The 131,401-nt window shown below is 42.6% G+C and overlaps 1 protein-coding gene across 2 annotated transcripts; it reads right to left on the minus strand.

Annotated features, from left to right (window-relative positions):
• Positions 1–24,340: 24,340 nt before the first annotated feature.
• Positions 24,341–95,714, minus strand: esrrgb (estrogen-related receptor gamma b). 2 transcript variants are annotated; one of them, XM_020056059.3, is made up of 8 exons: positions 95,257–95,714; positions 56,196–56,617; positions 53,718–53,750; positions 50,444–50,560; positions 40,431–40,544; positions 39,945–40,106; positions 31,997–32,266; positions 24,341–24,886 (listed from the first exon to the last, which is right to left on the minus strand). In XM_020056059.3, the coding sequence occupies exons 1-8, from the start codon at positions 95,304–95,306 to the stop codon at positions 24,642–24,644; spliced, it is 1,413 nt and encodes a 470-aa protein (XP_019911618.2). In that variant the 5' UTR covers positions 95,307–95,714; the 3' UTR covers positions 24,341–24,641. The 2 variants fall into 2 exon arrangements, with proteins under 2 accessions (XP_019911618.2, XP_010901827.3); XM_010903525.4 differs by lacking the exon at positions 53,718–53,750.
• Positions 95,715–131,401: the final 35,687 nt, after the last annotated feature.

Raw genomic sequence — 131,401 nt, forward strand, 5'->3', positions numbered from 1 at the left:
TCCGTGAAGCTAACCTGCTCGTTAGCTGCTTTTATTCAACTAACCCGGAGTTTGTCCTCCTCTTTAACTGAAACTTGCCATCTCAATGTGTCAGACATAGCGTGTCCCAGTTCATATTGAAGCACAACTACTCCGCAGAAATCTGTTTTGGGAGAGGGCGATCAGACCCCACTTCGATGTTTTCTCATTCCCTAATAATTATAGTTTTTAGAGTTACCGTTTTTCTGCACAATCGATCATTTATCTCAGGACCAGCTCCAGGGTGAAATGAGTGAGGGGCATTTTTTAATAAAACCAGAGTTTTCTTTCCTAATTCATATACCATTTGCAGTCGGTTTTTCAAACACTATCTGGGTGGAGTGGGGGCAATGCCCGGCTTTGCCCCCCGTGGATCCGGGACTGAATTTTATCTGAAAAATATTTTCAGCTCTCATATCATTCCTGTTAAACAAGAGGCTTATGAATGGATGAATGGCTTATGAATTGTTCTCTTTATGGTAGACTTGGATAATGATATGCCTACCTCCTGGAGAGTGTTCTTCACTTGGCTTGATGTTGTGAAGGGTTTTCTTTATTATGGAAAGGATCCTACTATCATCCACCACTGTTGTCTTCCATGGACATCCAGGCCTTTTTCTGTTGCAGAGCTCACCAGTGCTTTCTTTTCTTTCTTAGAATGTACCAAACTGTTGATTTAGCCACTCCTAATGTTCCTTCTATCTCTCTGATGATTCTTTTTTTGCAGCCTAAGGATGGCCTGTTTTACTTGCATTGAGAGCTCCTTTGACAGAATGTTGCGGGTTTACTTCAACAGCTTCCAAATGCGAATGCCACACCAGGAATCAACTACAGACCTTTTACCTGCTTAATTGATGAAGAAATAATGAAGGAATAGTCCACACCTGTCCATGAAACAGCTTTTGAGTTAATTGTCCAATATCTTTTGGTCCCTTGAAAATAAGCTGTAATTCTTTAACCTTTTCTACAATTTGGATGTGACTACCCTCAAATTAAAGCTGAGAGACTGCACTTAAAGCCCATATTAATTATTCAACTGTAACCTGAATATATTTTGGTAATCAGCCAACCCTAACCCTAACCCTTCCTGGGAAGGTGTTCCGGTCCCGTCCCACCGGGAGGAGACCCCGGGGAAGACCTAGGACTCGCTGGAGGGACTATGTCTCCCGGCTGGCCTGGGAACGCCTCGGTGTCCCCCCGGAAGAGCTAGAGGAAGTGTCTGGGGAGAGGGAAGTCTGGGCATCCCTGCTTAGACTGCTGCCCCCGCGACCCGGCCCCGGATAAGCGGAAGAAGATGACATGACATGACAGCCAAAATAACAAAACTTGTATTAGGGTCCCTTATTTCTAGACCTAACTGTAGATACATATTTGAGTTGCTGATTGTAAAAATCTGTCAAGAAAAATCTCTCTTGCTGCCTACTATAGACAACCCTCTTCTCCTGTCTATCAGTTATAGACCATCCTGTGCTTCTGTCTGTCTGCTGTATATTTCCCTCTGATCCTACCTGTCTGATATAGACCTTCCTTTGATCCAGTGATCCTGTCTATGCTTTCACAACTTAAAGTGAAGTTATTGCTCCTGAGCACTCACTTTAGGTGATCCAAATATGAAGCCAATTCCTACCCTTCAAAACAAGAATCCAGAGGACTAGACTTTTAAAATAATTCTGTATTCCACATGAGGGCACCATTTCCGTATGAATAACACGTTTCGGTTAACAGATTTCTGTCATCCAACACCCTATGATGAAAAGGGGTTTTGGAACCAAAAAGAGATTCTTGTGTAAAACAGTCAACTATTTGGTCAGTAATCTTCAATTACTTGGTATAATTGATTTTTCTTTAAAGACAGATAGGACTCGAAGGACTCCCCATGTGGGCAGCACATTTAAATAAGTCTAAACCACAAGCAAACTGTATGTTGGATCTCTAGGACATTTTGGGAATTATTTCGATTTTTCTCTTGAGCATTACAATTTCAGTCACATGGGAGAGAACAAGTTACAAGAGAAGACAAGACAGTCATCAAAGGCCAGTGACTTTATAATGCCCTTCAAGGTCTCTTGGTACCCTACTCTTGCAGGCTGTTACTGTTTTGTCTTCTCTGACTAAGACCACCAGGAAATTTGTATTAATTTAACCAGAACCACTTAAAGAAAACCGCTAAAGTGGATTAATCCACCCCCACCCCATTTAATGTCTCCTGTTAATTAGTTTGTCAGCAGTGTTATAATATCTCCTAATGACCTCATATTTCACTATGTCATTAAAGGGGTGTTAAAACAGAGGAAATGACCCATTCAGGATCCAGACCTCCCAATGGAGTTACTTCCTCCAGTGCCTTTTGGGGACCTACTTCTTCCAGAGCCTGGTGGGGACCTACTTTTCCCAGAGCCCTGTGGGGACCTACTTCCTCCAGAGCCTTGTGGGGACGTATGTCCTCCAGAGCTTGGGGGGGACCTACTTCCTCCAGAGCCTTGTGAGCACCTACGTCCTCCAGTGCCTTTTGGGGACCTACTTCCTCCAGAGCTTTGTGTGGACTTATTTTTTCCAGAGCCTTCTGAGCACCTACTTCCTCCAGTGCCTTGTGGGGACCTATCCACTTGGGGGTCATTTGGGGAGTCTCAGATGTTGGCAGAAGACAAGTTGGCACAATGAGCTGGTCTTCAGATACATTATGACAGGATGGGCTGTGGGTTTGGTTCTGTAATCCCTGTAGAGGGAACAAAGTCTGAGCATGATGGCATCATGACCTACAGTTCTGTGTAATGCTCTGCATAGGAAACAGCACTGGCAGTCCAAAAGCAGGTAAGCTATAGTACCTGATGGTGGCTGTATGCTGGTAGTACACTGATACTAATACAGGTGGATGAAATGGAAACAAACTACACACATATTATTTCTTACAAAATGACAGATATGTTTGTAGTCATAATGACAGAAACTGTAGAAATCAAACTTTTCCAACATATCAAACAGAATATCATATTCAAATTTTGTATTTAACTTGTTTAACTTGATGAAAGATCAGCAGTGCTCTGGTGGTTGAAGCATCAGATCAGTAACCAAAGGTTGCTAGATCAAATTCCCAAGTTGGCAAACAAAAAAAATATTTTGTTCTGTTCCCTGCGATAATTGCGCCTAGCCAGTTGCTAAAAGTGTTCCCTAGTTAAAAAACTAAATAATAATATTAATACATTTGCCAATTGAACAATATTGAGAACAGGAAATGTTCTCTTGTGATGACAATCCTGTGTTAAACAAAATGCTCATTGTAGTCTAATGGACCCAAAGCAAAGCCATGCATCCATGGTGATTCTCTGTTTAGGTGCTTCAAAATCGCTTTGCTTAGTTTGACAAATCAATTTTCCCATAACCCTACGAGGGGAAGAGTGATGCCGATTGATCTGCCTTTGGCTTTGTTTTCTAGAATAATGTTTGATGGCTGGATAGATTAATTGGTGTGACATTTGAAAGCCCCCTCCTCTTTCAACTGTCAGCAGCATCCCAAGTTCTGTTATCCTTTCCCCCTCCTCTCTCTCTATTTTCTTGTCATGTTATCCTCGTCCTCTCCTCTCCTGCTTCTTTCCTGTCATGTTAACTTCTTCCTCTCCTCTCCCACTTCCCTCCTGTCTCTCTCCTTTCCAGACATGTTATCCTCTTCCTCTCCTCTCACCTTTCCCATTCTGTTCATCTCCCACTCTTTTCCTCTCATGTTCCTCCCTTTCCTCTCCTGTTAATCTCCCTCTCCTCCCCCTCCTGAGACATTGCATTGTTTCTTGAAAAATATATGCCCCTTTTAAACAACACATTTCATAAAAGTTGGGAAAGAGGCAACAAAAGACTAGAAAAGTCTAAACCTGGTGGAATTTCACAAAAGTAATTAGGTCAATTGGCAACAGGTAACTGACATGATTGGGTATCAAAAGAACATTCCAGAGAGTATGGTTCTGTCAGATGTGAGGATGGGGAGGGGTTCACCACACTGTGAAAGAATGCATGGGCAAACGGTGTAAAAGTTTAAGAATAACATTTCTGAATGCAAATTTGATACAAATTTGGGATCTCATCATCTATGGTACATAATATCATTAAGAGATTCAGAGAATCTGGACAAATCTCTGTATACAAGGGACAAGGCAGAAAACCTGCCATCCAGTCTTTTTCAGGGAAGGCCTTGTTTATTTCAGCAAGACAATGCCAAACCACATTGTGCATATATTACAACAGCATAGCTCCGTAGTAAAATAGTCAGTGTGCTAAATTGGCCTGCCTGCAGTCCAGACCTGTCACCGATTGAAAACATTTGGTGCATTATGGAACCAAAAATATGACAAAGGAGACACTGAAATGTGGAGCAATTAAGATCCTATATCACCACTCATATCATCACTATGTCTTCACCTGTCCTCCTGTCCTCTGTTAATCCACCCTTCACCTGTCCTCCTGTCCTCTGTTAATCCTCCCTTCACCTGTCCTCCCGTCCTCTGTTAATCCTCCCTTCACCTGTCCTCTTGTCCTCTGTTAATCCTCCCTTCACCTGTCCTCTTGTTCTCTGTTAATCCTCCCTTCACCTGTCCTCTTGTCCTCTGTTAATCCTCTTTACACCTGTTCTCCTTTCCTCTATTAATCATATCTTCACCTCTCCTGTCATCTGTTAATCATATCTTCACCTCTCCTTTCTTCTGTTAATCCTGTTTTCACCTCTCGTGTCTTCTGTTAATCCTCTTTTTACCTGTTCTCCTGTCTTCTGTTAATCCTGTCTTCATCTCTCCTGTCCTCTGTTAATCCTCTTTTTACCTGTTCTCCTGTCTTCTGTTAATCCTGTCTTCATTTCTCCTGTCCTCTGTTAATCCTCTCTTTATCTGTTCTCCTGTCCTCTGTTAATCCTTTCTTCATCTCTCCTGTCCTCTGTTAATCCTTTCTTCATCTCTCCTGTCCTCTGTTAATCCTCTCTTCACCCCACTGTATCGCAGTCTCCCTATCACCGCAACACACCCACTTGCCTTTGAAAATCCATAATCTAATGAGTTCATGTCGTCAATTTGATTAATTGTATTAATTTGTACATGTTAGGGGCTGCTTGAAAGTGATGACAATGAGTTGAATGAAATTTGTAAATTTCTTCCTCCCTTATACACTCTCCGCCCATCCCACCAGCTTTGAGAGGAAGAAAAGAGAGAGTCTGTTATTATGACAAAATTGGCAATCAAGATTTGGTTGCTAATTGAATGTCTGCTTTTATTAATGATTACATTTTTTAAAAGTCCTTGAATATTAATTAATTAATCAGTGCTCTACAAATTAAAGGGGGACTGCACAGGTTTATATTCTGCTTATTGGTTTCCAGTCACTCTGGTTTCCTTAATCATATACAAACAGCAAAACCAATGTAAAGTTTGCTGAATACTGTCAAGAATCTGTCACACCCTGATGTGTTTCACCTTGTCCCCGCCCATCACCAGGTGTTCCCGGTTCCCTATTAGCCCCGTGTACTTAAACCCTGTTCTCTGTTTGGCAGTTGCCAGATCGTCTTGTCCCGTACAGTCGTTTCCAGCGTTCTATGTGTTCATCAGCCAGTCTACCTGTCCTTCTATTCCCCGGTTACGACCCTTGCCTGTTTTCCGGATTACGAGCCTGCCTGCCCTCTCCTGTACCTTCGACCATCCGACCGCCCGACAACGAACACTGCCTGTCCCCCACCACGAGCCTGCCTGCCCTCTCCTGTACCTTCGACCATCCGACCGCCCGACAACGAACACTGCCTGTCCCCCACCACGAGCCTGCCTGCCCTCTCCTGTACCTTCGACCATCCGACCGCCCGACAACGAACACTGCCTGTCCCCCACCACGAGCCTCCCTGCCCTCTCCTGTACCTTCGACCATCCGACCGCCCGACAACGAACACTGCCTGTCCCCCACCACGAGCCTGCCTGCCCTCTCCTGTACCTTCGACCATCTGACCGCCCGACAACAAACACTGCCTGTCCCCCACCACGAGCCTGCCTGCCCTCTCCTGTACCTTCGACCATCCGACCGCCCGACAACGAACACTGCCTGTCCCCCACCACGAGCCTGCCTGCCCTCTCCTGTACCTTCGACCATCCGACCGCCCGACAACGAACACTGCCTGTCCCCCACCACGAGCCTCCCTGCCCTCTCCTGTACCTTCGACCATCCGACCGCCCGACAACGAACACTGCCTGTCCCCCACCACGAGCCTGCCTGCCCTCTCCTGTACCTTCGACCATCTGACCGCCCGACAACAAACACTGCCTGTCCCCCACCACGAGCCTGCCTGCCCTCTCCTGTACCTTCGACCATCTGATCGTCCGATAACGAACACTGCCTGTCCACCACTACGAGCCTGCCCACTGCCTGGTTGTTCAATAAATACTTTGGACCGCCCTCCTCTGCCTCTGTGTCCGCATTTGGGTCCCCACCCGTGCACCGTTGTGTCAGAATCGCAGTAATAACTTTACTTATATCTCCCTCTCCCTTATTTCCATAATAATAAATTTCCCTTATTATAACCAAAATATATTGGATTGGTTTCACAGACACATATTAAGCCTTAGTCTAGGACAAAAAAATCGAAATCTAAGTTCAATAGAAAAAAGTTTCATTAGAAAACTCCATTGAGCTTGTTTTTTTAGTCCTAGACTAGGCTTAATCTGTGTCTGTGAAACCGGTCCCTGAATGTAAACTGAATGTAAAATAAGTGCAATGGGACCATGGGAAATAATGACAGCCCCAGCTCCAGGATGATTTCACTGAGGGGGCAATTCTTATAAATGAGGGGGCAAATCTAATTAATATTCCATCTGCAGTGCTTATGGGGAAACAAAACTGGGGGGGCAGATTCTATCTGGGGGCAATGCCTGGCTTTGGGTTAGGCTATATCAGGAATACAGGGTGTCACAGGTAAATGTTAGGTCAGCAGTGTTAGTGGCCCTGGTCCCTAGCACATACAGGCTACATCAGGAAGTCAGTGTGTCACAGGTAAAAGTTTGGTCAGCAGTGTTAGTGGCCCTGCTCCCTAGCACATACAGGCTACATCAGGAAGTCAGTGTGTCACAGGTAAAAGTTTGGTCAGCAGTGTTAGTGGCCCTGGTCCCTAGCACATACAGGCTACATCAGGAAGTCAGTGTGTCACAGGTAAAAGTTTGGCCAGTAATGTTAGTGACCCTGGTCCCTAGCACATACAGGCTACATCAGGAAGTCAGTGTGTCACAGGTAAAAGTTTGGCCAGTAATGTTAGTGGCCCTGGTCCCTAGCACATACAGGCTACATCAGGAATTCAGTGTGTCACAGGTAAAAGTTTGGTCAGCAGTGTTAGTGGCCCTGGTCCCTAGCACATACAGGCTACATCAGGAAGTCAGTGTGTCACAGGTAAAAGTTTGGCCAGTAATGTTAGTGACCCTGGTCCCTAGCACATACAGGCTACATCAGGAAGTCAGTGTGTCACAGGTAAAAGTTTGGCCAGTAATGTTAGTGACCCTGGTCCCTAGCACATACAGGCTACATCAGGAAGTCAGTGTGTCACAGGTAAAAGTTTGGCCAGTAATGTTAGTGGCCCTGGTCCCTAGCACATACAGGCTACATCAGGAATTCAGTGTGTCCTCCGGCCCAGAACCATAAAACCCTGGAAGGAATACAGGTCATTTACTGACATGCATTTTGTATTTATATTTTTAAAAAAATCTTGAATTTATATGAACAGGCACTCTGCAGTTCTAGTTTAAATCTAAATTAAATGCACACTGAGTAGGAGGGGAGGAGTGACAAGAAGGAGAGGGGACAGTGAGAATCAAATGTGAAATGGATTATGCAGATTGAAGGGGTAGAAGCTGAGAGGGTCATGACCACTTGGGTAGAGGGTGAGAGGGTCATGACCACTTGGGTAGAGGGTGAGAGGGTCATGACCACATGGGTAGAGGGTGAGAGGGTCATGACCACTTGGGTAGAGGCTGAGAGGGTCATGACCACTTGGGTAGAGGGTGAGAGGGTCATGACCACCTGGGTAGAGGCTGAGAGGGTGTATGACCATCTGAGTAGAGATTGAGAGCATCTGGGTAGGGGGTATGAGCTTTGGTACAGTCTGAGTAGAAGCTGAGAGGGGCATGACCACCTGATAAGAGGGTATAAGGGTAATGACCACCTGGGTTGAGGCTGAGTGGGTCTGGACCAACTGCGTAGAAGCTGTGAGGGTCATAACCACCTGGGTAGAGGCTGAGTGGGTCAGGACTACCTGAGTAGAGGGATAAGATTAACTCAGTCTTGTTGATAGCAGAATGACAGTTACATATTCTGTTCTACATGTGGTGGACAGTAAAGAAATTGTCTGCAATCCTAACAATGGAAAGACATCTGCACGCCACCAAAAACTATTTTTGCAAATATAGATCTCTCCCTGCAGGAAAAGATCCCTCTAAACTTCAAATAGTGCTGCACACGGCTGCTAGAATCCTAACTAGAACTAGAACAAAAATGTGAACACATTACTCCAGTACTAGCGTCCTTACACTGGCTGCCTGTTAGGGTTAGGGCTGATTTTAAGGTTTTATTGTTAACCTATAAATCAATACATGGACTTGCTCCTACTTACCTTGCTGAAATGATCCAGCCATACATACCTACACGTAACCTACGATCGCAAGATGCAGGCCTTTTAAATGTACCTAGAATTTCTAAACAAACAGCTGGAGGCAGGGCCTTTTCTCATAGAGCTCCATTACTGTGGAATGATCTGCCAATTAAGGTTCGAAATGCAAACTCAGTGCAAACTTTCAACTGTCTACTAAAAACTAATCTTTACAACACGGTTTATGATTAGGTGTAGCCCTAACCCTTGCTGTCTTGCCAGGTGGGCTCTCGTCGTCACTGGGATGCCCTCCCTCCAATGCCTTTCGGGGGAAGAGTCACTGGCTTGTTGTTGACTCTCTGCGCTTGTGGAATTGGGCTGTACTCTGCTGGCAATACTCAGCCCTCATTCAGGGTGGTTGCGGTTGGTGGGTGTCCATTTGATTGATGCTTGGCAATGTGGGTGGATTGATTTCCTGCCTGTTGGGCCCTGTCCAGGGCCTCCCCCGGGTAGGGCCACAGTGTTGCCGGAGTACCTGGTTTGGGGGGCCTGTTGCTGTCCCTGTCCAAAGTCCTCCTGGTTGTGTTGCAGATCAAGACGACACCTGACGATTTCAGCTGCCACTGTGCTGACACCTCCCCCTCCCCATTTTGTCCCTGTCCTTGTCCATCTAGTTATGCTTCTGGCCTAGTCTAAATTTAAATAGACTCTGGATTTAGCCCACATGCATTTATTAATTATTCCAATTGGACTCTTAATATATCACTCGGCACAGCCAGAAGAGGACTGGTCACCCCTCTGAGCCTGGGTCCACTCTAGGTTTCTTCCTAAAATTCAGCCCACTTTGTGACAACTGCTTTTGTAAAAAGGGCTTTATAAATGCATTTGATTGATTGACTCTATGCAGATGTAGACCCCTCTATGCAGGTATAGACCCCTCTACGCAGATATAGAACCCTCTATGCAGATATATAGATCCCTCTATGCAGATATATAACACTCTATGCAGATATAAAACCCTCTATGCAGGTATAGACCCCTCTACGCAGATATAGATTCCTCTATGCAGGTATAGATCCCTCAATAGTGTGCCCAAGAAAAGCAAACCCGTAAGTGAAGGCTGCCAAACAAGTCAGTTTAGAAAAACATTTATCCAGCAACAATTGCCATCCCTCTCCCCCCTCTCACACCCCATCCCTCTCCCCCCTCTCACACCCCATCCCTCTCCCCCCTCTCACACCCCATCCCTCTCCCCCTCTCACACCCCATCCCTCTCCCCCTCTCACACCCCATCCCTCTCCCCCTCTCACATCCCATCCCTCTCCCCCCTCACACCCCATGCCTATCACCCCTCTCACACCCCATGCCTATCACCCCTCTCACACCCCCAGTCCTCTCATCCCTCTCAAACATCTCACACCCCATCCCTCTCACCCCTGTCACACCTCCATCCCTCTCACCCCTCTCAAACCTCTCACCCCCCCATCCCTCTCACCCCTCTCAAACCTCTCACCCCCCCCATCCCTCTCACCCCTCTCAAACCTCTCACCCCCCCATCCCTCTCACCCCTGTCACACCTCCATCCCTCTCACCCCTCTCAAACCTTTCACACCCCCCATCCCTCTTATGCTTGTCACACCTCTGAATTGGGGCAGAGCTGAGCTTTCACTCCCATGGGTGCATGGCATAGCTTAGTATTGCTACCTGATTTTCCACATTATTTAATCTACCTGTATATCCTCCACAATTCTATTCCACTATCGTTCTATCCTCCACATCACCCCTCTATTCCTGTATCTTCCACCACTATATCCTATACCACTTTATCCTATACCACTCTATCTTATACCACTCTATCCTATACCACTTTATCCTATACCACTTTATCCTATACCACTCTATCTTATACCACTCTATCCTATACCACTCTATCTTATACCACTCTATCCTATACCACTCTATCTTATACCACTCTATCCTATACCACTCTATCCATCCCCACCAAACCCCCATTGGCCCCTCTGAATTGTGAGATCAATTTTAAACCTCAGTGGACAAAACTACTGTAGTCCCTCCCCAGTGTATTCATTTAAGCAGTCTAGGCCTAGCTTCTCTCCTCTCTGCTGTTTTGAATAATTGCATATCTCCTTTCAAGATAACCAGTGACAGAGACTCCAGAGTATCACATACTGTCCAGACACAAACACACAGACACACACACAGATACACACACACACACACACATGCACACACAGACCCATTTGTAATGAGTGATGGTGCTGCCGTTGCTGACATTTTAGAGACCTAGTATAGCAGGTTTACAGTCTTATCTCTAAGACCTCTTATGCTTATTAAGCAGAGAGTTGAATTCCACTTCCTGTGGCCTGCAAAACTCACCTTTCCCCTGGTAAAGAATCAGTCACTGCTTGAGGAAATATTCATTATTCTTGTATATTTAATTTGTCTGATTCTGTCTGACTATGAATAGCCTGTTTTGTCATGATTCTTATAGACTAAACAACATACCTTTTAAAAGTAAGTAGATCTAACATTGGTGCTGTTTCTCTCTCCTGTTTCAACAATCTATCCAAAACAGCCTTCTTCGGGTTGGACTGTAAAAACCACAGTAATCAAAAGATTGATAATCAGTTAGTAAATTAGATCTACATAAATTTTCACAAGTTTAATCTTAATCCGTTTTACTTGATTAAAGATAAAGGTTTAAACTTTTACTACTGGTCAACTTTAGTTGTGCAACGTGATGACTCAACAAAGCTGTTTTTATTATCCTGATGTCAGAAGCCTCTGGCTCACCCATTCCAATTGATCATAGGCCTGGGATCAGTGGAAAGACAAGAGGCATGTACCAGGAAGATTTTCCTCTCTAACTTTGCTGGGAAGAATGTTTGAGATATCCAGTGTTAAGTCTAAGGCTTGCGTAAAGCCCCTGCGTGAACGTAATTCTACTACTGTGGGCCATGTGGGATCAATGGGAATCATCTATTGGTAACGGGGTCGTTACCAATAGATTTCAATTGTTGAAAATGTTGACACCTTCTGGAAACAAAAGACTTTTATAGACAAGGTGGCATTCACCCAAATTACCTGGGAGCACGGATTCTGTCCCAACACTTCAAAGAGACGTAAGAGATTTAGATGATCTCAAAATTGCTACTCTGGGTGGTTCTGTTAAAGATTGTGTTCCCTTCTAAAAATACCAATAATATAGTAAGATGACAAGCTGGCATATAAAAACACATTTCAGACCTGGATAACAAGTTATTGTAACAATACCAGACAGAGGCAGGTGTTGATGGTTTCAACAGTGTAGGTTTATTTAAACAGCAAAAGGAGCAGGCAAGAAATTGTGGTCATTGGACCACAATTGACTAGGTTGTTGGCTAGGGTAAAAAATACAGGAGACCCTAAACACAAGTGAAAGTACAGAGGAGTAGACACAGTTTATATCAGAGACAGGCTGAATGGTCATACACAAAAATAACTAAGTCTAGGACTGGTATATTCATTTTAAAAATGCAAATGTAAAGAACGGCTTAGTAGTATGAAAAAACAACTGGTGCTAAGTAATCAGGTGATGAGGTGGGAAGAGTGCAGCGTTCAGGTGGATTGGAAGGTTGGGATTTAGGGAGTGAGTAGGATCTGGATGACAGGTGGAGTGGAATGGGATGCAAACTGGGCACAGACCTCACAGTTAAGGGTTAGAATGGGTTTATTTTATAGAAACAAGTAATGTCTGTCATATCAGCATAGACATTTAGTTGTGCAAGAAAATAGCATTTTGATCAGATATCAATCTGATTTTAGATCAGGGCTTAGTACTATTACTGTAACTGCATTAATATTTAATGACCTTAACATATCCTTGGACTAGAAATCACATTGTGTTGCTTCACTTATGGACCTGTCAAAGGCTTTTGATACCGCAGATCCTACCATCTTGCTACTTGATACGAAACTGACCTTATCAAGCCTGGCCACTTGCTTGTGATTTCAAAATTATCTTAGCAAAGGTTGCACTATTATTACAGATGGTAAAATCAGGATTTATTATTGTAACGTTTCACAGAGATGGAGGCAAATGCAGGGTCGAAGATGGAGCTTTTAATATGAACAAAAGGGAAAACAAAACTGAGTGCAGTGCGCTATAGATACAAAATAGACTAAACACCGAAACATAGAATACAACAATGACCGACAAGGACTGAACTCCTGAATCTCTGAATCTAAATTCCCTTCTGGATCTTATGTTGGTGCCAATAAAGCGAATAAAAAAACATACATGCTATTCTCTAGATCTCAAAATCTAGGTTTGAATTAGATTTTAAGCTGACAGTTACAAATGGATAAGAAAATAAATGTAAGAACTGGTTTCTTTCATAGAAACAAAATAGAAACATATTTAGTGTATTCTTTTGGTAAATGTGTGTTAATGCTGTTTGTCAGCTGGTATCAATGGGATAGACCCAAACGTGTTGTTTACCTGTGAGTTATTTTGTTGTGTTACTTATTATGGCTGTTCTGGGTTCTGTTTACCAGTGAGATCTCGTGTTGTGTTACTTATTATGGCTGCTGTAGGTGCTATTTACCAGTGAGATCTCTTGTTGTGTTACTTATTATGGCTTCTCTGGGTGCCATTTCCCAGTGAGATCTCTTTTGTTACTTATCATGGCTGCTCTGGATGCTGTTTATCAGTGAAATCTCTTGTAGTGTTACTTATCATGGCTGCTCTGGATGCTGTTTATCAGTGAGATCTCTTGCTGTGTTACTTATCATGGCTGCTCTGGATGCTGTTTATCAGTGAGATCTCTTGTTGTGTTACTTATTATGGCTGCTCTGGGTGCCATTTACCAGTGAGATCTCTTGTGTAACTTCTTATGTTTGTTAGGGAGGATGTATCTACTTTTGTCATGAAGATCTGGAACATCTGATATTTTATGAACAGTATACTGTATGTTTCTTGTCAACAGACCAATAGAGTTCATCCCCGATATTCAAATTCGCAAAATTATTTTTTCACGACAAAAATGTACAATTGCTAACATCAGTAATTACTAGATTAAGTACTTGTGCTATGATGAAATGCCCTTTTATGCATAAATACAGATATAATAAGAACTTGGCTATATTCTCAGAGATCAAGTTACATCACTCAGTGGAACAGTCCTTCAGGCTGATGTACAACAATATACTCAGATAAGTTTTCCTATGGCAGTGTTCATATATGGGACACTTCCATCTGGAACAAATAACTTAAATGAGAGAAAAGAGATTCACTCTCATTGACCTGTTATCTAATGAACGCCAGTGTCACCACTGAGCTAATGAGTGTGACTTCATAATAGAAAAACCCCAATTAACACAACTTAATCTATTAACACAATTTAATAACCTTAATCAGCGGAACTAATAACATGAAATGTGTGGATTAAGGAAACTACATTGCTTTGATGCAACAGTGAGAAAAACACCAATTAAACCAAATCATCCCAGCTTACTGTAAACTGTTTCATTTCAACCAGAAAGGGCATGTATTGTTTGTAAATGCGCTAAAAGCCCTTAAACAATCTCTTGAGATACAAAAAATAATATTTCCTAAGCCAACACACTGTTTGGTGTGTTTTGTGAATGTGTGTGGAGGAGCACATCAGAATAATGTTTAAAGGCTCAAAGAGGTCATGACAGAAGCTGTCATATGCCATTCAGATGAGCACTTGCAAAAACACCAGGTTGGCAAGGGGTGGCCACCCTAAAAAATCTCTTGCCAAAATACACTCCTTGCGTAGTGCAGCTTGTGCCAGATCCTCCAGCAATGCAATATTAGCGTCACAGTGCCTCAGTGTTGCCTTTTATATTATTTAACGGGTTTAACTTAATTGCCTCCAACCTTACATTCCATTCTCTTTCTGATTTACTTCATTATTCAAATAGGGTTGAATGGTTTAATGTTTATGAATTCGATAACACCCTGAGAAAACTAATATTAGCCAATAAACTATTAATGTATTATCTTTTTTCTTTAGAGTTTATCTGGTAGATGGATGGAATTTCATTAGCACTTTGACTTTTCTATCCAAGGATGCTGTGACCATGTCAGTATAATATGACATAGAAACAGACCAGATTGTGTTTATTTTCCCTTAACTAATCCTGAGGACCTCAGAAACCTCCTTACACCATTAGCATTGGAGGAGGAGATTGATCTTGTCCTCCTCTCTGTGCCTTTATGTGCATAATATATGTGCTGTGTGTGTTCTGTATGTCCTATAGTTCATTCATTAATAAATAATCTGTCAGTAAAATATGTTTTTACAGTCACTTAAGTAAACAGTGACAGTATTATTATTATTTATAATAAACCGTGCATGTTCCTATGCATGGTCTATGATTAAGTGTAGTCTGGCCCGGGGGCATGAAGGTGACCCGTAGGCTTGATACTGTCCACCCTTGCTGTCTTGCCAGGTGGGCTCTCGTCGCCACTGGGATGCCCTCCCTCCAATGTCTTTTGGGGGTAGAGTCACTGGCTTGTTGTTGACTCTCTGTTGCGTACTTGTGCAATTGGGCTGTACTCTGCTGGCAATACTCGGCCCTCATTCAGAGTGGTTGCGGTTGGTGGGTGTCCCTTTGGTTGATGCCTGGAAATGTGGGTGGATTGATTTACTGCCTGTTGGGTCTCCCCCGGGTAGGGCCACAGTGTCACCGGACCCCCCCCCCCCATTTCAGTTCCTAGGTCTTACGCTGCTATGCTATTGTGTTGGGGGATTGGGTTAGTTCTCCTTACCCACTCATTTCTCCTTCGCCACTATAAATCGTTGTTGATATGAGGAATGCATTTTCTGAATTTTCCCAGTCTCCTCCCATTTTAAACTTTAGGAGGACATGAGGTCCTGGTCCACACCTGCGGAGTCCACACCTTTAAGAGTCCACACCTGCGGGGTACCTGGTTTGGGGGGACCATTGCTGTCCCTGTCCTTGTCCACTTGGTCATACTTTTGACCTAGTCTAAAATCAAATAGACTCTGGATTTAGCCCAGAGAAATTTATAAATGATTCCAATTGGACTCTTAATATCTCATCTGGAAGAGAAGAGGACTGGTCACCCCTCTGAGCCTGGGTCCTCTCTAGGTTTCTTCCTAAAATTCAGCCTTCTTAGGGAGTTTTTCTTAGCCACTGAAATTCAACACTATATATTTATAAATACATTTGATTGATTGATTGAATAAACAGTAACATTATTATTTTTTTAATTATTGAAGAAAATGTGACTTCAAGTTTAGCATAGCATCATCTTCCGCTTATCTGGGGCCGGGTCGCGGGGGCAGCAGTCTAAGCAGGGATGCCCAGACTTCCCTCTCCCCAGACACTTCCTCCAGCTCTTCCGGGGGGACACCGAGGTGTTCCCAGGCCAGCCGGGAGACATAGTCCCTCCAGCGTGTCCTAGGTCTTCCCCGGGGTCTCTTCCCGGTGGGACGGGACCGGAACACCTTCCCAGGAAGGCGTTCCGGAGGCATCCGAAACAGATGCCCAAGCCACCTCAGCTGACCCCTCTCGATGTGGAGGAGCAGCGGCTCTACTCTGAGCTCCTCCCGGGTGACCGAGCTTCTCACCCTATCTCTAAGGGATCGCCCAGCCACCCTGCGGAGAAAGCTCATTTCGGCCGCCTGTATCCGGGATCTTGTCCTTTCGGTCATGACCCAAAGCTCATGACCATAGGTGAGAGTAGGAACGTAGATTGACCGGTAAATCGAGAGCTTCGCCTTGCGGCTCAGCTCTTTCTTCACCACGACAGACAGATACATCGACCGCATTACTGCAGAAGCTGCACCGATCCGTCTGTCAATCTCCCGTTCCATCCTTCCCTCACTCGTGAACAGGACCCCTAGATACTTAAACTCCTCCACTTGAGGCAGGCACTCTCCACCAACCTGAAGTGGGCAAGCCACCCTTTTCCGACTGAGGACCATGGCCTCGGATTTGGAGGTACTGATTTTCATCCCCACCGCTTCACACTCGGCTGCAAACCGTCCAAGTGCATGCTGAAGGTCCTGGCTTGAAGGGGCCAACACGACAACATCATCCGCAAAGAGCAGAGACGAAATCGTGTGGTCCCCAAACCTGACACCCTCCGGCCCCTGGCTGCGCCTAGAAATTCTGTCCATAAAAATTACGAACAGAACCGGTGACAAAGGGCAGCCCTGCCGGAGTCCAACATGCACAGGGAACAAGTCTGACTTACTGCCGGCAATGCGGACCAAGCTCCTGCTTCGGTCGTACAGGGACCTGACAGCCCTTAGCAAAGGACCCAGGACCCCATATTCCCGAATCACTCTCCACAGGATGCCGCGAGGGACACAGTCGAATGCCTTCTCCAAATCCACAAAACACATGTGGACTGGTTGGGCAAACTCCCATGAACCCTCCATCACCCTGTAGAGGGTATAGAGCTGGTCCAGTGTTCCATGGCCTGGACGAAAACCACACTGTTCCTCCTGAATCCGAGGTTCTACTATCGGCCGTATTCTCCTCTCCAGAACCCTGGCATAGACTTTCCCGGGGAGGCTGAGAAGTGTGATCCCCCTATAGTTGGAACACACCCTCCGGTCCCCCTTCTTAAAAAGAGGGACCACCACCCCGGTCTGCCATCCCAGAGGTACTGTCCCCGACTGCCACGCGATGTTGCACAGGCGTGTCAACCAAGACAGCCCCACAACATCCAGAGACTTGAGGTACTCAGGGCGGATCTCATCCACCCCCGGTGCCTTGCCACCGAGGAGTTTCTTAACCACCTCGGTGACTTCAGCCCGGGTGATGGACGAGTCCACCTCTGAGCCCTCATCCTCTGCTTCCTCAATGGAAGACGTGACGGCGGGATTGAGGAGATCCTCGAAGTACTCCTTCCACCGCCCGACGACATCCCCAGTTGAGGTCAACAGCTGCCCACCTCTACTGTAAACAGCGTTGGTAGGGCACTGTTTCCCTCTCCTGAGGCGCCGGATGGTTTGCCAGAATCTCTTCGAGGCCAGCCGATAGTCCTTCTCCATGGCCTCACCGAACTCCTCCCAGGCCCGAGTTTTTGCCTCCACAACCACCCGGGCTGCAGTCCGCTTGGCCTGTCGGTACCCGTCAGCTGCCTCTGGAGTCCCACAAGCCAACCAGGCCTGATAGGACTCCTTCTTCAGCTTGACAGCATCCCTTACTTCCGGTGTCCACCACCGGGTTCGGGGATTGCCGCCTCGACAGGCACCGGAGACCTTACGGCCACAGCTCCGAGCGGCCGCTTCGACAATGGCGGTGGAGAACATGGTCCACTCGGACTCAATATCTCCAGCCTCCCTCGGGATCCAATCAAAGCTCTGCCGGAGGTGGGAGTTAAAGATCTCTCTGACAGGAGACTCGGCCAGACGTTCCCAGCAGACCCTTACAGTACGCTTGGGCCTGCCGAGTCTGTCCAGCTTCCTCCCCCACCATCGGATCCAACTCACAACCAGGTGGTGATCAGTTGACAGCTCCGCCCCTCTCTTCACCCGAGTGTCCAAGACATCTGGCCGCAGGTCAGATGAAACGACAACAAAGTCGATCATCGACCTGCGGCCTAGGGTGTCCTGGTGCCACGTGCACTGATGGACACCCTTATGCTTGAACATGGTGTTCGTAATGGACAAACTGTGACTAGCACAGAAGTCCAATAACTGAACACCGCTCGGGTTCAGATCAGGGGGGCCGTTCCTCCCAATCACGCCCCTCCAGGTGTCACTGTCGTTGCCCACGTGGAGGCAATAAATGGTCAGATGTTTGTCCTGAATTACAAATCAGATGAATAAGAGACTGCATATACACGTTAGTCAAGAACATGTTTTCCTCTTCTTATTGCATTGATAAAAAAGTACAATAACAATAAGGCACCTCAGGGGTTGTGGTTTATGTACTACACTCACCTTTATGCTTAAATTATCTATTTACTATGGTCAAGGCTTAATTATATTATATACTATGGTCAAGGCTTAATTATATTATATACTATGGTCAAGGCTTAATTATATTATATACTATGGTCAAGGCTTAATTACATTATATACTATGGTCAAGGCTTAATTATATTATATACTATGGTCAGAGCTTAAATATACGATTGACTATGATCAGGGCTTAAATATACCGTATATTACAGTCAGGGCTTAAATATACCAAATAATATGGTCAGGATTTTCTCTTGGCCCATTTCTAATGAAAAACCATGAAACAGGTTGAACAAACCAAAAGTACTTTTTCCATCTTCCATTTCAACATTAGTCTCAAAAGAGTGTCTGTAATTTGTACTTTTCTTTTATATTTCTGAAAATATCGTAACATAATGGTAAATACAAACCCACCACAAAGTGTAAAGACGTAGATCATTAAACCATTGGGTTTTAGTGTCACTGGATATATGCACTGGCAGAACTGAATCACTCAAATGAAACAAAACACATATTTACACATTAATACGGTGAGCACAACATTTCACACCATGTCCTATAATCTTTCTACAATATCAATGTAAACATGATTCTGTTTGTGAGATGAACCCATTAGCCTACTCTCTCATTAAAGTTAGAATGTGTTTGTAAGTAGAACAATGAACCTTTCTTACCTTGATACATTATACATCATATTGCTGTAAAGGGGAACCAAACCTCTAGGGTAATAAAATGTCTGTGGAGCCCATCCCACTCCGCCCCACCAGGACCCCGGAGTTGGAGGAGTTTTATGTAAATCTAATCATCTGACAAGATACCACAGCCCTCTGCAAATGGAACAACCAATAAGCAGCTTCCTTCCTTCCACGAATGCAGCCCCTTCTATTCCCTATCTACATGTTTTAATAACCAGACAGTAATTCACCACCTTCCATTCCCTATCTACATGTTTTAATAGCAGACAGTCAGTGATGTCATATTCTATCTACATGTTTTAATAGCAGACAGTCAGTGATATCATATTCTATCTACATGTTTTAATAGCAGACAGTCAGTGATGTCATATTCTATCTACATGTTTTAATAGCAGACAGTCAGTGATGTCACATTCTATCTACATGTTTTAATAGCAGACAGTCAGTGATGTCATATTCTATCTACATGTTTTAATAGCAGACAGTCAGTGATGTCATATTCTATCTACATGTTTTAATAACCAGACAGTATTGCACCCCCTTCCATTCCCTATCTACATGTTTTAATAACAGACAGTCTGTGATGTCATATTCTATCTACATGTTTTATTAACCAGACAGTAATGCAGCGCCTTCCATTCCCTATCTACATGTTTTAATAACCAGACAGTAATGCACCCCCTTCCATTCCCTATCTACATGTTTTAATAACAGACAGTCAGTGATGTCATATTCTATCTACATGTTTTAATAACAGACAGTATGTGATGTCATATTCTATCGACATGTTTTAATAACCAGACAGTAATGCACCCCCTTCCATTCCCTATCTACATGTTTTAATAACAGACAGTCAGTGATGTCATATTCTATCTACATGTTTTAATAGCAGACAGTCAGTGATGTCATATTCTATCTACATGTTTTAATAACCAGACAGTCAGTCTGTGTCACTGAGTCTCAGGGGAAAAGCATAAACCAGAGTCATTTTAAAATCTCAATGGTGGTATTGACTAAGACAGACTGCTGTGTTTATGTATTATGTCTGCATTGGAGCTGTACATGCGCTGTATGGGAAATTACAGTACAGTCTGTCTACACCTCCTGATGTCCCAGTCTGTCTACACCTCCTGATGTCCCGGTCTGTCTACACCTCCTGATGTCCCGGTCTGTCTACACCTCCTGATGTCCCAGTATGTATACACCTCCTGATGTCCCGGTCTGTCTACACCTCCTGATGTCCCGGTCTGTCTACACCTCCTGATGTCCCGGTCTGTCTACACCTCCTGATGTCCCAGTATGTATACACCTCCTGATGTCCCGGTCTGTCTACACCTCCTGATGTCCCGGTCTGTCTACACCTCCTGATGTCCCGATCTGTCGGGCCACAGATTCACATCCACATCACAACCGATATCTTCCCTTGCAACGCAGCATGGAAATAATCTCTTGCAGTGTCTTATCCAGCCTCTGTAGAAATCTGCTATGATGTCCTCACATGATGCATCCATGTCTCATCCAGCCTCTGCAGGCGTCTGCTGTGATGTCCTCACATGATGCATCCATGTCTTATCCAGCCTCTGTAGGCGTCTGCTATGATGTCCTCACATGATGCATCCATGTCAGCTAGGACGGTCATCTGACTAGTATAGAAAATATGACTGACAGATTATGACACCTGGTTCAACCATTTTGCATTTAATGACTTATGCAATGAATGCCTAGATATTTTGGGAGGGAAGACAATACAACAGAACCAATATAATATATTTTGATCAACATGACATAAGCAACTGATAATGTAGGAAAAAGCCAGAACAATTGTACATAACCAATTGCATGAATGTACCAAAGCATTGGATTTTTCAAAATAATGAGAAATTGAATTGATGATGTGCATAAGTGGCTAGATGAAGTGGAGGTTGAAGTTGTTTTGAGATTTTCAATTGGTATCTGAGAAATGTACCAAAGTGATTGAGAAAAACTGTAATACTATGTATTACTGTAAAAAGTATATTGAGACATTGTTCCAAAACACATCATGACATTATTCAAATAAATGTTTCATTTGTTTGCTAGCTAAATATTTCTTTTAGATTTAAGTTTTTCCAAAATACGTGGATAGTAATGTATTAGCTAGAAATATATTCACATTTCTTTTGTTAAGGAATCAAAACAAATAATAACACGTAATTGTGAAAACACAGGGCCAAATCCAAACATTTATTAGCTTTGCATTGAGAAAGGTTAAATAATCCTACATTCAACTATTGAGCAATTCAAACATTAATTTAAATATCATCAACAAAGTGCATCTATACTGTCATGTCTTCATTTAAACGATGTAAGAAAGTACAACCAATCATTCTAAAGTCAAGAGGGCATACAAACACTACACTTGGGAACATATTCGCTCTGCAGTCCAGTTGTGACTTTCATTATTACACTTCTATTAGACTGCTTCAACTGTTTTTACACTATTAAAAAAACTGATATGGAGCTATTCAGCCAAGCCTTTCCTTGTCAAACCTGTTAAACTGTCTATTCTGTCCCAGAGGTGATGGAGTCAATGTTGAGATTTAATTGCTCTATTTCTATTGAGAATATTCAGCTTACAAAGATAATTAAAATTAATTGGATATATACCATTTTAGCTTCATACAATAAATTAAGGATTTTTTTCTCTTTTATTTTCATACCTCAATATAAGCTAAAGGAGGAAAGTAAGGAACAATAATGATGTTAACTTGGCCTTTGAAGGGAATAATACTGAAACTCTGAAGAGAGAAAAGGGGAAAGTATAAAGAGCTTGCAATTAATTTGAATAGTTCTATATCCATGTTATAGCATATGATATATAAAGCTAATAACTTCCTATGGTGCCAACATCTGAATGAAGTGTCATCCAATGCAGGAAATTTATTTTACCCCTGATTTCTACTCAATGGTAACATCGGTAACCGAGTCTGGAGTCATCCATGACCTATAAAATTATCAAACTATGATCAATAAAAAGCAATTATGTTTCATATACATCTCAGATATACCTCTCAGAATATATATATAGTTAAAGATAGATGTTCTGAACAGTGTATGGGTTTTTACAGTAAAGATAGATATTCTGAACACTTTATGGGTTTTTATAGATACCACAGGGATCTATGAAGAGGGCTAGAGGTCTGTTCCCCACACAGATCTATAAAGAGGGCTAGAGGTCTGTTCCCCACACAGATCTATAAAGAGGGCTAGAGGTCTGTTCTCCACAGGGATCTATGAAGAGGGCTAGAGGTCTGTTCTCCACAGGGATCTATGAAGAGGGCTAGAGGTCTGTTCCTCACAGAGATCTATAAAGAGGGCTAGAGGTCTGTTCCCCACACAGATCTATAAAGAGGGCTAGAGGTCTGTTCTCCACAGGGATCTATGAAGAGAGGTAGAGGTCTGTTCCTCACAGAGATCTATGAAGAGGGCTAGAGGTCTGTTCCACACAGGGATTTATAACGAGGGCTAGAGGTCTGTTCTCCACATGGATTTATAAAGAGGGTTCGAGGTCTGTTCTCCACAGGAACCTATAAAGAGGGGTAAATGTCTGTTCCACACAAGGTGCGTTAATTTTGCTTTCTCAGGGAGATGACATCTGTTGTGGGGTCTATGTTTAAACCAATTGTTTGTCTGCTTTTCTCTTTTCACTAGCTACAACACTGTCAGCATTCTTGTGTCGTGCACAAGCTGCTTTAAAACTGTAAATGATGGCCTATTCTTTTTGGTAAATGAACTGAAATTGCAGCATATGAAATTACAACAAGAACAAAGTTTGGAGATATGCTAATAACCTAAAGAAATTAATCAGTAGATTTACATCTATTCTAACAGATTTTACTTATAGGATTATACTGGATGACATGATGTAATTTAATTAATTAGTTAATTCTTCATAGTGTTTGATATGAAATGTAGACATACACACACACTTAATTACTTTAAAAGTAGTAATCATTAACAGATACTAACTATGAAAGCCTATGAAAACAAGCTATAGTTAAACAACTACTACTACCACTACTACTACCACCATTACTACTACACTCATTATACCACAGTATTGTCCTCCCAAGAACCAGATAGTATTGTCCTCCCAAGAACCAGATAGTATTGTCCTCCCAAGAACCAGATAGTAATGTCCTCCCAAGAACCAGATATTATTGTCCTCCCAAGAACCAGATAGTAATGTCCTCCCAAAAACCAGATATTATTGTGCTCCCAAGAACCAGATAGTAATGTCCTTCAGGAACCAGATAGTAATGTCCTTCAGGAACCGATACTCAGTATTATCCCCTTAAAACCATGAGTTAACTTCTTCATGTCACCCATCTCATCATTCTTGGAAAATGCTTTTAACTGGGTTATTTGGCTCCCCTTGTATGATAATCCTTTTGGGTTCCATCTATCCTCTGTGGAAAGAGGTCTACATGGAATTTGAAAGGGTTCTGCCTGGAGCAAAAAAGCCTTTTATCTGGAACAAAAATATGTTTTACCTCCACAAAAGGGTTATTTAAAGGGTTGTTTGATTGGGACAACCAAAGAGCAGCTTTTGTAAACATCCTCCGAACAGAACAGAGGTACATATTATGTTACCTACCAACCTGTGTACAAATAAAGCCTGTTGGTCCAGGTCAAATAGAGCCTGTTGATCCATGTCAAATAGAGCCTGTTGGGCCAAGTCAAATAGAGCCTGTTGATCCATGTCAAATAGAGCCTGTTGATCCATGTCAAATAGAGCCTGCTGGGCCGGGTCTGAGTTTAACACAGGTCTGGTTACGAATACTTTTTGAAGTTTCTAAAGAATACAACACTCCTCAAATATAATATATATAGTCCTCCACATGAACAGAAGAGGTTGACATGACAACAGTAAATCTTCACAAGAGGCCATAAAGTCGTACAACTGAGATAAAAAACAGACCAAAAACAACAATTGACACAATATAAGCATTCAAATTCATCATAATTATTGGTGTTCACACTTCAATGAGAAACAAAAATCATAATTCACAGCAGTTTAATGTGATATTTAGCAACGGATCTCTGTCTACAATGAGACCCACAGAGCCAATTTCTGTACACACAATCTTTATATACAGTATCATATCCCATATCAATCTGAGCCTTTAATATTGTATTAGATTGTCTATTTTCCCAATATTACTGTTTTCCATTTTAGGTATATGCTTGGTACCGCAGAAACAGTATTCAACTTTCTTTGTTATGTGTAATAGTAATAAGTCTCCATGGCATTGCCAGGCCTATTCACAGGCTGTCCTTTATCCTTATTGAGTTATGCAGCTGTCTGTCAAGCCTCTGGCTCAATCGTCAAGCCTTGGCTTCCAGCATCTCTAGGAAGAGTTTGTGCATTGGCACTTTCCCCTGCACCTTGATGCTGAAGAAGTGTTGCAGGGTCCTGGCAGCAGTTTGCCGGAGCAGAGGGAGTGTCATCAGGAGCTTTCCTGCCCGCTGAGGGTCTTCCGTGTGCTGGGAACTTCCCAAGTCCTGTAGTGCCTCATGGAGAGAGTCCTGAAGCCTCTGAACTGCATCCACATCCTCAATATGCATGGAGTCTAGAGAGATGGAAGAAGGAAAGGAGAGAGAAACAGAAAAACAGAGACAGACAGAGAAAAGAAAAGAGAGACAGAACAACAGTCAGAGAGACACAGAAATATAACCCCATTTCCATAAATGTTGGGGCACTCCATAAAATGTAAATAAAAGCAAAATGCAATGACGTGCAAATCATTTATCTCTATATTTAATTTATTGTTTTTGGAAAAATACATGACCATTTTGAATTTGATGCCAGCAATACATTTAAAAAAAGTTTCTGGGGCATGTCCCATACCATTATGGATGCTGGCTTTTGACCTGTGTGCTGAAAACAAGCCGGATGTTTTCGACAGACCACTGTCAGACAGTATTTCATTTTGCCTCAGTCCATCTTAAATTAGCTCAGGCCTAGAGAAGGTGGCAGCATTTCTGGATCTTATTTATATATGGTTTCTTCTTTGCATGGTAGAAGAAACCATTAATGGTCTTAACTTGCATTTGTGGATGCAGCAATGCACTGTATTCACAAACAATGGTTTTCGGGAGTGTTCCTGAGCCCATGCAGTGATTTCCACTACAGAATCATGTTTGTTTTTAATGCAGTGCCACCTGAGTGCCCGAAGATCTTTATCATCTAATATTCGTTTTCAGCCTTGCCCCTTGCATACAGAGATTTCTTTGGATTCTCTGAATCTTTTAATGATTTTTTGTACCGTAGATTGAGATCCCCAAACTCTTTGCAATTTTATGTCAAGAAAATTCCTTCCTAAATTGTTGCACTATTTGCCTGTGTAGTCTTTTTTCATCTTTACTTCTGAAAGGCTCATCCTCTCTTGGATGCTCAATCATGTTGCTGACCTGTTGCCAATTGACCTAATTAGTTGTGAGATGTTCCACTGTTGCCCCTGTCACAATGTGTTGTTTGCATCAAATTCAAAGTGGGCAGATATTTTCCAAGAAACAATAACATTTCTCAGTTTCAACATTTGATATGTTGTCTTTGTACTATTTCCTATTGACTATAGGGTTTAAATGATTTGCACATCTTTGCATTCTGTTTTTATTTCCATTTTACACTGCGTCCCAGCATTTTGGAAACAGGGTTGAATTTTGAGACAGAGAAACAGAGACAAATAGATGAATAGAAAGAGGCAGAAATTTAAACAGATGGATAGAAAGAAGCAGAGATTTAAACAGATGGATAAAAAGAGGCAGAGATTTAAACAGATGAATAGAAAGTGGGAGATATTTAAACAGATTAATAGAAAGAGGCAGAGATTTAAATAGATGTATAGAAAGAGGCATAGATTTAAACAGATGGATAGAAAGAGACATAGATTTGAATAGAGAAAGAGGGAACAAATAAAAGAAAACTTTCTTTTGTTGCAAACACAAACATATGCCAAATAAAATCATCACAATGTTTCTACTAGTTAAATTGTGTTGGTTAATCACTGGACTTGGTTAATCACTGGACTTGGTTAATCACTGGACTTATGTCTGTGCGTGTTTAGAAGTCCAGGGAGAGAGAATGGCAAAGCTCTATAAATATAAATATTGTGGATAGGAGGGAACAGTCATTTATCTGCACCCTGAACTATATACTGTCATCTTCAAATTCCGATTTTTTATTCAGTATTAGCAGTGTGCATGTGTGTTTGTGTGTGTGTGTGTGTCTGTGTGTGTGTATGTTTGGGCCTGTAAGTATACATAAGGGATTGTTCAAGTGTAGGAAGGAGGCAGGTGACCCTAATTTGCAGTCCAATTAAAAACTCTAAACTAGAACCAACCAACACAGCCTGAACAGAAACACAGAGAACCAGCAACACAGCCTGAACAGAAACACAGAGAACCAACCAACACAGCCTAAACAACCTGCACTTCATACTAACCCTACTGACGCTAGGAATGTTTTAAATTGCAGATAGTGGATTTCCAGATAGAGATAATGCTTTCAGAAGTGCAAATGTTTTGCACAGGAACATGTCCTGAATGGAAGAGTTACACTTGACATGAGGTAGAAATTGTGTGGTTGTGTGAACTGTAATCTTTTAAACGCAGGACCAACTCTTGGTGAATTTCTTTCAAAAGACTTTACTGGGTGAGACATGCTGGGACTGTGACATATATAATGTTGACTAAATCCTCCAATCAACTAAACTACAGACTACAGATTAATAGAACAGTATAAATAGAGAAACGGAGACTGGAGAAAGTGACAGAATTTATAAATGAGGCAAAAAAAGGTAAAGTAGCTAATTAAACAGGTCTGTTTTACCAGAGAGCCATCTTTTGTGAAAAGTACAATTTTATCTGGGGAAATAAACTAGGTTACATAGACCACACGTGATTGTTCCACTCTGCGTTAGGACACACAGACCGGTTCCACTGTTCATTAGGGTTAGGATACACAGACCGGTTCCACTGTTCATTAAGGTTAAGATACACAGACCGGTTCCACTGTTCATTAGGGTTAGGATACACAGACCGGTTCCACTGTTCATTAAGGTTAAGATACACAGACCGGTTCCACTGTTCATTAGGGTTAGGATACACAGACCGGTTCCACTGTTCATTAGGGTTAGGATACACAGACCGGTTCCACTGTTCATTAAGGTTAAGATACACAGACCGGTTCCACTGTTCATTAGGGTTAGGATAAACAGACCGGTTCCACTGTTCATTAAGGTTAAGATACACAGACCGGTTCCACTGTTCATTAGGGTTAGGATACACAGACCGGTTCCACTGTTCATTAGGGTTGGGATACACAGACCGGTTCCACCATGCATTAGGGTTAGGATACACAGACAGGTTCCACCATGCATTAGGGTTAGTTTTAGGATATACAGACTGGTTACACTGTTCATTAGGGTTAGTTTTAGGATATACAAACCGGATTTATGTATGTAAAATGTCTACCCTGTATGTTGTATATACATTATATCCCATATATGTATGTCATTTCAAATGCATGTATATTATGTACTACTACTATGTACAACCCGGTTTCCAAAACATTTCAGACGCTGCATATAATGCAAATAAAACAGAATGCAATGAAGTGCAAAACGTTTATCCCCATATTTAATTGAAAATAGTATCAAGACAACATATCAAATATTGAAACTGAGAAATTACATTGTTTTTGGAACCAGAAAACGAACCAGGCAAGCCTAGTTCAGCTGTCGCGGAATTAAAAGTGAAAAATACTGTTGCCCTGGATTTGAACCCAGGTCACCCACATGATTGGCTGCATCTACAACCACTACACCACAGTGCCATACATTTACCCTGTGCCAGTATAGCATCTCAACATTTTGTCATGCATTAACATCACGCCAAGATTTAATATTTCGCTAGACACCATTAAGCATTGTGTTAAACTGACTAACATTTCTTATTAAGTTTCTCCACTATAACGTGTATGTATTGCTTTTGCCACTGCCCGTTTTAACAGCTTATTAGCCAGTAATATGCCTACTAGTATCTAACTTACTACTTGGAATAGACATAAGATTTGAGCAATTTCTAGCAAGACTGAATATGAATTTAACACACCTAAAGCTATTTCATGGCACAAAAACCTTCGTTTTTCTTTTGTGAAAGACATTGATACAATAGCTATCAGTATAGGTGACAAAAACTGACTTTTTCGTCAAGTGAAAAGACGATAGAATCGTGGAAACCCCAACTCTTTTACTGCCCGAGTGGTTTTTATTTAGCCTATATTACCCCAAAAATCATGCATGGATGCGTACTTTGAAAATCCACTAGAAATAGTCACAATATAACTGTGAACATTTTTATTTTAGGCTTACTATAACACAGCTACAGAAGGTTGTAGACAGTGATGTTTTTATCTATGCGGAACAAACCTAATGCACAATTTGCTTTGACTGTAATGAGATTCAAATGCAGGACCTATTGGTTGCAGGTCTGCATCTCTAACCACTACGCTATTTAAAAAGTGTCAAAAAAGGTGGGGACAGGGGAATGTTTGTCCCTGTGTTGTATCACCTATTCTCTTAACAATACTGTGTAACGCGTTTGGGAACTGAGACTAATTGCTGTAGTTTTGAAAGTGAAATATTTTCCCATTATTGCTTAAGGATTTCAGCAGCTCAACAGGTCAGGGTCTGCTTTTTTCATTTCATAATGCGCCAAATGTTTTCAATGGGTGACAGGTCTGGACTGCAGGCAGGCCAGTTTAGCACCCAGACTCTTTTACTGAGGAGCCATACTGTTGTAATACATGCTGAATGTGGTTTTGCATTGTCTTGCTGAAATGAACAAGGCTTTCCCTGAAGTATTGATTGCTGAATATTATGTAGAATGTATGGTGTATGGTATGTACTATGTATGATGTATGTAATATGTAATATGTATTCATGATTTCTAATATGTATGAACTATGCATATTATGTAGTAGGTATGATGTATGTTTGGTATATACCATGTGATGTATGTATGGCACGCACAATCTACACTTCCATTCAAAGGTTTGGAGTCATTTAGAAATGTCCCTGTTTTTGAAAGACAAGCAAATGGTTTCTCTTTAATATAACATCAGACAGATCAGAAATACAATGTAGACATTGTTAATGTTATAAATGACTGCTGTAGCTGAAAACGGTTGATTTTCAATGGAATATCTACATAGGTGTACTGAGGCCCATTATCAGCAACCATCAGTCCTTTATTCCAATGGCATGTTTTGTTTGCTAATTCAAGTTTATCATTTTAAAAGCTTAATTAGATTATTAGAAAAAACTTTTACAAAATTGTTTGCACCACTGAAAACTGTTGCGCTGACTAAAAAATAAATAAAACTTATTTTAGACTAATTGAGTATCTGGAGCATCATAAATTTTGTGTTCCATTAATGGCTCAAAATACCCAGAAACAAAGAACTTTCTTCTGAAACTTGTCAGTCTGTTTCTGGTCGCAGAAAGGAAAGCAAGTACCAAGAAATTACCAAGAAACTGAAAATTCTCTGTGTGCTACTTCCTTCACAGAACAGAACAAACTGACTCCAACCAGAATAGAAAGAGGAATGGGAAGTGCCGGTGTACAACTGAACAAGAGGACAAATGCATTAGAGTGTCTCGATTGAAAAACAAATGCCTCACAGGTCCTAAACTTGCAGCTTCATTAAGTAGTACCCTAAAAACACCAATCTCAATGTCAACAGTGAAGAGATAACTCAGAGATGCTGGCCTTCTGGGCAGAAATGCAAAGAAATCTCCCTTTTATAGCCAAGATCATTGAGAAGGTAGTCTTCAATTTACTTAGCAATTTGGTGACCTCAAACGGTCTCTTTCAGTCTGGCTTCCGACCTCACCACAGTACTGAAACAGCCCTGATTAACATTTTAAATGATATACGGCTGAATACTGATTCAGATAAAATAACAGTTCTGGTTCTATTAGATCTCAGTGCAGCATTTGACACTGTAGATAATAGAACACTTATAGATAGGCTGGGAAATTGGGTAGGACTCTTCGGGAAAGACCTTGATTGGTTCAGATCTTATCTAGACGGCCGGAGTTACTTTGTCACCATTGGTAATCTGATAGGGTGGCTATGACATGCAGAGTTCCACAGGGATCAGTTCTGGGACCACTTCTGTTCAATCTCTATATGCTACCTCCAAATTCTACAGAACAACATTCACTACCATAGCTATGCTGATGATACTCTAATATAAATGGCTTTCAAACCGTATGACAACAGCTCAATAGACTCTCTGTGTCACTGTATAGAGCACATAAATACCCGGATGAACCAAAATAGTCTACAATTATTGTGTTTGGCAACAAAAACAAAAGAACAAGTATTAGTAAAGAGCTGGATTCTCGGGCCCTTAAAACCAGGGATCAAGTGTGTAATCTTGTTGTTCTGATAGACTCACACCTCACATTTAACAGTCATATCAAATCAGTCACCAAAACAGCATTATATCATCTAAAAAATATAGCCAGAATCCAAGGCCTGATGTCCCAAAAAGACCAAGAGAATCTCATCCATGCTTTTATCTCAAGTAGGTTTGAAAACTGCAATGACCTCTTAACTGGACAAAATGACTGTAAAACAGCTGCAGCTTATTCAGAATGCTGCTGCTAAAATGTTAACCAGGACCAAAAGAAACGAGCACATCCCTCTATCCATCCCTCTATCCCTCTCTCCATCCCTCTATCTCTCTCTCCACCCCTCTATCCCTCTCTCCATCCCTCTATCCCTCTCTCCATCCCTCTATCCCTCTCTCCACTCCTCTATCCCTGTCTCAACCTTCTCGTCCATGTATCAATCCTTTTATTTGTCATCCCTCCAAACCTTAATCCCCCACTTTACCTCTCCATCTCTCTATCATTTTATCTATCTCCCTACACCCTCCATCCCTCTATCATTTTATCTATCTCCCTACACCCTCCATCCCTCTATCATTTTATCTATCTCCCTACACCCTCCATCCCTCTATCATTTTATCTATCTCCCTACACCCTCCATCCCTCCCTCTGTCCCACCCCTGTGGAGAGTTTGTCATTCTGAATAGGAAGTGCCCTGCTCAGCATTTGTCATGTCTCAGTCAGACCGTTAGGCAGACAGGAGAGTCATTGATTGGTAGGGGGACATGGTCGGCCCATGACAGCCTCTTCAAAGGGGAACAAATGAGCCCCGTCGCTCCCTGATGCTCATTCCACTCCACTTAACACATTTTATTGACAGCCCCTGTTTTCCTAATGAAATGCTAAATATATCTGCCAACTGTGGAGGGGGGGGGCACGGGGAGGGAGGGGCAGGGGGTTGCACGATGACAATCACACAGAGCGTGACAGTACTGGGGTGTGTCATTAAACAGCCTTGTTGCTGACCTTTCTGACGCCTCTTATCTCTTGTGTGGATGGGTTTGCCCTCTGAGAGGGTGACATAGAGTTTGATTTATTTCTTTGTTTGTTTTAATTACTTGTCAGGTACTTAGATTTACCATTCAGATGTACTCTACTGTCAAACTTGAGGGTGACTGTCTCCTGTGGCTGTTTCTAATAATAGGTTTTTATTGGTATGACATATTTCAGCAAATTTAATAATTATTAATCTCTGCATCTTTTTCATTCTTGCACAACCTGAATTAAGGAGGGCGATGGCCTTGAGCATGACAAACTCCTCCTTCTCAACTTGTAGCTTCTTATAGCGCTGCACCAGTGGAAGGATGGCTACATGCAGGTCCAGTAGGCCTGATAGTCTAGCATGCTCTTCATCCACCACATAGTCGTCAGCATAGACCAGCTCTCCCTCAAAGGCCAGAGAGCGGAACACGATACTTAGCACAAGGACCTCCATCCAGGCACTCTGCAGAAGACTCATCTGGTCGGTCAGGGACAGACTGGAGAAGCCTATAGCAGAACAGAGGGAAGGGGAAGATATAGGATGAGGTGAGGAAAGCTATTAACAATCTCCCATGGGCATTGTATATTCATGACAGCCAGGAAATTGTGGGATTCATGAGCTAACAAGAAACATTAGTTCAGTCATTGTCCGTATTCTTATCCCTGATTACTTGAATGTACCAGGATCAGTTGAAGACAAGTGTTTAAACAGTTTTTTTCCCAATTACTCTGGTTGGTGGATCTACTGAAAAATCCAATAAAAGTTTTAGATCCCTTTCACTTCTATATAACAGGTAGGCCTGATAGGCCAAGCTATTCAAAGAGCTAAATAGCTCAACAGCATACTCCTTTGTGTAAATCTGAGTAGTGCCAGGACAAACATTTTAATTGTTAGGAATGTAGGGCTGGGCAGTTCCCCTTCCTCATCTCCAGGTAAGCACCATAGTTTTGTCGTAGATGCAAGCTTAAACTGAAAGCCAGTGGAGTGTGAAGAGAAGCAGGGTGACATGCATGAACCTGGAAAAGTTGAACACCACGCTGACTGTTGCAAATTGGAGGTATCTGATGGCACGAGCAGGGGGTCCTGCCAACTATAGTCCTGCATTGGTCACCTGCAGCTCTTCCCAAGTGAACTGCAAATTAATCCCTGATCACGTGGAATAAAACCCTTCTCACCACATGTGTGTTGTCTTGCAGCTCAGAATGATAATTTTACAGGTCAGAAAAGTTTTATATGAAGACAAATCTATTTCTGTGAGAGGTGAGACAGATACTCAGCTACAACACAGTGAGAATGGGGAGCACGAAGTGAGGATAGCATACATTGCTAGGTAGCCTAACTAGCAACGCTACTTTTCTAGTCTACTTTTTTTTCACTCTAAAATATTTAGCTAACAGAACTTAAATGAGATAAATTAAACAAAAAATTGTCTTGACTGAATAATCATTTTTTGCACAGTTGCTGTACAAGCCTATTTTGCAGTGATTTACATGTTGTTATCCAGGGTCACATTTAGTTCTTTGCCCTCTGGAAGGGCATCAGAGTTGAAATATAATCTGTGAAATGGTTTATAATATACAAATGGTCCCTGGAGCAGCTTTTTCTTTGTCAAGATTGAAGTGGCGAGGCAACATCCAACTACAGATGTCAACCAGGTATGCAGTGATGCATGCTTCCAGGAGATTGTTAGAAGGGAGAGAATTATGAAGTATCATCCACTTAGCAATGATAGGACAGACATTGTGAGGATGTTTAAAAGTAAGAGGTGAGGACCTAGAACAGATCCCTGGGGAACACCAGTAGTGAAAGCCTGAGGGGCATACTCAGATCCATATTAGCAGTGACCTGCCAGGTAGGACACAAACCAAGAGTGTGCTTAGGCATTTCAAGATATTTAAAGATATGAGACATTGAAACAGTCTGCAGGGTTAGGGGTCAGGGATGGTCTGTAAGGTTAGGGGTCAGGAAAGGTCTGTAGGGTTAGGGGTCACGGATGGTTGGTAAGCTGCCCAATGGGTTAGGGTTAGAGAAAAAGCAAGACATCTTCACAGAAAACACAGATTGAAGAACACAGAGTAGGTGGAGAAAGACATAGAGGGGAAGAGAGATGAGCAGGAAAGTGAGAGGGAGAGTGCTGGGCATCCCATTGACCAGCAGATAGTAATCAGCTCTCTGAAGAGTATTGATCCCAGCTTCTGATTTAACACAGGCAAGGGGGGACATCTGTTACACAATGAGTGCTATCACATTCAATGGAGTGTTATCACATTCAGTGGAGTCTTATCAAATTCAGTGGAGTCTAATCACATTCAATGGAATGTTATCAACTTCAATGGAGTGTAATCACCTTCAATGGTGTGTTATCACCTTTCATGGTGTGTTTATACCTTCAGTGGTGTGTTATCACATTCAATGGTGTTTTTACCTTCAATGGAGTGTTATCACCTTCAATGGAGTGATATCAACTTCAATTAAGTTTTTTAACATTCAATGTGATATAACCTTCAGTTGAATGCTGTAACCGTCAATGGTGGCTTATCACTTCCAATAGGAAACATGTTTTCAAACAAAGAGGCCTGAAAATCTGATTAGTTTTTTCTGACTATGTAGGACAACACCATTTGGTTTTATCATACTAAATCTAACAACATAGGTCTATTAAATGTGAATCCGTAATGAGCTATTCAACAGGTAAGCTACAGTAACTTTAACACTGCTACAAACTAAGACTTTCCTCTTATTTAACAGTAGGCAATTAGTCAAAACATCTTTGGTGCTCTCATTCTTTCCATCAACGACATAGCTAGTGACCTATTTCTTGGTCAACATGTCTGTGAAAAATGTGCATTATTATTGGTTGCAAATATAGCAGAATAAACCTACTTTCTAAAATGGTGCTGCTGGGCAGAGCCTTAAGCTAATAGCTGAGCAGTCCAATACTAAACCCCTGCTGTACTCACTGATCTGAACCATTTGTTTTGAAGCTGTCTACATTTATTATCACAGTTTTTATCACCTGGTCAATCAACTTACTACAAACATACGAAACAAAGACGTTCTGCCGAGCTGTTCTATGGGGTTAGTCGAGGAAGGATAGAGAGGAAGGCAGCACTCTCCTACTTGAGTATCTTTGTTGTTAATATCTGGTTTCATAAGCTTTTCTCTCCCTTTTTGTGTTTGTGTTTGTTTTCTTGTCAATGGGAACAGCAGCTTGCAGCCCTGTTCTGTTAGCTGGGTAGGGAAGGTAGCCTCCCTAACCAGCTAACAGAACAGGGCTGCAAGCTGCAGAGTGAAACTGGAAGAAAACAAAACTTCCAGAGGACCTGTCATCCCATTAATTTGCTTCTCTCTACCTTCTCTTTGTGTTTCTGTGGCTAAAGCCAATTTCTATGGCTCTAAATTTCTACCTCTAACACCAGGAAACACTTTGCCACTTTTTCCTCTCCTAAATCCTCTTCCTCCCGCTCCTCCACATCCCTCTTCCCTATCGAAAGATGACCTTGCCAACCCTCTTTCACTCAACCTGTTCAGTCTTCTGGCCCCACTGTCACTGAACTACCTTATTCCTTGACCTCTTACTCTCCCCTCTCTTTAGACAAAGTCCTGCATCTTGTGATGTCTGGGCATCCAAATGAATCCCTATCCACTGGCTGTGTTCGCTCTGATTTGAAGTCAGCTCTGTCCATCACAGTTGACACCTCTAAGGTGGTCCACTACCAAGCGCGAAGAAACTTGGCGTGACACACGACAATAACTTGTTATTATCTGCAAACATCAAAGCAGTGACTTCCTCTTGTAGATTCAAGCTTCACAACATCTCTGAAGTAAGACCATACCTTACACAGCAAGCGGCTCAGGTTCTGATCCAGTCACTTGTCATCTCCCGTCTGGACTATTGTAACGCACTGTTGGCTGGGCTCCCCAGTAACTAATCCAGAATGTTGCAGCTCGTCTTGTGATCAACCTTCCCATATTCTCTCATGTCACCCCTCTCCTTTGCCATTTCTAATTCTTCCGGTAGAAGCTTGCATCCGTAATAAAACCATGGTGTTTGTCTTTGGAGCAGTAACAGGACCATGGTTTTTGCTTCTGGAGCAGCAAAGGGAACTGCACCTCCCTACCTGCAGGCTGTGCTTAAACCCTACAACCCTTTCTGTACACGCCGATCTGCCACTTCATGTCTTTTGGCTCCAACCCTCACAGGTTGGCAGCTCCCACTCAGCCAAGGCAAAACACTACTGTTGTTTGCTCCTTGGGGTTTAAGGCCGGGTGTCTCTGTAAAGCACGTTGTGACAACTGCTGTTGTAAAAAGGGCTTTATAAATAAATTGGATTGATTGATTGATTAATTCTAGTCTTGGCACCTCAATGGTGGAACAAACTTCACCTTGAAGCCAGGACAGCAGAGTCCCTGCCAATCTTCTGAAAATGTCTAAAAAACCAACCTCTATGATGAGTATCTTCATTAACTTGTGTATCCCCACACCCCCACCACCTGAAAAAATTTAAATGCACTTCTCTGGCACTGACTTTGCCAACTAATGGCTTTGGTGAAGTAAATATTCTATTTTTCCAAAACACCTTAAGAAGAATGCACTTATTGTAAGTCTCTCTGGATAAGAGTGTCTGCTACACAACTAAAATGTAAATGTTTGAAATCCGTCAAGATTGGAAAACTGTTGTCCTCATTCCCCTTTCAAAAGAGGGCAATGAGCTAGACCACAGTTCTAATAAGCCACATTCTGCTAGGCCTGTCTAAAGTTGTTGAATGCTTGGTCAACAAACAGCTTACTTGTCATCTAGTCCCACATGGTGCATTGTCTCTAATAAGGCTTTCTGAATTCTATAGTGAGGTACCCTTGTGGATGGAAAGAATGCTGTCTCAAATTTTTCTGGAGTGCTTTTGAATCTTACGAGTTTCACATGGCCTGATGACTACTAGATATCCCAGCTAAAAGTCCACCAGTTTTATTATTGAATAACAGTTCAAAGAATAAAATAATTGTTGCTGTCCCTGTCCAAAGTCCTTCTGGTTGTGTTTCAGATCAAGATAATACCTGACGATTCCAGCAGCCACTTCGCTGACCCCCCCAAGCCCCCCCCCCCTCCACCCGGTTATCCCTGTCCTTGTCCATCTGGTCATGCTTCTGGACCTGGATTTGGTCTTATAGACTCTGGACACAGCACAAATGCATTTATTAATTATTACAACTCTTAAAATGTTCACCAGGCACAGCCAGAAGAGAACTGGTCACCTCTCCGAACCTGGTTCCTCTCTAGGTTTCTTGCAAAATTTTGGCCCCTCTTAAGGAGTTTTTCCTAGCCACTGTGCTTCAACATTGTTGTTGCTTGCTCCTTGGGGTTTCAGGCCGGGTGTTTTGTAAAAGCACTTTGTGACAACTGCTGATGGGAAAAGGGCTTTATAAATACATTTGATTTGATTTAAAAAGCTTCACAGTTTTGGTTGTGTATCTCATTGAGTGCATGAGTGTGTATGTGTGTGTGAGATTGTTGCATCCATGTCCACCCCATATCCTCTCTTCCATTCCATTTACTTTAGTGATAGACTGACTTCCTGGTTCCTGAGGCCTGACAGACCTTCAAGCAAGGGTATTGTGTGGCTCTGGAGAGTGATTCTCACTGATCAAATATCAATATTTCACTGCATTGCAAGGATTTACTGTTTTTACACTAAACCTGACACCACATCAAGCACCCAAAACAGGAATGTCTTTGTTGTAATAGAGTAGTAGTGTTTTACAGATTTTGTGGGACAATAGGGCTTTATTTCTCGATAGGTGTCTTTGTTACTAAGACTATGTGATTACACTATATGCAGCTGCTACTCTTGATACAGATACTATTTTAAACAAAGGGTGGTAATGATATGAATTTATAATTGCTAATTTATCACTACAATCAATTATTATTACTATCAATAAGGTTTCTGAATTACACAGCATTTAACGAAACTGTGCTATAATGGCATGGACTATTAATAAGACCTCTCGTAGAAATATGAGTGTTAAGTGTATTCAGTTCTTTAAAGATCATTTAACTAAGATCATTTTAAAACTATGATAGTGCTATTTAAAGCACACATGTTTTGTTATTTTGGCTGTTTACAAAAATATATTCAAGTTGCAGTTGAATAATGAATATGGGCTTAAAGTGCAGTCTCAGCTTTAATTTGAGAGTATTCACATCCAAACTGGAGGAAGGGTTTAGGAATTACAGCTCATTAATATGTAACCCCCTTTTTTTCAAGGTACCAAAAGTAATTGGACAGTTGACACAAAATGGACAGGTGTGGGCTATTCCTTCATTATTTCTTCATCAATTAAGCAGGTAAAAGGTCTGGAGTTGATTCCAGGTGTGTCATTTGCATTTGGAAGCTGTTGCTGTGAACCCACGACATGCGATGAAACTGGCCATACTTAGGCTGCAAAAAAAAAAAATCCATCAGAGAGATAACAGGAGCATTAGGTGTGGCCAAATCAACATTTTGGTACATTCTGAGAAGAAAAGAAAGCACTGGTGAGCTCTGCAACACAATAAGGCCTGGACATCCATGGAAGACAACAGTGGTGGATGATCGTAGGATCCTTTCCATGGTAAAGAAAAATGAAACTTCACAACATCCAGGCAAGTGAAGAACACTCTCCAGGAGGTAGTCATATCATTATCCAATTCTACCATAAAGAGAAGACTTCATGAGAGCAAATACAGAGGGTTAACCACAAGGTGCAAACCATTCATAAGCCTCAAGAATAGAAAGTCCAGATTAGACTTTGTTGGCGCAGTTCTGGAACAGAATTATTCGGACAGATCAACCTGTACCAGAATGATGGGAAGAAAAAAGTGTGCTGAAGGCTTCGAACGGCTCATAATCTGAAGCATATCACATCATCTGTAAAACTTGGTGGAGGCAGTGTGATGGCATGGGCATGCATGGCTTCCAGTGGCACTGGGTCACTAGTGTTTATTGATGATGTGACAGAAGACAGAAGCAGCCGGATTAATTCTGAAGTTTCCGGGGCCTCCCCCGGGTAGGGCCACAGTGTCACCGGACCCCCCGTCTCAGTTCCAAGGTGTTACGCTGCTATATTATTGTGCTGGGGGATATGAGGAATGCACTACTAACTTTTGTTAGTCTCCTCCAGTTTTAAATTTTAAGAGGAGATGAGGTCCTGGTCCACACCTGCGGATTACCTGGTTTGGGGGGCCCGTTGCTGTCCCTGTCCTTGTCCACCTGGTCATACTTCTGACCTAGTCTAAAATCAAATAGACTCTGGATTTAGCCCAGAGAAATGTATTTATTATTCTAATTGGACTCTTAATATCTCACCCGGCACAGCCAGAAGAGGACTGGTCACCCCTCTGAGCCTGGGTCCTCTCTAGGTTTCTTCCTAAAATTCGACCTTCTTAGGGAGTTTTTCCTAGCCACTGAAATTCAACACTACTGTTGTTTGCTCCTTGGGGTTTAAGGCCGGGTGTCTCCGTAAAGCACTTTTTGACAACTGCTGTTGTAAAAAGGGCTTTATAAATACATTTGATTGATTGATTGATAGATGGATAAATTGTCGGCTCAGATTCAGACAACCTGATCGAGCATGCATTTCACTTGCTGAAGACAAAACTCAAGGCAGAGAGAACCACAAAAAAACAATAACTGAAGACAGCAGCAGTAAAGGCCTGGCAAAGCATCACAGAGGAGGAAACCCAGTGTTTGGAGATATCCATCCGTTGAAGACTTCAAGCAGTCATTACCTGCTAAGGATTCTTGACAAAGTATTCAAAAACAAATTTATAATTGTGTTATTTTTTGTGCAATTTCATTTGAGCCCTTAAAATTATTAGAATTAACGTATATGCTTAGAAAATACATTCTTCAATTTGTATTTGAACGCATTTCACCAGATAGAACATTCACAATAATATCCAGATACCATGGTAATTGAAATCTATTGTACAGTAGCCTACTCCAGTTCAAACATGTATGTTTGATTATGTCAATGCAACATCACTTACAAAAATGTACAACAGTTCCTATATCTATTCTCTACCCAAAACCATTTCCTTCCCTCTTTATCCTCAACCCCTACCCTCATCCCAACATCTGTACCATCTGGGATATGGATTTGTTTATATGGGTAATAATTATGGGTAATCATTAGCCTCCTACCGGGGATATGTTTGGCCCAACCAATGATGACCACCAGTTCCCTATCAGCCAAATCACAAAGAGTGGTCAGAGCTTTGATGTCCCCATCTGGCACTGTTGGATCAGGCATGGCATAGATCTTCTCTGGCTCCACCACCAGCAGGTGAGACACAATCTTAATCACTGACACAGGACGAGACAGAGAGAGAGAAACTAAGACATTAAGAGAGACAATACTGACATTTTGTCTTTAACATTAGGACAGAAAAAACAGGAGTGAAGAAAAAAAGAGAACTACAGAGGGATTGATATCAATGTTTTGGTAAAAGAAAGAGAAGAACACGAAATGAGTGAAGTTAAGACAGAGAGTCAGCAAGAATGAGAGAGACAGCAAGAATGAGAAACACAACAATGAAAGAGAGATATCAAGAATGAGAAACAGCAACAATGAAAGATCAGGGTTGAGAAAAACAGAGTGAGAGAGGGAGAGATCTTCTGGTGACTCACAAGGTTTTTTGTCAGGAGGAGGTAGGGTCAGGGATAGATATGTTCCATGTTCTGTGTCTCCCATTCTCCTCTTATACTTCTGCCTTCCACCTCTCACTCGATCCAGTCGAACACCTGAAAATAAGTGCAACTTGAAATATCAGTACTGTTTTATATAGAATCACATACAGCTTGAGACATTGGGTATCACTCTGCACAACATGGCATTGTTTGATTAAAATCTTCTAACACGTTTTTCAAATATGTTGACTGTGAATATTCACTTCCATGACTTTTATTATTCTCAAAACCTTTTGAATGTGTGTATCTGATGTTACAGGCCCTGTGTGACAGCTGTCCCCACTCCCCTCCCACATTGCCGCTCAGTGTCATTGGTCAACTAGCCTCAGAAAATGTAATTCATTGTTCACACTTGAACTTGTCCCATTGTAATCATGCCCATTGTGCACACCTGGTTCCCATAATCACACCTGGTTCCCATAATCACACCTGGTTCCCATAATCACACCTGGTTCCCATAATCACACCTGGTTCCCACAATCACACCTGGTTCCCACAATCGCACCTGGTTCCCCTTCCCATAATCCCTAACCCTAACCCAGAAGGTGATTTGTGGTATCTGTGACCAAGATGTTAGCAGCAGATCCTTCATGTCCTGTAAGTTGTGAGGTGGAGTTACCGGGGATCAGACTTGTTGGTCCTGCACATCCCACAGATGCTCCATTTGATTGAGATCTGAGGAATTTAGAGGCCCAAACAAGACTCATCGGACCAGGTCGACCTTCTTCCACAGCTCCAATGTCCAGTTCCGACACTCACTTGCCTATTGTGGGCGCTTTTGACAGTGAACAGGGATCATCATGGGCACTTTGGCCGGTCTGCACTGTGTTGTGACTCATTACTCCTGTAACTATCATACATGTTTTTTTGCTTGTACCACAGTAGACCTTCTGTCGGTCAGGACCAGGTGAGCCTTGAGCATCCAACACCCTGTCACCGGATTCTGGTTCATCCCACCCTGAACCACTGTCAGTAGGTCATCACCACTGCTGACCAGGAGCACCCCACAAGCCTTGTCCTTTCAGAGATGCTCTGACCCAGTTGTCTGGCCATAAAAATTGTTAAAGTCGCATCTCTTGCATCCAGCACATTGCCTATGAGAACCAGCTATCCAGAACTTGACCTGTGCCCTTGTAAGGAGATGATCAATGTTATTCACTTCACCACAGTAGATCCACTTTGCAACTTACAGGACTTGAAGGATCTGTTGCCAATGTCTTGGTGCCAGATACCACAGGATGTACAGTGGCCATGTGTTTGTGTTGTGTTGGCTTCTATAAAAAGGAATGCTGGAGATTATCTTAAATTGGGGTCAACAGTTAATGGGAGTCCTGAGCATTGCACAGTATTTTAGGTTACAGATTGTGTTATGCTGGTCTGAAGGTAGGCCTCTGAACACATCCAAAGCAGAGTTATAAAGCTCTGTCAAGTTCCTTTGATGATGGCCTGGAAAGAGCTGCTTCCATGGAGTTGCATCCGTCAATGATTGACAAGTCATGCTAATCCAATTAATCCCTGGTTGCTTGTCCCTTCATCAGCTAGATTGAACTATCACCAGTACTTACTCTCACTGTAGACAACACAAGTGTTTCATTAGTAAAACAAACTCACTGGAAACAAAATGCATTCAATGCACTTCAATTGTGGCATGGTGTAATACCGCAACTCTCAACTTAAACCTTGTATGCACAGACAGGGAGCACAAACAGCTATTAAATGGCAACATTAGTCCAATTGATTTGTTATAATTCAGTGAATTTTGTATAAATCATGTATCTCCCCTTTGGAAACAAAAGAATATGATTAAAGTTCCTTCTTTCACTTTTCTTACGATACCACAGACTGACTGTCCACTAACCTAATTAACCATGATGCCCCAGGGGCCCAACTGGTTTTTCCCAGCAAACATGGTGAGATCGTTCTGTACTGCCTGGCAGGTTGGAGCTAAATCCAGATCCCTCCCTCTGACTAACAGAGATTTCCATTTATACATCTTAAGTAATCAATAAGGATTGTAAATAGACTTGTTCTTATTCTTTGAAGACGGGATGTGCTGTTAATTAATAGGCGTGGTAATGCCCAGGCCTTTTATACAAACCATAGTGTTTTTATATATTTCATTACTTTGGCTAATTTGGGATTAAGATTAAATTTAGAAAAAAGTGTCTTGCAAGAGGCAAAATGGGGGTAAATCTTAAAATGCAGACACCACGTCCGAGGGTTGTGGGGTCAGTCCCAGTTTTAGGCATTTTCCCCCAAACATATGCTCACACATAAAGACTGGGCCCGGTCAGGGTTAGGATCATGTCAGAATGACTGGCATGCTACTAAATGACAGCGAGGGGTAGGCGACTGTAGTGAGGAAACCGTCGTGGTGGATTTCACATGGGGGTTAGGGTTAGCCACATGGGGGTAAGGGTAAGCCACATGGGGGTAAGGGTAAGCCACATGGGGGTTAGGGTTAGCCACATGGGGGTAAGAGTTAGCCACATGGGGGTTAGGGTTAGCCACATGGGGGTTAGGGTTAGCCACATGGGGGTTAGGGTTAGCCACATGGGGGTTAGGGTTAGCCACATGGGGGTAAGGGTAAGCCACATGGGGGTTAGGGTTAGCCACATGGGGGTAAGAGTTAGCCACATGGGGGTTAGGGTTAGCCACATGGGGGTTAGGGTTAGCCACATGGGGGATAGGGTTAGCCACATGGGGGTTAGGGTTAGCCACATTATTAGTCATTTAACTGTGTGTACTTTTTTTCTACCTTTTCCATTCACCACCATGTTGTGACTTTACATGAAAACAGGAAACATTCTGGAAAGTCATAGCTTTTGTTAAGCAGGTTTATGGATTAATGTTTTGGCAAAAGGTTATTTAGCTTTTGGTTAAAAGGACAATCTACCATTAGACAATATTTAGGGTTTTTCAGTCTCCTTAGATAATCATGTAGGTGTTTCAGACCTAATTACATCATTGGTTAATTGAGTCTGCTGTCTGATCTGAAAATATTTGGGACTTTGGGACAGTTTTTGTAAATACTAAAGCCTGGATAGAACCTTTTGTACTTTCTTGTCAAATTGTATTTCCAATCTCAAAGGTGGGTTTTTCAAATGGGTAGAGATTAGATTTAAAAAAGTTGTAAATCATGAAATTCATATTCTGGGAATATCAAAGCTCTGACCACTTTTTCACGAGACAGAGACAGACAAAGAGAGACAAAGAGAGAGATAGAAAGTCTGTTATTGTGCTACTTTGTCTGTATTATCTCTGTGTTACAGTCCTGTACTGACTTTTCACATTGCCCGCTGTGGTGTCTGCTCGTAGTTTGTCTGTATTATCTCTGTGATACAGTCCTATACAGATTTTGTCTAGAAACATCAAGTAAGACAGACCCTCTTAGCTAGATATATCCTCTTACTACTACTTACTACTGGTGTTCTCCAAAGCTTAGTTCTTTGGCCTCTCATCTCTCTATACACCCAGTCTCTTGGCTCTGTCATAACCTTGGTCTTTTCAATCACTAATATATTGATAACACTCAGGTTTTTTCCCCTTCTGAAACCCACATTCTTGGCTGATATCACCACATGGAATTTGGCCCACTACCTCAGGCCTAACCTTGACAAGACTGAGCTGCTCATCTTTCGTGGTATGGCCTGTCCACTCCAGGATATGTCCATCATGGTTTACCATATATGCCTGTCTGACTGTCTGCCTAATGTCTGTCTGATACCTGTTTATCTGATGTTTTGCCTGTCTGTCTGATGTCTGTCTGACTGATACCTGTTTATCTGATATATGCAAGTCTGTATGTCAGTCTTTCAGATGTATGTCTCTCTTTTATGACTTTAAGGAAATAACCTACGTCAATGAAGTGGATTTGTGTTGAATAGCAGCCACATATTATTAGTTCACATACAGTAGGTTAACCAATGTCTCTGTTTAAACCATTCCACATAAATGTAAACCCTTTATGTGTAAACGTAGTGGACATCCCCGGAAACTGCAACAGGAAAGTGTCCAGCCCCCACTTCCAACAAACACACCCTAATGATCTATTGGCCAGGTTCCCCCTTGTATTCCCAGTGGCCTATCACACTCCCAGAAAGTGAGTTGGAATGTTTGGATGTTCTAAAAAGCATTTTGAGGATCAATACGCAGATACAGCCCTGAAAGAGGGAAGAAAGAGAGAGACTGGAGAAAGAAAGATGAGAGAGGAGTCTGACAGGAAGACAAAGACAGACAAGCATGCAGAGGTGACACTGAGCCAGGGACCAGAGGAGAGGTCCCAGGGGAAAATGTTGTCCTCTTTAAGAGTAGTAATATACATCTCACCCTATGCTAGCTCTCTTAGTCTCACTTTCACTCTCTCATTCAATCATTCAAGGCATCGCATCGCATCATCTTCCGCTTAATCCATTCAAGGCATATTTTCTAAAAACAAGCGGTATAATCTAGCTTGTTAAGAAAAATATAAAATATCTTAAGGATGGTAGGGTTTTTAACCTGAAAATAAGATAAATATAGTTGATTTTTTGCAGTGTGGTGAAAGTTAAAAGTATAATATTTCTGTCAACCCACACCAATGGTTTTCTTTAGCAACACATGTAGTGACCAAAAGACAGTGGCAATATGTTGGAAATCCAGATACAGATATTGTGTTAGGAGGCAGATAAACTGGGATAGGGGAATTTCACTGTTGTGTTGATTAAACACTTGCTGGAAGTCTGCAAGACCTGAAAATATTTGGACACTGACACAATTTTCATAATATTGTCTCTGTATGCCAGCACAATGGATTTGAAATGAAACAACCGAAATGTAATTGTTATGCCGACTTTCAGCTTTAATTCAAGGGGTGGAACAAAACTATTGTTTGAAACGTTTAGGAATTGCAACTATTTTCATACACAGTCCCCTTATATCAGGGGCTCAAATGTAATTGGACGAATTAACACAATCATAAATAACTTTTGTCTTCAGCAAGTGAAATGCATGCTCGATCGGGTTGAGATCAGGTAATTGACACAGCCATTGCAGAATATTCCACTTAAAAACTCTTGGGTTGCTTTCACGGTATGTTTTGAGTCAATGTCCGTCTGTAAACTGAAGCACCGTCCAATCAACTTTGGCTCAATCTGAGCAGACAATATATCCCTATACAATTCAGAATTAATCCGGCTGCTACTGTCTACTGTCACATCACCAGTGCCATTGGAAGCCATGCATGCCCATGACATCACACTGCCTCCACCATGTTTTAAAGATGATGTGGTATGCTTTGGATCATGAGCCGTTCCAAGCCAGGTTGATATTAGTTTCATCTGTCCAAAGAATCCTGTTCCAGAACTGGCCTTTCTACTCCTGAGGCTTATGAATGGTTTGCACCTTGTGGTGAACCCTCTGTATTTAGATTTGATTAGATTCAACTTTAATGGCATCTAACCAGAGCAGGAAATTTTTAAGTATTAATTAAAGTGTATGTTACAAGTGGAATGTATAGAATGTATATGTATAAAGGCAAATACAGTGCAAAATGACAGTTTTAAATGAGCAATGAAGGCATAGTTGTGCAATGAGGCAAATGCAAGTATTAATGGCAATTATGACTGTACAATCGAGCAAGTTGGGGGTGTAAGGTTGTCGGGGGTGTAAGGAATAGCAGCAATGAGAGTTTCAGTGGATGGGAAGAAGCTGTTCCTGATCCTGCTGGTGTGGGAACGAAGAGAACTGTACTGCCTGCCTGATGGTAGAACAGACAGTTTGTGGCATGGATGTGAAGGGTCTCTGATGATGTCGCATGCCCTGCGCAGACACCGCATGCACTGAAGGTCCAAGGTGGCTGGGTTCTGGGCTGTTTTCACCAACCGTTGTAGGGCCTTCCGGTTGGCCATGGAGCATCCGCCAAACCACACATTCATCCGAATGCTTTTTGACCAGGGTTGAGATGTTGAGGTTCCAGGAAAGGTCCTCGGAGATGTGGACACCCAGGAATTTGAAGCAGGACACACTCCACCTCAGTGGAGTTCTTCGCTATGCTGGATGTTGTGAAGAGTTTTTTCTTTACCATGGAAAGGATCCTACGGTCATCCACCACTGTTGTCTTCCGTGGACATCCAGGCCTTTTTGTGTTACAGAGCTCACTAATGCATTCTTTTTTTCTCAGAATGTACCCACACTCTGATTTTCTTTGCAGCCTAAGGATGGCCTGTTTCATATGCATTGAGAACTCCTTTGACTGCATTTTGTGGGTTCACAGCAACAGCTTCCAAATGTAAATGCCACACCTGGAATAAACTCCAGACCTTTCACGTGCTTAATTGATGAAGAAATAACAAAGGAATAGCCCACACATATCCATGGAACAGCTTTTGGGTCCTTTGAAAAAGATGGGGCTACATATTAAATAGCTGTAATTCTTAAATCCTTCCTTCTATTTGGATGTGAATACCCTCTTCACTTTAAGCCCTTATTCATTATTTAACTGTAACTTGAATATATTTTGGTAAACAGACAAAATAACTAAACTTGTGTCCAATTATTTTCAGACCTAACTGTATTTCCTCTTTGATAGTGCTGTGCTAGAGACGTAGGTTGCAAGCTGAGAGGGGATAGAGTGCTCATAAGTTTGCATACCCTGACAGACATTGTGACATTTTGGCATTGATTTTGAAAATATAACTGTCACTCTCCTTGAATAAATATATTTTATTCAAGGATAGTGATAATATGAAGCCATTTATTATCACATAGTTGTTTGGCTCCTTTTAAATCATAATGATAACAGAAATCACCCAAATGGCCCTGATCAAAAGTTTACATACCCTTGCATATTTGGCTTTGTTACAGACACACAAGGTGACACACACAGGTGAAAATAGCAATTAAAGTGGCTTTTAAAATTGCAATTAGTGTCTGTGTATAAATAATCAATGAGTTTGTTAGCTCTCATGTGGATGCACTGAGCAGGCTAGATACTGAGCCATGGGGAGCAGAAAAGAACTGTCAAAAGACCTGTGTAACAAGGTAATGGAACTTTATAAAGATGGAAAAGGATATAAAAAGATATCCAAAGCCTTGCAATGCCAGTCAGTACTATTCAATCATTAAGAAGTGGAAAATTCAGGGATCTCTTGATACCAAGCCAAGGCCAAAACTGTCAAAAGAATTGTTTGGGATATAAAGAAAAACCCACAGGTAACCTCAAGAGAAATAGAAGCTGCCCTGGAAAAATACTTGGTTTTTTCAAGGAGCACTATATGACGATACTTCAACAAAAATTTGCTGCATAGTCAAGTTGCCAGAAAAAAGCCTTTACTGGGCCAATGCCACAAAAATGCCAGGTTACAATATCCCCTACAACACCTTGACACGCCTCACAGCTGTCATTTGGAGTGACAAGACAAAAAGAGAGCTTTATGGTCACAACCAAACGCTATGTTTGAAAAGGGGTCAACAAAGCTTATAGTGAACAGAATACAATCCCCACTGTGAAGCATGGTGGTGGCTCACTGATGTTTTGGGGCTGTGTGAGCTCTAAAGGCACAGGGAATCTTGTGAAAATTAATGGCAAGATGAATACAGCATGTTATCAGAAAATACTGGCAGACAATTTGCATTGTTCTGCATGAAAGCTGTGCATGGGACACTTTTGGACTTTCCAGCACGACAATGCTGGACCACAAACACAAGGCCAAGTTGACCCTCCAGTGGTTGCATCAGAAAAAGATGAAGGTTCTGGAGTGTCCATCACAGTCTCCTGATCTTAATATCACCGAGCCACTCTGGGGAGATCTCAAATATGCGGTTTATGCAAGATGACCAGACTCTGCATGACCTGGAGGCATTTTGCCAAAAATAATGGTTAGCCTCTTAAATGTAAATGAAGAAATTGAGATTTCCACCTATACAGCCATTGCCCATTATAACTGCAATTTATGTGCACATACGTTGTCAGGACATGCACAGTGAAGGTATTCTGTATAAAATACGCCTGGGAGATTATGAGGAATTCATCAGAATGTAGATTGGAAGAAGGTTTTCAGGCACAAGCTAGAACACAAACAAAATTAAAACATTTTTTTTATGGACAGGCTAAAATTCAAATATTGATATTCTCAGCTATGCACATACCTATGGTTACCCAAACATGTCAACATTATCAGAAAAAAATTGGGGATTGATTGACATAAGTGCTAGATCTGGGCAGCTATTTTAGTAAGTGGTGTCAAGAGCCATTTCCAAGTGTCCCTTTACTGCTATTTGTTTGACTCCTGTATCAGCCTTCACTGTTCAACCTCATGTCTATGACTCCAGTATCAGCCTTCCGGGTCCAACCTCATGTCTATGACTCCTGTATCAGCCTTCACTGTTCAACCTCATGTCTATGACTCCTGTATCAGCCTTCACTGTCCTACCTCATGTCTATGACTCCTGTATAAGCCTTCACTGTTCAACCTCATGTCTATGACTCCTGTATCAGCCTTCACTGTTCAACCTCATGGCTATGACTCCAGGATCAGCCTTCTGGGTCCAACCTCATGTCTATGACTCCTGTATCAGCCTTCACTGTCCTACCTCATGTCTATGACTCCTGTATCAGCCTTCACTGTTCAACCTCATGTCTATGACTCCTGTATCAGCCTTCACTGTTCAACCTCATGGCTATGACTCCTGAATCAGCCTTCACTGTCCTACCTCATGTCTATGACTCCTGTATCAGCCTTCACTGTTCAACCTCATGTCTATGACTCCTGTATCAGCCTTCACTGTTCAACCTCATGTCTATGACTCCTGTATCAGCCTTCACTGTTCAACCTCATGGCTATGACTCCTGAATCAGCCTTCACTGTCCTACCTCATGTCTATGACTCCTGTATCAGCCTTCACTGTCCTACCTCATGTCTATGACTCCTGTATCAGCCTTCACTGTTCAACCTCATTTCTATGACTCCTGTATCAGCCTTCACTGTTCAACCTCATGTCTATGACTCCTGTATCAGCCTTCACTGTTCAACCTCATGGCTATGACTCCTGAATCAGCCTTCACTGTCCTACCTCATGTCTATGACTCCTGTATCAGCCTTCACTGTTCAACCTCATGTCAATGACTCCAGTATGAGCCTCCACTGCAACAAATGTTGCTAATGAAATAAGACAATTTCAGTATTTTTGAGGAGATATTTGCTTGAAATAAGTGAAATAATCTGCCAATGGAACAAGGCAACAAGGAAAATGTACCTTAGTTTAAGGATGGTTAGAATTTTTTAACCTGAAAACAAGTTAAAAATACTTAATAAAAGTATTTTTTGCAGTGTTCCTGGTCCAACTTTAGGTCTTTGATTCCAGTATCAGCTTTCACTGTTCTACCACGTCTGTGATTCCAGTATCAGCTTGCCTGGTCCAACTTCAAGTTTATGACTCTGTAATCACACTTCACTGTTCTACCTCAGGTCAATGACCCTGTAATTATCTCATGACTCCAGTATGAGCCTTCCTGGACTCTGACACTGCCTTGCAAAGTCTGATGTGTAAGTTCTCAGTTTTTACATGTACTTGTCTATCTCAGGAACCTCACTGCTGCTTTCCCTGTATTTTAGTTGTACAGACTACATTACACCTCCAACTTGCTTGATTGCATAGCCAGTATTGCCGTTTATACTTGCATTGCACAACTTTTGATACACCAATTATCACTTGTAAATTTCCTGCCCTCTTCTATTTGTACTCCTGGTTAGATGCTAACCGCATTTAGCTGTACTGTACTTGTACTGTTCAATGACAATAACATTGAATCTAATCTAATCTAAATCAAATCTAATCAGCCTTCACTATTGTACCTCAGGTTTTTGACTTGCGTATCTGCCGTGTTAATAATTTTCTGTAATGCAATAATTCAATGCCAATACACCACCCATTGAATTGAGTGAGAGGAATACAGTTAAGGGATGTGATCTTACCCTCTTTCAGCATTCCGACTTTGAGACACTTCATGAAGCGACAGGCTTGGCAGGACTTGCGCCGCCTTTTGGTGATCTCACACTCATTTGTTGCAGGACAGCTGTACTCTATGTTCCCTGTGGAAGAGCAACGAAGAAATGTGGATCATGGATAACAGCTGTAGATTACTTTATTCCTCCTAATTTAATAACTAATCTCCAAAATGTAACTCGATACAGTATGAGCATTACACACTGAATAATGGAGTGGAAAGAACTTGTGCGATGAATGAAAACAAATAAAAATAAAGATGTATGGTACTTTGATAGAGAGGATGGTTGCTACGTAAATGCTTAGAATGGAAATGTAATAGTTGCAGTTGTTGTCTAACAAACAAGTACCAGCTTTCCATTTCTGTCAGTGTTCATTTCAAGTAATTCTTGCATTGCCAATTTTAACACCATTGGTTGAAATCTAATTTCACTCCTGCACGACCATTCTCTAAAAGTGCATGACCTAAAAGGTACTGATACACACAAACACACACACCCACTCACAGGTACACACAAACACACACGCACACACACTGATACACAAACACTGATACGCACACGTACACGTCCCAACACAACCTGAAATGCCACTCCTGAAGGAGAGGTGAGGGTAGTGGCATTTCTTCCATCCCATCACCCTCCCTCCAACATTGATTCTCATTAATGCTGTTTCCCATCCCTCATACCATCCCTCATACCATCCCTCATACCGTCCCTCATACCATCCCTCATACCATCCCTCATACCATCCCTCATACCGTCCCTCATACCGTCCCTCATACCGTCCCTCATACCGTCCCTCATACCGTCCCTCATACCGTCCCTCATACCGTCCCTCATACCATCCCTCATACCATCCCTCATACCATCCCTCATACCATCCCTCATACCATCCCTCATACCGTGGTTATTTCAGTCCAAGTTGCTCTTCTATCAGCTTGAATCAGTCGGCCCATTCTCCTCTGACCTCTAGCATCAACAAGGCATTTTTGCCCACAGGACTGCCACATACTGGATGTTTTTCCCTTTTCACACCATTCTTTGTAAACCCTAGAAATGGTTGTGCGTGAAATACTCAGACCGGCCCGCCTGGCACCAACAACCATGCCATCCTCAAAATTGCTTAAATCACCTTTCTTTCCCATTCTGACATTCTGTTTGGAGTTCAGGAGATTGTCTTGACCAGGACCACACCCCTAAATGCATTGAAGCAACTGCCATGTGATTGGTTGATTAGATAATTGCATTAATGAGAAATTGAACAGGTGTTCCTAATAATCCTTTAGGTATATGTTGTGATATAACAAAGGGATAGATTTACTTTAAATTTTATTATTTATTTGCATTACTGTTGGAATTATAAATATAATTTTTTGCAACCTTCTTCAGTGATAGTCAATGACCAAAATTGTCTTACAGTCCCAACATTTTAATCACATTTACTTGATATAATCACATTTTGTACCATTTAAACCACCAAAGCGTGTCCATCTTTTTGTGTGTGTCTGGCAGGTTTTTTGGTAACTCACAGTTGGTAGAGAAGAACATGCCAACAATCATCAATCACTGGTATCTTACTGCCAATGAGGTCAGATAGTATGGGTTAGGGTTCATTCCAATATGAACAGTATGGGTTAGGGTTCATTCCAATATGAACAGTATGGGTTTGGGTTAATGCCAGGATAAACAGTATGGGTTAGGGTTAATGCCAAGATGAATAGTATGGGTTAGGGTTAATGCCAGGATGAACAGTATGGGTTAGGGTTAATTCCAGGATAAACTATATGGATTAGGGTTAATGCCAAGATGAATAGTATGGGTTAGGGTTAATGCCAGGATGAACAGTATGGGATAGGGTTAATTCCAGGATAAACTGTATGGATTAGGGTTAATGCCAAAATGAACTGTATGGGATAGAATCACTGGTATTGTAGAACTGGAGAGGTCAGATAAACAGAATAGGATATATTTGCTATTTCTCTTCCACACTTCCTCTTTCCTTTCTACTACACACATTTTGTTTTATGTTCCCAATGAAAAGCCAGGATCCTAATTACAGTCCAACAATGCTGATTGTTATTGATTGAACCTCCTGTGTCCTCGTATGGATGAATGAAGGACAGATTAGTATAATTTTGAGATGTCTCCTACAGGATAAAAGAAGACAAGATAGAAGAAAAAAGAAGAAACTAGAACACTTGCAACTTGGTAACAGGTTGAACAAGGCACATGATTAACTAGAACCCATCGGAATTGTCCTAGTTCCAACTAACACTTTAACATTGTACGTTATTGTGTCTGTTTTTGCTCCTTACTCAAGCCATGAACATGTCTAGAAAATACGTGCTTTTTCAATGAAAAACATTTGGTCAAAGTTATATTTCACCTGAAATGGTATTCATGGTTGGAATGAAATTAAATTACTTTTACACAATATGAACATTATCAAGTCCTAACCAAGTCACTACTGGGACACTACCAGCTCATAACCAGGTCATAACAAGGTCACTACCCGGTCAATACCAAGGTCAATACCAGGTAACGACCCAGGTCACTACCCGGTCAATACCAAGGTTAATATCAGGTAACGACCCAGGTCACTAAAAGGTCAATACCAAGGTTAATATCAGGTAACTACCTAGGTCACTACCCGGTCAATACCAAGGTCTATACCAGGTAACGACCCAGGTCACTACACGGTCAATACCAAGGTCAATACCAGGTAACGACCCAGGTCACTACCCGGTCAATACCAAGGTCAATACCAGGTAACGACCCAGGTCACTACCCGGTCAATACCAAGGTCAATACCAGGTAACGACCCAGGTCACTAAAAGGTCAATACCAAGGTCAATACCAGGTAACGACCCAGGTCACTAAAAGGTCAATACCAAGGTTAATATCAGGTAACTACCTAGGTCACTAATAAATCCTACCTTGTCACTACCCAGGAGGCATCAACTTTTTGTATCTAGATTGTATGCAATTCAGGCCAAAACAAGTAAATATAAATAAATCAGTTCATCTGTTCACACTAGTCATGCTATTATTTTCTATTTGTTGTGACATCTGGTGATTGTTGTATTTGCTGTTATTAGTTCAATGCAGTAAAATCCTAAAATAATATTTCAAAATAGTAAACCTTATAAATCAATCAGTAAAAAGATTTAACTATTAAGAGAAATAGCCATTAGGAAAAAACAAGATTACAATGATCATGATATGAGGTTGTCTTACTTACTTGTATGTTGCTCTGGATTAGAGCGTCTGCTGACTAAAGAAAGATAGAAATAAAAATGCCATTTAGCAGACACTTTTATCCAAAGCAACTTACATCCCAGTGAGGGCAGTTATTGATGTATCCCTGCAAGACTCAAACCCATAACTATGTCAATCTCAGCTAAGACACACATGGGAAGATACAGTGGGGAGAACAAGTTTTTGATTCACTGCCAATTTTGCAGGTTTTCCTACTTACAAAGCATGTAGAGGTCTGTAATCTTTATCATAGGTACTCTTCAACTGCGAGTGACGGAATCTAAAACAAAAATCCAGAAAATCACATTGGATGATTTTTAAATAATTACTTTTATTTTATGACATAAGAATTTGATCACCTACCAACCAGTAAGAATTCTGGCTCTCAGAGACCTCTTAGTTTTTCTTTAAGATGCTCTCCTGTTCTCCACTCATTACCTGTATTAACTGTACCTGTTTGAAATCGTTACCTGTGTAGAAGACACCTGTCCACACACTCAATCAAACAGACTCCAACCTCTCCACAATGGCCAAGACCAGAGAGCTGTGTAAGGACATCAGGGATAAAATTGTAGACCTGCACAAGGCAGGGATGAGATACAGGACAATAGGCAAGCAGCTTGGTGAGAAGGCAACAACAGTTGGCACAATTACTAGAAAATGGAAGAAGTTCAAGATGACGGTCAATCTCCCTTGGTCTGGGGCTCCATGCAAGATCATGAAGAAGGTGAGGGATCATCCCAGAACTACATGGCAGGACCTGGTCAATGACCTGAAGAGAGCTGGGACTACAGTCCCAAAGAAAACCATTAGTTACACACTACCCTGTCCTGGTTTAAAATCCTGCAGCGCATGCAAGGTCCCCCTGCTCAAGCCAGCGCATGTCCAGGCCCGTCTGAAGTTTACCAATGACCATCTGGATGATCCAGAAGAGGAATGGGAGAAGGTCATGTGGTCTGATGAGACAAAAATAGAGCGTTTTGGTCTAAACTCCACTCGCCTTGTTTAGTACAACCCCAAAAACACCATCCCAACCGTGAAGCATGGAGGTGGAATCATCATTCTTTGGGGATGCTTTTCTGCAAAGGGGACAGGACGACTGCACCGTATTTAGGGGAGGATGGATGGAGCTACGTAGCGCGAGATCTTGGCCAACAACCTCCTTCCCTCAGTAAGAGCATTGAAGATGGGTCGTGACTGGGTCTTCCAGCATGACAACGACCCCAAACACACAACCAGGGCAACTAAGGAGTGGCTCCGCAAGAAGCATCTCAAGGTCCTGGAGTGGCCTAGCCAGTCTCCAGACCTGAACCCAATAGAAAATCTTTGGAGGAAGCTGAAAGTCTGTATTGCCCTGTGACAGCCCCAAAAAAGTCTGTATGGAGGAGTGGGCCAAAATCCCTGCTGCAGTGTGTGCAAACCTGGTCAAGAACTACACGAAACGTATGATCTCTGTAATTGCAAACAAAGGTTTCTGTACCAAATATTAAGTTCTGCTTTTCTGATGTATCAAATACTTATGTCATGCAATAAAATGCAAATTGATTACTTAAAAATCATACAATATGATTTTCTGGATTTTTGTTTTAGATTCTGTCACTCACTGTTGAAGAGTACCTATGATAGGTGGCTCTTCAGGGGGGTTGTGGTTCGTGGGTGTCCCTTTGGTTGATGCCTGGTAATGTGGGTGGATTGACTTCCTGCCTGTTGGGCCCTGTCCGGGACCTCCCCCGGGTAGGGCCACAGTGTCACGAACCCCCCCGTCTCAGTTCCAAGGTGTTATGCTGCTATATTATTGTGCTGGGGCATATGAGGAATGCACTTTCTAACTTTTAAATTTTAGGAGGAGATGAGGTCCTGGTCCACACCTGCGGAGTACCTGGTTTGGGGGGCCCGTTGCTGTCCCTGTCCTTGTCCACCTGGTCATACTTTTGACCTAGTCTAGAATCAAATAGACTCTGGATTTAGCCCAGAGAAATGTATTTATTATTCTAATTGAACTATTAATATCTCACCCGGCACAGCCAAAAGAGGACTGGTCACCCCTCTGAGCCTGGGTCCTCTCTAGGTTTCTTCCTAAAATTCGACCTTCTTAAGGAGTTTTTCCTAGCTACTCAAATCCAACACTACTGTTGTTTGCTCCTTGGGGTTTAAGGCCGGGTGTCTCTGTAAAGCACTTTGTGACAACTGCTGTTGTAAAAAGGGCTTTATAAATACATTTGATTGATTGATTGATAAAAATTACAGACCTCTACATACTTTGTAAGTAGGAAAACCTGCAAAATCGACAGTGTATCAAATACTTTTTCTCCCCACTGTATGTAGGATCATTCAACTGTAATTTTAAAGAAGATAAGTAGGACCTTATGTGCTGAGTAAGAGTGAGAAAGAAAGGAAAAGTGACTGAGGAATAGAGAAAGAGAGAGAGGGACAGAGAAAGGGGAGAGAAGAGGTAATATACCTTGTATGGTCCTTTTGAAGAAAGCTTTACAGGCTTCACAGGAGGCGACCCCATAGTGGTAGCCTGATGCGATGTCCCCACATACCAAGCATAGCCTCTTTGGAATCACATTCAACATATACTCGCACTTGATCGGCGTGTTGTCTGCCAAGCTTCCTCCACAGTCGTCATAGTGCCGGAGACAATCTCCACCCCCCACCAGCATGCTGGGGTTGAACACTGGCGGGGGGTCAAGACCGTGTCCGTTGAGGTTGTTTATGTTGATGTAGCCACCGCTGGTGTCGCTATTGGCCGAAGGGGAGTGGTGGTTGAAGGTGTCAACCAATGAAGAGGAGGGAGAGGAGGGCTCAGTCTTGATGTAAGAGCCACAATTAGAGGTCAGGTGATGCTCCTGGAGGTCAGTGGGCATCCTGCTCAGAATCCTAAATAAACACAAGAAATTTAAGGTCAAGGATTTGCCAAAGGTTTGGTGCTGCTTTTGGGGGGTATTTTTCTCAGATTTCTACATTACTGCCATTAATGGTTATGTCATAGAACACGTTCCTACCTACACATCATGTACCTTGGGATTTGATTAGATGACAAGTAATTTTTTAAAACACACATTAGTTAAGGAGCTGATGATGAAAATCGGTTTCTTTTGTAGACACACGTCATGTCTGTCTTTTCAGAATACAACTGAAAGGCCACTTTTATGTAGGTGCTACTGTAGATTATGAAGATGTCCTGAAATGCATTCCTCAGCATCAATATTGAAACTGCTCAAAGCAGTTGATCTTAGAGCTTAGTGTTTTATTACTAGTGCAAACTTTAACATGCATTGTTTTCTTTTATCCATTGTGGTTTGCTGGACCTCCCTGAATTCTAGAACATAGGTCTTCAACCCTCTCCTGGGGACCCCCCCAGCCATCTTACAGTGTAGTTTTAGCCCTGAACTTGCTCAACTGATTCAACTGGTATGGGCTTGTTAATTAGTTAATAAGTTGATTCAGGTGTGCTAGCTCTTGGATACATCTAATAGATAGAATGGCTGGGGGGGGGTCCCCAGGAGAGATGTTTAAGAAGTATCTGTCATTTGTTGATGCGAGTTGTATGTCTTCAAAAAGTTAATCATAGGAATCTAAAGTCTTTGTTTCTGTAATGATTTCGACATTGTGTTCATTGAATTAAATAATGGTATTACACAATTGAATCGCGAAAGGGAAGACAAAATGTACATACATTAAATTTGGATATATTAAGCATCAGACTAGCTTGATAAATACATTCGATCCTTCAGAGATTGCAGACCAGAAATTACTTTACTTATTACTTTGATTGATTAAAGACTCTTTGTCTCCATAATGTTTTTGATGTGAGTTAATTGGAATTGCAAGTTAATGTTTATAGCACAATTCGTACAAAGAAGCAATTCAATGTGCTTTACATAGAATACAATCTTTCTAATTTAATACAAATGAAACTGAATAAAAACATAAAACTAAACTGGTTGATTCCGTAGTAGATTCTGTGAGGAAACTGTATAACTTTTAAAAGCTATAAGGCTAATAGTGTGCTTAGGTTTAAGCGGTCAGTCATAGGCACGTGAAAAGTTTTGGACCTTGAAAAATGGATACTTTTGGGGCAAGTCTAAGATCTGGTAGTTAATTCCAGCTGTATCCAGCATAACCGCTAATTGCAGCTTCTCCATGTTTAGTTTGTATCACAGTTGTAGGCAGCAGGACGCAAGCACAGAGGCATGTAAATAAACGGCCCTTTAATTAATCAGTAGACTGACTTATATTCAATGCTTTGCTCTCAGGACCATATCCATGGAAACACCATGCAACAGTGACATTAAATAGTGACTGACAATGACTGACTGGGCTCTACTAGCTGACCTGAGTTCATGGATCTAAGTGTTTATAATTTTAAAACATCAAAAAAAGGAATTCAGAGCCTAAACCATTTAGTAATTTATAGACTAAAAGCACTACTTTAAAATTGATTCTGTCACTGACTGGAAGCCAGTGAGTCTTTTGGTCCTGGTTAACATTCTAGCAGCAGCATTCTGAATGAGCTGCAGCTGTTTTACAGTCTTTTTGGGGAGTCCAGTTAAGAGGCCATTACAGTAGTCAACCCTACTAGGGATAAAAGCATGGATGAGCTTCTCTTGGTCTTTTTGGGACACCAAGCCCTTGATTCTGTTTATATTTTTAAGATGATAGAATGCTGTTTTGGTGACCGCTTTGATATGACTGTTAAATGTGAGGTCTGAGTCAGAACACCAAGATTACGCACTTGATCCCTGGTTTTTAGGGTAAGAGAATCCAGCTCTTTACCAATAATAGTTATTTTATTTATTTTGCCAAACACAATAATCTCTGTTTTATCTTGGTTTAATTGTAGACTATTTTGGTTCATCCAGGTATTTATGTGTTCTATACAGTGACACAGAGAGTCTATTGAGCTGTTGTCATACGGTTTGAGAGCCATATATATTAGAGTATCATCAGCATAGCTATGGTAGTGAATGTTGTTCTGTAGAATTTGGAGGTAGCATATAGAGATTGAACAGAAGTGGTCCGAGAACTGATCCCTGTGGAACTCTGTATGTCATAGCCACCCTATCAGATTCATTATTACCAATGGTGACAAAGTAACTCTGGCCATCTAGATAAGATCTGAACCAATTAAAGGACTGTCCCGGAGAGTCCTACCCAATGTTCCAGCCTGTCTGAAAGTGTTCTATAATCTACAGTGTCAAATGCTGCACTGAGATCTAATAGAACCAGAACTGTTATTTTATCTGAATCAGTATTCACCCATATATTATTTAAAACTTTTATCAGAGCTGTTTCAGTACTTTGGTGAGGTCAGAAGCCTGACTGAAATTTGTCTAAGAGACCGCTTGAGTTCAAAACATTGCTGAGTTGATTGAAAACAACCTTCTCAATGATCTTGGCTATAAAAGGGAGACTTGATACAAGTCTATAGTGGTTCAATATAGATGCATCCAGTGTTCTCATCAGTGTTGTTATGGCAGTCTACATACGACGGGTGGTGAAAACCTGCCAGTGCATCACTGGTGCCCAGCTTCTCTCCATCGCATGCCTCCAGCAGACATGGTATCTGCGCAGGCAATGTGGTCTCAGGACATTATGCAGACTATTTTACGAAAATCCTTGGCACCCGATTTTGTATGATATGTGACGTTATATTAGGTTACATTACAAAACGTATGATACATTACGAAATGCCTAAAATATTACATATCTTATGACCGCTATTAAAACGTAAAATAACATATGAACAGCAGACAAAGGTACGATATTTACAAATGCTATGAAAACATATAAATAATTACGATTTTAAACAAAATGTTAAACCTGTGTTTTGAACCAGCAACATCTGGATCTGAAGGCAGTCACTCTACCCATTGGCCCACACTGTATATGAGTAACAGCAACACCAAGGTCGCTAGAATATGTCATGAACGCATATTTACGTTAAAGTTAGGTTAACGTTAGGAATCACATTTTAAATGTAACAGTAACAATAATGAGTGAAATTAGTGAATGTTTGTATTTATTACCGGGCCGCAGAGGCGGAGGCAAGAAGAGCGAATGTCTCTTACTGAGTGAGTGAGTGTATGACTGGCTGGCTGGCTGACCGACTGACTGAGTACCCCTTGTTAAATAAAGTAGTGGTTAGAGAAGCGGAACTGCGAGCTATAGGTCCCGAGTTTGTATCTCCTCGCAGGCGAGGTGTGTGTGTGTGTGTGTGTGTGCGCGTGTTGTAGAGTTACTGTTGGGCTAAAGGTTTGAATAACCCTCTGTAGAGAAGGATTTAGGGGTTTGAATAACCCTCTGTAGAGATGGGCTTAGGGGTTTGAATAACCCTCTGTAGAGATGGGCTTAGGGGTTTGAATAACCCTCTGTAGAGATGGGCTTAGGGGTTTGAATAACCCTCTGTAGAGATGGGCTTAGGTGTTTGAATAACCCTCTGTAGAGATGGGCTTAGGGGTTTGAATAACCCTCTGTAGAGATGGCATTAGGGGTTTGAATAACCCTCTGTAGAGATGGGCTTCGGGGTTTGAATAACCCTCTGTTGAGAAGGGTTTAGGGGTTTGAATAACCCTCTGTAGAGATGGGTTTAGGGGTTTGAATAACCCTCTGTAGAAAAGGGAACTGCACAGGCACACACAACACATATACGCATTCACACACTCAAGCACACACACAGACAGGCACCAGCCACTACAAAAGCCCCAGGGCCCAGATTTCAGATCTATCGATCCTCTTCATTCTTGTTTTCTGACCTAAACCCAACCCACCTGGGACTCTAGACACTCTGAATGCGCATCGCAAGCTTTTCAATAAATTTGCTCCGTGTCCAATAGAAAACAATTCACAAACACCGTTTTCTTCAAGTAAAATCTTCCTTTAATCCAGACTCGTTATTAAATAAAACCAGTAAAAGAAAATAAATAATATAATCTTAAATCCTTAATATCACGGATGCGGTAAAGAAAACTGTGCGACTCCACTATTTCCTAAAGGATGAACCACTGCATCTCTTACAGTCTCAATTCTTAAAGGGCCAGTGCACAATTTTAACATGTAACATATTTCAATGTAAATATAGAGAATTATGTATCTAAATAGTACACACAAATAAAGAAAGTTTACAATCAAACACAAATATTCAAATACTGAAATGCAACACCTAATATTCAATAATTGTCACTGAACATAAACAAATTAGGCTCCTACATTATCGGCCTCTAATTGTTCTCAAACCTTTTGAAACAATTACTTACATTTAAACAGGAGCCGTACTACTTTAATATCCTTAGTAAATTCTTAGTCCAAAGTAACACAAATTTGGGTTCTTAAAGATGTAATGCCTTTACTATATTCATTCTGCCTTCTGCAATAAGCAAAGTTTCGTTATGGGTTTTTCCAAAATGTTAGTTTTTGTCTTAATGCAGACTTGTCGGACGAGGCCCTTCTTGTCAGGAATGGTTTCAATAACCCTTGCTAATACCCATGAATTCCTGGGGGCGGAGTCATCAACTACCAGAACAATATCTCCAACAGAAAAGTTTCTTGTCGTGTTATTCCACTTTTGTCTCTGTTGCAACTGTGGCAAGTATTCCCGACACCAACGTTTCCAAAACAGATCAGAAACATACTGAACATGTTTCCTTCTGCGTCGAGAATAGAGGTCCTCTCTGTCAAACAGTCCTGGAGGCAACGATGACTTTGACCTGAGTAATAACAAGTGGTTCGGAGTCAAAGCTTCCAAATCATTTACATCTCTTGATGCTGTTGTGATTGAACGACTGTTGATAATAGCCTCTGCTTCACAAAAAACTGTTTGAAGGCATTCCTCATCAAGAATTTGTTCTCTGATTGTAGCATTAAGGATTTTTCTTGTTGAGCGTATCAATCTCTCCAATGCCCCGCCATGGTGAGATCCAGTGGGAGGATTAAAAACCCACTTAATTCCTTGCTGACTGAGATGGTCCTGAATTTTTTGGTTGTTCCAGTTTTCAATGGATTGTCTTAACTCACGCTAAGCACCTACAAAATGTGTCCCATTGTCTGACCTAAGAACTTTCACTTGTCCCCTTCAGGCTACAAACCGGCGTATAGCATTTAGACAGGAATCAGTGTCTAGTGAAGAAGCAACTTCGATGTGCATTGCACGAATTGCTAATCAATTGAATATAACGCCATATTTCTTGACAAGGGTTCCACGTTTAACCATGAATGGTCCAAAGTAATCTACACCTACACTGGTAAAAGGTGGATCATCTGGGAACACCCTGTCTGATCGTAAGTCTGCCATTATTTGTTTTCCTGTTGAGGAATGTAAACAACAACAGATAACACATCTTGCCAGCATTTTTCTGATTGCAGATTTGGCACCAGGTATCCAGTATTTCTGTTGCAGTGTTGAAATCATGTGATTTCTACCACCGTGTCCTGTTTTCTCATGAACATTCTGGAGGATTAAGTTAGTGACATGAAGATCCTTTGGTATAAGCATAGGTCACTTACTTTCTTCTGGCATAGCAGCATTGCTAAGTCTTCCACCAACATGTAAAACTCCATTATACAATTGGGGGTTTAATCTGTAGATTGAACTGCCTCTCTTTGTGGCATGTCCACTTTGCAGTGCTGAAATCTCCTCAGTGAACTTCTCTCTTTGACAGTATTTCACAATTTCAAGCTCAGCCTCTTTCAAATCATCCACAGAAATGTTGCTTCCTTTCCATTTGGCTTTAAACTCTACCATCCTTTTGTCAACAAGTTGCTTGCCTTTTTGCACATTCCAACAGCATGGTTTTCAATTTTAACATCCACGCTACAATGCGCTGAATCCAAGATGAGAAATGATTCATCAGTTGTCTAACTTAACTGTTATTTTGTTGCGCGTGTATTGAATTGACCAACTCTGACCTCTTGATCTCTGGGTCATCTGCAGATATCATCATTTGGTCCATATTTTTTTGCCACTCATCTGTGAATTTGTAAAGAAATTTTGGGCTTGAGATCCATTTTACATTTTGCAAGAAAGTGTTTACCTTCTGCCCTCTCGAGGCGCAATCAGCTGGATTTGAGCCAGTATCGACATGGTTTCATTGTTCAAACGTTGAGACTTTTAGAATATTTGTGACGAATGTTCTGAATCTTGTGCTCTCGTTTCTGAGATATTTAAGCACAACTGTGCTGTCTGTCCAGTAAACTGAAGGTTTAAGTTTCAGTTGTAGTTCTCTTTGTAACATCAGATCCATTTTTGTGGCAACTGTTGCAGCTGTCAGTTCCATTCGTGGAATTGTAGGTCTTTTTAGAGGGGCAACCCTAGCCTTCCCCATCATCAATGCACAGTGCACTTGATCCTGTTGATTGCGTAGAAGAAGATAACTTGCTGTACCATACGCATCCTCACTCGCATCTGCAAAGTGATGTAGCTGTGCCTCAACAGCTTCTCCAAACCCTGCTGGTCTAATGCATCTATTCACCTTGAACTCTTCAAGTTGATGAATCCCATTGAGCCAGTCTGTCCAACTTTGTTTTACTTGCTCTGGAAGATCATCATCCCATCCTATTTTCAGTCTGCATAAGTCCTGCAGGATCATCTTTGCTGGTGAAACTACAGTTGCAAGAAACCCCATCAGGTCATAGATAGAACTGATTATTGAGAGCAATCCTCTTCGAGTGAATGGGCGATCTTTAATGCTCTTTCCATTGGCAGTGTTTCATGGTCAAGATCCAAGTTTTTCACTCCATCAGCCCGTTCATTCTCAGGGATAGCTGCTAAAACAGCACGACTGTTGCTTGACAACTTAACCAAGCGGAAACCTCCTTTGAACATATTGCTCGTAGACCATGATACAGCTCTATGGCTTGTGTCTCAGTGGCTGTGGACTTCAAACAGTCATCTACGTAAAAATTACGTAGAACAGCATCCACAACGTCAGCTTTGAATAATGTGCTATGATCTTCAGCACACTTCCTCAAAGCAAAGCTGACGCAGCTGGGCGAAGAAGTAGCGCCAAACAAGTGGACAACCATTTTGTGTTCCACCAAGTCTCCATTATAATCTCCATGAGGCCACCACAAGAACCTTAAAAGATCTGAATCCTCTTCATGGACGCGAACCGGGTGGAACATAGCTTCCACATCTGCCATAAGTGATACTTTCTTGTCTGAATCTTGTAATGACACCAACAAGATTACTTGTTAAGTTAGGGCCTTGTAAAAGTTGTTGGTTCAACAACATACATTGAAAAGATGCCCCACAATCGAAAACAACTCTCAGTTTTTGTTTGACGGGATGGTACACCCCATGATGAGGTATGTACCATGTGTTGTCATCTGTTTGCTTGTGATTTTCTTCTGTCAGCTTAACAGCATAGTAATTTATGATTAGACTGTTCATGAAAGACGTATACTCTGTGTGGAACTCAGGATTTCTGATGAATTTTCTTTTCAAATTCAGAGCCCGCTGTTCAGCCACCACTCGATTATTTGGCATATGAATAGCCTTGTTCTTCAAAGGCAGGCACAAGCTGTAATGGCCATCTACAAGTTTAGCTGACTCAGACATCATTTTCATAAATTGATGGTCTCCCTTGGACATTTCCAGCTGGTCATCCCTTTCTGCTTCTGGAAAATCCTGCTTGAATTGCTGTTGCCCCAAGTCTTCTAATCTGGCTACTGATTTGCCAAGGCTCCATGACTTTAGGCACATTAGATCCTATTAGCAATCCGATATCTGCTTCGATGCTAGGTAGACAAACCTCTTTAAGATATGGCCATCTCTCCAAATCCTTTTGCTGTGGAATGTTGCCCTTGTGAACTGGAATTGTTCTCTGAGTGAAAACATCTGGAAGTTGAATGAATTTATCATCATCTAGCCTACTAATCTCTAACCCTGACACTATGTGAGTTTTGACTTGTTTTTCATCTCCCATTGTTCTCAGAAGTATATCTGTTTTTCTTCCATTCACATTCAGTTCAGACATCAAAGCTTCTGTACAGAAAGTATCTGAACTACCTGGGTCGAGAAAGGCGTACGTTTTGACCAGATACGTACCTTTTATTGTTTTGACCTGTACAGGAACAATTGACAAAGTACAGTCATTCTCACAAAACTCTATAACTTCACTGTTGTCCTTTTCTGCACAAATTAATGCACTTGTAACAGACTGTCTATCACAGTTATCCATTCTGTCTTCCTGAGGACGTGCAGCCTCCTTTGGTTTCATATGCAGTATGGTTGGATGAGGCAAAGAACATTCACTGCAGCTAAGTCTTTCTTTGCATTGTTTACTCGTGTGACCATGCTTTAAACAGCCAAAACACAAGCCCTTGCTTCGCAAAAAGTCAATTTTCTCCTGATGTGTCTTGCTTCTCAAACTTCTACAAGATTCCAGGTTGTGTTGCAGTCCTTTACAAAGAAGACATGATTTCTTCTGGCTGCTTGATTGTTTATTTTGTGATCTTTGAACTGAAAGTCTCTCGTCATCTTCAACCTTTCTGTCAATTGGTACAGCACTAGTCGTGAATACCCTTTTTGTTACAGCCTTTTTGTAAGCACTTACTTCTGCATGTAACTTATCTGTTCCTTTAGTTGTTTAACTATCCTTTAAGTCTCCAAACACTGGATGAAGAGAAATCTTTGCTTGCTTGCTAATGAAATCAACTAAATCTTTTAACTTCATTCTAGCATTTTGCTTCTCTTGAATTTCACAAGCCACAGATCGCCATTTTTCCCTTAATTTGTATGGAAGTTTCACCACAATGGCTCTCAAATTTGCTGCGTTATCCATCACCTCCATGTAAGTTATATCTAACATTGCATTGCAGCATCCTGACAGAAACAAAGAAAAGGAGTGACGTGCTTCTTCATCTTCAGGTTTGATAGAGGGCCAATGTAGAGCTTTGTTCATATATGCAACTGCAATCTGATACTCATTTCCAAAATGCTCTCTCAGAATCTGCTTTGCCTTAAGATAGCCTTCAGCTGGGTTCATATGTAGACAACTACGAATCAACTCCTTTGGCTTTCCAGTTGTGTACTGTTCCATGAAGTACCAACGGTCTTTATCATACTCCGTACGATCTTCAACACCATGTTCAAAGGCCCGAATAAACAGCTTATATTCAAGAGGATCATCTTTGAAGATAGGTATGTCAATTGAAGGAAGCATGGAAACATTTTTATGCTTCACTAAGCCCTCAGTGATATTGGCTTGCCGCTCCATGGCATTACACAATGTATCAACTACATCTCCCTCTCTACTTGAAGAAAGCTCTGTTGGTATGTTGTTGTTAGTTGACTGTGGCCATAGAGGTTGAAACACATTATCAAGCAGACTTTCTTGTTTCAGTTCATCTTCCAGAGATGTTATTCTACCTGACTCCAGATCTATTTCTTTGTTACATACAGATGAAGACCGACTGCTTTCATATTGCTTAATAACTTTCATTTTTGCATCTGAAGCTGCAGGTTCTACTTCTAGCTCAAATTCCTCTCTTTTAGCCTTTAGTTCTGCTTCTTGTCATTCAATAGCTTGTTTCTTCTTCAATGCAGCATGTTTTACGAGTAATGCAGCTCTTTCTACTTCAGCGGCTATACGTGCAGAAGAAGTTGTAGAAGCTGTAGATCTGCCATCTACTGATCCATGTTTCTTATGCTTCTTACTTGAAGTCACTGACACAGAGGAAATGCTATCTTCAGGATTCACTTCTAGATCACACTGTATCGCCTGTTTAGCATTTTCTGCAATCTGTTTTATCCACTTGTTGACTGCATTAATTAATCTTTCACATGAGAAGGCTCTTGGTTCAAACCATGTATGCTGGTCCTTTGCATAGTCTTCATTAGACATACATTCCTCAATTTCATGATTCAACTGACAGAAATCTTTATGCAAATCTTTGTATTCAGTTTGGAAATTAGTTTGAACAGTTTCAACATAAGTTGATCAATTTCCTTAGATTTACTTGTGAGCTGAGATAGATTCGTTTTCCTTGATTGCACAAGTTTTCGCAACCTTTTTCCTTTGCTTTCTCAGTCATTTCTACTGATTTATTAGCACGAGTGCAATCCTCAGTTTTCATAATATCATCACTTATTTAACCTCCAGCATCAAATCAAGTCCTTGCCTTTATATTATTTATAGAACTGTTCAGTCACGTTTCAATTTTTCCCTCAGAAATCCTCCTGGAACAGCGCCGTTAGATCGCGTGTAGATAATCGCGCTCCTCTGAGATAATCCTAGCACATCCTTTTCCAACAAAACTCCACCTGGCATACACTTCGAGATCCATTGATCCTTAAAATATCCATCTTCCTGTCAAACACGTCCTTATCCATCTGGAGTAAGTTTTCTTTACTAATGAATGCGCATCGCAAGCTTTTCAATAAACTCGCTCGTGTCCAATAGAAATCTTCCTTTAATCCAGACTCGTTATTAAATAAAACCAGTAAAAGAAAAGAAACAAATATAATCTTAAATCCTTAATATCACGGATGCAGTAAAGAAAACTGTGTGACTCCACTATTTCCTAAAGGATGAACCACTGCATCTCTTACATTCGCAATTCTTAAAGGGCCAGTGCACAAATTTTAACATATAACATATTTCAATGTAAATATAGAGAATTATGTATCTAAATAGTACACACAAATAAAGAAAGTTTACAATCAAACACAAATATTCAAATACTGAAATGCAACACCTAATATTCAATAATTGTCACTGAACATAAGCAAATTAGGCTCCTACACACTCCATATGCATTTTTTTTTATCAGAGCTGACAGTTAACACACTTGTGAAGGGGATGGGCAGATAGGAAGTCTTCTGCTGAGATGAAGTCAATAGAAACAGGACCCAGTATTCCCTAAATAGTGCACTACTTTGGACCCAGTATTCCCTAAATAGTGCACTACTTTGGACCCAGTATTCCCTAAATAGTGCACTACTTTGGACCCAGTATTCCCTAAATAGTGCACTACTTTGGACCCAATATTCCCTAAATAGTGCACTACTTTGGACCCATTATTCCCTAAATAGTGCACTACTTGGGACTTTGTACAACATAAACAAACTGTGGTTAATAACAGATTTACATGTGGGTTTTAATCCGGAGTGAAATACTACTAGTACTTCTACCAAATAGCCAGTTGTGTGCTATAGCCCTTTTATTATACTTGCTGGGGGAAGTTAGGTAAGGCAATCTATGGGTTAATATATTACTCTATATTCCCTTCCAGCCAGTCACAGGAAAATATTCCCTATAGGATTGGTACATTTTGGCATATGTAAAAAGTAGTTCATTCCACACTTAGCACAAAGCAACACTGGGGACATGTTTTTCTGTAACACTTGGAAGTTGGACATTTCTAATATTTCCTTCAAATCTGTTGAAATGCTACATGGAACCACAAAGCTAACTGATTCTACAGTCTACATACAGAAATTGTTTGGCAGCAAGGTTAATCATTTTGTTTTCTCTATTACCCGCTTCACAAAAGTATAAATTGTTTGTAGCTCAACAATTCTTTTGTAATTTTGTCCCACATCAAAATCATTCACAAAGACTGTGTTGGCTCTTTTCCTCCACATAGAAAATCAACCGGTATAAACCAACTGTGTGAATACAAGCTGTAAGAAAGAAGTGAAGGTGACCTGCCGGTTCTTTTCTGCTTCATCTTAATCTTCAATGATCCCACCTCATACTGGGTGTTGTCCACTGTGCTTGGTGTTGATATCTTGGTCTAGTGATCCCATCTCACACTGGGTGTTGTCCACTGTGCTTGGTGTTGATATCTTGGTCTAGTGATCCCATCTCACACTGGGTGTTGTCCACAGTGTTGACATCTTGGTCTAGTGATTCCACCTCACACTGGGTGTTGTCCAGATAGGTTGGTGTTGACATCTTGGTCTTCAGTGATTCCACCTCATACTGGGTGTTGTCCACAGTGTTTGGTGTTGATATCTTGGTCTAGTGATCCCACCTCACACTGGGTGTTGTCCACAGTGTTTGGTGTTGATATCTTGGTCTAGTGATTCCACCTCACACTGGGTGTTGTCCACAGTGTTGACATCTTGGTCTAGTGATTCCACCTCACACTGGGTGTTGTCCAGATAGGTTGGTGTTGACATCTTGGTCTTCAGTGATTCCACCTCATACTGGGTGTTGTCCACTGTGCTTGGTGTTGATATCTTTGTCTAGTGATCCCATCTCACACTGGGTGTTGTCCACAGTGTTTGGTGTTGATATCTTTGTCTAGTGATCCCATCTCACACTGGGTGTTGTCCACTGTGCTTGGTGTTGATATCTTTGTCTAGTGATCCCATCTCACACTGGGTGTTGTCCACTGTGCTTGGTGTTGATATCTTTGTCTAGTGATCCCATCTCACACTGGGTGTTGTCCACTGTGTTTGGTGTTGACATCTTGGTCTAGTGATTCCACCTCACACTGGGTGTTGTCCACAGTGTTGACATCTTGGTCTAGTGATTCCACCTCACACTGGGTGTTGTCCAGATAGGTTGGTGTTGACATCTTGGTCTTCAGTGATTCCACCTCATACTGGGTGTTGTCCACAGTGTTTGGTGTTGATATCTTGGTCTAGTGATTCCGCCTCACACTGGGTTTTGTCTAGAGAGGTTGGTGTTGACACTGTGTCGCATTATGAACAGAGATGTTGCTTCATGTTCAGAATGTGATTTGGACAGAAATGAAATTGCAGGGAAATTGTCTGAATATAAAATATCTGTGTTTCTATTGGGTGTAATGCGGCAGCTACTGAAATAGACTTTAATCTGTGTGCGTAAGTCTGTATACTGGCAATGTTGCATATCCACTGTATAAATCAAACATCTTTTTTTTTTATCCACGAAATGTATTTTCCGTGTATTATATGAGGGCAAGACAAGCAAAACATTCACAGCCTAAAAATTACTAAATTAATATTTAGAAGATAATATTAATTATCATCTAAATGTGATCCTGAAGCAGAGTCTTCAGATTACCATGGCCATGCACCATGATAGGATAAGCATGGCCATGCACCATGATAGGATAAGCATGGCCATGCACCATGATAAGATAAGCATGGCCATGCACCATGATAAGATAAGCATGGCCTTGCACCATGATAGGATAAGCATGGCCATGCTCCATGATAGGTTAAACCTCTGTTATTTTACAATGGAACCTCATTGTACAGATGCCATATTTTAATTTGATTGAATAGTGATGCAGGAACTAAACAGAGGGTTAATATCTATACACGGAGGATTGAAATCTGTCCAACGAAGGCTAATATCTATCCACAGAGGATTATTATCTATGCACAGAGGGTTAATAACAATCCAGGAAGGGTTCATATCCATCCATAAAGGATTAATATATATCTGCAATGGGTTAATATTTATCCATAAAGGATTAATATCTATCCTGGAAGAGTTAATATATATCCACAGATGGTTAATATACAGCTCCGGAGACTACTGCACCTTTTTCTTTCCTTTCCAAAAAAGTGGAAAAGGAAAGTTTTGAGTGAGGAACAGAAGCGTTCATTTTGCAGTGGTCTCTTAATTTGAACCATCCTGTTCCTCACTCAAAACCTTCCTTTTCAACATTTTTGGAAAGGAAATAAAAGGTGCAGTGGACTCTTAGTTTTATCTGGAGCTGTATATCCAGAAATTATTAATATCTGTCCTTAAAGGATTAAAATCTATCTATGCAGTGTTAATTGCTATCCACAGAGGGATAATGTTATTGTTAAGGATTAAGCTGAACAAGGTGTATATCAGATAACAACATTGGATCATTGGTTCCCTTCGTGAAAAGATGGGATCATCAGTTCCATATATTACAACATGCGACCATTGGTTCCCATCATAAAAACATGGGATCATCAGTAACCTGAAGAGAGCTAACGAGATCATCGGTTCCCTACAAAACAACATGGGATCAACAGTTTAATTCAAAACAACATGGGATCAACGGTTCCATTCACAACATAATTGGATCATCAGATCTATGTAGCAACATGGGTTCATCAGTTCAATAGCTAACAACATGTGATCATCAGTTCGATAGATAACAACATGGGATCAACAGTTCAATTCAAAACAACATGGGATCAACGGTTCTATTCACAACATGGGATCATCAGATCCATGTAGCAACATGGAATCATCAGGTCCACGTAACAACATGGGATCATCAGTTCAATTCAAAACAACATGGGATCAACAGTTCAATTCAAAACAACATGGGATCAACGGTTCCATTCACAACATAATTGGATCATCAGATCTATGTAACAACAAGGGTTCATCAGTTCAATAGCTAACAACATGTGATCATCACTTTGATAGATAACAACATGAGTTCATCAGTTCGATAGATAACAACATGGGATCTTCAGTTCCATGTAACAACAAGGGTTCATCAGTTCGATAGCTAACAACATGTGATCATCAGTTTAATATGTAACAACATGGGATCATCAGTTCGATAGATAAGAACAAAGGTTAATCAGTTCAATAGCTAACAACATGTGATCATCAGTTCGATAGATAACAACAAGGGTTTATCAGTTCGATAGATAACAACATGGGATCATCTGTTCCCTTCATAACAACATGGGATCATCAGTTCCATTTAGGAACATGGGTTAAATATGATGTGGCAGATCGGACTGCACGTGTAGGGTTTAACCATCACCTGCAGGTAGGGACGTCCAGTTCCCTTCGCTGCTCCATAGTCAAACACAATGGTCTCAAACACAATGGTCTCAAGCACAAGATATTGCAAACAAAGCTATCTGAATTTTGGCCATCAGTTCCATGAAACAACATGGGATCATCAGTTCAATTCAAAACAACATGGGATCATCAGTTCCATTCAAAACAACATGGGATCATCAGTTCCATTCAAAACAACATGGGATCATCAGTTCCATTCAAAACAACATGGGATCATCAGTTCCATTCAAAACAACATGGGATCATCAGTTCCATTCAAAACAACATGGGATCATCAGTTCCATTCAAAACAACATGGGATCATCAGTTCCATTCAAAACAACATGGGATCATCAGTTCCATTCAAAACAACATGGGTTTATCAGTTCAATTCAAAACAACATGGGATCATCAGTTCCATTCAAAACAACATGGGATCATCAGTTCCATTCAAAACAACATGGGTTTATCAGTTCAATTCAAAACAACATGGGATCAAGATAGAGACCTAAAGTCATCCCTCATTGTTGGTAATAGAGACATTTTATGACAATAAAGCCACATACATGGTCACAATGTGCATTAAAGTTTTTTGTTTTTCTCATAAGGTAGTTTGGTCATAGCCTTTATAAATGCTACTTTTGGACGCTGTAGATATGCTAATACAATTGCCTTCATGGTTGCAGCAGGTAAACCACTGCAACTTGGGCTGGAGTTGTTTCTCCCTTCCAATTTCATTAAACAGCCGTTCCCTTAGAATGAAATCCAATTATTTAGTTGCAGTGGGGAGAACAATTTATTTAATACACTGCTGATTTTGCAGGTTTTCCCACTTACAAAGCATGCAGAAGTCTGTAATTTTTATCATAGGTACTCTTCAACAGTGAGCGACGGAATCTAAAACAAAAATCCAGAAAATCACATTGTATGATTTTTAAGTAATTAATTAGCATTTTATTGCATGACATAAGTATTTGATACATCAGAAAAGCAGAACTTAAATTTGGTTCAGAAACCTTTGTTTGCAATTACAGAGATCATACGTTTCTTGTAGTTCTTGACCAGGTTTGCACACACTGCAGCAGGGATTTTGGCCCACTCCTCCATACAGATCTTCTCCAGATCCTTCAGGTTTCGAGGCTGTCGCTGGGCAATACGGACTTTCAGCTCCCTCCAAAGATTTTCAATTGGGTTCAGGTCTGGAGATTGGCTAGGCCACTCCATGACCTTGAGATGCTTCTTACGGATTCGCTCCTTAGTTGCCCTCGCTGTGTGTTTGGGGTCGTTGTCATGCTGGTAGACCCAGCCACGACCAATGCTCTTACTGAGGGAAGGTGGTTGTTGGCCAAGATCTCGCGCTACATGGCCCCATCCATCCTCCCCTCAATACGGTGCAGTCGTCCTGTCCCCTTTGCAGAAAAGCATCCCCAAAGAATGATGTTTCCACCTCCATACTTCACGGTTGAGATGGTGTTCTTGGGGTTGTACTCATCCTTCTTCTTTCTCCAAACACGGCGAGTGGAGTTTAGACCAAAAAGCTCTATTTTTGTCTCATCAGACCACATGACCGTCTCCCATTCCTCCTCTGGATCATCTAGATGGTCAAACTTCAGACGGGCCTGGACATGCGCTGGCTTGAGCAGGGGGACCTTGAGTGCACTGCAGTATCTTAATCCATGACGGCGTAGTGTGTTACTAATGGTTTTCTTTGAGACTGTGGTCCCAGCTCTCTTCAGGTCATTGACCAGGTCCTGCTGTGTAGTTCTGGGCTGATCCCTCACCTTCCTCATGATCATTGATGCCCCAAGAGGTGAGATCTTGCATGGAGCCCCAGACCGTGGGAGATTGACCGTCATCTTGAACTACTTCCATTTTCTAATAATTGCACAAACAGTTGTTGCCTTCTCACCAAGCTGCTTGCCTATTGTCCTGTAGCCCATCACAGCTCTCTGGTCTTGGCCATTGTGGAGAGGTTGGAGTCTGTTTGATTGAGTGTGCGGACAGGTGTCATTTATACAGGTTACCAGTTCAAACAGGTGCAGTTAATACAGGTAATGAGTGGAGAACAGGAGGACTTCTTAAAGAAAAACTGTGAAAGCCGGAATTCTTACTGGTTGGTAGGTGATCAAATACTTATGTCATGCAATAAAATGCAAATTAATTATATAAAAATCATACAATGTGATTTTCTGGATTTTTGTTTTAGATTCCGCCTCTCACACTTGAAGTGTACCTATGACAAAAATGACAGACCTCTACATACTTTGTAAGTAGGAAAACCTACAGGAGTTTATAAATAAAAACATGACAGCCAATTCCATAGACCTGTAGGAAGCTATTGAAGTGAAATCAAATTCTAGAGCTGTTTAGCTTTAAAATAAATTTGTCAATAGGTTATTCGATTTATAATTCATTTACTTTGGAAAGAATTGTTGAACGTATAATAACAAACTTTATGTCCTATGTTTTTATTTTTATTTTGTCAACTTTGATTTTGCTGAATACATTATGTGCACATTATTGAATGGATTTCAGATCCATCCCTATTACCAATTCTCTATTTTTCATGTCCATCCTGTTGGCATGGTGTAACATCTGCACCGCGCGGCATGGCTGCTCCCCCTCCTCTCTTGCGTTCCACCTCGCCAGTGTACTAACCACCAGCAGGAGATTAATGGCAGCAGTGCTGTCTGAGGACACACCTGTTCCCCATAACTAATTAGTTGCCTATGTATGTGTTGGTGTTACCACTGCACCCCACGCACTATTGTTTGTTTGTTGCCCACCATGAGGTGCAGCTGTTGAACAGTATAGAAAGACAAGAGACCGTTTATTGTTATTCCTTGTTTTTCTTTCCCTTTCTTTTTTGCCTCACCTTTACGCACTCGCACCATCACACACAGTTATAACAGAGCATTTGCATCTGTTAGGTTTCACATCTTCCATTAACAGGATTTATTTTTAATTTGTTTATTTGGAAATAGTTTTTTTTATATTAATTAACATCTTTAATTTTGGAGTAGAATTGATCTCACCACTATGATTTGAATCAGCAAAGTCAAGCCTGATCAGACAATGGAATCTCATTCTACTGCCAGGTGCTACAGGACATAAAAAAAGATAAAAAATCAAAACTTGCCTTAAAGCTGAAGCACGTACATTTTTTGCATTAACACATCGCTATTCTATTAATCTGGTTTGTGGACGAATTCCTACCATATCAGATGGTCCCAGCCCCACATCTGAAAAACCTCTGTGTACCGTGTACAGCTCAGAAGAAAAAAAGTGGTCAGCTCTCGCAGTGGCGGGAAACGTAATCCTGCGCACAGGAAGTGATGCGTTTGACGTATCAGACAAAGTGCTGAGGCTGGACAGAATAAGGAACTGGATACTCTTATTTTGTGTATAAAGCGGCGAAAGACACTAGCCAATTTTATTAAAAAAATTGAAGAAGTTCAGAATGTAACAGTACCTAAGAAAATACGGTTTGGATCAAAAGAAAGCAAATCTGCTAAAAGATAGACACCGTTCGGAGTGAACATTTGTGCAGCTGCCTATACACGATGGATGCCTTCAACTTCAATGCTGATGTGGCAATTCTTCTGTTAAATAAGTAAGTGAAGTTAGTTAAAACACTAGCTACCTATCTAACCTCACACTTTTGTTAGTAATTGCCCTATATATTGGTGTTAATGTGGCTAGCTATACACACAGAGCAGACATGGCTATAGTTACTGACTGTACATGCTGTTTGCTTTGTTTATTAGCCCAGCTAGTTGTGCTGGAGTCGGAAAACATTACTAGGGCAAGTTTAGACTAGTAGCTGGCTATTCTCACACTTCCTACATCAGATACATTTCATTTAATTAATTTTTGTATATAATTAAAATTATCATTGTATGTCAACTCACCGGGTCGATGGAGATTTTTTTTAGATGAGTTAATTAAAGTGCACAGATAACATGTGGGGCTTTAAGAGTGAACAGACATCACTCTTGCGACAGCTGAGATTTCTGGGAAAATGAGGCGGAAATACTTCCTGTTTTGAAATGTTCGTCCTTCAGCTGTAATAGGGTGTAAGCTACACCCTTATGATGGAATTCATGAGATGCCAGGGTCAGATCACTTGGATCTACACTCATATTACAGGTGAGCTATAGACAGCGAGATGAGAGAAGCAGAGACAATGAACACATTTCAGTTTACAGGCTAATAGTAATCCAAAAGATTTTTTCTGTGTGCTTCACACATACTACAGGAAAGAGAACTATCTGGATCAAATGACTGGAAAAGTCACATGATCCAAACCTCAGTAGAAAACACAGCTGGTGTCAATCTACTGAGTTAAAGAGGGAACCTCTTCACTGAAAACCTCTCACTTTCTGATATACACCTTCATTGACATTTGATAAGACCTGATGCATTGTCAGGCCCACACCAAATGGGATTGCAATAACTGATATAGGAACTTGGCATCACTCATGCAAGACAGAGAAGACTTAAGAAACGCAATCAATGGTTTCCTAAATTGTCTGGTATTTTGATCTCTTATATATGTATGTTCGTTCCTCACAAAGCAGATAGAGGACTACATATTATCACTACATTTCATTAAGATGATATTCTGTTCATGGATCAAAAGTTGAATCCAACGCTAGGTTTCTTCCTAAATGTTGGCCCCTTTTAGGGAGTTTTTCCTAGCCACTGTGCGTCAACACAGTTTTTTCTTGGTCCTTGGGGTTTCAGGCTGGGTGTTCAGTAAAAGCACTTTGTGACAACTGCAAATTTAAAAAGAGCTTTATAAATACATTTGATTGATTGATGAATAAATGTTGTCAAAAAGACAAAATCCGATAATTGTGTAAACACATAACACAGTGTAATGGGAATCTGGCCAAATTATGGAAAACTGTGCCTCCATCTCTCTACCATAAAATATTTGGCCTCTCAACCTGTTAATAACAAAGATTTTGTTGTTGATTCTTTCAATCATCACTTTGATACAGGAGGCCTTGTGATAAAACATAATTGCCTACCCAGATGAAAAGAAGAATAAATGAAGATAGATAAATCCCTTATGGCACACTGTTGTTAATAGCCAACAGTTTTCACCGAGCCAGTGCATCGAATAAAAGTGGAATAGGTTGATGTGACAACTGCGACCTCTGCTGGTTCACCTCCCCCTGCAGCGGGCGGGCCCCCAGCGGTCGACGTCACCGGCCTTCTGACACCACCGTCTCATCATACATTTCACCTGTGTCCCGTTTAGTGCACCTGTTCCTCATCATCGCTGTTTCCCCCCGGTATATATGTTCCCTCTGCTCCCCCTGTCTTTGTGTGTGATTGTCTCCACTGACAAAAGAGCTGTACGACGCTTCGTCAACTATATATACACATATTGTATTTATTCGTAAGGATACCATTAAAAGATCCTTCCACCACGCCTTCTCCTGCTCCTCCTTGTCCATCCAAACCCCGAAGCCGTGACAGAATCACACACCTCTACGACGGCAAGGATATGGAGCCTGAAGGAGCCACAGGCGAGGTCGGTGTTGCGGAGGCAGTCCAAGTACACTCAACAATGCTGGCCAGCCTAGGCGCTGCAATGGACAGCGTGTTGAAAGCGGTGCAGCGCCTAGAGCTGAGCCAGCGGAACCCCGCAGCACCGGCCGTCTCTCCGCCTCCCCAAGCCACGCCGCCCAGCAAGGGAGCGATGGCCATTCCGCTACCCAGGGCCTACGACGGGGCGGCGGACCGCTGCCAGGGTTTCCTGCTGCAACTGGACATCGCGCTCCAGGCGATGCATCCTGCGCCGACCAAAGCCCAGAAGATCTCTTCACTCGTCTCCTGCCTGTCCGGGAAAGCCCTGGAGTGGGCCACCGCCGTTTGGAACATCGAGCAGCCCACCCAGGGCAGCTACGCTGAGTTCACCCGCCGCTTCCGTGTCGTGTTTGACCATCCGCACGAAGGGAGAGAGGCGGGTGAACGACTGTTCCACCTACGGCAGGAGACGAGATCGGCGCAGGAGTTCGCTCTGGAGTTCCGGACCCTGGCAGCGGGATCGGGGTGGAACGAGCAGGCTCTGATCGACCACTACCGGTGTAGCCTTCGCGAGGACGTCCGGAGGGAGCTGGCTTGTCGAGACGTGTCCCTCTCCTTCGACCAACTGGCGGACATCTCTATCCGTCTCGACAACCTGCTAGCTGCCCGAGGACGTCCCGGAAGAGGCCCGCCCGTTCCACCCTACCAACCCGTCACCGCCGTAAGGCGCTGGTAGACTCAGGCGCAGCCGGGAATTTCATGGATAGGTCTTTTGCCCTGCGGTCACGCATACCCCTCCAGGCCCTCGACACCCCCCTGCCCGTGAGAGCTCTAGACAGCCGGCCACTAGGGTCAGGTCTGGTCACAAGTTGCACTGTTCCCCTCCTCCTGGTTACCGACAACCGACACAGTGAAACCATTTCATTTCACGTAATCGACTCACCCACGTTCCCAGTCATTTTAGGTTTCCCCTGGTTGTCCCTACACGACCCCGTCATCTCCTGGTCTAGTCGACGTCTGTCGGGGTGGTCGCGGAAGTGCCAGGATAGGTGTTTGGGTGTTTCCGTTGGCTCGACCTCGGTGGAGAGTCCAGACAGTGCGCCCGCCGTGCCCATTCCCCCCGAATACAGGGACTTGGCTACGTTTTTTTTCCAAAGCCAAGGCCGCTGTGTTGCCACCACACCGGCTGGGGGATTGTGCGATAGACCTCGTTGACGGAGCCGCACTCCCGAAGGGTCACGTGTATCCACTGTCCCGCACCGAAACGGAGACTATGAACGCCTACGTTACGGAAGCGTTGGAACAGGGCTACATTAGGCCCTCCAAGTCACAGGTCTCCTCGAGTTTCTTCTTTGTGAAAAAGAAGGACAGTGGTTTGCGCCCGTGCATCGATTACCGGGCGATGAACAAGATCACGATTCCGTTCCGCTACCCTCTCCCTTTGATCTCTGCGGAGGTGGAGAGGATGCACGGGGCCCGCTTTTTCACTAAATTAGACCTCAGGAGTGCCTATAACCTGGTGCATATCCGGGAAGGAGACGAGTGGAAAACGGCCTTTAGTACCACGTCCGGCCATTACGAGTATTTAGTGATGCCGTACGGGTTAATGAATGCTCCTTCAGTCTTTCAGTCCTTCGTCAACGACGTATTCCGGGACTTGTTGTGCGAAGGCGTGGTAGTGTATATTGATGACATCTTGATATTCACCGCCACCCGCGCCAAACATGTCTCGTTAGTGCGCAGAGTGCTGGCTCGACTGCTGGAGCATGACCTGTACGTTAAAGCCGAGAAGTGTCTGTTTTTTCAGTCGTCCGTGTCCTTCCTGGGTTATCGCTTCTCCAGCACAGGTGTGGCTATGGAGGAGCCTCACGTTGACGCCGTGCGTAATTGGCCGACCCCAACCACGGTTAAGGACGTGCAACGTTTCTTAGGCTTCTCTAATTACTACAGGAGGTTTATCCGGGGCTTTAGCCAGGTCGCGGCTCCGATCACCTCCCTTCTGAAGGGGGGGGCGACCCGGTTGCGGTGGACCGTGGAGGCGGAGCGGGCGTTTGTGGAACTGAAACACCGTTTCACCACCGCTCCGGTCCTGGCCCATCCCGACCCGTCGCTCCAGTTCATCGTGGAGGTGGACGCGTCTGATTGTGGGCTCGGTGCCATCCTCTCCCAACGGACGGGGTGTCGTAACACACTCCATCCCTGTGCCTTCTTCTCTCAGAAGCTCAGTGCGGCGGAGCGGAACTACGACATAGGTGATCGTGAGCTGCTGGCCGTGGTTCGAGCTCTGTCGGCGTGGAGGCACTGGTTAGAGGGGGCTAAACACCCTTTCCTCGTCTGTACTGACCACCGGAACCTGGAGTACATGCGGGCAGCGAGGAGGCTAACCCCTCGCCAGGCAAGGTGGGCTATGTTTTTCACCCGGTTTGTGTTTACCCTTACCTACAGGCCGGGGAGTAAGAACGTCGGGGCTGACGCGCTGTCCCGCCAGCATGACACGGAGGAGAGGCTGGTGGATGATGCTCCCGTGCTCCCGGAGTCATGCATCGTGGCACCGGTGGTATGGGAGCTGGACGCGGACATCGCTAGAGCGCAGCGCGACGAGCCCTCTCCGCCCACATGCCCTGAGGGCCGTACGTATGTGCCGGCGTCTGTCCGTGACCGCCTCATCTACTGGGCGCATACATCTCCCTCCTCCGGTCATCCTGGCATCGGGCCAACAGTGCGCGCCCTGGCCGGTAAGTACTGGTGGCCCACTTTAGCTAAGGACGTGAGGGTATACGTCTCTTCCTGCTCGGTGTGCGCCCAGACTAAGGCACCCCTTGCCCATTCCTCAACGGCCATGGTCCCACCTATCTGTTGATTTTTTGACTGATCTCCCCCCTTCCCAGGGCCATACCACCATCCTGGTCGTTGTGGATCGGTTCTCGAAGTCCTGCCGCCTCTTGCCTCTGCCCGGCCTTCCTACTGCCCTACAGACCGCGGAGGCCCTGTTTACACACGTCTTCCGGCACTATGGGGTGCCCGAGGACATCGTGTCTGACCGGGGTCCCCAATTCACATCCAGGGTGTGGAAAGCATTCATGCAGCACCTGGGGATCTCGGTCAGCCTGACCTCGGGCTACCATCCCCAGTCCAACGGGCAGGTGGAGCGGGTGAACCAGGAAGTGGGTAGGTTCCTCCGGTCCTACTGCCAGGACCGGCCGGGGGAGTGGGCAGAGTTTCTGCCGTGGGCGGAATATGCCCTGAATTCTCTGCACCACTCCTCCACGGGCGTGTCGCCATTCCAGTGCGTTCTGGGTTACCAGCCGGTCCTGGCGCCCTGGACGCCGAGCCAGACCGGCACCCCTGCGGTGGACGACTGGTTCCGGCGGGCAGCGGGCACATGGGAGGCAGTACAAGCCCGCCTCCGGCTCGCTGTCCGCCGTCAAAAAGTCTCTGCGGACCGCCACCGCGGGGAGGCCCCGGTGTATCGGCCGGGCGACCGGGTCTGGCTCTCGTCCAGGGACCTGCCCCTCCGCCTGCCCTGCCGGAAGCTGGCCCCGTGGTTTGTGGGGCCCTTTAAAGTCCTGAGGAGAGTCAACGAGGTGACATATCGGTTACGCCTTCCCCCCGACTACCGTATTAACCCCTCGTTCCATGTGTCTCTCCTCAGGCCGGTGGTGGCTGGTCCCCTTCAGGGGTGTGAGGTGCGGGAGGTTCCCCCTCCCCCTCTGGACATCGAGGGGGCCCCGGCGTACTCTGTCCGCTCCATCATCGACTCGAGGCGCCGGGCGGGGGGCCTCCAGTACCTCGTGGAGTGGGAGGGGTACGGCCCGGAGGAGCGGAGCTGGGTTCCGGTGAGGGACGTCCTGGCTCCCGTCCTTGTCCGCGACTTCCATCAGTGTCGGCCGGATCGCCCTGCTCCGCGTCCCCCGGCCCGAGGGGAGGTAGGGGGGGTCAGAGGGGGGGTACTGTGACAACTGCGACCTCTGCTGGTTCACCTCCCCCTGCAGCGGGCGGGCCCCAGCGGTCGACGTCACCGGCCTTCTGACACCACCGTCTCATCATACATTTCACCTGTGTCCCGTTTAGTGCACCTGTTCCTCATCATCGCTGTTTCCCCCCGGTATATATGTTCCCTCTGCTCCCCCTGTCTTTGTGTGTGATTGTCTCCACTGACAAAAGAGCTGTACGACGCTTCGTCAACTATATATACACATATTGTATTTATTCGTAAGGATACCATTAAAAGATCCTTCCACCACGCCTTCTCCTGCTCCTCCTTGTCCATCCAAACCCCAAAGCCGTGACAGTTGAAGATACATTGTGTTAGAAATCGGCCATTTCGTATAGTAGTTGTAATAATAAGCATACCCGTTTGTCAAGGGAGAGAGAAAGTATATTATTTATTGCAGCATTAGAAAGTCTTGTTCATGAGGTTACGGACCTGGTCTTCCTTACACAACCTCAATCTCATCTCAGTCAATCTCTTCTCACTGTAATGTTGGTTACCAGCTAGCCTATACATTAAGGGTGTTTCTAACTTTTTAGAAGTCAACCCCTATGCCATATGGCCATCGTAAACATTCCTGTCATTAGAGCGCTACCTACTGAGAGATAATCTAAACAGAGATGTTTCTGTTGTTCTCATTATCTAGGCACATTCACTTCCAATGAAACGTACATTCATATTGTAATTGTTAATGCTGAAATTCTACAATTGCCAGGTATCAGCATTAGGAAATCCACAGGGGCAAGATAAACTTGTTCTAGTTCTTCCGGCTAGTGCTTCTCCTTTCATCTCCAGAGATCTAACACACATTTACAACCATTTCTTACTCTTTATCTGGACATTCCTAATGTTTGGATAACCACCCATGTTTTAGATATTTATCATCCTATATCAAACGTGTGAATCCACAAATCTTTTCATAAACCATGTGTGCAATAATGTCTATGCAAATTGCGGGACTGTTTTAAAATTTAAGCACAACTATGCCCATGCACACATACAGAGCCATGAGGTGGAACTAGGAAACCGCAATGTATACTACTTTTTCCGACATGTGTGAATAAAAGTTTCTGAAAAATAGATTTAATAGTTTTTTCAATTTTCAGGCAACATTTCTTAACAGGCCACACCATTTTAATGAATTTGACCTCATCAGTAAATTTGTGATGATAAGCAGTTTGTCCAATTATAATACTTTGAATAATGGTAACAAACAGAAAACTGAAAATACTTTTCAATAGTGTATCATAGCCCAGGATGAATGCCCCAAAACAAACGTTTTATAAGCTTTCCATAAATTGTCACTCAACAGTTTGTAGTCAAGAGGAGTTCATTAGTTTATGTGTCATTTATTGGCTTCTAAACTATTGAGAGAAAATACATCTCTTAGACAGTCATAAAACCACGATCCCAAGGATAGTATTTGAATAGCAAAGGCGAGATAGTAAATGTGCTTCTGAATGTGAAGGTGGCAGTTCATGTTTCTCAATGAGCTTCAAGGGATGATTTTAACCATATGCATTTTGACATGCAAATAGCATTTCCTAAATTCCCCTTGTTCTCAGCACTGATTCTGAGAACAAGAGGTATTTATCAATGATAATTTCCTACCAGAGTGTTGGATCGTTTGTAGATCGGTTGTAGGACTGTTGGATAAATCACACAAGTTCATTCTTGATTTTGTTTGTAAGTAGAAATTTAGGATTGGTTCTGTACAATATTGATTGATGAGGATGCTGTAGTTTTTATTAAACATACAGTTGCACATTAACATATGTCAGTCTGGTTTTAGACCAGTGGAGTACTATTACTACAGTTCTATTACTGTGACTACACTAGTTGTTACTGACATTGCTAAAGCCTTGGTTGAGCAATCATACTGTGCCACTTTATTTATTGACCTGTCAAAGGGTTTTGATACAGTTGAATGTTTCATTTTTCTACAGACTCCATTAGGCATGGCCATGGACATTTGCTTGTGGTTTCAGAATTCTCTTAGTGAAAAAACTCATGCTAGTATAACACATGGGGATGCATTTTATAGCTGACAAATTATATAGTCCAAAAGGTTACATTTCTGGTCTTTACTGTTCAGTATGTACACTAATGTTCAAATGTTTGGGGTCACATAGAAATGTCATTGTTTTTGAAAGAAAACATGGACATCAAATTGAGCAGAAATAAACAAGTAAGTAAATAAATAAGCAAGGACTTTTCTGAAAAAATACATTGACTGGATGGCAGCATATGTTGCTCCAAAACCTGTATATGATAAACTTGGATTAGTTTAAACACAACATGCCATAAAAATCAGCCATTTCCAGCTACAACATTAACAATGGCCACACTGTATTTCTGATAAATTCATAAACAAGGACATTTCTAAGTGACCCCAAACCTTTGAACGGTAGTGTTTATTAATAAGATCTGTAAATACAAACCTGCTATCCTCTTTGCCAGTCTACCTAAATACCTGTATAATATAATTTATGAGGAGGAGGATGGATGAAGGGGACATTCAGATTCAAGCCGTCATTGGGAATCAGAGGGTGGGTGATGTACAGTTAGAATATTGATCCGATAAATAAACAGAGATGGACCATCAACCCATAATGTTATTCTGCATTTCAATTACGTCCCAGAAACATAACCTTCAAATGCACAGCAGTGCAGGCTCTCCATAGTAACGCCATCTGCCCTCTGATCATGCCAAACTTTGCATTGTCTGCATGGTGGGTGTGAAATGGCTTTTCAAATGTATTAGCTTGACATTTAAGTAACTGCTGTTACAACAGTCAGGATGTTATGGTATTTAGATTGTTACCATAACCAGTAAGAAGCCCCTGACTGCTAGGCAACCCCTGACCATTAGGCAGCCCCCTGACCACTAGGCAGCCCCCGAACCGTTAGGCAGCCCCTGACCATTTGGAAGCTCCCTACCGTTAGGCAGCCCCGACCGCTAGGCAGCCCCCTGACCGCTAGGCAGCCCCCTGACCGCTAGGCAGCCCCCAAACCGTTAGGCAGCCCCTGACCATTAGACAGCCCCCAACCATTAGGGAGCCCCCAACCATTAGGGAGCCCCCAACCATTAGGCAGTCCCTGACCGCTAGGCAGCCCGAGAACACTCAGGGGAGAGACCCCAAAAGGCTAGAGCTGGCACAGACCAAAGGAGTAGCTCAGCAATAAAAGGACATTGCAGCAGTAGACAGGACATATTTTCATAAAAATTCAAATATATCAGAAAATTCCAACTGGGAATGGAAATTCAATCCCTCGGTCACAGCCCAGCTTGGAGATATCCTCCCTTCTAATCACCTACTACGCAAATTCCTGCGCTGCCACCTAACATGCTGTCCTGTAATCTGACTGGGGACATTTTAGTGAACACCATATAGACCTCACCACACTTTTAGATACTGTGATCGAGGAGCACAAAAGAGAAATCTGCAACGGCATATTTAGTTCTGCTCAAAAGTTTGCATTGGTAATATATGTACCATTTGTAAAGAAAACATGAGTGAGCAGGCAAAACACGTCTTTTTTTCTTATTGGATTCATGTTCAACTGAATGGCACAATCATAAAACAAAACATGGCAACAAAGAAAAAAAATGTACTGACCCCTGTTCAAATGTTTGCAAACCCTTGAAGTTCAAATGTTCCAAAAAATGTCAAAGGTATATTTGTCATTTGCAATAAGAAGTATACTCACCTAAAGGATTATTAGGAACACCTGTTCAATTTCTCATTAATGCAATTATCTAATCAACCAATCACATGGCAATTGCTTCAATGCATTTAGGGGTGTGGTCCTGGTCAAGACAATCTCCTGAACTCCAAACAGAATGTCAGAATGGGAAAGAAAGGTGATTTAAGCAATTTTGAAGGTGGCATGGTTGTTGGTGCCAGGCGGGCCGGTCTGACTATTTCACGCACAACCATTTCTAGGGTTTACAAAGAATGGTGTGAAAAGGGAAAAACATCCAGTATGTGGCAGTCCTGTGGGCAAAAATGCCTTGTTGATGCTAGAGGTCAGAGGAGAATGGGCCGACTGATTCAAGCTGATAGAAGAGCAACTTTGACTGAAATAACCACTTGTTACAACCGAGGTATGCAGCAAAGCATTTGTGAAGCCACAACACGCACAACCTTGAGGCGGATGGGCTACAACAGCAGAAGACCCCACCGGGTACCACTCATCTCCACTACAAATAGGAAAAAGAGGCTACAATTTGCACCAGCTCACCAAAATTGGACAGTTGTAGACTGGAAGAATGTTGCCTGGTCTGATGAGTCTCGATTTCTGTTGAGACATTCAGATGGTAGAGTCAGAATTTGGCATAAACAGAATGAGAACATGGATCAATCATGCCTTGTTACCACTGTGCAGGCTGGTGGTGGTGGTGTAATGGTGTGGGGGATATTTTCTTTACACACTTTAGGCCCCTTAGTGCCAATTGGGCATGGTTTAAATGCCACGGCCTACCTGAGCATTGTTTCTGACCACGTCCATCCCTTTATGACCACCATGTACCCATCCTCTGATGGCTACTTCCAGCAGGATAATGCACCATGTCACAAAGCTCAAATCATTTCAAATTGGTTTCTTGAACATGACAATGAGTTCACTGTACTGAAATGGCCCCCAGAGTCACCAGATCTCAACCCAATAGAGCATCTTTGGGATGTGGTGGAACGGGAGCTTCGTGCCCTGGATGTGCATCCCACAAATCTCCATCAACTGCAAGATGCTATCCTATCAATATGGGCCAACATTTCTAAAGAATGCTTTCAGCACCTATTTGAATCAATGCCACGTTGTGATTAAGGCAGTTTTGAAGGCGAAAGGGGGTCAAACACAGTATTAGTATGATGTTCCTAATAATCCTTTAGGTGAGTGTAGTTATGGCAATGAAATACTTGGTTTTCCTACTCCCGACAGTGCAGTTAAAAGTAATAAAGTGACAGTTATTATAATATAAAAATAAAGAAGTTAACACAATCAATCAATAATAACACTATACAAAAACATGCATCAATAATAATAAATATACAACAATACAACCGTTGCGCAATGTAAAAATGACAGGTGTGCATGATATAATTGGCAGAGGAGCATGATATAAAGTGACAGTTGTGCATGGGACTATGGGTGAAAGTGAAGCCAGTACTGAGAGTCAGTGAGTAGGAGGTGGTGTTGCCCATCCGCACCACCTGGGGTTTGCCCATCAGGAAGATCAGGATCCATCTGCACATAGTGGGGTTGAGACCCAGATCCCAGAGCTTAACCGCCAGCTTGTGGGGCACAATGGGGTTGAAGGCTGAACTATAGTCAATGAACAGCATTCTCATATGTGTTCCTTTTGTCCAGATGAGAGAGTGCGAGGGTCAGAGCAACCTCCGTGGATCTGTTTTGTCTGTAGGCAAACTGTAGTGGGTCAAGTGTTGCAGGCATGGAGTCTGTGGTGTGTTTTAACTAGCCGCTCAAATCACTTCATGATGATTGGTGTGAGTGATACAGGGCGGTAGTCATTCATGCAGAAGACTTTTTTGCTTTTTTGGCACAGGAACAATGAAGGACTTTTTGAAGCAGGTGGGGACCACTGACTGACGTAGCGATAGGTTGAAGATATCAGTAAAGACATCAGCCAGTTGGTCAGCACAGACCTCGAGAACATGGCCTGAGATGTTGTCTGGTCCAGGGGCCTTGCGGGTGTTAATCATTTTTAGGGCTTTACAGACGTCTGACCTGGTCATTTGGAAAGGGCAGCCTTCCTGGTCCATTTGAGTATCCATGCCAGGGATAATGTTCTCAAAGCGAGCATAGAAAGAGTTCAGTTCCGCTGGGAGAGAAGCCGATACTTCCCCCACACTCCCTGAATAGCCATTATAGTCAGTTATGGTTCTCAGACCACTCCACATGTTCCTGGTATTGGAGCTCTGGTAGAGACATTCTACTTTGACTCTGTATTGGCTTTTTGCTGTTTTTATTGCCTTCCTGAGATCATACCAGGTTTTCTTATGAATGTCCTTGTTGCCAGAGCTGAATGCTGTAGCCCATTAGTCCTTTAGCATGGCACGGATACCACTGTTGACCAAAAGTTTTTGATTAGGAAATTATTTTGTAGTTGCACGTGGTACAACGTTGTCAATACATTTGCTAATAAAACCGGTCATGGACTCTGTGTATTCATTGATATTGCCTCCAGACGCCTTTCTGAACATTTCTCAGTCTGTGGTGAGGAAACAGTCATGTAAGTCGGCGTCTGATTGGTCCGTCCATCGTTGAACGGACCCTGTCACTGCCTTCCCTTGTTTTAGCCTCTGCCTGTAAGCAGGGAGCGACAGTATCAACGCATGGTATGATTTGCTGAAAGCATTACGGCGGAGGGCCGTATATCCATGATGAAATGGAGAGTAGACATTGTCAAGAGTGTTTTTCCCGCATGTCGGGAAATTGATGTTTTTTAAACTTCGGTAGAAATTTATTCGGATTGGCGCTGTTAAAATTGCCAGCAAAAACAAAGGCTGCCTTCGGATGTAAACATTCAAGCCTATCGATAAATCGAAAAAGTTTGTCGAGTGCAGCACCAGAGTTGGCTTAGGGGAGGATGTACACAGCTGTTAAAATGACTGATATTAACTCCGGGGTAGATAGTAAGGGCAACATTTAATCGTAAGATGCTCCAGATCAGGAGAGCATCCAGAAGATACAATCCACATCCAGACACCAAAGATTGTTTACCACAAAGTTCTTACTGTGTATTGTCCCCTGTGTATTACCCCCTTTGGCATTAATGACAGCATGCAGTCTTTTGTAATAGTTGTCTATGAGGCCCCGAATTCTTGCAGGTGGTAAAGCGTCCATCGTCTTGGCAAAATGCCTCCAGGTCATGCAGAGTCTGGTCGTCTTACACGAACCGCACATTTGAGATCTCCCCAGAGTGGCTCAAGTTCAAGTTCATTTATTTATATAGCACATTTAAACAGCCGCTAGACAGACCAAAGTGCTTTACAGAACAAGCATATAAAAAATAAGATAGACTCCCCAAGTCTGGGCTTGGGGATATTAAGGTCAGGAGACTGTGATGGCCAGTCCAGAACCTTCCCCTTTTTCTGCTGTAACCACTGGAGGGTCAACTTGGCCTTTGTGTTTAGGGTCATTGTCGTGCTGGAAAGCCCAAGAGTGTCCCATGTGCAGCTTTTGTGCAGACAAATGCAAATTGTCTGCAAGTATTTTCTGATAACAGGCTGCATTCATTTTGCCATCAATTTTCACAAGATTCCCTGTGCCTTTAGAGCTCACACACCCCCAAAACATCAGGGGGTATGGTATTCTATTCACTTTAGGCCTTGTTGACACCTCTCCAAACATAGTGCTCATGGTTGTGACCATAAAGCTCTATTTTTGTCTTGTCACTCCAAATTACAGTGTGCCAGAAGCTTTGAAGCGTGTCAAGGTGTTGTTGGGCATATTGTAACCAGGCTTTTTTGTGGCATTGGCGGAGTAAAGGCATCTTTCTGGCAACTCGACTAAGTATTGTCATATTGTGCACCTTGAAACAATCACACGCTTTTTTCCAGAGCAGCCTGTATTTCTCCTGAGGTTACCTGTGGATTTTTCTTTGTATCCCGAACAATTCGTCTGCCGGTTTTGGCTGAAATCTCTCTTGGTCTACCTGACCTTGGCTTGGTATCAAGAGATTTTCCACTCTTTAATAATTGATTGAATAGGACTGACTGGCATTTGCAAAGCATTAGATATCTTTTATATCCTTTTCCATCTTTATTAAGTTCCATTACCTTGTTGCACAGGTCACTTGACAGTTCTTTTCTACTCCCCATGGCTCAGTATCTAGCCTGCTCAGTGCATCCATGTGAGAGCTAACAAACATATTGACTATTTATACACAGACACTAATTGCAATTTAAAAAGCCACAGGTGTGGGACATTCACCTTTAATTGCCATTTTCCCCTGTGTGTGTCACCTTGTGTGTCTGTAATAAGGCCAAACATTCAAGACTATTTACTTTTGATCAGGGCCATTTGGTGATTTATGTTATCATTAGGATTTAAAAAGGAGCCAAAAAACTACGTGATAATAAATGGCTTCATATGATCACTATCCTTAAATAAAAGACAGTTTTTATGCATGATCAGTCATATTTAAAAAATCTATGCCAAAATGTCACAATTTCACAGCACAACTGTATGTCTACACAGGCTGACATACGGCCACAATGTTCAACACAGGCTTATGGGCTACATAAACAAGTAACAGCATCAGTGCCTTTATGATGCCTGAAATACTGCAACCCAGTTTCCCAAAAGATTTGGACGCTGTTTAAAATGTGAAGAAAAATGTAATGCAATGATGCGCAAATCTTTTAATCCTTATATTTGAAAATTCATGCTCCTTTTGTATTTCATGTCAGCAACACGTTAAAAAAATTGGGACAGGGGCATGTTTACCATTGTATTGCATAACCTCGTCTTTTAACAACACTTTGTAACCGTTTGGGAACTGAGAAGACCAATTGTGGTGGTTTTGAAAGTGAAATGTATTCCCATTCTTGCTTGATATAGGATTTCAGCTTCTCAACAGTTGGGGGTCTCTTTTGTCGTATTTAATGTTTCAAAATGCACCAAATATTTTCAATGGGTGACAGGTCTGGACTGCAGGTAGGCCAGTTTAGCGCCTGGACTCTTATAACGGAGCCATGCTGTTTTAATACAGACAGAATGTTTGGGTTTGGGATTGTCTTGCTCAAATATGCAAGGCCTTCCCTGAAAAAGAAAGACGCTGTCTGGATGGCAACATAATATGCCAAATATGTTGCTCCAAAACCTGTATATATTGTTCAGCATTAATGGTGCCTTCACAAAAGTACAAGTACAAGGCACTAATGCACAACCATACCATCATGGATGCTGGCTTTTGAACTGTGCACTGATAAGAAGTAAGATGGTCCCTCTTCTCTTTCGTCCGGAGGACGAGGCGTCCATGATTCCCAAAAATAATATCATTTTGATTTGTCAAACCAGAAATTACAGTTTTCCACTTCGCTTCAGTCCATGTACCAAGGATGATGACATCCCCAAACTCTTTTAAATCTTACGTTGAGAAACTTTCTTAAATTGTTGCACTATTTGCTTGCACTGTCTATCACAGAGTGGTGAACCCCACCCCATCTTTACTTCTGGAAGACATCCTATCTGGGATTCTCTTTTTATACCCAATCATGTTGCTGACATTTTGCCAATTAATCTAATTAGTTGTGAGATATTCCACCAGGTTTTTTAGCATTACACAACTTTTGAAGTTTTCTATTGCCCCTGCCCAAGCTTATTTGAAAATGGTGGCATCAAATAGAAATTCAAGATACAATAACATTTCTTATTTCCTAAAATGTTTTATGTTGTCTTTGTACTGTTTTCTATTGAATTTAGGGTTTAAATGTTTTGCACATCATTGCATTCTGTATTTATTTCCAATTTAACCAGCGTCCCCAACTTTTTTGGAAACAGTGTTGTATTTCAATGTTAATTTTGAAGACTTGGTTTATAGTTTCTCTAAAATTCTGTTATGAAAAGGGGGGCAAATTCTGTTACGAAAAGCCTGAAGATACTCTGTTGACCAATTACATAGACAAGAGTCCCTTTGTGTAATGATAAGGGGTAACTAATGGTTAACTGATGTAATGGGTAGCTGTTTATATATGGCATTTCAGGGAATAGCCCAAACATTTTCTGAAAGGAAGTTGGATGATTCTACTATATACACATCCAGTACTTTTGTTAATGCTGAACATGTGGACTGAATGGAAGAGTGTCATATACGTAAGGGGCTAAGACTCTAAAATGAGAGCAATTGGTGTCTCAAGTTGTAGAGGACTCGAAACATCACAACTAATGATTTGGGTTTTTTGTTTGAACCACCACTGAAATGTAACGTGTATCATTTACATTTTTTGTATAATTTTACAATGGATGTATGAGTTTTACAGGTAATCTATAAATTCTGTAACTATTTTGTAATTATTTTATGTGGAATCCTGTGAAAATGTAATAAAAGCAAATAAATTATCTTCAATATTTGTTCTGGCTCATTATTATTGTTATGAGTGGCTGACATACTTTGAAAATATTCATGATAATCAAAATTAGGAGGATGGAACAATCAATTAAACTTATAATTGAATCCATTTCTTTATGAGATATGAGGTATTTCTAAAGAAGCAGGAAATAAGAAGTGGTGAAAAAGTGTCACAAGTGATTGGTTAGCAGGGCAGGATGCTTAAACTACATAGACCAGTGAGAAAAAATTTCATAGGAATGGAGTGATTTCCTACTCATCGTTTATCCCAGTCTCACATTGATTCATGTGATAAGGCGATACAAATTATGCATTAATGGTAACGGACATTTTGTCCAAATTTTCATTGTAAAATTCTAAAGAAATAAGAGCGGAGCGAGGGTGACCAAAGCTTTTGCTGCCTCAATTATGAAACAGAGTGGAATTCCCAAGAAAATCCAAATGGATGCAGGACAATAATTATTTAACCATGCTTTTCAGAAACTTAAAATCATATATTTAGCCACAGGCTCTGATAAAAAATATTCTGTTATTGAACATTATAACAGCACCTTAAAGGGAAGGATGCTGACATGAGCCCTGGGACCACACCTCAGGACTACCAGGCCCAAATTACTCGTAGCTGTCCCTGTCCAAAGTTCTCCTGGATGTGTTGCAGATCGGAATGCTGCCTGATTATTCCTGCAGACACTGCCCACAGCCCCCCTCACTGTCCCTGATTGTCCCTGTCCTGCCCACTTGGTTCTGCAGCAGACTTGGATTTATTGTCCTGCTTGTCTTCATTTGCATGGTCCAAAAGGTCATGTACTCTTATAATCTTTACCCAGCACTGCCAGGAGAGGACTGGCCCCCCCTCAGGGTCTGGTTCCTCTTTAGGTTTCTTCCTAATGTTTGTGCCTACAATGGAGTTTTTCTTAGCCACTATGCATTAATTCTTGTTGCTTGCTCTTTGGGGTTTCAGGGTGGGTATCTGTTAAAGCACTTTGTGACAACAGCTGGTGTAAAAATTAATATATAAAATAAATTTTGTTTATTTGATCAATTGAGATGTTTTACATTGCATAGCACTCAAAGTTATGGTCATATTGTTCAATTTGTTTAATAAATAGCTATAACACCAGTTACCAAATAGATATTTGTATGAAACCCTCTGAAGTGATATCTGAGAACACATTTGTTTTTCTATGTATCCCACATATTTGGATAAATATCATAACTTACATAAATCATTTACATGCTGTAATTTACAAGTGTATTATGTAAGTCTAACAGATTGTTGGAATGAAGCTATAGAAAAACCATAAATTTTATAATATAAAGTTACTAACGGTCCTTGATATTTTCAAAAAAGATTAATTCTACAAAATCTTGTAGAATTATCGTCTCCTATTCAGCAGAATTAGCTTGACAGGGATTTTCTGAATCCCTTAGAAGACAGGTATTTTAAACCTGTTTCTTTAAAATAATTATATTGGCGGGCCTTTATTTGTAATTGTCTTTGCTGTGAGACAATGCTTAGGGGTATAAACCATAGAATGGGATGGTCACTAGAAGAAAGTAATCACTTCTAACAACTTCAACCACCGCCTGATTTTAATAATAGTCACAGTTATTGTTTTAGCAAGTTATTGTTTTTGCAGATACATTATTTTTTAATTGACTTTTGAATACATTTCAAAACTGAAATGTTACATTTAAGTGAAATACTTTTAGCATACTTTTACTTGTTCCCTTGAAAAAAGTATGGTATGACACTATATCTTTATTAATGCTAAATAATATTGTTACAATGTATTCAGACAATGTTTTTCTGCTAGTACAGGGGTGTGAAGTAGTGACCCGCAACCAACAGATTCACACTTAATCCTGCACTCTACATGTACACCCAGTAACACACATACAGATCTGCTATGGGTCACCTGATGTTTAGACATCAAGGCTGGATCTGTGTTAACTGGGGGCTGAAGCTGATGTACATTCTGAATTAGGTGCTCATTTATTTAATGAACATTTTACATTTTAATCAATACATGTGTTTCTGTTACCAAAGTGTAAGAAATACATCTGAAGATTTACGCTGGTATTGTTAGTTTGCATATTTTTTCCAATTAACAGTTTAAAAAAAAAATATATATATATTTGATTATTTAATAAATAGACATTACCTGGTCTCATTTCCTTTGTAAATTAAATTATATTTATACTAAATTATATTAGAAAATGTCATTCTTACAAAGTTTTAAGTTTTAAAATGTGTCATTACCACAGTGTGTAACTACTCACTATATGCTTTTCACTTTGTCATTGCAACATCCAGCAAATTTACATAATAATTGATATGACAACTAAATTAAAATAGTGTGTAAAACTTATTGTTAAGCCACAATAAAATGTGTTTTTAAAAAATGCATTTACAACAGTCAATGAGCTGTATAATGATAAGATTCGTAAATAGGTATTGGTAAATAATATCTATGTTCTATTATAATAGCTCATGAACATAAATATATATAAATATACATGTATACATGTATACAGTACTGTGCAAAAGGCCATTGATAGTGTTTTATTTAAACAAAATTATATATATATATATATATATATATATATATATATATATATATGAATACAATTTATATAATTTTTTTACAAACAGACACAGTCTATTACATATTATATATATGTATATTCCTTTAAATAGTGTATGCATATGTACCATAAAACTGTTCTTTACCTCTTTAACTCTTCCTTAGTGGAAATTTAATTGGTTAAAATACATAAAATTAAATAGTTGCCATTTATAATCCTTTACTGTTGCCCAAAAAAATATATATATTTTGCAAACATATATTTTTATTTCTCTAAATAAAAATGTATAAATAAAAATATTAAAGAATATATGTATGTATTATATGTAACAATGAATGCCTGTTTTCTCTCTCTCTCTGTGTTCTGTACAATCTATTTTAATTGATTGTAAATGTCAGCCCGTCCCGACAATGGGAAATGGGAGGATTGAGAGGGTCTGACACACAGGTCAGTCTGTATATCCTGTCAACTTACCACTGAGAGGATTATATGGAAGCTTCTGCTCTTAAGACCTAATAGACTTATTTGTTAAATTAGGTAATTGAGAGCATTTCTAGAGACTTGCAAACATTAATACTGTAGATATATAGAGTTTTGGTGTGCACCTACACACTCCTGGAGTTTTTATTTACTTATAATTAATAGCAATGTAATTATTCCAATACATATAGGTAGTAAAGGGGACAGCAGGTAAGGACAGGATTTAAAGGGTCTTGCCACAGTTACCTAATGTACAGTCACTGGAGAGTTCCCTAGAATGGGTCCCCTTACCTGTGCAACCTAATCTTATGTAGAGTTTAACATTGAAAGGATTACCCAGAGGCGGCTGCTCTCAAGACCTAATGGTCTAAGATTAGTTAAATTTGTTAAATGGAAGAGAAATGAATATTGTGTCATTAGCTATTTAGAGCATTTGTTTGGACATCCTCAATTCCAGTCCGTTTTCCTGTGTTTACTAATTTGTTATAATTTGTTATAATTAGCTAATTATGTTAATTGAAGGGCTAATATTTAAACATCAGGCAAATGCGATCAGACGGTTCTGCCTGTATAAATTGCTATCTGTGTAAGACTTGAATATTGAGTTGCTTATTTCAGTAAAATAATTATGCAGTTATGAATTTTAACATTGTAAATAGAGAACACTTTTAGACACATGTTTAACTGGTAAACAATATTATTCTTCAAATTAAACTCAAACACAGTGATGCTTTTGTCATGTTAGGACTTTTTGATGCAAAAAAAATGTATTCCCTTTCAAAATCCAATGTTCTGAACCCTAACATTAAACCTTATCTTTAGTATAGGCAATACCATCTGGTGGGAAGTGTGTAAACCCTATTTATACATGTTTACATTTCTCAGGTAGGCTGTCACTTTTCAGAATCTAAATTGTACATGTTGTAATTAAAGATGGGTTTACATGAATGCTGGACTTTGTCCACTATGAAGTATTGACATTGCCAGATATTGACATTTTGAAAATAGTAACACAAAATAAGTAAAAAAAGCTAAGACAAAAATAGTGGTATGAAAGAGACGGACAGCAAAGAGTAGATAAGAATAGAAAGGAACCTACTGGTTGTGGCAGCCGTGTGTGTCTGGAAAACACAGTTCAGAAACATCCATCTGTCAGTCCAGGTTTAAAATTCATTCATTCCAAGTACAAACAGGAATGCAGACAGAAAGAATCAGTTCCCATATCATCATCACTGTCAGAGACTCAGCAGCCAGGTGAGCAACTTCATCAATCCGGTCGTCAGTTGTCTTTCTACACCATCTCACTGTCCTTTCCTGCTTCTGCTCCTTACAAGAATGAAATGGACTCAGGGCAACACACTCTGCTACACACAGGTATTGTGCCGCAGGTTGTGTGCGTGTGTGTGTGTTGGAGTCTCAGGGAGAAGGAAAGAGGACACCAATTGAAAGAAATAAAGAGACTTGAGTGAGGAGAAGAGTTGAGAGAGGAGTAGAGCAAGAAAGACAGAGAGTGTGGGGAAGAAATAGGTTGTAAGAGACAGGTGAGAAGAGATTGAGAGATAGAGAGTGATGCGAGAGTAACAGTGAGTGTGAGTGTGTGTGAGCTCAGCCCAGTATGAGTGCATTGAGTGTTTCCATAACAGGGACCAGGGCACTTTAAGATGGGAGGTTGTGGGTGGGGCTTGATGAATATGGAACAGCTGCTGTTGGCCGGATGGATGGGGGCCGGCCTAAAATTAGCTAAGGGGGTTGGCATTGTTAGGGGAGGGACTAACCACTAGCCTGTGAGTTTCCAGGGGAATTATTTCTGTGAAACGCTCAAACACAGATACTGTACACACACACATGCAAGCACACACACCACATCCAGACTAAATGTGTCCCATAAGGGCCACAGAAAATTATTAGAAATGTCAAGTATTTAACTGTATTCCTTTTAACCAACGAAATGTCTACAAGGGAGTGTTAAGGAACAGTATTATAGTACATATGCATACATTATTTAAAGGAATCTCCTCCACTACCAAAACAGCCATTATTATTGACCCAAAGCTCATGACCATAGGTGAGAGTAGGAACGTAGATTGACTGGTAAATCGAGAGCTTCGCCTTGCGGCTCAGCTCTTTCTTCACCACGACAGACCGATACATCGACTGCATTACTGCAGAAGCTGCACCGATCCGTCTGTCAATCTCCCGTTCCATCCTTCCCTCACTCGTGAACAAGACCCCTAGATACTTAAACTCCTCCACTTGAGGCAGGCACTCTCCACCAACCTGAAGCGGGCAAGCCACCCTTTTCCGACTGAGGACCATGGCCTCGGATTTGGAGGTACTGATTTTCATCCCCACCGCTTCACACTCGGCTGCAAACCGTCCAAGTGCATGCTGAAGGTCCTGGCTTGAAGGGGCCAACATGACAACATCATCCGCAAAGAGCAGAGACGAAATCGTGTGGTCCCCAAACCTGACACCCTCCGGCCCCTGGCTGCGCCTAGAAATTCTGTCCATAAAAATTACGAACAGAACCGGTGACAAAGGGCAGCCCTGCCGGAGTCCAACATGCACAGGGAACAAGTCTGACTTACTGCCGGCAATGCGGACCAAGCTCCTGCTTCGGTCGTACAGGGACCTGACAGCCCTTAGCAAAGGACCCAGGACCCCATATTCCCGAAGCACTCTCCACAGGATGCCGCGAGGGACACAGTCGAATGCCTTCTCCAAATCCACAAAACACATGTGGATTGGTTGGGCAAACTCCCATGAACCCTCCATCACCCTGTAGAGGGTATAGAGCTGGTCCAGTGTTCCACGGCCTGGACGAAAACCACACTGTTCCTCCTGAATCCGAGGTTCTACTATCGGCCGTATTCTCCTCTCCAGAACCCTGGCATAGGACTTTTCCCGGGGAGGCTGAGAAGTGTGATCCCCCTATAGTTGGAACACACCCTCCGGTCCCCCTTCTTATAAAGAGGGACCACCACCCCGGTCTGCCATCCCAGAGGCACTGTCCCCGACTGCCACGCGATGTTGCACAGGCGTGTCAGCCAAGACAGCCCCACAACATCCAGAGACTTGAGGTACTCAGGGCGGATCTCATCCACCCCCGGTGCCTTGCCACCGAGGAGTTTCTTAACCACCTCGGTGACTTCAGCCCGGGTGATGGACGAGTCCACCTCTGAGCCCTCATCCTCTGCTTCCTCAATGGAAGACGTGACGGCGGGATTGAGGAGATCCTCGAAGTACTCCTTCCACCGCCCGACGACATCCCCAGTTGAGGTCAACAGCTGCCCACCTCTACTGTAAACAGCGTTGGTAGGGCACTGTTTCCCTCTCCTGAGGCGCCGGATGGTTTGCCAGAATCTCTTCGAGGCCAGCCGATAGTCCTTCTCCATGGCCTCACCGAACTCCTCCCAGGCCCGAGTTTTTGCCTCCACAACCACCCGGGCTGCAGTCCGCTTGGCCTGTAGGTACCCGTCAGCTGCCTCTGGAGTCCCACAAGCCAACCAGGCCTGATAGGACTCCTTCTTCAGCTTGACAGCATCCCTTACTTCCGGTGTCCACCACCGGGTTCGGGGATTGCCGCCTCGACAGGCACCGGAGACCTTACGGCCACAGCTCCAAGCGGCCGCTTCGACAATGGCGGTGGAGAACATGGTCCACTCGGACTCAATATCTCCAGCCTCCCTCGGGATCCAGTCAAAGCTCTGCCGGAGGTGGGAGTTAAAGATCTCTCTGACAGGAGACTCGGCCAGACGTTCCCAGCAGACCCTTACAGTACGCTTGGGCCTGCCGAGTCTGTCCAGCTTCCTCCCCCGCCATCGGATCCAACTCACAACCAGGTGGTGATCAGTTGACAGCTCCGCCCCTCTCTTCACCCGAGTGTCCAAGACATCTGGCCGCAGGTCAGATGAAACGACAACAAAGTCGATCATCGACCTGCGGCCTAGGGTGTCCTGGTGCCACGTGCACTGATGGACACCCTTATGCTTGAACATGGTGTTCGTAATGGACAAACTGTGACTAGCACAGAAGTCCAATAACTGAACACCGCTCGGGTTCAGATCAGGGGGGCCGTTCCTCCCAATCACGCCCCTCCAGGTGTCACTGTCGTTGCCCACGTGGGCGTTGAAGTCCCCCAGTAGAACGATAGAGTCCCCAGTCGGAGCACTTTCCAGCACCACTCCCAGAGACTCCAAGAAGGTCGGGTACTCTGCACTGCCGTTCGGCCCGTAGGCACAAACCACAGTGAGAGACCTATCCCCGACCCGTAGGCGCAGGGAAACGACCCTCTCGTTCACCGGGGTAAACTCCAACACATGGCGGCAGAGCTGGGGAGCTATAAGCAAACCCACACCAGCCTGCCGCCTCTCACCATGGGCAACTCCAGAGTGGTGAAGAGTCCATCCTCTCTCAAGGAGTGTGGTTCCAGAGCCCAAGCCGTGCGTAGAGGTGATCCCGACTACCTCTAGTCGGAACCTCTCAACCTCACGCACTAACTCAGGCTCCTTCCCCGCCAGCGAGGTGACATTCCACGTCCCTAGAGCTAGTTTCTGTGTCCGGGGATCGGGTTTTCTAGGCCCCCGCCTTCGACTGCCGCCCGATCCTCTCTGCACCGGCCCCTTATGGTCCCTCCTGTGGGTGGTGAGCCCACGGGAGGGCGGCCCCATGTCGCTCGCCCATGGGGAAAGGCCCGGCCACCAGGCGCTCGAGAACGAGCCCCAACCCCGGGCCTGGCTCCAGGGTGGGGCCCCGGCTGCGCCATGCCGGGCGACGTCACAGAACACATTATTTTTTTCTTCATTAAGGGGTTTTTGAACCGCTCTTAGTCTGACCCGTCGCCTAGGACCTGTTTGCCTTGGGAGACCCTACCAGGGGCATATAGCCCCAGACAACATAGCTCCTAGGGTCACTCGGGTACTCAAACCCCTCCACCACGTTAAGGTGGCAGTTCAAGGAGAGGAAGAGAACAGATATATAATGAAAACATGAAAACCATGAAAGGAGGATAATGGTTTTATGTTTAGTTGCTCGGTTATTATTCAGTAGTAATGCAGCATTAATTGAAGCACTGTTGTTTTTAAGCAAGCAAACTTGGAGGAATCTACATAATGTTGCCTTTAAAGACATTGATCCTATAAATAACTAGATTTCTGGAATATTGACAATACAAATAATGAAGTCCATATAGTTAATAAAACCCATGTTTTTAATCAATATTAAACCCATTGTACTCATCATGGAATTTTTTTTACTCAAATTCTCATTAACAAAAAAAGACTACAATCATATTGTAGGTCTCTTTTCAGGTCTGTCTTTATCAGAATCAATCAGAGAAGACAGTTGATTGGTTAATAGAATGGCAATGGTATCCTCAATGAAATGCTTGACCAATAGGGAAGTGAGGTACTTTGAAAATAGGGCCTGGCAGGAGCAACTCAAAGATATTCAAATCAGAAGGAGACATCCAGACATGATCAATAAGGGAGTCTGTGTTTTTTTTATTGAAGCAAATCGGTTTCTGGTTAGTGACACATCATTTCATCCTACATTGGCTGCAAAAACAGTAAAGAACATGAGACGATAGGTCTTAAACAATGGAACTGGCAGAGAAATTTGACAGATATGAATTGAGTTTTAGAGAGAGAGACAGACGGAGAGAGGCTGAGGGAGTGAGAGAGAGACAGAGGGAGAGAGAGAGAGAGAGACAGAGGGAGAAAGAGGAGAGAGACACAAAGAGAGGGGAAAAGGAGAGTTAGATATAGAGGTCTATCAGATACATGGAATCTGACAGGAAATCCATTGATGTGGTGGTGTGGTCTGTAATCCCACCACCACGCAATCATCCAACCTAGGAACACTAATCCAATCATTTAGTCAGTATTTACCCAAAACACACTTTCTGCCCTAAGACAAGTAAAGCTGGAATTGGCTTTTCAAGCAGACCACAATGAAAACATAATAGCTTGGTTTCACAACGTGGTTTAAATAGAATTTACATTGTGGTTTAGATAGAATAGGCAACAAGGTATAGATAATGTGGATAACCAGGTTTAGATACTGTTGGTAGCCTGGTTTAGATGCAATAGATTAGATTAAACTTTATTGTCATTGAACAGTACAAGTACAGTTCAACGAAATGCAGTAAGCATTTAACCAGAAGTGCAAATAGAGGGCAGGAAATGTACAAGTATTTACAAGTATGAAGTATATGTATATTACCAGTGGAATGTGAAGATGTGCAAATAGTTTGTGGCATGGGTGTGAAGGGTCCCTGATGATGCCGCACGCCCTGCGCAGACACCGCTTGCGCTGGAGGTCTACGTTGGCTGGGAGCTGGGTATCAGTGATGTGCTGGACGTCTACGATGGCTGGGAGCTGGGTACCAGTGATGAGCTGGAGGTCTACGTTGGCTGGGAGCTGGGTACCAGTGATGTGCTGGAGGTCTACGCTGGCTGGGAGCTGGGTACCAGTGATGTGCTGGAGGTCTACGTTGGCTGGGAGCTGGGTACCAGTGATGTGCTGGAGGTCTACGCTGGCTGGGAGCTGGGGACCAGTGATGTGCTGGAGGTCTACGTTGGCTGGGAGCTGGGTACCAGTGATGTGCTGGAGGTCTACGTTGGCTGGGAGCTGGGTACCAGTGATGTGCTGGGCGGTTTCCACCACCTGTTGTAGGGCCTTTCAGTCGGCCATGGAGCATCTGCCAAACCACAATGTGGTGCAGTTCATCAGAATGCTCTCGAGTGTGCAGTGATAAATGTTCACAAGGATCTGGGAAGATGGACTTCTTCAGCCTCCTCAAAAAATTCAGGCACCTTTTGTGCTGCACCTTTTTAACTAGGGTTGAGATGTTGAGGATCCAGGAGAGGTCCTCGTAGATGTGGACACCCAGGAATTTGAAGCTGGACAGACGCTCCACCTCAGTGCCATCAATGAGAACTGGGGTGTGACTGCAGCCTTTAAACTTCCTGTAATCCACAATGAGCTCCTTGGTTTTCCTTGCATTGAGGACAAGGTTGTTGTCAGCACATCATGCTGCCAGGTACTTGACCTCGTCTCTGTAGTCTGATTCATCATTGTCACTGATCAGGCCTACCACGTGGTGTCGTCTATGAACTTAATGATGCTGTTGGAACTGTGTAGAGGAACGCAGTTGTGGGTACAGAAGGACCAGCAGCCTTGCATGCATTCACCCTGCTCAGTGCAGACCACACATCTACAGTGGATAGTCTGAGGGGGGCCACTGGAAAGAGTTCAGCTTTATTGGCTGGCTGGCTCGTTTAACTTGTTGTTGAAGACATTGCTGGCTGTGGGGTTAGGTTTCTTCGGCTGGTGGTCTGTCATGCTTGGATGCCCTGCCACATGCAGCAAGCTTCGGAGTTGTTGAAGTGCTCCTCAATCTGCAGTTTGTGGTCATTTTTAGCCAGCTTTTCAGATTCACCCTGGATGGATCGCCGGATCTGAAAACAGCATTACATTCTTTTTGCAGTTGTCGGACCTCCCTGTTCATCCACAGCTTGGATTGGGGAAGGTCTTTATTCGTTTATGGGTCGTCACATATGTTTCAGTGTTCATATGGAAGTCAAGCTGGCTTGAGTGGCAAACAAACTCCAGGCTGTGTGTTGAAACTGATGCTGAAGTAGTGAGTCTGACAGTAATAGACAGCATGGTTTAGATACTGTAGATAACCTGGTTTAGATATTGTTGGTAGCCTGTTTGAGATACAATAGACAGCACGGTTTAGATACTGTAGATAACCTGGTTTAGATATTGCTGATAGCCTGGTTAAGATACAATAGACAGCACAGTTTAGATACTGTAGATAACTTGGTTTAGATATTGTAGATAACCTGGTTTAGATATTGCTGATAGCCTGGTTAAGATACAATAGACAGCACGGTTTAGATACTGTAGATAACCTGGTTTAGATATTGTTGATAGCCTGGTTAAGATACAATAGACAGCACGGTTTAGATACTGTAGATAACCTGGTTTAGATATTGTTGATAGCCTGGTTAAGATACAATAGACAGCATGGTTTAGATACTGTAGATAACCTGGTTTAGATATTGTTGATAGCCTGGTTTGAGATACAATAGACAGCACGGTTTAGATACTGTAGATAACCTGGTTTAGATATTGTTGATAGCCTGGTTAAGATACAATAGACAGCACGGTTTAGATACTGTAGATAACCTGGTTTAGATATTGTTGATAGCCTGGTTAAGATACAATAGACAGCACGGTTTAGATACTGTAGATAACCTGGTTTAGATATTGTTGATAGTCTGGTTTAGATACAATAGACAGCACGGTTTAGTTACTGTAGATTGCCTGGTTTAGATACAATAGACAGCATGGTTTAGTTACTTTAAATTGCCTGGTTTAGTTACAATAGACAGCATGGTTTAGATACTATAGATAGCTGGGTTTAGTTATTGTATTTAGCCTGGTTTAGACAGTGTGGTTATTCTGGTTTACAAGCTGTTGATAGCTTTGTGTGTGGTTTACCGGCTCTCGCAATGCGGAGGCTGACACGATATAAAGCTTCCTGTACTTTGGCTATGGATGTAACACAGGATTGGACTGTGGACTTGGACTGCTTCAGTTCATCACATATTCTGGTTTGTCTTTCAGCATTGCATGTTTGGTTGTGAGATCCTGTTTGAAATGTGATGGTTTCATGGATTACTTGCTAAGAACATCACCATGAACCACACACTGGGGCCTGGACTTTTCCTCCGTTCCACTCCAGCTGAATCCAAATTTGCTTACTGAGTCATATTTCCTTACTGTTTGCACCATTTGCTGCAAGCAGGTGCTGTGGAGACTTCACTGGCACTGCTGAAGAAGCCACTAGCACTTTCAATATTCAGTTGATTTTAGGAGATTTTAAGATACATCTTTTCAAGTTCTGATTAGACTTGATGATTATTATCCTTGGTATGGCAATGTTACCCTATTTGCAACCTTATCTTTTTTTCTATCTTTATCTTGATTATTGTTCTTTATTACGACTATTGTGAACTTTAGCCAAGTGTAATGCTCATTTTGTATTGTTTAAATGACTCCATTATGTGGTTACATATGTCTCTTGCTTTAATGAGTTACATGTGTCGTGAGTGAGATCCAATTGGTCCACCCCAGCCAACCTATCTATTTAAGATGGTCTTTTCTTCTTTAATGTAAAATAACCTAATGAAGGTCTTTGCACCAAAACCTTGTTATTAAATCTTTTTTGCAAGTTACACAGATGGTGGCAGGAGTTTATTTAATATTTAATATTTAGGTGACAACATGCATCTCTGCCTGGCTGAGTTTGTCGCTTTGATATTGGCCTCAAACTTAACCTTGACAAGACTGATCTACTCATCTTCTGTGGGAAGGCATGTCTGGACATGTGAATATTGGAAGGGATGATGTGTCATTTATATAGCAGTGATAAGAAAAGATGTAAGGGTATGACAAAGCCAACTTTGTTCATAGAGAGATGAGGAGATGGCCTAGAACAAAGCCTTTGGTGAACACCAGCAGTAAAAGGCTACATTGCAGACAACGATCTTCTAGATTGTCACCTAGGAACAGCCTGCCAGGTAGGATGTAATCCAACTGTGTGCAGAGCCTGAGAGGCCCACATCAGGAAAGTAGAATGTGATGGTTCATAGTGTCGAATGCATAGAGAGATCTAGAAGGATGAGACATATTGGTGATGAAAGATGCTGTTGATAGCCTGGTTTAGACACAGCAGATTGCTTGGTTTAAATAGGTAGTAGGTAGTACACACTTGTATGCACACACAATACCCAAACCAATAACAATTCACACAGCAATATGTACACACCACATTAAACAGAATAGGTACTCTCCATATTGAACAAATAGAATATGCATTCACCATTTTGAACAAATAAAATAAGTACTCACCATATTGAACAAATATAATAGGTACTCACCTTGTTGAACAAATAGAATATGCATTCACCATATTGAACAAATAGAATGTGCACCCACCATATTGAACACATAGAATATGTACTCACCATATAAAACACATAGAAAATGTCTGACACAACTACATCCAATACTATACTGTCCTCTGTATTAACTACAGACACCAATGTCTGACATCATTACATCCAATACTGTCTTCTGCATTAACTATAGACACCATTGTCCGACACAACTACATCCAATTCTGTCCTCTGTATTAAATACAGATACAAATGTCTGACACAACTACATCCAATACTGTCCTCTGCATGAAATACAGACACCAATGTCAGACACAATTACATCCAATACTGTCCTCTGCATGAAATACAGACACCAATGGCTAACACCACTGACACAGGGGTAAATATATTTTTCATTTTATGACCATTCTCTATCACAAGGCTATGGAGCTTAGCTGTTTTCTGACATTGCATCCCAGGAGAATGAGTAGAATGGTAGAATAATTCTCTTAAGGGTAAAATAATACCAGCCACTCCTTCCAGCGCTTGCTATGTTTATTATGTTTAATATGTTCAATGTCTTTTTTGAACACTGACTTTTGCCAATAACGTATTCATTGAGTAGGATGTACACTTCTACAGAGTTATCTGCATAATTCTGGATAAATGTATCTAAATGATTAAACTGTAGACTTCAAAGCCTAGCTTTAGGAGCGAAGTCAATAACTAAAGTTTTGCGCTCCACATATTTTCCATTAAACCCAGTCAGTCAGTTACATAATATTGTTCGAAGATTTGATCAGTTATTTCTAATTTATTTTTGACATGGATTCCAAACTCTTAGCAGTTACATTGACGACTGCATAATACAGAGAGCGTCTGTAAATTCACCTCTAAACAGACTGCCTAAGGTGCTATGTGGTGTCATTGCCATATGGAAATCAATATGTTCCTCTCAAGTTCATTGGAATGGGATTAGCTAGCAAAACCTATCCATGCTGTCAGCTCTTTGGAGCCGCGTCGTGATGCCTTTGCCCATGCAGCAGGCCCACTATGTGTGAAGGCTGTGGATTATATTCCAAGTAAATCCGCCAGCTCTGAGTTAAGGGCGGAATGCTACGCTAGCTCTGAGGTGAAGCGTAATGCTATGCTAGCTCTGAGATGAAGCAGTAATGCTACACTTGCCTATCTGGCTGGAGGTTGGCTACATGGTCAGACAGCAAAAGGTTGTGGTTGGGGATGGACAGACAGCAAAAGGTTGTGGTTGGGGATGGACAGACAGAGAGGGGTTGTGGTTGGAGATGGACAGACAGAGAGGGGTTATGGTTAGGGATGGACAGACAGAGAGGGGTTATGGTTAGGGATGGACAGACAGAGAGGGGTTATGGTTAGGGATGGACAGACAGAGAGGGGTTATGGTTAGGGATGGACAGACAGAGAAAGGTTATGGTTAGGGATGGACTGGGTTAGGGTTAGGATAAAACATAAATATGGCTAAAGTGGCCTATATTCCTCAATGAAATCTTTTCAGATCAGAAATGACTATCAGTAAACCAAATTTTAAAATGTGTAACTCTAACTACAATGGGAAAATAGTGTGAGGCGTGTTATTGGCTCAAAAAACCTAAAGGTAGACCTTTACAAATCAGTTTGAGACTTTGATTAAAAGCTGCTCTAAAATGTTTATTCATAGCCTCATACATAATTTAAAATAAAGAAAATTTTACTTTTAGCTTGAGATTCATCAGGAAACCTAAACAAAAATAGTAAGTCTACATTGAATGGATCCTTTGCGGCTATTCTAAAATTATAAAACAATATTCTGCAATGTTGAGGATAATTAGTTGAGTACATATACACCTTAGGTGTTAAGGTGGAATGCCCTTTTGACTCTACATTTCTTTTGTTGGATCCTAATGGATAGGCTGATTCCAGACATGGCTTCGGTTCCCCTGGGATCTTTCCGTGGTGGATGACTTTGAGGTCCTCCCACCTCTCCATCCCACATGAGGGTCACCTCTGCTGGGGCGTACCGCCAGCACAGCAATGACGCTGGTTCACTATGCACAGAGATGCTTACTATAACCGCCTGGAACCTTTCATATTTCCCAGTCAGCATTTTTTCAGGATATTTTTGGCAGCCTTTAAGGATATCACTGCCTTAATAGAGGATAAAAATAACCTCTGCAATGGTGGATGCTAAACTATATCAGGAGGGTATAATCTTGTATACTACAATATAGATATAAACATCTGGGTTGGGTTAAATGAGATTAAACCTCTCTCTCGATGTGATTCCAAAATATAATTGTCTGTTTATTCTTTTAAATAAGAAAAGTGACAAAATATATTTGAAAAGCCAGTTAAAAAGATAAAAACATTGTAGTGCAAATTGCATTTAAATGCAACCTAGTTTTGTTTTTTCTATATTCCATTGTACAAAACTGGTCAGCAGTTTAAAAGACACAGCAATGCTAGTTGCTGCATGTGTTCGGTTTGTGTTTTCTGATTGTGAGTGTTACTTTCTATGTGTACACATTTGTAGAAGCTTAATTCTGTTAGTTAATACAGTATGTACCAAAAACACCACCAGAGATTCAACCAATGCACACTGGCGGCGTTGGCATACTCAGTATTTCTGTTTTAAATTGAGTTTCCTGAGGCTTTGCTATAGGCCTGCTGTAGAATGGTTCAAACATATAGGTTCTTTAGGGCCTTGTTGTTTTTTAAAAGCTGAAATGCTGGGTTTGAGTCTGAGCTCGTCCCCAGAGATAAGCAGCTTTACAAAAGTTAGCAAAGTTTTGGTAAAAACAATATTGTGAAAAACTAAATAGAAAGTGAGATGAGAAATGTAGAATGTACTGGTGTAGGTGGGAGAAAGTAGAGCACGATTCAATCGCTGGAAATATGAAATGAAAAAATAGGAAAAATGGAAATAAAATACTGGATCATTTGAATATGTTTCTATTCTTTCTTTTAGATGTTAACTATTTTTCATCCGTCTCAATATACTTTATTAATTCCCTGACACCGCTCTCTCCTTTTCCCCCTCGCTGTGCATTTTAACATTTCCAATTTACTGTCTTCATCACCACAAAACACAAGAAGCTATCATTTTTTTTCTACGCATTACAAATAATGAGGATTACATGGACCAGTGGTTTTCAATCCGTGGAGATCATTTTAGCGATAGATGGCAGATAACCGGTCATCACAGAGACATAAATATTGTGTCGTTCAATTAATCTGTTCTAACAAGGCTTAATGAGCTGTCAGAGCTGTCAGTCATCCATCAAGCTCAATTTGAACTCTGAGGCTTAGAGAGAATAAACTGACATGCAGGAAAATAGGTTTAATTAATAATTAGCAAAGAAAACACCATTGGTATCACTTTGACCTGCAGCCTGCCACAACTGCATGCAGGGTAATATACCTCTGTGTTTTTTATCTGTGTAATTATGCAATTGAGTTAGACAACGTCACAGTGTTGGGGATTAAACAGGAGCCAATCCATTGAAGTGTCTTCTGTCTGAGGCTTTGCATCAGTCAGTTTTGTTCTAGGTCTGGTTGTGGTTGGGGTCTCTTATATTTTTGATTTTAAATTAGATGTTCCAACTATAGAGGCCCTATGCTTTAACACTAATGTCTGACAGCATGGCCCAAATTGGATATAACTATGTATTACCGAGCTGGGGAATTAAACACTGCCAATAAGAATTTGCCTGTTCTCTAAAACCCACAAGATATTTGTCCTTTAAAGTACTTTGTTTCTTACTCTAACAGAACATAAAATAGAAGAACATGCAAAGGAAAAGATTTCAAACAACAACCAACAAGAAACAAAGGGAAAGTTGAAACTTCAATAGGGATGGTGATGAGGAACACACAATAAACAGGTGTCTGTGCTCCAAATAAGGGACAGAGGGCATTGGGTTTCACTGGCAAGGCAGGTGAGGGACAGAGGGCATTAGGTCTCACTGGCACGGCAGGTGAGGGACAGAGGGCATTAGGTCTTACTGGCACGGCAGGTGAGGGACAAAGGGCATTAGGTCTCACTGGCACGGCAGGTGAGGGACAGAGGGCATTAGGTCTCACTGGCACGGCAGGTAAGGACAGAGGGCATTAGGTCTCACTGGCACGGCAGGTGAGGGACAAAGGGCATTAGATCTCACTGGCAAGGCAGGTGAGGGACAGAGGGCATTAGGTCTCACTGGCACGGCAGGTGAGGGACAGAGGGCATTAGATCTCACTGGCACGGCAGGTGAGGGACAGAGGGCATTAGGTCTCACTGGCATGGCAGGTGAGGGAGAGAGGGCATTAGGTGTCACTGGCACAGCAGGTGAGGGACAGAGGGCATTAGGTCTCACTGGCACGGCAGGTGAGGGACAGAGGGCATTAGGTCTCACTGGCACGGCAGGTGAGGGACAGAGGGCATTAGATCTCACTGGCACGGCAGGTGAGGGACAGAGGGCATTAGGTCTCACTGGCACGGCAGGTGAGGGACAGAGGGCATTAGATCTCATTGGGATGGCAGGTGAGGGACAGAGGGCATTGGGTCTCACTAGCTTGGCAGGTGAGGGACAGAGGGCATTGGGTCTCACTAGCATGGCAGGTGAGGGACAGAGGGCATTAGATCTCATTGGCACGGCAGGTGAGGGACAGAGGGCATTGGGTCTCACTAGCTTGGCAGGTGAGGGACAGAGGGCATTAGGTCTCACTGACACGGCAGATGAGGGACAGAGGGCGTTGGGTCTCACTGGCACATTGGTCCTCAATAATTCATTGTCATGCATTTGAAGGGTTAATGGATTAGGGTTTAGGGGCTATGAAGAGACAAGGACATGGAACTGCATTGCTGAGGAGCGACGGACTCCATCCTAGCTGGAGTGGTGCTCTTCTTTTATCTAGGAACATTGACAGGAGTCTCACTCCTATAGCCTTAACATGAGATGGGGTGCAGGTCAGGCTGCAGGCTGTTAGCCAGCCTGCTAGCATAGTGGAGTCTGTTGATAGCATAGCCAGAGTAGTTAGTACAGCTTTACCTATTGCCACTGTGACTCATTCCAGGCTGAGAAAAGTTAAACAAGGTAGTGCTAACAAAAACAACCTTAATAAGATAGAGCCTTCCTCCACCTCGGTCACAAATAAAAATATAAATGACTGTATCACTTCGCATCTCAAAATAGGACTCCTAAATGTTAGAACCCTTGCTCTAAAGGCAGTTGCAGCAAATAAATTAATCTCTGATCATAAACTAGATGTTATTGGTTTATGTGAAACGTGGCTAAATCCTAAGGAATTCACTGCCCTAAATGAGGCCTCTCCTCCTGGTTATACTAGTGATCATATCCCTCGTGCCTGTGTTGGTAATATTTATGACAGTAAATATAAATGTACTCTCAAACATATCACTGAGTTTCATTCTTTTCAAGTTTTACTCATGAAAATTAACCAGGCCGATAAATCGTTTTACATAGCTACTATTTATAGGCCCTCCGGGCCATACACAATGTTCCTCAATGAGTTTCCAGAATTCTTGTCTAACCTTGTAGTCATGGCAGATAGTATTTACATTTTTGGCGATTTCATATGGAAAAGTCCAATGATCCTCTTCAAAAAGCCTTTGAAGCCATAATTGACTGAATGGGTTTCATCCAACATGTCTCAGGTCCAACACATTGCCACAATCACACTTTAGATTTAGTCCTTTCACGAGAAATAGATATTGTAGATCTAATAATTTCCCCCCAAAATCCTGGATTATCGGATCACTGTCTTATTACATTTACCATTAAAACAAGAAGTCCACTTGCTCCGCAAACAATGAGTTTCAAAAGCCGTACTATAAATACTCGGACTACAAATAAATTCCTTGATATTCTTACAAGTTCGCTCATTAACAACAGAGTAAATAAATCTGTAAACGATCAAATCCAGGATCTAAACACAATACTGCAAAATACATTAGACACAGTTGCACCACTAAAAACTAAAGAAATACGCAAAAATAAACTTGCTCCCTGGTACACAGACAATACTAGAGCACTTAAGCAAGCCTCCAGAATATTGGAGCGAATGTGGCGCTCCACCAAGTTGGAAGTATTTAGACTAGCCTGGATAGACAGTACACTACAATACAGAGAATTACTCACGTCTGCTTGATCAGCTTATTTCTCCAACCTGATTGAGGTGAACAAAAACAATCAAAAATGTCTCTTTGATACAGTTGCTAAGTTAACAAAAAAGCAAAGCTTTGCAAGTGAAGTGGGTCTTTAGTTGTAATGAATACATGAACTACTTTGATGAAAAGATCATCACCATTAGAAAACAAATAACTGACTCCTCCTTAAATAGTTATGGTCCTAAAAATCTCAGTTGTCCAAAAAATGTCCTGAACCTCCCTGACCAGGTGTCAATTGGGACACTTGAATTTTTTTTATACCTTATCGCTCGACACATTTACTAAATTTGTAATGAGTTCTAAACCCACAAATGCTCAGCTAGACCCGATTCCAAAAAAATTACTTAAGTAACTATTTCATGTGCTAGGTCAGCCAATGCTGAACATAATAAATTGCTCCCTTTCCTCTGGATGTGTACCAAACTCACAAAAAGTAGCGGAAATTAAGCCTCTTCTAAAAAAATCTAATCTGGATCCCGACATATTAAACAATTATAGGCCAATATCGAACCTCCCGTTCCTCTAAGTTGTTTCCCAACAACTAGATGCCTTCCTAAAGACAAATAACATTTATGAAATACTCCAGTCAAGGAAAACAGAAATGCTAATTTTAAGACCCAAAAAACAAAGAGCGTTGTTAGCAGATCTCATTGTGAACCTCGACGGCTGCATGGTTGTATACCAAAAAACTATAAAAAACCTCTGCGTTACCTTTGACCCTGACCTCTCCTTTGATGAACATATAAAATATGTCTCAAGAGTTGCTTATTTTCATCTTAGAAACATTGCAAAAGTTTGAAATGTTCTATCAAAAACTGCTGCAGAAAAATGTATCCATGCTTTTGTTACTTCTAGACAAGACTTGTTCAATTGGGCTGTACGCTGCTGGCAATACTCAGCCCTCTTTCAGGGGGGTTGCGGTTGGTGGGTGTCCCTTTGGTTGATGCCTGGCAATGTGGGTGGATTGATTTCCTGCCTGTTGGGCCCTGTACGGGGCATCCCCCGGGTAGGGCCACAATGTCGCCGGACCCCCCCGTCTCAGTTCCAAGGTGTAACGCTGCTATATTATTGTGCTGGGGGATATGAGGAATGCACTTCTAACTTTTCTCAGTTTCCTCCAGTTTTAAATTTTAGGAGGAGATGAGGTCCTGGTCCACACCTGCGGATTACCTGGTTTGGGGGGCCCGTTGCTGTCCCTATCCTTGTCCACCTGGTCATGCTTTTGAACTAGTCTAAAATCAAATAGCCTCTGGATTTAGCCCAGAGAAATTTATTAATTATTCCAATCGGACTCTTAATATCTCACCCGGCAGAGCCAGAAGAGGACTGGTCACCCCTCTGAGCCTGGGTCCTCGCTAGGTTTCTTCCTAAAATCCGGCCTTCTTAGGGAGTTTTTCCTAGCCACTGAAATTCAACACAACTGTTGTTTGCTCCTTGGGGTTTAAGGCCAGGTGTCTCTGTAAAGCACTTTGTGACAACTGCTGTTGTAAAAAGGGCTTTATAAAATAAATTTTAAGGACATCAGCATCCCATTTACTGTTGGTAAATACCTTGCAATGATTGAGGTGTATACATATAAAGTACATTATATTTTTCTATATCATGTTGAGTCATTACAGTTGTTCTCAATTTCGTTGGCTCATTATTTGAAACAGTCTTAATATTCTCTAAACTGTAAGTGCAATCTGTTTTGTGGGACATCACAACTCTATGGCATGTCTGCAAATTTTGTAACTCACCCAAAACATTTAATTCAGTTCAAAACCAAGTTATTGTGTCAGTAAATTGGCCACCAAAATGTAAATTCATTCTGAATATGTATATATTCACAATAAATGAATGAATGCACTTACTGTAACTAATTCACTATGAATGAATGCATGAATGTAAATACTAAATAATTCCCTATGAGTGAATGAATGAAAGCATGCATTTAACTAATTCACAATGAATGAACAAATCCACAAACTGTAATTTTCTCTGGATAAGAATTATTATTGATACCAAATGACTGATGAACTTCAAAAATGTTACTGTTGCAAATACATCTGATTATTTTGCTCCGTCCTTCTGTCATGGCCTAGCAGGCTGCCATGCCAGTGAAATCCAACACCATCTCTTCCTCGTAGTCCTGGACTTCTGTCCTGTCCTGTCATGCTGCCAGTGAAATCCAACACCATATCTCCCTCATTTGGATCACCTGTTTATTGTCGTTATTGTCTCATCTGTGTTCCTGATCACTGTCCCTGTTTAAGTTTGTCCTTTCCTAGTTTGTCTTCTTGGTCTTTGTTCGGTTTTAACCAGTTGTAACATTGTTCTGTCATTGTTCTGTCTAGTACAGCTACTACCAGACTGGTCCTGGTACTGTTTATTAACAACTACTACTACCAGACTGGTCTTGGTACAGTATATAAACCTACATCTCCTAACAGACTGGTCTTGGTCTTGTATATTAAGCTACATCTCCTAACAGAATGGTCTTGGTACTGTATATTAAGCTACATCTCCTAACAGAATGGTCTTGGTACTGTATATTAACAACTACTACTTCTGTAGGTTGTCCTTTGGATACTTTAATAATACATTCAAATACTACCAGGTTGTCATTTGGATACTGTATTAAAACATGGAAATACTACCAGGTTGTCATTTTGACACTGTTTTAAAACATGGAAATACTACCAGGTTATCATTTGGATACTGTTTTAAAACATGGAAATACTAGCAGGTTGTCATTTGGATACTGTATTAAAACATGGAAATACTACCAGGTTGTCCTTTGGATACTTTAATAATACATTCAAATACTACAAGGTTGTCATTGTGATACTGTTTTAAAACATGGAAATAGTACCAGGTTGTCATTTGGATACTGTATATAACCCTACAAACAGTATCCAGTTGAAAACCATAATAGGAGTGTTTTCACTTTTGTTATTTGAAGTATGAGCACATGACATATTGCAAACTAAAACTAAACTAAACACAGTATGTATCTGGTCCATAATGGCTCTAGAGGTATTCACCAATAGCCATGCAATCATGTCTTACACATCCATTCATCTGCAGTGATATAGCTGTGGAAGAGGGACTCCAGGCAACTTAGCTCAAAAAATTGAAGTAGCACCAGATTTTTTTTCCTGCAGATTAGCTGTGGCAAACTTTAATGTGGTAAATTTGAATTTGAAAGCAGAGTGTAGGGAGTGAAAAATCCCAGGGGAGCCAAACACAGAATGTGTATAAAATACTGAACTGGTAGAAGGAATGTTGTTAGTCTGCTCTCTGCTTCAGATGGTTCTTCTATGGCCTTTGACTGGGGAGGTAGCAGAGAGGTAGCAGAGCTGTCTGATGTTATTGTTATTTGACTGCTGAAGTGCTGGTGTGCCAGTGGACTTAGATGCTGGAGGCTGTTAAGTTTAGCTACACAAAGACATAACACACACGCACACACACCATCCCAAGCCAGCCCTTTACAAATCCAACATTTTGCATTTCAAATGTGCGTAATTGCCTAAGGCGGTATAGGGGAATGGAGTCTGGCCTCAGGATTCCCCAAAAAACACCTGTGAAATAACAAATCATGACTCTAGAGTGAACTATTAGCTCTTTCACATTCTGTATTTACTGCCAAACCATAATTCATGATTAAAAGGAAATGCATTGGTAACAGTTGGACTAGATCTTCTACACTAGTGACAGTTAGGAAGTGACAGAGAGGAATTTAGTTCCTGTATATAACACTGGGTAGAGCATGGTGTTGACAACGTCAGGGTTGTGTGTTCCTGTATATAACACTGGGTAGAGCATGGTGTTGACAACGTCAGGGTTGTGTGTTCCTGTATATAACACTGGGTAGAGCATGGTGTTGACAACGTCAGGGTTGTGTGTTCCTGTATATAACACTGGGTAGAGCATGGTGCTGACAACGTCAGGGTTGTGTGTTCCTGTATATAACACTGGGTAGAGCATGGTGTTGACAACGTCAGGGTTGTGTGTTCCTGTATATAACACTGGGTAGAGCATGGTGTTGACAACGTCAGGGTTGTGCGTTCCTGTATATAACACTGGGTAGAGCATGGTGCTGACAACGTCAGGGTTGTGTGTTCCTGTATATAACACTGGGTAGAGCATGGTGTTGACAACGTCAGGGTTGTGTGTTCCTGTATATAACACTGGGTAGAGCATGGTGTTGACAACGTCAGGGTTGTGTGTTCCTGTATATAACACTGGGTAGAGCATGGTGTTGACAACGTCAGGGTTGTGTGTTCCTGTATATAACACTGGGTAGAGCATGGTGTTGACAACGTCAGGGTTGTGTGTTCCTGTATATAACACTGGGTAGAGCATGGTGCTGACAACGTCAGGGTTGTGTGTTCCTGTATATAACACTGGGTAGAGCATGGTGTTGACAACGTCAGGGTTGTGTGTTCCTGTATATAACACTGGGTAGAGCATGGTGTTGACAACGTCAGGGTTGTGTGTTCCTGTATATAACACTGGGTAGAGCATGGTGTTGACAACGTCAGGGTTGTGTGTTCCTGTATATAACACTGGGTAGAGCATGGTGTTGACAACGTCAGGGTTGTGCGTTCCTGTATATAACACTGGGTAGAGCATGGTGTTGACAACGTCAGGGTTGTGTGTTCCTGTGTAGAGCATTAACTGAAACAAAAATGGTTACATTAACATTATTTCATTTTTTTATAAGGCTAAATTTTTTACAGCTTATATCTTAATCACCACTCATGCAACAATGTTGCAATGCATGGTCAGATGAAGATCCTGCATTTTAAAACCTAAAGGATTGCTGATTAGACTGGTGTGTTGATCGCTAAGTTACAGCAGAGTGTTGCAGATTAGACTGGTCAATGTCAATGTCTACTTTATTTATAAAGCATATTTAAAACAACCATGGTTGACCAAAGTGCTGAACAGGATAACATCAAGTACATAAATTAGCAAGTAAAAAGTTATTAACAAATCAAAAGAAAATAAAAGAAACAGAACAGCAGCACAGTAAAAGACATCTGATGCCAAAGTCAGCTAGGATTAAAAGCCAGAATGAAAAGGTGTGTCTTTAGCAACAATTTAAAAGTTAGTGTAGTCTGTGCAGCTCTAATGTGCAGAGGTAAGCTATTCCAGAGGATCTGGCACCCACGGCAAAGGCGTGGATGCCTTTTTAAGCCTGGATCTTGGGACATCCAAGAGCAACTGGTTAGTTGACCTCAGTGATCTAACTGGAGAATGGCGGTGTAAGAGTTCAGCAAGATAAGATGGCGCTAACCCATTTAAAACCTTGATTCAGTTCCAAGGTGTTACGCTGCTATATTATTGTGCTGGGGGATATGAGGAATGCACTACTAACTTTTCTCTGTCTCCTCCAGTTTTAAATTTTAGGACGAGATGAGGTCCTGGTCCACACCTGCGGATTACCTGGTTTGGAGGGCCCGTTGCTGTCCCTATCCTTGTCCACCTGGTCATACTTCTGACCTAGTCTAAAATCAAATAGACTCTGGATTTAGCCCAGAGAAATGTATTTATTATTCCAATTGGACTCTTAATATCTCACCCGGCACAGCCAGAAGAGGACTGGTCACCCCTCTGAGCCTGGGTCCACTCTAGGTTTCTTCATAAAATTCGACCTTCTTAGGGAGTTTTTCCTAGCCACTGAAATTCAACACTCCTGTTGTTTGCTCCTTGGGGTTTAAGGCCGGGTGTCTCTGTGAAGCACTTTGTGACAACTGCTGTTGTAAAAAGGGCTTTATAAATACATTTGATTAAATTTGATTGATAACAAGCAATAAAATCTTAAAATCAATCCTGAAATGGACAGGAAGCCAATGGAGGGAGGCCAAGACTGGTGTTATGTGTTCACGCTTTATTTTTGTAGTTAAAAGACGAGCAGCTGCATTTTGTACTAACTGGAGCTGATTTAAAGATGACTGTTCTACTCCCATGTACAAATAATTACAATAATCTAGCTGAGAAGTAATAATAGCATGGATAACTTTCTTTGGGAGAGAGATAGACCTTAACCTTCGCTATAAGTCTTAACTGAAAGAAGCTAGTTTTGACAACTGATCTAATCTGCTTATCAAATTTGAAGGAGCTATCAAAAATAACACCAAGATTCTTAACGACTGTGAGAAGCTAAAGGGCCCAGAGTACCAAGAGGATCACCCAAAAAGTATCCTCATCCACCTATAACAATGGACAGACAGACAGACTGACAGATTGTAGGAGTTAAAATAAGTCCAGGCCATCTGGGAAAAGAGGGAGTGATCCAGACTGTAGACAGACAATGTGTCAGCAAAACTGAGTACCAGTCTATGAGAAACTCCTGGATAAAGGGTCAGGGAGAGAATATACTTTTATTCATAGGACAAAAGGACTAAAAACAAGGGCTGCTTTACAATTCCACCATTTCTTCTCGGCAGGGTGAATTATGAACTTTGGGCACAGTGTGGGTGAGATGCAAGATGCTGTGGAATTAACACACATTTGAGGACACGCAGACATGCTAAATCAAGAACACAGGAGCATTCATTATTCTAATGATTGACCATTCCAACTAAGAGATTAGCCATTCCGACAGAGAGACTAACCATTCTGACTGGAGAGATGAGCCATTCCGACTTCAGAGAAATTTGAAAATGTAAATAATCAAAAGGTTAAGTGGTAAGGGTCTCCTATTGTGCCACGTACACAGAACATATCCCACTTTACATTTATATAAATAATTGTTTACTATTTACTGTGAATTTCAAATACCACATCGCAAAGGCAATTTGCTGCATGACAACGACATAGAACTGCCACCTTAACGTGGTGGAGGGGTTTGAGTACCCGAGTGACCCTAGGAGTTATGTTGTCTGGGGCTATATGCCCCTGGTAGGGTCTCCCAAGGCAAACAGGTCTTAGGCGACGGGTCAGACTAAGAGCGGTTCAAAACCCCTTAATGAAGAATACAATTTTGAGTACCGTGACGTCGCCCGGTATGACGCAGCCGGGGGCCCCACCCCGGAGCCAGGCCCGGGGTTGGGGCTCGAATGCGAGCGCCTGGTGGCCGGGCCTTCCCCCATGGGGCCCGGCCGGGCTCAGCCCGAACGGGTGACGTGGGGCCGCCCTCCCGTGGGCTCACCACCCACAGGAGGGACCATAAGGGGCCGGTGCAAAGAGGATCGGGCGGCAGTCGAAGGCAGGGGCCTAGACAACCTGATCTCTGGACACGGAAACTGGCTCTAGGGACGTGGAATGTCACCTCGCTGGCGGGGAAGGAGCCTGAGTTAGTGCGTGAGGTTGAGAGATTCCGATTAGAGGTAGTCGGGATCACCTCTATGCACGGCTTGGGCTCTGGAACCACACTCCTTGAGAGAGGATGGACTCTTCACCACTCTGGAGTTGCCCATGGTGAGAGGCGGCGGGCTGGTGTGGGTTTGCTCATAGCTCCCCAGCTCTGCCGCCATGTGTTGGAGTTTACCCCGGTGAACGAGAGGGTCGTTTCCCTGCGCCTACGGGTCGGGGATAGGTCTCTCACTGTTGTTTGTGCCTACGGGCCGAACGGCAGTGCAGAGTACCCGACCTTCTTGGAGTCTCTGGGAGGGGTGCTGGAAAGTGCTCCGACTGGGGACTCTATTGTTCTACTGGGGGACTTCAACGCCCACGTGGGCAACGACAGTGACACCTGGAGGGGCGTGATTGGGAGGAACGGCCCCCCTGATCTGAACCCGAGTGGTGTTCAGTTATTGGACTTCTGTGCTAGTCACAGTTTGTCCATAACGAACACCATGTTCAAGCATAAGGGTGTCCATCAGTGCACGTGGCACCAGGACACCCTAGGCCGCAGGTCGATGATCGACTTTGTTGTCGTCTCATCTGACCTGCGGCCGTATGTCTTGGACACTCGGGTGAAGAGAGGGGCGGAGCTGTCAACTGATCACCACCTGGTGGTGAGTTGGATCCGATGGCGGGGGAGGAAGCTGGACAGACTCGGCAGGCCCAAGCGTACTGTAAGGGTCTGCTGGGAACGTCTGGCCGAGTCTCCTGTCAGAGAGATCTTTAACTCCCACCTCCGGCAGAGCTTCGACTGGATCCCGAGGGAGGTTGGAGATATTGAGTCCGAGTGGACCATGTTCTCCACCGCCATTGTCGAAGCGGCCGCTCGGAGCTGTGGCCTTAAGGTCTCCGGTGCCTGTCGAGGCGGCAATCCCCGAACCCGGTGGTGGACACCGGAAGTAAGGGATGCCGTCAAGCTGAAGAAGGAGTCCTATCAGGCCTGGTTGGCTTGTGGGACTCCTGACGCAGCTGACGGGTACCGACAGGCCAAGCGGGCTGCAGCCCGGGTGGTTGTGGAGGCAAAAACTCGGGCCTGGGAGGAGTTCGGTGAGGCCATGGAGAAGGACTATCGGCTGGCCTCGAAGAGATTCTGGCAAACCATCCGGCGCCTCAGGAGAGGGAAACAGTGCCCTACCAACGCTGTTTACAGTAGAGGTGGGCAGCTGTTGACCTCAACTGAGGATGTCGTCGGGCGGTGGAAGGAGTACTTCGAGGATCTCCTCAATCCCGCTGACATGTCTTCCATTGAGGAAGCAGAGGATGAGGGCTCAGTGGTGGACTCGTCCATCACCCGGGCTGAAGTCACAGAGGTGGTCAAGAAACTCCTCGGTGGCAAGGCACCGGGGGTGGATGAGATCCGCCCTGAGTACCTCAAGTCTCTGGATGTTGTGGGGCTGTCTTGGTTGACACGCCTGTGCAACATCGCGTGGCGGTCGGGGACAGTGCCTCTGGGATGGCAGACCGGGGTGGTGGTCCCTCTTTTTAAGAAGGGGGACCGGAGGGTGTGTTCCAACTATAGGGGGATCACACTTCTCAGCCTCCCCGGGAAAGTCTATGCCAGGGTTCTGGAGAGGAGAATATGGCCGATAGTAGAACCTCGGATTCAGGAGGAACAGTGTGGTTTTCGTCCGGGCCGTGGAACACTGGACCAGCTCCATACCCTCTACGGGGTGTTGGAGGGTTCATGGGAGTTTGCCCAACCAATCCACATGTGTTTTGTGGATTTGGAGAAGGCATTCGACTGTGTCCCTCGCGGCATCTTGTGGAGGGTGCTTGGGGAATATGGGGTCCTGGGTCCTTTGCTAAGGGCTGTCAGGTCCCTATACAACCGAAGCAGGAGCTTGGTCCGCATTGCCGGCAGTAAGTCAGACTTGTTCCCAGTGCATGTTGGACTCCGGCAGGGCTGCCCTTTGTCACTGGTTCTGTTTGTAATTTTTATGGACAGAATTTCTAGGCGCAGCCAGGGGCCGGAGGGTGTCAGGTTTGGGGACCACACGATTTCGTCTCTGCTCTTTGCAGATGATGTTGTCATGTTGGCCCCTTCTAACCAGGACCTTCAGCATGCACTGGGACGGTTTGCAGCCGAGTGTGAAGCGGTGGGGATGAAAATCAGTACCTCCAAATCCGAGGCCATGGTCCTCAGTCGGAAAAGGGTGGCTTGCCCACTTCAGGTTGGTGGAGAGTGCCTGCCTCAAGTGGAGGAGTTTAAGTATCTAGGGGTCTTGTTCACGAGTGAGGGAAGGATGGAACGGGAGATTGACCGACGGATCGGTGCAGCTTCTGCAGTAATGCAGTCGATGTATCGGTCTGTCGTGGTGAAGAAAGAGCTGAGCCGCAAGGCGAAGCTCTCGATTTACCAGTCAATCTACGTTCCTACTCTCACCTATGGTCATGAGCTTTGGGTCATGACCGAAAGGACAAGATCCCGGATACAGGCGGCCGAAATGAGTTTTCTCCGCAGGGTGGCTGGGCGATCCCTTAGAGATAGGGTGAGAAGCTCGGTCACCCGGGAGGAGCTCAGAGTAGAGCCGCTGCTCCTCCACATCGAGAGGGGTCAGCTGAGGTGGCTTGGGCATCTTTTTCGGATGCCTCCGGAACGCCTTCCTGGGAAGGTGTTCCGGTCCCGTCCCACCGGGAGGAGACCCCGGGGAAGACCTAGGACACGCTGGAGGGACTATGTCTCCTGGCTGGCCTGGGAACGCCTCGGTGTCCCCCCGGAAGAGCTAGAGGAAGTGTCTGGGGAGAGGGAAGTCTGGGCATCCCTGCTTAGACTGCTGCCCCCGCGACCCGGCCCCGGATAAGCGGAAGAAGATGGATGGATGGATGGACAACGACATAAAAATGTATCATCAAATCATGAAAAACCTGCTTCATGTCGCAGTGATTCAACAAGGGTTAGGGTTAACCCTAGCACCCGTCCCAGGGTTAACCCTAACCCGAACTATAAATCTGTAGTGTGGATGGAGAGAGCATGGAGTGAATGAAAAGAACATAAATCTGATATTATGGATGGAGGGAGCGCTGAGTGAAAGAAAAAAAAACAAAGGAATGTTTAAAGAGAGAGAAAATGAGTGAATAGAGAGTAGAAAAAGAGAGGAGAACAGAGAGAAAAATAAGCAAGAGGGAGGTGGGGGAAAAGAAATAGAGAAAGAGAAAGACAGATGATCCAAGTGTCTCAGGGTAATATAATCAATGCTGAGGAAAGTGAATGGGCTTGAGCATTTGTCTACATCGGCTGCCAGTTGCTATAACAGCATCTCAGTAATACATATTTCATACACTTTTATACCAATTGATTACCTGTTTCTGTAGTTTGTAAATCACATGTATATTGACTGGCTGATTGTACTTCTGCATTTCGACTGATCATGGCTGCCATTACACCACTGATAGAGAGATCAGCACTTAAGCTCATCTCCATAAAATCTCTAATATATAAAATATTTCATAGCATACAACCAAAAAATGTGTTAACAATGTAAGTCTTGTATACCAGAATGAAAGGATTGCTTCTAAGACTCCTTTCCTAACACAATCTCTTTTGACTGCTAGATGTGGCGTTGTTGATGTAAAAAGTCTCCCCAAATATTGTGTCCTATATCATGTATGTGCCGATTTGTGCCGCCTGTCATTGTATCGGGCCCAACTCCTTCTCCTATTCTTGGTGGTACTGAGAGTTTTAATTGTCTTTTATCTCTTCTTTTGGCTAATGTGTCTGCACAAGGACATGAGCAGCCTTCCTAGACAACTTTGAATCGTTTTGAAACAGGCAGAATGTATCTGTGTGAAAATAGTGCCAGCTTGCTGTCATCAAACATCAGAAAGTTACTGGGTCAATCAAAATGAAATAAGGACAACATTAGCCCTGGTCAGTGGCATTGTTAGGCCTGGACTCCGATTTGGTTCACACGTAATTGGCCAGAAGGAGCAGGGAATATTTTTTGCATGTGAAAACCCCCTCACTATTACATCACAGTATGGATTAAAGGGGGAAGGCATTCTGAAAAAAGATGTAGTCATATTTTGGCCTTGACTGACAAAACCATTGGATGTTTTTCAGCAATTTTCCTATCAGCAGATATATTGAGAAACGTTCTCCCCTCAGGAAGGTTTTCTACACATCATCCCAGTAGTCTGGATACTGGTCCTGGTCCACACCTGCGGATTACCTGGTTTGGAGGGCCCGTTGCTGTCCCTGTCCTTGTCCACCTGGTCATACTTCTGACCTAGTCTAAAATTAAATAGACTCTGTGCATGTGGTTGTTAGCATTTTGTGCCGGATGGCTACGAGGCTGGTGGGCCTCATGCTGTCTTAATGAGAGCTGTTCAGCATGCGTTAGCAGATATTAGCGTTGATGGCTAACTAGATTAGCCATGGCAGGTGAAAGGCATGCTCTGATTTCACACTTGTCACTATACTTTGGCTCTTGGTGATGAGAGGCATGGGTGACTGACAGGTCGGCCAGAGGCCTCATCTGGAGGAAGTTGACGTGTATGTTTGGGTGTGTGTATGTGTGTTTGCATGTTTGTGTGCATGAAAATGTGCATGTGTATTTGTGTGGAGACATCTCTCAGATATTAAATATATTTTAGGTATTATGAGAATTTTGATATTTAGCTTTAGAAGCATTTTCTAGAGTAACTACAGTAAGGGTTAGGGCTAACCTGCATTAACTGCAGTAACTACAGAAAGTTTTAGGGCTAACCTGCATTAACTGCAGTAACTACAGTAAGGTTTAGGGCTAACCTGCATTAACTGCAGTAACTACAGTAAGGTTTAGGGCTAACCAGCATTAACTTCAGTGACTACAGTAAGGGTTCAGGATAACCTGCATTAACTACAGTAACTACAGTAAGGCCTGGGCTAACCTGCATTAACTACAGTAACTACAGTAAGGCCTGGGCTAACCTGCATTAACTGCAGTAACTACAGTAAGGTTTAGGGCTAACCAGCATTAACTTCAGTGACTACAGTAAGGTTTAGGGCTAACCAGCATTAACTTCAGTGACTACAGTAAGGTTTAGGGCTAACCAGCATTAACTTCAGTGACTACAGTAAGGGTTCAGGATAACCTGCATTAACTACAGTAACTACAGTAAGGCCTGGGCTAACCTGCATTAACTACAGTAACTACAGTAAGGCCTGGGCTAACCTGCATTAACTACAGTAACTACAGTAAGGCCTGGGCTAACCTGCATTAACTACAGTAACTACAGTAAGGCCTGGGCTAACCTGCATTAACTACAGTAACTACAGTAAGGCCTGGGCTAACCTGCATTAACTACAGTAACTACAGTAAGGGTTAGGTAAGGGTGACCAGATGTCCCGGTTTGCCCAGGACTGTCCCGGTCTCAAGCTGGGTGTCCCAGGTCCCGACAAATATTTGCAAAACACTAAAATGTTCCGGTTTCCGAGATTCACTACCACATTGTTCCGGTTTTCAACACCACAATAATAATAATGACAATACTGTAAAGTTTCCACATATGAGTCGGTGGATCAAAGCAACCATTCTCATCAAAGAGCCCCCCGCTCCACCAACCACAAGCACGCATGATGACCAACACGGGTGCATAAGCGCATACATGTGCTTGTGCATTAACGTGCGGTTACATAAGGGTCCTGGTTTGGGGGTTTGAAAATTTGGTCACCCTAGGTTAGGGCAAACCGCCATTAACTACAGTAACTACAGTAAGGTTTAGGGCAAACCTGCATTAGCTACAGTAACTACAATAAGTGTTAGGGCAAACCTGCATTAGCTACAGTAATTGCAGTAAGGGTTAGGGCTAACCTACATTAACTATAGTAACTACTGTAAGGGTTAGGGCTAAGCTGCATTAACTACAGGTAGGTCATATCATCCATCCACTCCTGCTAAATCCACTGTTTAAAGGTAGGCCTTATCATCCATCCACTCCTGCTAAATCCACTGTTTAAAGGTAGGCCTTATCATCCATCCACTCCTGCTAAATCCACTGTTTAAAGGTAGGCCTTATCATACATCCACTCCTGCAGTGTTGGGTGCATAAAGGTAGGCCATATAAAGGTAATTAATAAAGGTAGGCCAATTCACTCCTGCAATTTATTTTAGTACCATTTTATTTTTCATCCTACTGCACAGTTAAATAAATGCTTTTATTCTCTTCTTCGCAGGCCCAGGGACCACCAGCTTCATTTTTCATACTTTTTCATTAGCTAGATATCCTGGTAATTTCTATAGTGCAAACAAACCAAACCAAATGGTGGTGGACGTGTACCCACCAGTCAGGGAAAATGGGGAGGACGTCTACTCACCAATCACGGAAGAGGGGGAATACGTCTACTCACCAATCACGGAAGAGGGGGAGGACATCTACCCACCAGTCAGGGAAGAGGGGGAGGACATCTACCCACCAGTCAGGGAAGAGGGGGAGGACGGGTACCCACCAATCAATCAATCAAATATGTTTATAAAGCCCTTTTTACATTAGCAGTTGTCATAAAAGTGCTTTTACAAAACACCCAGTTTTAAACCCCAAGGAGCAAACAACAGTAGTGTTGAATTTCAGTGGCTAGGCCGAAATTTCGGAAGAAACCTAGAGAGGACCCAGGCTCAGAGGGGTGACCAGTCTTCTTCTGGCTGTGCCAGGTGAACATATTAAGAGTACAAATTGGAATAATTAATAAATGCATGTGGGCTGAGTCCAGAGTTTATGTAAACTTAGTCCAGGTTGGAAGCATGACCAGATGGACAAGGACAGGGACAACACAGGGGAGGGGGAGGTATCAGCAGAGTGACAGCCGAAATCGTCAGGTGTCGTCTTGATCTGCAACACAACCAGGAGGACTTTGGACAGGGACTTTGGTCTTTCAAATCAGGTACTCCCCAGGTGTGGGCCAGGACCTCATATCCTCCTAAGTTTTAAAACATTTAGAAAATGCCTTCCTTATGCCTACAAGGATTTATAATGGAGAAGGAGAATTGACTGTACTTCACCAGCACAATAATATAGCAGCGTAAGACCTTGGGGCTGAGACAGGGGGGTCCGGTGATGCTGTGGTCCTATCTGGGGGAGGCCCCGGACAGGGCCCAACCGGCAGGAAATCAATCTACCCAGGAACACCAAAACATACCTTTGATTTGTCAGAGGATATGCCATCCACACATATGAACTGATATCTTTCAGATAAATAAGATTTAAACCAGGCTAGAACATGTCCATGTAGCCCAATATGGGTTTCCAGTGTCTCTAAGAGAAGGGAGTGATCATTAGTGTCAAAAGCAGCACTAAGATCAAGAAGCAACAGGACAGATGCGGAACCTTGTCTGAGGTCATTAGAAGATAATTTGTTACCTTCACGAGTGCAGTCTCAGTACTATGATGGGATCTGAAACCGGACTGGAGTATTTCATAAATGTTATTTGTCTTTAGGAAGGCATTCAGTTGTTGGGAAACACATTTTTCTAAGATTTTTGAGAGGAATGGGAGGTTCGGTATTGGCCTTTAATTAGGTAATATGTCGGGATCCAGATGTATTTTTTTAAGAAGAGGCTTAATTTCCGCTATTTTTAATGAGTTTGGTACACATCCGGAGGAAAAGGAGCAATTTATTATATTCAACATTGGCAGAACTAGCACAGGAAATAGCTCCTTAAGTTCTTTTGTTGGAATCGGGTCTAGATGACAATTTGTGGGTTTAGAACTCATTCCAAATTGAGTTAGTGTTGAGCGATACGAGATCAAAAAAGTGTCCCCATTGACACCTGGTCAGGGAGTGTAAGAAGTTAATGTTTCATATAGGATCTGTTTCAATCATTGTGAAAGCTTTCACCAATCTATCTAAATTACATTCAGTATAAGCCTAGAATAACATGTTCCAATTGAAACAGTTATGTGGTTTTCATTACTGTCCACATGCTTCCTACCTATAACGCTCAATAACAAGATGTTCCAGTATGCAATAACAACTAGAGATAACCAAGAGGAAAAGGACATGTGTGTTATGACTACTGAACGCTGTGCTTCTAAATAAAAACGAGTCCACCCATGGAGAAGGTGTGAGTTGCTGAGTTGAATCCTACAGGCAGGCTCGTTCCTGGCTCAGTGGAGATCAACGGCTCTCTCCCTTCTGCAGAAGTGACTTCTAAAACGTCTTTCTGACTCTTGGTGTGGTTCTTTCTCATTAGACAAATTAGACTATATAGAAGTTTGGTGAACTGAACCCAACATTAATTGGTGCCGAAACCCGGGATCCGATACCTGCCCGTCGGGGCGACGGAGGAGCAACAGGTCATTAACACCGTCGACGGCCCCGCCGACCTTCACGGAGGGGGACCACCTAGGTGTTGATCCGCGGCCGTCCCGAGGGACAGTGAAGGATCCCGTCGAACCAGGACCTCACCGGGAGCCGGAAAAAACGGTAAAAGTTTTCGTTATCTTTTAGAAAATTGTAGTGAGTCGTGTGGAAACCACTAAGAAACTGTATTCGTGGGTTAGATAAAAAGCGTGTCTGGGATACGTTGTCTAGGTCTGGGACCTGGTGGGGAAATCAGGGATTTCTAGCCAACCTAAACGCTCTCTACGGTCGTGGGTTAGATTAAAAATGTGTCAGGGATACGTTGTCTAGGTCTGGGACCTGGTGGAGAAATCAGGGATTTCCAGCCAACCTAAACGACAGTCGTGGGTTAGATTAAAAACGTGTCAGGGATACGTTGTCTAGGTCTGGGACCTGGTGGGGAATCGGGGATTTCCAACCAACCTAAACGCTGAGATCTGGGATTTTCGTGGAGAGACAGTAAATGGTGGATTCGATAGGATTCACTATAAACAAGATAAGAAACTTTTATTGAATTTAAGTTAAAATTAGAGGGGACGTCCCAGGTAAGTAAATGCAATTTTAGTATTACAAAATGGGGCAATGTAATGAGAAAACGTTAACCACAGATGAAAAATACATGCGCAATAATCACCCGGGTGCCATAACGTATATAGGGGAATGGAAAAAACATTTTGATTTTTCAGGCAACTTTAAATTAGAAGAACTGCAGTTCATTAGGCGAAATTTGCAAAGTAAGGAAATTTTAAGCAAGGGAAGAAGACGGGAAAAAATCCAAGCCCAATTAACGGCAATAGCTGTGTGGATAGAACAAGCAAAGAAGAGGGAACAATGCAGGGAGGAGAAGAAGAAGCGGAAAGCAGAAAAAGCATTGGTGGGGTTGGCCAACATCAAGCCTGATGAAGAAACAGGCAGCAGAGATAATTGCATTAACGGAAGCATGCATCTTATATGCAGGAAAAGAGGTATCGATCTACACTGACAGCCAGTATGCCCATTCAACCATACACGTCTACGCTGCACAGTGGGCAAGAAGAGGCATGACCACCTCCACTGGCAGACCCGTGCGGAGTTACTCATAAAGCTGTTAGTAACTATACAGCTTCCAAGAGCATTGGCCGTGGTAAAATGTAAGGCACACACGAAGGGGACAGATGATGTAAGCAAGGGGAATGCATTGGCCGACGCTGCAGCGAAATTGGCAGCCCTGACACACCCGATCATGATCAGCATGGTGGGACAACACACCACTGGAGAACATTGGCTGGTAGGACGGCAGATGGGGAGGGGTGATTCAGGTGTGGTCTACATGACTGATCCCACACAAGACCGGATACAGGAACCAGAGTATGATGAGACCCACGTCATCAAGATTGAACCAAAGGAGGCGGGAACACTGTTCACCTCTATGTCGGCCCTGACACTGAACACTCAAATCAACCCCCTCATACCAATTGAGGTATTGAAGGATATGCAACAGCACGCATCAATAGTGGAAAAAGAACGATGGGAACGGGATGGTGCCTCGAAGAACGATGGAGGGATATACACTGTAGGGGACAGACCCTGACTGCCAAGAAACATGTTCGCTCTGGCTGCAAGATTGAGCCATGGTCCCTGCCATGTCTCAACAGGAGGGATGGAACTAATAATAAGGGATGCGTTCCACGCATCTCCAGGACTAAAATCTTATTTAAAAATTTTTCGTAGACAGTGTTTGATTTGCTGGAGGTTCAGGACATTCTCAGGACAACTGAGGTTTTGGGGACCATAATTATTTAAGGAGGAGTTGGTTATTTGTTTTCTAATGGTGATGATCTTTTCATCAAAGTAGTTAATGTATTCATTACAGCTAAAGTGAAGACCCACTTCACAGTTGTTTCTTGTTGCGTATCATATCTAAAGTATTTCGCAGTGTTGAGTTTAGATCTTCAATTTGATCGTTTGCAGATTTATTAACTCTGTCGTTGATGAGCAAGCTTGTAAGAATATCAAGAAATCTATTTGTAGTCCAAGAATTTATAGTACTTACTGTTTGCGGAGCAAGTGGATTTCTTGTTTTAACGGTAAACGTAATAAGACAGTGATCTGATATTCCAGGATTTTGGGGGGAAATTATTAGATCTACAATATCTATTTCTTGTGACAGGACTAAATCTAAGGTATAATTTTGGCAGTGTGTTGGACCTGAGATATGTTGGCTAAAACCCATTGAGTCAATTATGGCTTCAAAGGCTTTTTGAAGAGGATCATTGGACTTTTCCATATGAAAATTTGAATACTATCTGCCATGACTACAAGGTTAGACTAGAATTCTGTAAACTCATTGAGGAACATTGGGTATGACCCGGGGGGCCTGTAAATAGTAGCTATGTAAAACAATTTATCAGCCTGGTTAATTTTCATGAGTAAAACTTGAAAAGAATGAAACTCAGTGACATGTTTGAGAGTACATATATATTTACTGTCATAAATATTAGCGACACCCCCTCCTTTTCAGGATGCAAGAGGGATATGATCACTAGTATAACCAGGAGGAGAGGCCTCATTTAGGGCAGTGAATTCCTTAGCCTTTAGCCACGTTTCACACAAGCCAATAACATCTAGTTTATGATCAGAGATTAATTCATTTACTGCAACTGCTTTTGGAACAAGGGAACATTTAGGAGTCCCATTTTGAGATGCGAGGTGATACAGTAATTTTTATTTGTGACAGAGGTGGAGGAAGGCTTTATCTTAATAAGGTTGCTATTGTTAGCACTGCCTTGTTTGACTTTTCTCAGCCTGTAACGAGTCACAGTGGCAATAGGTAAAGCTGTACTAACTACTCTGGCTATGCTATCAACAGAATCCACTATGCTAGCAGGCTGGCTAACAGCCTGCAGCCTAACCGGCACCCTATCTCATGATAAGGCTATAGGACTGACCGGCACCCTATCTCATGGTGAGGCTATAGGAGTGAGACTCCTGTCAATGTTCCTAGATAAAAGAAGAGCACCACTACAGCTAGGATTGAGTCCGTCGCTCTTCAGCAGATCAGGCCTGGCCCTATCTACAAACTCTATCTACAGTTATCTACAAACTCTACCTCCTGCGATGGGCAGAACTCTGTTTCAGCCAGTGATTGAGTTGCGCGAGTCTGCTATAGAGCTCGTTACCACCCCTAGCTGGGAGGGGGGCAGAGACAATTACTCGATGCCAACGCATCTTTCTAGCCCTTGAAGTGGGGGCTTATATTGAAGGACTTCATTCAAGTTGTAACTTTGCTTATGCAACACATAAACACACACACACACCGTAATATGCAAAACCCTACACCAACTCCCACCAACTCTTCTCTCTCTCAATCACACAAACACACAAACACAAACACACACACACATCATAATATGCAACACACTGTCCCAACTTCCACCAACTCTTCTTTCTTTCAATCACACACACACACACACACACACACAAACAATGGCTGATTAGTCACAGTGAATGGAGCTGCTTACACTCTTTAATTGGTTGGAATGAACTGTACATTAATCAGCTGATTCTGAAACACTCACAAGATTAATTGGTTCTAAATACTCCACTCCCACAATCTAAAAGGGCTTTAGAAAGATGAACCGGAAGTAGCAATGCTGTCAACCGCTCTTCTCTATATTCATCTAGAAAATCACCAGAATAGGATTAGGCTTTGCAAAAGGGTTGTCCATCCTCACTTCTTCAAATGATAAAGAGAAAGCAGGAGGTGAGCACGTCTTCTGCTGTTAGCAAATGCTTTGCAAGGTGGGGGAACTGTCAGTCAATTCTCAACTACCAAACTTGAATTTGCTCTGATTCCTCTAAACCTCCTACCATTTATCAGTTGGTACTCTCATCCCTCCACTCCTCTTCCACCTTTATTGATTAATCACGTTCAGAGAAAATAGAGCCCTGCTGTCAATTTAAGAAATGGAATGATGAGCAAAACCCACGCACAAACAAGGAATCACAAGCAGGACACCCCCCCACACACACAAGGAATCACAAGCAGGACACCCCCCCCACACACATGGAAACACAGAAAGACAAGTGGGTCCCCTGCAGAACTAATCTCTAACAGCAGTGTTAAGTCACACCACACTTCAGCACACTTGTACATACAGGCAGGCCAGATAGAGAACACACACACTCATACACACACATAGATGCTTTTATATTAATACAACTCCCACTAGTTAGTTAAGAGACCACTACACCTTTTTCATTCCTTTCCAAAAAGTTGAAAAGGAAAGTTTTGAGTGAGGAACAGAAGGGATCAACTGGCAGTGGTCCTTTAATTTTAAGACTTCTCCCCTGATCATATGAAGCCATTTATTATCACATAGTTATTCGGCTTCTTTTTAAATCATAATGATAACAGAAATCAGCCAAATGGCCCTGATCAAAAGTTTACATACCCTTGTATGTTTAGCATTGTTACAGACACACAAGGAGACACAGACAGATGAACATGGCAATTAAAAGGTGAATTTCCCACACCTTTTTAAAGTGCAATTAGTGTCTGTGTATAAATAGTCAATGAGTTTGTTAGCTCTTACATGGAGGCTAGATACTGAGCCATGGGGAGCAGAAAATAACTGTTAAAAGCCCTGCGTAACAAGGTAATGGAACTTAATAAAGGTGGAAAACGATAGAAAAAGATATGATATCGAAAGCCTTGCAAATGCCAGTCAGTACTATTCAATCATTTATTAAGAAGTGGAAAATTCAGGGATCTCTTGGTACCAAGCCAAAGTCAGGTAGACCAAGAAAGATTTTAGCCAAAACTGCCAGAAGCTGAAATGGGTTTTCTCAGAAGGGTGGCTGGCTTCTCCCTTAGGGATAGGGTGAGAAGCTCCGTCATCCGTGAGGAACTCGGAGTAGAGCTGCTGCTCCTTTACGTCGAAAGCAGCCAGTTGAGGTGGTTCGGGCATCTGGTATGGATGCCCCCAGGATTGTCTCAGTGGTGGACAGTGTCCTTTGGCACTCAGACACCATCATAACGGGGCTGATGAAGCCCTGCTGAAACACAAGTACTAAAGGGTCAGGAAGGTTACAGTAGATAGTCTCGTCGTAAAATACAGAAGGCTTTGATTTGAATAACATTTCTCATATTTGCATAACATTTCTTAATTTGCTAATATTGGACCTGATATTAACTATTGATTCAAACCATATTCCGCTACATTAGGAAGGTAATCATGTTTCACTATAACCATCATTCTAATCCAGCCAGGGGGGATTCAAATTCAGTTATGGTTGTTCTGTCTGACCACCCAACTAAGACATCTTATATACTGGATTGGACCTACAAACCATATTACAGGTGGAAATGCTATCAGACGTAATCATACATTATCATACATTCCATTGACGCACCTTATCATGTTATCATACATTCCATTGACGCACCTTATCATGTTATCATACACTCACCTAAAGG

This window comes from Esox lucius, chromosome 18, assembly GCF_011004845.1.
Source record: "Esox lucius isolate fEsoLuc1 chromosome 18, fEsoLuc1.pri, whole genome shotgun sequence".
NCBI lineage: Eukaryota > Metazoa > Chordata > Actinopteri > Esociformes > Esocidae > Esox > Esox lucius.

Coding starts and splice junctions, on each gene's coding strand:
- esrrgb (XM_020056059.3), bottom strand. CDS start 95,306: ATGGATGTTTCTGAACTGTGTTTTCCAGACACACACGGCTGCCACAAC. Junction 56,618..95,256: donor ACACACGGCTGCCACAACCA/GTAGGTTCCTTT, acceptor GTGTTTATTTAG/GATTCTGAGCAGGATGCCCA. Junction 53,751..56,195: donor CTTCAAAAGGACCATACAAG/GTATATTACCTC, acceptor ATCTTTCTTTAG/TCAGCAGACGCTCTAATCCA.